At 43.4% G+C, this 143,742-nt stretch overlaps 8 protein-coding genes and 1 non-coding gene across 14 annotated transcripts; 3 read left to right on the top strand and 6 right to left on the bottom strand.

Moving 5' to 3' along the window:
- Nucleotides 1-9,074: 9,074 nt before the first annotated feature.
- Nucleotides 9,075-11,085, top strand: LOC133928974 (cytochrome P450 94C1-like). Its single transcript, XM_062375526.1, has one exon. It carries the CDS (start codon nucleotides 9,166-9,168, stop codon nucleotides 10,741-10,743), a length of 1,578 nt encoding a protein of 525 aa, XP_062231510.1. The 5' UTR covers nucleotides 9,075-9,165; the 3' UTR covers nucleotides 10,744-11,085.
- Nucleotides 11,086-27,022: 15,937 nt separating this feature from the next.
- On the top strand, nucleotides 27,023-31,509 carry LOC133928975 (large ribosomal subunit protein P2B). Of its 2 annotated transcripts, none has more exons than XM_062375527.1 (4): nucleotides 27,023-27,113; nucleotides 30,281-30,388; nucleotides 30,671-30,897; nucleotides 31,327-31,509. In XM_062375527.1, exons 1-4 carry the CDS (start codon nucleotides 27,029-27,031, stop codon nucleotides 31,351-31,353), a joined length of 447 nt encoding a protein of 148 aa, XP_062231511.1. In that variant the 5' UTR covers nucleotides 27,023-27,028; the 3' UTR covers nucleotides 31,354-31,509. The 2 variants fall into 2 exon arrangements, with proteins under 2 accessions (XP_062231511.1, XP_062231512.1); XM_062375528.1 differs by lacking the exon at nucleotides 27,023-27,113 and adding an exon at nucleotides 27,478-27,783.
- Nucleotides 31,510-54,318: 22,809 nt separating this feature from the next.
- Nucleotides 54,319-58,009, top strand: LOC133928976 (uncharacterized). Its single transcript, XM_062375529.1, has 4 exons — nucleotides 54,319-54,686; nucleotides 54,770-55,248; nucleotides 55,348-55,663; nucleotides 56,487-58,009. The coding sequence occupies exons 1-4, from the start codon at nucleotides 54,465-54,467 to the stop codon at nucleotides 57,729-57,731; spliced, it is 2,262 nt and encodes a 753-aa protein (XP_062231513.1). The 5' UTR covers nucleotides 54,319-54,464; the 3' UTR covers nucleotides 57,732-58,009.
- A 688-nt stretch (nucleotides 58,010-58,697) lies between these two features.
- Nucleotides 58,698-74,967, bottom strand: LOC133928977 (protein ROS1C-like). Of its 4 annotated transcripts, none has more exons than XM_062375532.1 (21): nucleotides 74,640-74,965; nucleotides 73,515-74,002; nucleotides 71,231-73,393; nucleotides 70,512-70,602; nucleotides 69,647-70,392; nucleotides 69,503-69,565; nucleotides 69,020-69,414; nucleotides 68,634-68,713; nucleotides 68,206-68,290; nucleotides 68,041-68,132; nucleotides 67,875-67,943; nucleotides 67,730-67,766; nucleotides 67,087-67,169; nucleotides 66,234-66,668; nucleotides 65,752-65,788; nucleotides 65,620-65,683; nucleotides 65,406-65,545; nucleotides 64,538-64,603; nucleotides 64,294-64,408; nucleotides 64,178-64,216; nucleotides 58,698-59,364 (listed from the first exon to the last, which is right to left on the bottom strand). In XM_062375532.1, exons 2-21 carry the CDS (start codon nucleotides 73,744-73,746, stop codon nucleotides 59,243-59,245), a joined length of 5,154 nt encoding a protein of 1,717 aa, XP_062231516.1. In that variant the 5' UTR covers nucleotides 73,747-74,002; nucleotides 74,640-74,965; the 3' UTR covers nucleotides 58,698-59,242. The 4 variants fall into 4 exon arrangements, with proteins under 4 accessions (XP_062231516.1, XP_062231515.1, XP_062231514.1 ...); XM_062375531.1 differs by adding an exon at nucleotides 74,125-74,189 and having other exon boundaries at nucleotides 69,503-70,392; nucleotides 74,640-74,964; XM_062375530.1 differs by having other exon boundaries at nucleotides 69,503-70,392; nucleotides 74,640-74,964.
- Nucleotides 62,355-62,493, bottom strand: LOC133929970 (small nucleolar RNA Z247). The gene has a single exon (XR_009911690.1). It is a non-coding gene; the product is annotated as a small nucleolar RNA Z247 (small nucleolar RNA).
- Nucleotides 74,968-81,791: 6,824 nt separating the features above from the next.
- Nucleotides 81,792-98,134, bottom strand: LOC133928979 (arginyl-tRNA--protein transferase 2-like). The gene is made up of 6 exons (XM_062375534.1): nucleotides 97,821-98,134; nucleotides 96,989-97,027; nucleotides 84,776-84,926; nucleotides 83,441-84,640; nucleotides 82,477-82,792; nucleotides 81,792-82,081 (listed from the first exon to the last, which is right to left on the bottom strand). The coding sequence occupies exons 1-6, from the start codon at nucleotides 97,945-97,947 to the stop codon at nucleotides 81,956-81,958; spliced, it is 1,959 nt and encodes a 652-aa protein (XP_062231518.1). The 5' UTR covers nucleotides 97,948-98,134; the 3' UTR covers nucleotides 81,792-81,955.
- An 11,143-nt stretch (nucleotides 98,135-109,277) lies between these two features.
- Nucleotides 109,278-111,853, bottom strand: LOC133928980 (uncharacterized). Of its 2 annotated transcripts, none has more exons than XM_062375536.1 (5): nucleotides 111,325-111,853; nucleotides 111,163-111,234; nucleotides 110,906-111,066; nucleotides 110,433-110,819; nucleotides 109,278-109,799 (listed from the first exon to the last, which is right to left on the bottom strand). In XM_062375536.1, exons 1-5 carry the CDS (start codon nucleotides 111,527-111,529, stop codon nucleotides 109,557-109,559), a joined length of 1,068 nt encoding a protein of 355 aa, XP_062231520.1. In that variant the 5' UTR covers nucleotides 111,530-111,853; the 3' UTR covers nucleotides 109,278-109,556. The 2 variants fall into 2 exon arrangements, with proteins under 2 accessions (XP_062231520.1, XP_062231519.1); XM_062375535.1 differs by having other exon boundaries at nucleotides 111,163-111,232; nucleotides 111,320-111,853.
- A 7,078-nt stretch (nucleotides 111,854-118,931) lies between these two features.
- LOC133928982 (pleckstrin homology domain-containing protein 1-like) lies at nucleotides 118,932-119,808 on the bottom strand. Its single transcript, XM_062375539.1, has one exon. It carries the CDS (start codon nucleotides 119,680-119,682, stop codon nucleotides 119,173-119,175), a length of 510 nt encoding a protein of 169 aa, XP_062231523.1. The 5' UTR covers nucleotides 119,683-119,808; the 3' UTR covers nucleotides 118,932-119,172.
- Nucleotides 119,809-120,010: 202 nt separating this feature from the next.
- LOC133928981 (auxin transporter-like protein 2) lies at nucleotides 120,011-127,358 on the bottom strand. Its single transcript, XM_062375538.1, has 8 exons — nucleotides 127,281-127,358; nucleotides 126,957-127,206; nucleotides 126,648-126,833; nucleotides 125,944-126,056; nucleotides 125,691-125,874; nucleotides 125,453-125,550; nucleotides 121,653-122,118; nucleotides 120,011-121,049 (listed from the first exon to the last, which is right to left on the bottom strand). Exons 2-8 carry the CDS (start codon nucleotides 127,146-127,148, stop codon nucleotides 120,819-120,821), a joined length of 1,470 nt encoding a protein of 489 aa, XP_062231522.1. The 5' UTR covers nucleotides 127,149-127,206; nucleotides 127,281-127,358; the 3' UTR covers nucleotides 120,011-120,818.
- Nucleotides 127,359-143,742: the final 16,384 nt, after the last annotated feature.

Raw genomic sequence — 143,742 nt, forward strand, 5'->3', positions numbered from 1 at the left:
AAGATGGCATGCATGGATGTTGTCCAGGAGTCGCATGGTGCCAGCGCTGGCACCGGAACATGATGAAATGGTTGTCTTCACATCTTTCTTTGGGTCGTGCTAAGGCTCCTGGCCGTTTCGCTCCTTGCAGTCATCCTGACGCTTTACCACTTGTAGCTACCCTAGCTCACCGCGAAATGGCTCACCTAGCGGTGTTTGAGTGGGCCATGTCAGCAGGGGCGTCAAGGGTATGATGAGGAAATCACTCCTTCGGATACACATAAAATAAACTTGTTCCTCACTGTTCATATTTTATGGGGCATTTCAGGATTTGCCACTTTTAACACCGAGTGGCAGGCAATTTGCCACCCGGACCCAGTTTCATAGACTCGGGATGGCCCGCATGTCAACCTCAGCGGAAAATTTGCACCTGTTAAGGGTGGCAAATCCAGAAATTACCCATATTTTATTGGTAAAAGATGGGATGCTGCTAAATTCTTGTGATATTTTTATTGCTTAGGAACATGGAAGAAGCACCACAGCCTCACATGGACGTCATCCCTCGAATACCAAGTCTACTCAGATTCAAAGTCGAGTTCAAGTCAGACTCCAAATTCGGTTCGGAGTCTAAAGGCACCACATCAATAAAATCGGTATAACTTTCGCATTTGAAGTCTAATTGATGTGTTCTTGGACGTGCTAGAAAGCTATGATGAGCCATTTCTAATGGATTTAGTCTCTCACTTAGATTCATTACAAATTAATTAGAGTCATTGAAATAAAGTATTATATCACCGTTTTGGGCCTTATCTGGTCTTGTAAGTGTGTCAGAGTTCGAGTCCAGGTTGTGTACATCTCTCCCCATAGCCTCACAACCTTAGATTGACATCCTTATGTCCTCCTATATATATACAATAGTTGTCATAGTTTAGACTCAAATCTTACTTAGATTATTCTGTATTAGACAGTTTCGTCGTATATCGGTTTGTGAAACCCCAACTTTGAGTTCTTCATTTGTAATTAGTAATATTCAGATTGCATCCACTGTTTTCTTGCTTGTGTTCTCGATTCGCTTGTAGGAAAAGCCTTCTTAGCGAGGTTAACCACGTTCGGCCCGGCTAATAACCACGAAGTAGTGTAGTAGTTGCAAGGATTCTCGATCTGTTCTAGTCGAAGCCTTTGGATCATCAACATTGAATATCTACCAAATCGACTTAATAAATTACTTTTTGGAAGATCGGACAATAATCCCACCAAGGCATCGTTGCCATCTTTGCTCTAGTGCATGAAACACACTGTGAGCAAAAGTCGGTCCCGACAGACTAGGAGTCAAATATCCTCAACGACACAAGAGTCAACTTCTAAGTGCAGAACGATCACAAGGTATGCTTCCATTTGAAGGCCACGAAGAACAAGAGTGACTCCGATCGGTGGTCTATGAGTAACCGTCCAAAAGTATTCGAGCTAATCATTAGGACGATCATTTTTCATAATCACACCCACAATGATTAATCGGAATACCATTCCGGTAGTCCCGATATGTGTTTACTTACATAATTGGAACACACATCTTTGTAACAAGTATATCATCACAAGACATAATAAAGAGCGAGTAATTAAATTAAGTTACAAGTCCTTAAGTAGATTAAATTTTACAATAAAATACATAACCCGAACATATGTTAGAGTAGTTACACAGCGGAATAAGTTACATGACGATAAAAGATTGGTAACGTCGTTTTCCCTAAGGCGTCACCCCAAACTAACAACACACAAGTAGAATAACACTACTCTTGCCCGTCACCAACATCGATGAGTGTAAAGTAGCCAAAAACTAAATCTTTATCAACTGAAAAGCAAACAAAGCATGTGAGTACCTTTGTACTCACAAGACTTAATGTATAATTGGTACTTATAAATAGCCCAACTTCAAGGAGAATGCATATGGGTAATTAGCAAGGACTCAGCCACAAAGGTTAAGTAATTTTAAATGCAAAAGCGATTTAGACTCAAGTATAAGTATCAACACCTAACCAAAACACTCTTGTATCATGATATCATCAATATAACAAAGTTATAACTTGTACCATATCAACTCCTTATCAACAACACCAACCAATTTCCAACATACCATCATAACATCCTGATATCGAAAACTCTACAACTGATGTAAATGGATAAAAGCATGCTCATAACCGAGAGTGCGACAAATCAAATTGATCTTACACCCTGCAAAGAGTACATCTTTACCCACACTATACGAGGACCATTCAGTTTGTGCTACCTGCTAAATTACACACATGGGGTACTTGTGACAACCTTTTTCAATTGGGTCCCGACCATTTGAACATACACCTATAGGTGCGAAGGTCCACTAGGGCTACTCCTGGAGCACCTTAGTTACACTTAAAGGTGTGGAGGTAGGTAGAATTATTCCTGAGCAAACTAGATACCTCTACAAGCCTATTATACCCACAAACACATTTACAACGTTACCTCTACAAGCTTATTATGCCCACAACACCATAGGCCAAAAAGCCAAATGTCACAACTACAAAAGGTATTCGGCTTATCTTACAATTATATCGACATGTGGTAAGTACCAAAAGTGTCAAAGTCAACTACAACAACAGTCTTTCCTTAAACGATTCAAGCGGGCCTATAGCATCCGAGACTCCCTTCTCGAGTCATTCCTATTGCCCGCTCAAATCTTTGCCTCATCCTTACTAACTTACACATCCTTCCATCATCATTGTCTTTGTGAATAAGAGTAAGTCCTAAGCTCGTGAACGATGGTCGAACCACCGCTCGACTTGTACTGATGACCTAAGCCTTGCTAAGCATAACATATTCATTTTAAATTAGACCATTAAATGCTATTCTATGGGGTTACAATGGATCAAAAGATAACAATACCAAGGAAGCGTAATGCAATAATTAGGATCTACTCCCAAAAACCCAACCTCGACTAACTATCATGCGAGACATGCATATAGCATACTTTATCAAATTAAAGCAACATATGATCCAAAGTAATGTGTACAAAATGCTTAGATGCTTGTCTTGCTCAAGTGATTCACACACAATATCACAATTAGGTTCCACCTCAAGAATACCCCCATTACTCTTTGATTCGTCGATCGCTAAAAGAAAGAACGGTGCATCACAATTAACGTGATGAAATGCTATGATACATGCACTAAATGCTATGAAAATTGAATAGGATATGAGGTGCTGAGTAAAGAATATGAGGCAACAAGAATCATATGAATTGAAGTGCGAAAGCTCTTGGTATAAAATATTATTTAAGATATGTTCAAAAAGGATTGTAATTAAGCTAGCTATGAAGATTAAATGAGATTTACAATTTAAACAGCACTTTCATACCAAAGTATATTTCCCCTAGATATTAATGATCATAATATAAATATTCCAAGTGGTTTTATAATTTTAGAACATGGTATTAATTAACTATGATTTAATTAAGTTGAAACACATTTAATTAATTAATTAATTTTTAAAAGTATTTTATTGAGTTTTAACATTTTTACATGTATTACATACTCATACAAAGCTCACCCAACTAGTTTTATGATTTTTGGAATTTGTATGAATTAAATATAAAATATACAAGCTATCAGTAAAGTTTAAAAAAAAACCCTCTAATGAATAGTAAATCCGGAAGGTCCGGGTTGAACCCGAAACCTCTAAGTGAGGGTTCTCTGTTAAAAATTGCTTTTAACCCAGAACCTTCGGGTTATAAACCAGTACCTCCGGGTTGTAATAGAATGTGACTTTTTCGATGATTCATCGGCCGATTCAACTTGCATGTCTCAACCCAACCCACATACGCATGTATAGAAACTAAAGCATGGATTCTAAATCTAATATATACACTCTACAAACACAAATCACTAGCTCTACTCATTCATTCATATCATAATGTCTCCATTTCATTAAGAACGAAATGGTGCTTCGCAATCTTGCAAACATAGCTCTAAGACCTATCCAAAAACCATCTAAAACATGCATTGCTACTAAGAAACACTAGAGACTTAACTCGGGTCCTTTGCCAAAGGTTGTGACCATCAATTTGGGGAAGAATCGGTAGGAAAAACTTGAAGAAGGGAAGAAGTCTTGCTGTTGGAAATTTTAGAGCAAGGTGGTGACGAAAATGAGTTAGGAATCACCCAAAACCTCACGCATGCAAGAGATTGTTGGGTCGATAGAGAGCTAAGAACGTGGGGAACATCATGGAAACACATGCATATCTCAAATGCTTGCTCTTGAAGGGGATATTTGGGGGAGATGAGAGAGGGAGGGGGAGTGCTGCTCTTCTCTACTCTTTGGCCGGTTGGGAGAGCAAGAGGAGTGAGAGTGGGGTTGTTGGTGAAGAGAGAGGAGGGGGTGTGGGCTGGCCAATCTCAGGGGGTGGGGCTGCTCTTTGGCCGGTTAGAGAGACTAACAAAATTACATCTGAAAAATAATTCCATCCCTCCTCAAAAATCCTCCTCTCTTTTATTAACCCAAAGGAGGTACTCTAATGCCCAAAAATTCTAGGAAAATAAATGTGCAGCGATTGCAAATGAGATAAACCCATTTTATATAGATTCACCCAACAAACCTATGCGAGACCTTAAACTAACGAAAACTCTAACATCGGGTTATAACATAACTCAAAGAAATTTTTAAACAACCATATGAATTAATAATACTCAATAATGCCTAACAATTAAACATGATGCTCATGATGCATGATTATGCATAATATATGATTATAAATTGGGATGTGACATGGTCCTATTAGTTCTACCACACAGTGAGCCCTGACACACGGCTTCCAGCCATTAGGTGAAACATCCATTACATCTACGCACTGAAGATGGAGATGAGAATGGGGAATATCAACTCACAGAGGCAGTTGTTGATGAGGATCGCCCGCAAGATGAGCATGCAGGACCTTGTGGAGGAGTTTTGCATGATCAACATATGGTGGAGTAGCCAAAGAGCTACGCTAGTTCTGGTGCCCCATCGACAATTCAGGTGAATCCTCATCCCTTTCTAGTTTTGAGAGCATGAAAGTGAAGCATCTTTTTTATTGAAGGTGTGGTGATGCCCCAAGAAGATGCGGAGGTGGCCGCAGAGGTATAATTGGGTCCTTACAATAAGGATGAGCACAAAGACCATGTGAAAATGGTGATCAACTCATGCCTCAATCGGATTTGCATACTCCTTGATCACAACATTTTGGAGTGCCACGTGTCGGAGGAGTGGCTTCGAAAGAATGCAGAGTGCGTGGGGAAGAGGAAGAGGAAGAGGAAGAGGGGCAGCCATAGCGGTCGTGACCTCTCAACATTCATCCCCTCACACAGATCTTCCAGTAGCGGTAGTTCTATGGCGGAGTCTACGTCAGAGAACAAAACGGTGGCTTTCTCCGGCAGCGTGGAGAAGAAGGTGTGAAGAGGAAGCAGGGGTGCACTCTTCGGGAGCGAGGATTATACCTTCAAATTCTGGGTACCAACCACAAAGTTGCTTGTGATCTTCGGGGACTCGAATGAAGAATACTTGTCGCTCGACTTCACTAGCGTCACCAAGACCTTGGTCCAAGGTTTGACCTTCCAACTCTTCTTAACTATTATTCTTTTCATCTGTTGTAACCTCCATTTGGTTTTGGTTGATGTAGGTACCTTAGTTGCAACCTCGCATAGTAGGGTAGCAAGCCTCGTTGTAGTTGCTCTGCTGGTGGCTGTGGTCCTAGCCCCTGCAGACCAGGAAGGGATGTTGAGTCCTATGTTGGTCGTTTCTTCGAGGCATGAAGCTCCACCTGGCTCTGGTCTGACCGAAGAAACAATGACAATCGGTCATGGCTCACCCTATCCCTGTGCTACCTTGGCACCTTCAGCCACAGCTACCGATCCTCAACCAATCAGCTTTGACATGATAAGGGTCGAGGACTTTGAGCTTCGCACCAAGGAATTTGACTCCTCCTCTCCTTCTGGCACTTTGACTTCATATTTTTCTTGGTGTTATCCTCACAGCAACTTCCCCTGGTGAGGACCGCCCACTATGCCCTCACCACAAAGGTTCATGGCCTTAGGGCCAACCTTGATGACACCACCAAAGGTTGCTAGGTGGCAAAAGCAGTGAGGATGATTGTGGAGCATGAAGCATGAACCCTCTTGCAGGCTTATAACAAGGTAACATAAAAGCTAGGGAATGATGAGGAGATATTTGCCATACTGGAGAAGGAGGACCCAAAGGCAAACACTACCCAGGCAAGGTTAGAATCTGATATGTGTACCCTTCAGGAGGGGAAGGAGAGGGCGGAGGATGAGCTATGTGAGGATCATCGGTGTCATGCGGATCGCACCAAGGTTGTAGGCGAAGTCATGACAACAATGAAATCCACGATTCAGGGCATTAGCTCTAGCACACTGGAGTTTCATCAGCTGGAGGGGGATTTAGATGCCTCTTTGGACTGGTTACGCCAGGCAGGTGCCATCATGTCTGCCTTGGCCCACTCCTATGGCAACTACTATGCATGGATATCCTGCGACACCACGTTTGGACTCCTTCACAGTAGAGGGTGTGCCCATATGGATGACTTCGCACCTCTGGATTTCACCATTCCTGCTAATGTCAAGGAGATGTTGCAACTCATGAAAATGGAGATAGGGGCAGGTCACGTGTTCCGAGGAAAGATGTGGGTCCCTCATTGGCTTCAATGGAGACCTCATATATCTTGATGAATTGCTTTGGATCCAAGTCCCCCTAGAATCAGTCAAATTTTAGGCAACTGGAAGCATTGGGAGAATCCATGATCCTGGAGCTCTGGCACGAGGGGGACCCGGGGTCGTAAGTCATCAAGCCGCATGGTTCGGTCCAGAGAGAGGAGCAGTGATGTCAACCCCCTAGAACAGACTCCTTCACGACTCTATGGCTTGGCTTTGCACTAGCCTCATGAGGCTTTGGAGTGGAATGGGCCATCGATTGTCACGCAATGACTCTAGTTCCACCTGAAGGCTTAGGACTTTTGCCGCTCTGCCTCCACGGTCCCCTCTGTGGTGAAGGAACCCGATGCCCTAGGGTCGAGGATCTTGTTGGAAGCTAGTGCGTCAGAAGCTCTACCATAGGCGTTCACGCTCCTAGTGACACAATGATCCTCGGTTGTCCAACCTGGGGTGTGAGGCTCAAGTTTCTATTGTAGGCTAACTTTTTCATAGGGTGTCCTGCCACTAGCCTTTGTGCCGATGGACTCATTGTCCGTCGGGCGGAACTTTGCGGCCTTATGGCTGGGCTTCTTCTAGCGCTTGGAGACCTAGTGCTCAACTGCCGTGTTGGTGTCCTCGTTGGGGGCTGACAGATCACCCGCCAAGCCAACCGTTGCAGCCACCGACGCTAACTTCTCCGGAGCGGCCTTCTTGGGCACCATCTTTACAGGGCTTGCATGTCTCTCCCCACAAACATCGTCGTCTATTGTGGCAGAAAGCCATGATCATAGGGTGGACTCTCTGGTGATCCCTAGTAGAATCGTCGAAGAGTTGAAAGAGATAGAGTACATGTCTTTTTCTTATTAGGCTAATTATTGTGAGGGCAACCCCTTGTTATACTTTGGGCAGGGTTATTTGTACTTGCATCACATTACAATGTACCACACTGTCCCTCAAATCTGTGGGCGAAACTGGGGTGTCCAAGGGTAGTTTGGTCCTTTCACTCCCTTGGTAAATTACATTCCTACCCTCGTTAACAATTGCCCTAGAAATCTAGCACTCTGCCCAAGATCCTTTAAATGCATCAGATATGCCTTCTCCTCGGGTGAAGCTCTTCATTCCTCTTGGCCTCTCCACCCTTGGTAGCGAAGCCATGGCCCTTCGGTGCAGTGAAGTGGTTGCTTCTGGCTTTGATTTAAGGCCTTTTAGCCTCCTTCTTCCTTCAGCGATCCACTTGTTCTCTAGACGAGGATAGCGGAATCTAGTGAGGGCCCTTGCAGAGGCCATGCCATACTTAGTGAAGGTGACCTCCACAAAACCTTCGCTCCCATCTTCGTCGCCTTCGTCTTCTAGGTCGACGTGGCGTGGCTGCAACGGGGGCCTGGGCCCACTCCCCTAGCAAATACAACACACAAAAATGATGTTAGCGGATTTATCATGAAAAATATTATTGCATCATTATCTTTAAACATTTTTTTACTAAGCAACGATTATAAAAAAATAATTATCAAACATGTGTGTTAGAGACTTTATCCATGCCTTAAACGACAAGTAAAAAAGAATATATGTAGTAGTAGATAACCAACATGTAGTAATAAGACTTGCAGCATGTTTAAGGTGAAAGCAAACTTTGCCACAGTTATCGAGGCAAGGTGGTTAAGTGTTTGGTTCAAACTTTGCCTCGGTTGTCTAGGCAAGGTCGGTAAGTGTTTGGTCCCTAGCCACGTGTTAAGTACTCTAGTACTTTTTAATTGGGTCTTGTACATTAGAGAAACGTAAAGTTATGTCCCTTGATCAATTCAAACTGTCGCGGCATTTTTGTCTTCCACAAGTTTGGCAAATTAAGCAAAACTAATTGAAAATTCTAAACAACCTTAGGTTTTGCAAACCTAGGCAACCAAATACGGAGTATGTCTTAAGGTTTTTCAAACAACTTGGTTTGATAGAGAAAATCTTGCCACAACTCTGTCTCTCAACGCACGGGACAAATTGGAAAAAAATGAGAGCGCACTCGTACTGTGGCTATGAGAACTATAGCAAATTTTGGCTTCCAAGCAAACATACCCATAGCAACTCTAGTTTGCGTACAAAACAGGCTCCCGCGGGATGGCAACAGATTCGTTTGCAAGAACGTCAATAAGCAAACGGAGAACTAGAACATGCTCAAGGGGCGAAAGAAAGAGAGAATGTGCATAAAGGTTTAAGTAAGCAAGGGTAAAAACCAACCATAAAACAGAACCAACCATAAAACAGGGGTACAAAACCTGGCACATACTATTGTATGTTGCACTGCACACCTCTTCGTACAATTTTTCAACAGTTTTAAAACATTTGTTTTCCTTTATAAAAGGGTGCTCTGAGACTGCCAAAGCACCGCCGAGCGCGCGCACACTCACACGCACGTAAAGCACACCTCAGATAACACGCGCGCGAAGTCAGAGAGAGGAGACGAACCCGAGGGAAGCTGCTCTTCGTCATGGGCGCGGACGCAGCCACGTTACACGTCGCGGTCGACGCCCTGGCGAGCTCCCTGCGGCCGCAGGTGGCCGCCGTCTTCTTCGCCTCGGCCGCGTGCACGGTGACCTTGGCCGTCCTCCTGGCCTCGCTGAGGCTGCGGCAGCCGTGGTTGTGCGCGTGCGCGGTGTGCGAGGCGTACGTGACGGCTTCGTGGGCGACCGAGTTCGACAACCTCTGCGACTGGTACGCGCACCTCCTGCGCCGCGCGCCCGGGCGGACCGTGCACGTGCACGTGCTCGGCAACGTGCTCACCGCCAACCCGCCCACCGTCGAACACATGCTGCGCGGCCGCTTCGACAACTACCCCAAGGGCGCGCCCTTCTCCGTCATCCTCGCCGACTTCCTCGGCCGCGGGATATTCAACGTCGACGGCGACTCCTGGCTCTTCCAGCGCAAGCTCGCCGCGGCCGAGCTCGCGTCCCCGGCGCTGCGCTTTTTCGCGGCGAAAGTCGTGGCCTCCGAGCTGCGGTGCCGCCTCATTCCTCTGCTTCACTCTGCATCCAGCGGCGGCAACGGTGAGAAGCTGCTTGACCTCCAGGACGTGTTTCGCCGCTTTGCTTTCGACTGCATATGCAGGATCTCGTTCGGCCTCGACCCCGGCAGCCTCGAGCTCGAACTCCCGATGTCGGCGTTGGCGGACGCGTTCGACACGGCCTCGATGCTCTCTGCACGGCGCGCGACGGCACCCACGCATGTGTTCTGGAAGCTGAAGCGGTTACTCAACGTCGGGGAGGAGCGGAAGCTCCGCGACGCGATCCGCCTCGTCGACACGCTTGCCGCGGAGGTCATCCGGCAGCGTCGAAAGCTCGGCGCCGCCGCCTCAGGCGACGACCTCCTATCGCGCTTCATGGGATCCATCAACGACGACAAGTACCTCCGCGACATCGTTGTGAGCTTCATGCTGGCCGGCCGGGACACCGTCGCCTCAGCTCTCACCGCCTTCTTCTTGCTGCTATCCGACCACCCGGAGGTGGCCACTGCGATCCGGGATGAAGTCTCCCGCGTCTCCGGGGACAGAGACGTCCGCCTCGGGGCAGCTACCACCTCCGACAAGCTAAAGGACATGCACTACGTGCACGCGGCGCTGTACGAGTGCATGCGGCTATTCCCGCCGGTGCAATTCGACTCCAAGTTCGCCGCCGGCAACGACACTCTCCCGGACGGCACGTTCGTCGCCAAGGGCACCCGGGTGACCTACCACGCCTACGCCATGGGACGCATGGAGTCCGTCTGGGGCCCCGACTGCGCCGAGTTCCGCCCCAACCGCTGGCTCCGCGACGGACGGTTCGTGCCAGAGAGCCCGTACCGGTACCCGGTCTTCCAAGGCGGCGTGCGCGTCTGCGTCGGCAAGGAGCTCGCCATCATGGAGATGAAGGCCGTCATCGTCGCCGTCGTGCAGAGCTTCGACATCGAAGCGGTCGACCGGAGCTCGCGCCGGCCCAGTTTCGCGCCAGGCCTCACCGCCACGTTCGCTGGGGGCGTGCCCGTCAGAGTGCGCCGGCGAGAGCGTGTCAGCGCGCACCGCCCACCAAGTTAACTTGATCGATTGCCGCGTCACCACGGCACGCGCGATTGATTCCTTCTCCTCTGGTTTGAAACGGAGCATTAGATTATATCGTTCCCATGCGAGTCGCCGTGATCTCTGTGTCACTCGCGGCCGCTCAGTTTGGCGAGTGCGCTGGGTGCTGAGCTGCCATTGGAGATTCCTCTGATAGGTCATTATGGCCTTATGGGGAGATTAGTCTAATGCCACAAAAGTCCACTCTGCATGTCAGCATATGTGTTATTCTTTCCCACTTTGAAAGCAGAATGCGAACGCCCGATGCCATTCCTGAAAAGAAAAATTGCAGATTCAGAGTTCGAGAATACAAATCTAGATGTTCTTGTGACTCTTTCATGTGAGCAGCATCAATTATTGCAAGGTGGTCGGCCATTGAATTGCAAAAAAAGAGGGAATGCGCAGAGGACGTATCGCGTACTCCTATCTTTTCCTAAAGGCAAAAATAAAAAATAGACAACATACAATATCGTATTTATTAAAATAGATAATATATTAACGTATTTACAAATTTAGCATATGTATTCGATACTCAAATTTCGAAAACCAAATTTTGGCACTTGAGACACTGAAAAAGCGTGAACCCGGCAGTATTAGGTGTATTCGGTACCTCAGATGCTGAATACAGCTGCCACCCAGTGCTGCGCCGTCGTAAAGAAAGAAGCTAGTAAGTTATGTGCGTATATGTGTGTTTAAGTTTTTTTATTTAACTCATAATTTTATTTGGGAGTAAAAAATAATCTAAATATTCTAAATATTTTTATGAGCAAACTAGAGCTCACTAGTAACATATTTTAATTAGTTTGATCTAAAAAGCATGAGTCAATATTTAATTAAAATTCTCCAAATAAAACTACTTTTTAAAATTCTAGCAATTTTTAATACCTCAAATAAATTTCCAAAAATCTAGAAAAAATCACTAATATTCTTCTCCTGTGATGTACTAATTTATAAAAATATTTCTAACCCTAGGTTATTTGGTGAAAAAATGAGTTCCTTTATAATACTCTATTTATATGTATTTTTATCATTTCATAATTCAAGTTGAATAAAAAAAATATACATTCATATTGAAACATAGAACCCAAAAAATCAAAAATTCACTAATATTCTTCTCATGTGATACATGATAGATTGACTACTACTACTACTAAGATGATAAAGCCAGACACTTAAGAAGCATAGAATCCAGGAATTACGAATATATATTTATATTCATTTTTTCAAAGCAGGTAATGATACGGCAAGTTTTAATATTTATCAATTAAATATGACAAATAATATATCTAAATTTAAATAACCAAATAAGGAGCATACTGATAGGATGTTATCTCTCAAAGCAAGAAGAGAAAAAGGAAGAAATAAAGCATAGAGAACAGAAAGAAGATGCTTAATATTAATATGAAAGGTTGCCCATCGTTTTTAGCTTGGTGCCGGCAACATATTAAATGGAGCATTTTTGAATTAATCTGAGAACCAAGGTTTTGTACATATTTGATTTTTTTAAATTGAATTAAAAAGAGAATATCACATGAAATGATAAAAATGCATATAAATGTAGCATTACAAAGGCTAAATATTAATATGAGAACCAATTTTTTTGCATGTTAATTTTTTATTCAAATTTCATTAAAAAGAGAATATCACATGAAATAGTTAAAAAAATATATAAATGGAGTATTACAAAGGAACTTACTTTTTCACAAATAACCTAGAGTTGAAAATATTTTTATAAATTAGTACATCATATGAGAAGAATATTATTGATTTTTTATAGATTTTTTGGGAATTTATTTGAGACATTAAAAATTGCTAGAATTTATAAAAGTAGTCTTATTTGAAGAATTTTAATTAAATATCGGCTCAGGATTTTTGGATCAAACTAATTAAAACGGGTTGCTAGTGAGCTCTAGTTTGCTCATGAAAATGTTTAGAATTTTGAACTATTTTTACACTCATAAATAAAATCATGAGTTAAATAAAAAACATAAACGCACACGTACACACAACTTGCTAGCTTCTTTCTTCGCGACGGCACAACACTAGATGACAGTTGTATTCGACACCTAAGGTATTGAATACAAATCATTTTTGGCACCTGAGGTGTCGAATATGGTGTATAATGCCATATTCGACATCTCAAGTGCTGAATATTGGCTTTTTGGAATTTAAGGTGTCAAATACATATGCTAAATTTATAAATACATCAATATATTATCTATTTTGATAAATACGATATCATATATTATCTATTTTTAAATTTTTACCTTTCCCAAGAAAGGGCAGAGACTTGAGAACTTAAAATCTGAACCATAACAATTCCACACGTGCGTCTAAAGACGAAGTATTATGTACAAAAATTGCCATATTACATAAAAGAAACTAATCTCAAAGTATGCGAATGGCAAATCTACATGTAGGCGATCACATTAAGCATTAACACGGAAATGTACTGCAATCTTCACATGAAGTATGATCCTAGCCCGAGAGCTTTACTCCATAGCTTAGCCTGGCAGCTACAGGTTATATATCTGTTTATGCAGACGGATCTCCTTATCAGTGTTACAAAATCATCTTCATACGAGTGACTAATCACGATCTCAACTCTTATATTCGTTTATACAATCTTAAATTCAGTCAACCAAATATACTGAGCTCAATCTATCTAGACAGATATAACCAATCAAACATTCTTTTTTCAACAAATATAATTTCACTTAATCTACTTATACGATACAACTCAAACCTCGTAAGAGAACCAAACATACCAGCCAGAGCCACCAATCACTTCATCTTGCCCATCCGCTCTTCCACATTGTACTCACAGAGAACTGAAACTTTTGACTGACCTACTTCAACTTTCATTTCCTACTGAAAAAATAAGAAACTAAGGAGTCGATTTGGATACGAAAAACGGAGAAAATGGTCGAAAGATCTCTTGCCAAGATCAATGGTGAATCGAGCATCTGTTGCTAGCGTCTATAATGAGGTATCGTGGACTAATAATTTCCACAAAGTAAAGTATCGTGGCGTAGCGCTAAGATGTATTGCTGATGGTCAGAATAAGATGCACGCATGAGCCGGTGTTTTCCTGAATGAAAAAAAGAAATGGATATGCATGAGTCAGAGGGAAAACAATGCACATGTGGTCGGGCCTCGTGGGGCTGCTACCTTTCTTTCTTTCTTTTTTGAAACGAAGAGGCAGGAGAGTACCATGTAATTCTTCTTCGGAAACTCTTGCCAACTACTAGCTGCAATTGTGATGACCATGTGCTCCAATCGTTGATGAGCTCGTTTTCATATACTCTACGTTTTCTTTAGTTGGGAAAGCAACGAGAAAATATAAGTCATCATGTGTTTGGTACCACATTCGTATACATCGATCTGTCCTGTTGCGGGGCAGGGCATAAATCGGTTGGATTTGGACACAAATTCGATTGCTATGTGAATTGATACTCGAAATTGAGTGGAGTGGGGTAATGTGTGCGTGTCCAGATTCTGAATGACAAACGAAATATGTGCGTGTCTATATTCTGATCGACAAGTACATTGGATGAAAAGGAAAATAATTGTATGAGCATCTGTAACGAATGTGATTTCCATACCGGCACCACGCTGCAGATACAATTTTACCTGCCATGCAGCTGACGCGAACACTAAACAAATCAATCCATCCTGCAGAGAACAATCGAGACAAGACACTCCAACAGTGCAAAACAGGGCGGCAAACTCCGTCCGGTAGCCAAGCTATCGACGATCGATGGTCACGCAGCAGGATCCAAATCCTCTTATTTAAGGCAGAGGCGAACAGCGATTTTTATGATGAGTGAACAGTTTAAAGACGAACACTGTAGCAACAGGATGGAGCGATTTTACTGTTCGCACTTGTGTAGCGTCAAACCAACCTAGCTCAAACAGCTCACGGTGTAACGAAGTAATCGTGATTTCACTCCTCGGTAAGATCAAGGAATCTCATTCATCGTACATAAGAGAATCTTTTCTAGATCTGTGTAGTGTTAATTAACTAGGTTATATCTATTAGGTCGGACTGAGACTCACTACTGTAGGTACCATCTAAGTATGGTATGACGTGAGTCATCGGGTCGTGCCTAGGTCAAAGTTGTGGCACGTGGTGCCGGCATAGCCCAGCTCGGTTACGTCCAGTCATCGCCCCGCCCTAGGTATGCCCTGTCGCCTGATTGACCTATCCCTGTATCGTCGATCTGCCCCGGTCGCCTCGCCGCCGTGCCGTTGGGCTGATCGTGCCACAACCGTACCCGAACCGACCCGACACGATATAACCTGTTAAACTTACCGAACCTATCAGGTCATATCTAGTCGGGCTTGTGCTTGGCCGGTCCGATATGCCCATTTAGACCAGTCTCATCTACGAGAGCATTCTTTTATTTTCTTAAGAGGGAGTCTTTCCGACCATGACACTAGCAATGCCATAGTCCTGGTTATATTATTTTCTTGAGAGGGAGCCTTTGCGAGTATTGACGGACTCATCATAGTATCATTCTAATAACAGATGTATATAGTTAAAAAAATTGTTAGATAACTATAAATATTTTATAACGATAACAAATTGTTTGATAACTATAAATATTTTATAATGGCAGAACTTTCTGATTAATCTCCGATCTTGATCAGAACTCCCATGAAAGAAACGAAGAGAGGAAAGCGATGCCCGCGCGCATTGATGTCCTTGAGATGGCTCAGCGTGCGCTGCATATTCTGAAATCAAGCCAGAAGAAAAGAAAGAGGTCGACTTTTTAGATCGACTCTTGCAAAATTATTTGGATGTACAGCTAGCTATACACCATGACCTGACGTGGACCCGCCCCTGGGTGCGAGATGCCATCGCACACATCCATTGTATTATAAAACTATAATGTGATAAGCAGCTTATAAAACTCCGTGCGTGCTCGGTGCAAGATTCGCACTGAACTGTGGTTTAGTATGACTTCCAAACTAATTTTGTAGTTACAGTCTTGACGAACACAGCAGTACTGCCTAGCTGACACTTGATTCTGCGTGCTCCAGTCCACTGAAATGAGAGACCGATCGTGAGCGCATCAACGTTTCAGAACAAAAGCATTGCAGCTCTGCACACACGTGCTTGCGTGAAACAGAAAGCGTCTGCGTTCTGCAATAGCTTGTTTATTCTCGGATGCTCGATGAGTGTCCATATGTCAAAAACTTTTGAACGGAACTATCCATGTTTTGGATAAGTTTTTTCTGTTGATACGATGCATTTTGTTGGTCAGAGTAAACGTATTTTTAGCACATTTTAAATAATATTATCTTTTAGAACGATTGTATTTATTGCAATTAAATCAATAAAATAAGGTCCTGTATGATTATATTTTGATGAAAAATTAAATATATGATAAACGGATCCTATAAAATTTAGGTTAATTCCATCTAAATTTTATCCGTCTAATCAAATAAGAAATTGAATCATCCTCTTTATACCACCAAATCGTATCTAACAAAACATAAATGGTCATATCTCCTCCAGTCTTATCCCCTAACTAAATACATCATTAATCGTATAAGCTAAGTGCTTAGTGGGCCGGATATGCTAAAAGAGTGGTGCAATTAGGCCGGTGTGGTTGGTAAGTGAAGAGATTTTGTTTATATTGCTGCACTATCTTTCTCCTGGGCACAGAGATGATGGCTGCACGATCATTACCAAGCCGAGCCCAAGGCACGGTCGACGTGACCGCTCCGCGCACGGGGACGGCGAAACCCGGCGACCAGCCAGGCGATTACGCGACGGCGGGTTCGGGAGTGCGATTTCTGATTGTGGGTGACGAGTAACGGAGCGGGTGGTTGGGCTGGGCACCACTGCGGCGCATGCATGATTACATCGAAATGATGGCGGTTTTGCTTAATCTGCCCGTAAGGCTGTGACTAATCTAGAATCATGCGATTGTGGCTGTTCCTTAGCTCTCGGACGAGCGCTTTTCTTCCATCTGATATATTAATGCTGTCCAACTATGAGCCCCTACCACTTTGAAGCAAAGCTAATTAATTTATGTACCAGGTGGATAGCGGCGGATCTATCAGGAGAGGTGAGCCACCCCGGGGGCTGGTGAGATAAATCCTTAGCACTCCATCCTGTATCTAAGGTGGAATATAATCAATTAACATGTCTTCTCTTTGTTATTGGGATTAGTACAATGTCTGTGCTCATGCTACGACGATATTTGGTAATACAAATGAAATAACCAAAATGTGATATATGTTTTGGGAATCAAGTATAAGAATGAGATAGATTTAAGATTCACGAAAAAAAAAAGAAGATAGAGCTTTTAGTTATCATCTTATTGCGTAGGGAATTGCAACATGATAAATAATAAAATCGTTTTTAAATAGAGCTTGCAACTTGGATTACAAATACAACTATGAGTCAACTTTGAGTACAAATAAATATGTCTATAAAAATACATTTATTTTCACAACTATCTTTTTCAAATCGTCTTGCCTGTGATACGGCTAATATATTCTCGTAAATCTACAGGTATTACATATTAACGTGAATTCCCGTCATACATCAATAGGCTGATCAAAAAGTACCTCCTCAGTACTTGACCATCCTACACGTGCATCATATATATGTAAATGTAAATATATCTCACGTGTAAAATATAGTATTGTAACTTGAAATATACATATGACAGTGTGATAAAGTAATATGCTCACCGTGCAGATTGGCATGTGTAGCTTTTTACCATTCCATACGCACATGAATTACAAAATGAAAAAATCAGATAATAAATACCTATGGCGGAATGTATTATAAACTTTGTGTTAGATAAACATATTTATTATTTATTGTTTCTAATGACGTTCAAAGCAAGTTAAACCAACTAGGAGTATATGTTGCCATATATAAATATTGTTGTTCCGCCCAAGGCGTGCTACTCTCATGGCAAGCATATAGTACTTGGCAATATGAATAATTTTAGAGCGTATTGCTTGTATGGCATATCTTTACATCAATCTGAAATAGGATTAGAGTCAAGTACGGTCAGAGTTATGTCCTCCTGATCGAACATAAAAAGCAAGAACATGCCAGTTTGTGCAATTGGCATAAGAACCTGCAAAAAGATAGGCATTAGGATAGCAAAAACAACGGCACCCATAGACAAAGGGAAGCAGCCTTATAAATTTGCAACGTGAGACATCATAGTTCATAAAAGGTCAGCTTTCTAACGATTTGGCCAACTCTCGAACATCGAGCTCTTTTCTATACTTTGGGTCTCGTCTAAAATCAGACAAAATCTAGGAGAAAACAAAGATTTTTAGAAACATTAGCAAAAAGAGCTTACGAGAATATAAAAACTCACATAGAACTACATATCCATATAGTGCTTTGAAACAATTTTCTTGGAACTTTTCAACATCTTGTGTTCTGTGTATACGAGAATCTGAACACCCATGTTGAAACAAACATTCTACATGGGTTGATCCATCTTTAATGATGCTTGGAGTTGCTTGACACTTACACAAATCTGGTAAGGCTTGAAACTTCGCACCCATTGTGTCCTGTAAAACGATCAATTGCGACTAAGTATATGAGCATCAAAATAAAGTAAATTATATTGTTAATAAATGGAACATAAGAAGCTTATTCCAATGTTTCAGCATCATTAATTAACATGATATAGTCACATATGATGTATGTCAATTCTTCTTTGCCCATCGGCATGTCCACCATGGAAAGGGCACATAATGAGGATTGATCTCTAGTTTTATCGGTGGACTCATTTGCATTCATGACTTTAGACTGAACGGATTGGTGTGACCTTTTGCATAGATTAGGAGGACTTTTTAGCATCACAACATCATCTGGACTTCCACTTTCTTCATCATTCTCTTCAACTAACGGATGTCCTTTCCTCTTGTTTAGTTCTGATAATAACAAAATAGCAGCTAATTTTGTCTTGAATTGTATCATATCATCCTACACATTAGTAATATCATTACTTTTACAGAATATATGATTAAACATGTAACAAACTATCATGACCCTGTATGATATACCTGAGTTACATTGTCGGACAACACATCCCCTGTCTAGTATTCCATGTAGTTTAACATGAAAAGACCGCATGAACAGCTATAATATCGGAAAAGAATGTCATGCACATATTCATTTAATCAGTGGAAGGAAAATTTGGGTAAATTTTTTTTTTTGAGATGTGCCTGTCCGTCTGCATTATATTTTCGAATTGTATCTATCTAACCAGCCATGAAGCAACCTGGAGGTTCTGCCACTTGTGGTTTTTAAGCTCCTTGAGCTACGATACAATGTCTATTTGCCTCTGCAATCCCTTCAGCTATCCAATCAGTTCATGAGGAATTGCACAGGGACGAACATGCTAGAGATTGAAGAAATTAATTACCAGAAAATAGTAGTCATGAAGTTGGGAAATGATCAGAGAACTAGCCTAATTAGGGAGGCAGTAGCAGTGCCAGTAGCGATAATACCAGTAGCAGGCCGTCTGTTAAATGTTTCTCGAGTTAAAAATTACAAACAATTCGTAAACTTGACAATTCGTATTCCATGAAACTGCACTTTGTTTTCTTCACATGAAACTACACTCATTTGCTTCGCATGAAAACTCCATGATGATAATTCAACTTATTACAGTTATTGAGATATCAGAGTCGCAGCACAAGAATTCAACATATTATTTGATTTATGCACATCATATGTATGTTATATAATAATTCAAGCAAATAACCAATGAATGGAATAATAACTCAAACAAACAACCAATGAATGGTTTGGCAGTTCATCTGATTCAAAAAATCTCTCACTTAATTTACATAAGTAACCCTCGAGCCCACATATACATTCTCAACATCTGATTTCTAGATTCCAGACCTTAGATTCAGCATATAAACATGCGATCATATGCACATTTAGAGTAGATCGAAAGTTTAAAAGGATTTTAAAGTACGTAACATGAGTTATGCATGTTCGCTACTGACAGCGAAGATGCAGTTTGACAGTGCAATTGAAAAGATGTATATGTTAAAGTAGAGAGCAGAGAACTGATTATGCCAGAATGGAATAACTATAAATCACAATTCACACCAACTCAAAATCATGATGCGTTACGCGGACTAACTGAAGTATGGTTCAAGTGTCAAGGGAGATCACAAGCAACAAGAGAGTGAACAAACAGGACCACCAAAAGGGAAAAAATCATGAAGAACAGATTAGATGTGCAACTTGGAATAACAAATAAAGCGCGGAAACATGGGATGGACATGCTTTTAGTTGCTCGATTGTAAGACCCTAGACATCATAGAGACAAGTAAGAAATAGAAAATTACCTAATAGGAAAGAGTATTTTTGCCACTACCACTGAGCCCAAATAGCACTATGGTGTTTGGTTTCAAGGATTTCAGACAAGAAGCTGAGGGGAAAAACAAGCAAGTTATTGCTTATACAAAAGCAGGAATCTGAACAAGTAATGTGACAAGCTTTCAATATGCAGCACTACATCTCGGCTCACCATCTATCCTCCCATAACTCCGTGTGCCTTGTCTGTGAAGCCCTTTCTGTTCCAGGTAGCATGCAGAGGTGAATTAGACAAACAACAGAAATATATCATCAAAGAAGTTTGACCAGCATACATGAGATCATTTAAGCAAACAACATGTTATAACAATTTCAAAATTCTACAATCATTTGACTGATTGACCAATGATGAAATGATAGGATCTCTACATCAAAACAAGTTCATGTCCGTCAGTTGTAGAAAGTCAACTTATCTTTCCAAACAATTATTATTTTTTTAGGCTGGGATTAGATGGATACATACTCACTAGAATTGAGATTGCAAGTTGGATAGCTAGCGATAAAGTGCAAAGAAACAATATTCCCTCTCACACATTGCAACTTTCAATTTGAATAGGTTTGAGCTCTAAAGATATTGCGAAAGGTTTGGAGCTGACAACAAGTTAAGTAATTGTCGATGTGCAATTAGAGTGTTTGGAACAACCGAGGTACATATGGACTTGATGTAATAAAACCAAATAGCAGAAAGAGAAGAAACATGCATGGCTGACATCAAAAGATCATTAATCATGGACACATAAGAAACAAAGAAAAAAAGTCCAGTTCAAAAGACAAGGATACACGTCATTAATCATGGATTCCAAGTTTGGCAAGGTTTCTTGCTGAATATAAATATTATTTTAGCACTTTTGAGTCTACTTATTTTTGGTACTTTGAGCTTCTCAAGGTGGTGCATCCTGCAATATTAGATTATTCTTTTATTAACTAAACTACACAATTGAGCTTTTTGAAATCCTAGACGTGGAGAATTTATCTAGTTTAGCCATTTTCGTTCTTTTTGCCCCTATTAAATTTGCTCACTGTAGGGCACCTTTCTGCTGCAACAAAAATGGATGACAAAAGAGGCTCAAACCAACATCTTCTGTACTCTGCTCTCTAAATGTGGACCTTCACAGGCCACATGGTTGCATAGTTGGGCCAGGTGCCTAGGTTCTCAGGATCCAGTTCGAATGTTGGCATTTGATTATAGTCCAATTTACAATGGCATAGGGCTATTCGTCTCAAAAAGCAATCAAATATTATAACTGCGAGCTTGAACTTATATATGTGCTACATAGAACTATTGAGTTTGCGTCCAATCAAATTTTCAATTAAAATGTGATGATTGAACCTTAACTGAAAAAAAAAACAATATCAAATTCTGCCAACCAGATTATGTGACAGCACAATATGTCATCTGTACGCTTTCATATGTGATCCATAGGAGAACTAAAAAATGCATAGCAAATCAAAAACATCTAGGATTATTTTGACGGATACCTGTCCTACTCCAGATTTTTAGAACGTTACTGAAGCAGTCCTTTAGTCTGAAATATCTACAAATAAAAAGAATACTCCATGAGGCATTAAAAAACAAACATATAGCCTTATTGCTAGGCACAAGTGAAATGTGGAGTTTTAATCTCATTGAAAGCTACATGCAGTTGTTACCGTCCACCAGATCCCATGAATACGCCCCATCCGATCGTTGAACCATTGCAGCTGATAGGGATTTGGATGTATGACAAAAGAGGATGGGGAGCGAAAACTCACGAGCAGTAGAATTTGTGCGGCAGCACGGAGCTCCTGCCGTTGCCACGGTTGTCGAGGTAGCAGACCTCGATTTCACCACTATCGGCCTCGTTATCCGCCCGCACAGCCTCGTCGTCAGTGGGTGTTCAACCGACCGGTCAAAGAGACGGTGCTGGCAGCCGGGTAATTGGAGGCGCAGGGGTGGGCGACCAGGGGAGGGTGCGGGGAGGAGGAACAGGGGGGGAAGAGGGCCCAGGGGATGGCTGGGGGATGGGTGATGCAGGCAAGAGAATGTCAGGGAGGAAACCACGGGCAGATTGGGTAGGCACGACAACGCCGGGAGGAAATCACGGGGGCGGTTTGGCCTATATTTTTTCGGATCGTTCGCATGTGCCCATCTATTAGCGCGGGAGGGGAACGGACGGACGCGTGAGAGGGGAACATGTGGACGAAAGGTGGCAGACGGACGAAGGATAGGGACAGTCGAACTAATTCATTAGGAACTTTTTAAATAGAAGAGATATGTGATTGTGCATTCGTACTGGTCCTTTTGTTTGGCCGAGAAAGGGGATGGACTTGACGAATGGAACGCAACAAGACAGCAAAAGGACTTCTTTTTTTTTTGGATTGTCTATATAATAGTCAGCTATTTTTCTTTTGGATTGCAGTCAAATTTTTCAGCCAATAGCAAAGTTACACATAATCCAACACATTTTATTGGAGCCACAAAAATCAACTGATTTATTTTTGCGTTTAAGTCACTTTTTGGACCCCAAACAAGTCAAAAATTGACTGCAATATATTTGAATTGCAGTCAATTTTTTTAGACAACTGAATTTATTTGATATTGCATTCAAAAATCATACATTCATTCTGGCCACAAACCAAAAAGGGAAATAAACTACCAGGTGTGTAAACTACCAGCAAAAATTCGAAAACAAACAAAGAATCTATTCTAAAATTAACTATAATTTTAGTATAAATGAAACTGAGATTACTTGAAAATTTATACTACCAAAATCTCTTCACCTCCTTAATGACTCTTTAACTTGCCAACTCAATGGCAGGTGCGCGTTCGGGTTCATAACCAACTAGACATGAAACTTGAGCAGTTAATCAATTCAGTAATTTGCCTTGCCGAATATGTACTTTTTTTTAACGGCGCTTCCCAAACTGCACGAACTTCTTGGAGATCAGGGGGTGCAGGCGGGGGCTCGATTCCCCGCGGGTTCGACTCCTCCTGAGGAGTCTTACCACTGGGCTCCATACTTATCCGCACCTCATCAATACCCTTCAAAAGAGGTTTGCCCTTATCCTAAACTACTTATACTAAACAATGTTTTGACCTAGAAAGAAGAAGGTTAACTTATGTCTTAATAATTGTGGACCATCCCCAACCCAACATATTATAATAAGTTTTTTCAAAGTCTATTTGTTGACGATTTGTAAACCACCGATCTAACGAACTTGTTGAAGAAATAGGGGATGCTTAATTGGTGCCTAATGAACAGTGATTATAACGGGTTTGAATTTCTTATTCATTGGGTGAATAGGAACTACAACAAACAAACAAGAAATTAAAAATAGAAAAAAAAACCATCTGAAATATAAAAAAATCAAATACAACAAAAATACTAACTAGAGATTGAGACGAAAACAGAATTAAGGTTTCATTTTGCTTGCAAAATTATTGAAGTGTCAGTTTCAAGGGTTAACAAACAAACATTACCAAAAATAGAAGCCCCAACAAACAGCGTGAAATCACCACTGTCGGTGACACAGGAACCAGGGGTCCCCGAGTCCCGAGGCCAGAACAGCAGAGTGCCACGTGGCGCCCTCCCTCGGGGGTTGTCTCCCTGAGGTCCGAGAAGACCAAGTTCTGGGAGAGGGTGCTCGGGGCCATGAACAGTGGTCCCGAGTACCTGAGTTCCCCGATGATCCGAGAAGACCAAGTTCCGGGAGAGGGTGCTTGAGGCTATGAATAGTGGTCCCCGAGTACCCGAGTTCCCCGATGACCCAAGAAGGCCGAGTTCCAGGAGAGGGTGCTCGGGGGTCATGAACAGTGCCCTCGAGTGCCCGAGTTCCCTGATGACAAAAGCAGTCAAGTTCCGGGAGAGAGTGCTCGGGGCCGCGAGTAGTAGCCCCCGAGCACTCGAGTTCCCTGAGGACCCGAGCAGTCGAGTTTCGGGAGAGAGTGCTTGGGGCCATGAACAATGGTCCCCGAGCACCCGGTTCCCTGAGGACCAAGAGAGGCCATATCCGGGAGAGAGTGCTGGGGGACTAAGTCTACGAGCACTCACAGTTCCCTGAGGGCCTGAGAAGTCCTTTGCCGGTAGTCCCCGCAGGGGCTCAGCGGTGAGGTGTCAACTGGTGAGAGGCCCGATGCTGTATTTAAGAGGGCGCGTGGCCTGTCACTTCCAACCACTCCCCCCACACCTGCAGAGAAGACGGAAGACCTAGAGCACATCGGACGAACTCCGATCGACCGAAGAACAAGAAGCACGAAGCTCTAGACTTAGACAAATATTCTTGTAACACAGCAGATCCTCAAAGAGACATTCTCAGAGCATTTATAGCATACACACAGGAGTAGGGTGTTACGCTCAGTGTGGCCCAAACCTGTCTAAAAATCCCCTGAGCATTTACTTCCTCCTGCATCCGATCATTCCACCCCGCCTGCATCTCATTTACTCCCATTTATTTCACATACGAAGCGGATTCAGAATCATCCCCCGACCGAATCTCAAAGGGGTCCCTCCGGATCCCCGCTTGAGGAGTTCACCCTCCGACAACCACCCTATCTCTCTCCCGTTCATAACTCGTGAAATCACCACCCCAGTGTGACGATTTTTTTGAATTTTTTTAAGTCAAATTCAAAAACCGATCGAATTCAGAATTCGATGGGGACTGAATTGACTAGTTTTGCGATATTCAACCGGTTTTCGATGAATTTTTGGAACCCTGTTATCGCACTCTCATATCTATAAACAGAAGCAGCGACTCAGCTCATCTCTCACAACCAGACCGTAAACAAAAATATAAAAGCCCACACATGGAACAGAAAGAAAAGAAAGAATCAGCCCACAACGTGTAGCGAGCACGCACAGGGGGGCGTCTGCGGCACGAATCATCAAATGGCATCGGACAGACGGAAAATCGACTGCAAACACAAAAATAAATAGCTAACAACGGTTTAGCATTCATGTTTTTTAGAGGGCATAGCAAAAGCAGTTGTGTGCAATTTCGAGAGTTTTTATATTTTTATATTTTTTATTAAAAATTTAAATAAATAGATTTTTCGCAGGAGAATTTGCAAAACTAGGCGCCTGCAGCCCTCTGAGAGGGCGGTTAGAGGTCCTAACCGCCCTCTGAGGGGGCAGTTAGGGCCTTTTTTTCCTCTAAAAATGTAATTTTTTGTGTAATTGAAGAAATAAAAAGGAAGGGGTGTAAGGAAATTAAGAATTTAAATTTGGAGTACGTTATGTAATAGTCGGAGAATAAAAAATCAGTAATTAGCAGTCGCAGCATTTTACGTGGGTATATGGTACGAACGAGGACAAACATAGTATTAAACATAGGGTGAAAACATTACAATACACTGTAACCGCGACGACACGATGAGGAAACAAAGGTGGCATGTACGGTTCGCACTAAGACCTACTTATTAGTGCACCGATCCTAATCATAACATGCCTTAGGGAGGGAAAGTATGTCGGGTTACATTAGGTACTCTCTACTGAGTGCATCTAGGATACTTTCTTTTTCGAAGGGCATCGGGACCTGCTGTCTTAGCACGGTGGGCTCTCTCCCGCTTCCTTTCCCTCTCAGCCTCCTGAGCCTGAGTCACGGTACGGTCGTGCGCCGCCTTCCTCATGTGCTCTTCTTCCTCCCGCTTGAGGCGAAGTTCCTCTTGCTGTTACTCGTACTCCTGACGTGCGTACGCTTCCCTTCTCCACCTCATGTTCATGTCGACCCACTGCTTCTGTGAGTTATTTTGCTCATTGTCGAGCTATTGAATAAAATCACAGAGCGGTGGAGGGGACTGAATAAATGGAACAAGATGAGCGGTTAGTAAAAGAGGGTGCGAAATCAGAAGAGATGAGACGGATATCTGTTACCGTACCGGTCGATAACCAGTTGTTGCATGTCGAGGCTTGTCATACTCGTAGTTGGCACACATGAAAAAGCGCAGCTCATAGGTGTATGAGATGTCCTGCGACTCGCGGAGCTTACAAAGGTCACTACAGGAGCACATTGGTGGTTCGAGACCTTCAGGTATGATAGTCCCCTAATGTTTCTTTGGTGGGCTTGATGGAGCTGAGGAAGACATTGCACTTGAGAGATATGAGAAATGAGTGATGCTTCAACGTAAGGAGGTTCGGCTATTTATAGTTGAGGGAGGCAGGAGCATTGGATTCGCTCGTGAAGAAAGGAGTGAGGGCAGGGGCGTAGCTGGTGGCAGGGGTATCGGATTCCATCTTGAAGAATGGAAAAGTTGTGTCATTAATCATAGTCAGAGATTCTATATTTATTGGTACCTGTGTTGTCATTTATTGTTTGAAAAAAGCTGAGTAGTGTTGTCACGTCGTGTTAAAAGCCTGTGCTAGGAGGCATGTGTTGTCAAGTATAGTTAAAGTTTAGTAGTGTGGTCACTTCTTCGTTGAACGTATCTGAATACGAAATGTATTTACGACATGCTAAGTCGACCATACAAAGTAAACATGTCTGAGGGGGCGGTTAGGCCTACCGCCCTCTCAGGGAGCGGTTAGGATCTTTAACCGCCCTCTGAGAGGGTTGCAGACGTCTAGTTTTGTAAATTCTCCTACGGAGAATCTATTTATTTAAATTTTTAATAAAAAAATATGAAAATAAAAAAACTCCAATTTCGAGGGGAAGAGATAGAAGAGACCTCATGTGGCCCAATTGCTTCGAGCTGTCGGCCCGTACACGAACCAACCACTTCCAAGGCCCAGGCCCTCGTGTTTACGCTTGGGTCTCTATCTACAGCGTAGCTTCGGGCCCGTGGGCTTTGTGGCTTTATGGGCTTCCGTTCTCCGCTAACCGTTTGATCGGAATCGATCGAGATCCCGCTGCCTCGGGATGGTTGCATCCTGGCCGTTCCAACTGTGTATATATAAGAGGAGAGGAATGTTCGGGAGACACGCGCGTACAAGGGTACAACTCCCCTCCGCCGCCGCGGGCTTGCATCCACTTCTCCCGTTCAGCCTCCGAGGTATGCGTGCACCGACACCCAATCCTTCTTCTTCGCCTTCGTTCTCCAACGATTTTCCTGTGTAGTTCTGATTGGATCGGGGGTCTAATGCAAAGGTTTCCCATAAGACTAAAAAAAAGTTGTTGTTCTGCGAGTACTCACGTTTCTTTGGTAGGAGAGTTGTTTTTAGGATGGCAGGAAAACTTGTGTCGGTGATCTATGGTGGCTTTGGACCCTATAAGTTGATAATCGTTCTCATCGGTAGATCTTTAGCTGTTGGCTTCCGGAGGCATTCCGTAACAACTCCGTTTTCCCCATGTTTAAGCTCAATTTTATCTTAATTTCGGTTTATTCCTGCGTGGTTTTGATGGGAGACAGTAGTAATATCCCGTGGCCGCTGACGATTGTCGGGACGTGAGATGATAGCTGGAAGGGATTTCCCGTGGTCGCCGGCGAGGAGCCGCGACGTGAGAACAGATCATCGAGGACGACGAACCGGAAGACAGGGAAGACCTGTTCTCAATTGACTTGCTCCTCTGCTCGTTCTGACCCTTTGCAACTTATAGCCTTGTCTGGCCTTCCATCTGAGTCCCACGGTTGTTGGACTCACTTGTCAGTCAACGCAGTGGACCTCTCCATCACGGGTGTTACACTATCGCCCCCTGAAAACTTTGCTTGTCCCCAAGCAAAGGTGTGTCCTCGACCCCTGAACTCAACACTTGAAGGATCATGACATGCACAACCTCCACTGGAAAGAGCAGTATTGATCAAAACACCTTGATTAATGGCCTGCATAACCTCTGACCTCACTCTTTCAAGCTGAACCCTCTCGTCATCAGAGTTAGCAATATGAATCTCTCTCAACTTTAATCAAGAACTGACTTGCATGCTCCATGGCAAGTGAGCCAACCGTGCTCTTTGTGATCATGTAAACAGGAGTAAGCTTGAGAATACGTGGATCATCTTGTCCATCAGAATCAACCAGATAAACAATAGTAACTCTCCCAAGGCTGAAACCATATGTGAAGTCTGAATTCAAGTCAACAGGTTGGACTATTTGCAGACTGAACATTTCGGAGAATTTCTGAATAAACTGAAGTAATGTTGATATGTTACCCATCCTAGAGGCCAATCCCATGATAATATATCTCCAAATACCAGGATCCCATTGCCTAATAGAAAAGCATGCCCTCTTGTACTTCACATACATCATATAAGCATCAACAAATAATTCAGACTTGGAAGCTTTATCACTGAGCTGCATGCCAGAATCCATGCTTGAATGCCTTTTGTTTAGCTCACTTTTCGGAGGACTAAAACCATTACGCCTCCATGATGGCATGTGAACGAATCCCTGCTCCATAGACCTCTGCAGCTCCATCAAATTGCCTCCATGCTGCCCCTCGACATGAAGCTTTCCGGCGCCAACCCCTTTTCCAGGAAAACTGGCGTTCCCTCCTATGCCATACTGTTCTAGTTGTTTCAGGTCATAAGCTTGTGAGCAGAGATGGTGTAGCATCACTCCAGGCAACTCCTCTCCCATGCTCTTGTTGTGCGTTTCATTCAACACTTGGTTTGCATCAGCCATGCTGTGCTCAGGCATTTTCTCAAGCATTTGGTCTGCGGCGTCCACACCAAGCTCCCGAAATGGCGATGAGCTGCATACATGGGTAAGCACCTCATTGGTGTTGAGCTTGATCTGCAGTTTTGTCTTCTCTTCAACCATGTACTCTCCACCCAAGGCTAGTCGTTGCAATAATCCATCGTGCACGTCGAGGTCAGATGCCAGCTCCTTGTCCCACACAACCTCGCTAGGCATTTCATTAAGCACCTCCTGTGGAGCACCCTTTGACACCACCCGAGCCTTGAAAGTGAACTGCTCAGCCTCAGCTTGAATTAGCTTCTCGTTGATGTCAGTCTCGGCAACTGGCTTCCTCTCATCCTCATACAAGTTCTCTCCACCCTGAGTTACGTGCTGCAATAAACCACCGAGCGAGTCATGTTGCACAAAAATTGCTCATCCCGCACCACATCCATCTGAGGCATTTCATCAAACACTCCTATGCAGCATCCATGAATGCCTCTGGAGCCTTGAATGCGACCAACTCAGCCCGCGTTGCCGCATCATCCACACAAGGCATATCATCGAACACCTTGTGCTCAACAACCTTAGACACCACCGAAGCAATAAGCATGTCATGAGTATGACAAACCTGGTCCATCGCCTTGGATGCCAGATCAAATTGCCCTGCCACCCGCTGTTGTGTGGTGTCAATCAATCCCAGGTTCGTGTACAACTGATCGAGGCCTTCATGCAGTCGCGTTTCTGTGCATCGAACGGCGCCGCCGTCACGCCTGTCGCCTTTAAGCTGAAGCCGAAGTTGACCAGACCCACGCCGAGGAAACGCCGGCTGATACCATATGTAATATCCCGTGGCCGCCGCCGATTGCCGGGACGTGAGATAATAGTCGGAAGGGATTCCCGTGGTCGCCGGCAAGGAGCCGCGACGTGAGAACAGATCGTCGACGACGACGAACCGGAAGACATGGAAGATTGTTTTCAATTGACTTGTTCCTCTGCTCGTTCTGACCCTTTGCAACCTATAGCCTTGTCTGGCCTTCCATCTGGGTCCCATGGTTGTTGGACCCACTTGTCAGTCAACGCAGTGGACCTCTCCATCATGGGTGTTACAGAATAGTAAGTGACATAGCATGCCATCTCGTGAATTTAATCTTAATTTCTTAGATAATAAAACCTGAGCACTCGATGGCGCGGATCTATTATAACAGGGAAATATCGTATTTAGGGTTTGTATGGATTAGGGGTTTCCTTTGGGGAAATTTCGGATTCAATTCAAATTTAGAAGGAGGAGAAGGTCTGTAGCGGCTGTTTGCCTGAGAGAGATGGCTTCAGGAATGTTTACGGTTTAGTTCAAATTTGAATTAATCTACTAGAATTCTAATGCTTTGGATCCAATTGGTTCTTACATGCCTTTACATGCCTAATTGAAATGGGTTTGCTTGCGTAATTGCATTCATATGAATCTCTTGATGTATATAAATTGTTTATTTCTAGTCCCTTAGAGAAAGGATGTCTTGTTAGTGCTTTCATGTTGTAATCACTTCCTGTCCCTCATTAAGTAAATGTACTGAGCTAACGCTGTGATTTGTCTTTCAAAATGCTTTAGGCATTTCTGTAGTTGTCACGATGAAGCTGATTGCTGCCTACCTGCTCGCTGTTCTGGGTGGGAACACTTCCCCGACTGCTGATGACGTTAAGAACATCCTGGAATCAGGTATTTCTGCTATTTCTGTTGGTATATATTCTTCTAACTGGGCCTGATTTGCAGCTAATCTTTAGGTTTAGCTTATTTTTCTTGTTGCATGCGATAAAAGTCACTGATTCTTCTGTTGCATAACATAAATAGACACTTAAATTTTTCCCCTTATTTTGACAAGATTAATGTCAAAGACACGTAGAGGGAAGTGCTCATTGTTGGAGGAATTATGCTAGAAAATGTACGTTATATGATTCTGTATGTCATTTGCCTTAACAAATTCGTCTATTTTCTTAACAGTTGGGGCTGAAGCTGATGAAGAGAAGCTGGAGTTCCTGCTCGCAGAACTCAAAGACAAGGACATAACAGAAGTGATTGCAGCTGGAAGGGAGAAGTTTGCCTCTGTGCCTTCAGGTGGTGGTGGAATCGCTGTGGCAGCTCCAGCTGCTGGTGCTGGTGGTGGCGCAGCACCTGCTGAAGAGGCAAAGAAGGAGGAGAAGGTTGAAGAGAAGGAAGAATCCGATGAAGTAAGTGTTTTTCACCTAGCAATTGTTCTGCAGTTCACGTAGTTCTATGCCCATAAGTTCCTATAGCAGGACTTATCCTGTTAGCCAGTTACTCATTTCATCCACCAATCTATTTTATTCGTCATTGCAAGTTTGTTTATTCAAGTTTGGCACAATAATTCCATTTTCTAAAACACTATTATTCGCCGACTACCTAGTGTAAATGTATAACTGCGTAAACGGATGGTTTCATATCTTTTTAAAACTTGAAGTAACACTGAACAACAATGGAGGGTTTCATATCTCTTTAAAACTTGAAGTAGCACTGAACAAGCAATACAATAATTTGTACCATGCTATTTAATTTAATTTAAGCTATTCATGCTATTGTCTTGTGTGTGTGCATTGCTGTTACCTTACAGTTTGATATTCCTGTTGAACTTCTTGCAGGACATGGGTTTCAGCTTGTTCGACTAACTGCTGCCCGCCTTATAGTTCTTTCGTGTGTGGTCTGATACGACGATATCCCCAAAGTACGAACCATGTCGATATTCAATGTTTGTGTTATTTTGCGTCAGACTAGTGTATATATTTAGTACGTAACTACCTGTATCACGGTCTGCGAGTATGTGATATCTTCGGACTCTAAAGAAATTAGAATTGGTAACGATTCCGGGCAGGAAATCGGTAAGGAATAGGACAATCCCGGCAGGCCGAGCGCTATTTTTCGAATTGGGGCTTGCAATTTGATTTTCAAGGAACTGGTCAGTTTACAACGGGTTCCCTTTTCCTCCATCGCAAAAAAATTCCCTTTTCCTCAGAAAGCCCGATAACGACCTGCGCCCGTATAGCCGGACATGTAACAGTTTTTTTTTTTTTGATGGCCGGACAGGTAATATTGCCTGATAGCTATTCTGGGATTGGCCTGGCCTGGAATTTTTTTTAACATTAGTTTTTTCGGAAATTATAAAAATAATACAGAAAATAAAAAGTTCAAAAATAATACCTATTCGTCAAACGGTTTGGCGAAAAAAAGATAGGGGAACATTTTTAATATTTTTACTACAGTAATAGGATATTTTGCCGAAGGGTTTGGCGACTACTCCTCGGATGAACAGTATCCAGCATGTTTTTCGATTTTTTTTTCACACTTTCTCTATTTGAACGGTGGGTTGCCGTGCTCTAAAATTTATGAAATTTTTTCAATACGTTCTATAATTCATGTTGAATCCATTTTAAAAGAATTCACCATAATACCCTGTGTAGGTTTTAAAATAAAAACTCTAAAGATGGCTACTTTTAGAACTTTTAGTAATTTTTAAAGCCTCAAATTTTTTTAAAAAATTTAGAAAAATTCACTAATATTCCTCTCATGTGGCGTAATAATTTCTAAAATTATTTCTAACCCTAGGTTACTTGGAGAAAAAGTGAGTTACTTTGCGATGCTCCGTTTATATGTATTTTTATCATTTAATGTGATATACTCTTTTTAATTCAATTTGAATTCAAACAAATTCAAACATGATTAATTTGTTTGAATTCAAATTGTTTGGAAATAATTTTAAAAATTAATCATGTTTGAATTTGTTTTGGTTGGCAGTCAACCTAGTCTCGGTGACGATCAAGCTAGCCGAAGTCGGATATTGACCACGGGTGGAGGTCCTATGTGCGGTGTTAGTCAGCAGAGGGTTGACCAACCCTGCCCCAACCAAACTCTCTCTGACCAGGTTCGCACCGAACAGACCCACCCCGGCCAGAGTCACCCTGACCAGGCCCGTATTGACCAGGTTTGTCCTGACTAGACTCGCTCCGACCAAGCTAGGGGCGACTAGACTGCTACTGGCCAAGGCTTTGTGTCAGCAGGGAAGAGAGCGACGGAGGACTCTGCTCTTACGAAAGCGTCCAAACGCGCTCATGGGACATTGGTAATGGGAAGTTTCACAAGGATAAGGCTCATGCTCACCCCTCTGCCCACGCGGTAAGCTTCTTGGTTAGGTTTAGGTGCTCTGATTTATCTTTTCTTTCTTGACTCTATAATCTATTACCGCTGCAGGTCCTCAAATCCCCCACAGACCCCAGTCGCGACTCCTCTGGTGCCTCAGCAAGATGCTCCAGCCCCCCAGCCTCTAGTAGCTCCAGCATCGCACTGGTTGTGACTTCTGCACCTATGGAGCCGGTTGTGGAGCCCACTCTAGCCTCTGACCTGCTTTCCTTGGTTGTCAGCCTTCCCGCCTCCATCTGAAGACTGATCGCCGAGGAGACGACGGACAGCAGGTACACCGAGCTAGAGAGGCTAGTGGTCAAAGAGGAGGCGAGGTGCTTACTTCAGTAGGAAAATGCCAAGCTTCACTAGGAAAATGCCGTGCTCATTGTTGAACATTCTCAACTCAAGGAGGGTGAGCGAAAGACCCATGGTATTCTCAAGGAAGCCTTTAAGGCGATTCAACGTTCCCTGAGGAGCGTTGGATTGGATGCACCCAACCCAAAGGAAGAGAGGGTTGCTTAGGGCTAGGCCTACGCCATCCACGTCCTGACAGAGAGGTTTGCCCAACTCCCGGGCATCCTAGCGGCGAGGACCTCGGAGGACGTGACGACGGTGGTAGCGTATGTTCTTAAGTGCTACCACTGTCGCGACCCCAACTTCAACCTCAAGATCGTCCGGAAAGGGGTCATGACCAGTGGTCCCGTAGCCATGGAGAGGCTGGAGGCGGAGTGCCAAGGGTTAACGGATTTCGTAGGGTCTATCTGCTAGGTGGAGACCGTCGAGGAGGCCATCGAAGAAGAGTAAACCTCAAACTATAATTTAGGCTTGCATTATGTATGAATGAAGCTTTTGATTTCTCTAATGAGCTTGTGTCGCTACTATGGTTGTAGAGCTCAAGAATTGATCGCCCCTCCTGCTTGCTCCGAGCCCCCGACCATGCCTGTTGATAGTGCCGACAACTAGCATAGTATCGAAGCGGTGGCTGAGTGCGAGATTAGGTTTGCGGTCAAGTGAGAGATCCTGCAAAGTGATCTTCGAGGTGCGTCAACCCTACCCCCTATTAAGCCTCATGTAGTCCCCAGCTAGCCAAGTGAGCCTTGACCAGCTGACTCCTGTGTGGTTTGCGACCTATTTCCATGACCAGCTTGTCGAGAGGAGCTATTGGCGGCAAAGAGAGACTTAGAGCGAGTGATGAGGGAGGACGACCAGCAGCGGACGTGTTTCTATGATCCTATCAGTAAGGCATTCACCCCCTTCGACTCACTGCTCCGTGGCATTGGCATTCAGATCCATCTCACTCTTGGAGACATTGTAACTGGTCATGTCGAGTGGTTCTTAGTGGCCTTCGAGGAGGTGCGTGAGCTCAAGCAGAGGCTGCACAAGAACATCAGCGACCAATTGTTTGCGACCACACTCCATGGCATCTACCTTGCCTTTGCTTATGTCAGGGAACACTTTCCTGACCTAGACCTTGATCCGGCGATCTTCAAAGGCTTTGTCGACGTTTGGAAGACTACGAGGGAGTTTCACGACCTTACAGGGTCATTTTATTTTGCGGCTTAGTCTTTGTTCTGATCCGTCCGGTTTGACCCGCAGAAGGGCATCTTCGGATCCTAGGGATACTAAGTAAAAACAGTTAGAAACAGCCCCTAGGTATTACCCGAGCGGTTAATTTGTAAAGACATGACTTGCTTTTATGTAAACATTCCCTGTGTTCCTGTGGTGAGTAGGTTTTGAGTGCACGTTACATTTAGGGGGGACCAAAACATTCTATGTAGCTCACCAGTTAGGTCTTTGGCGTATTGGACAACCCTTAGCGTGACAAGCCCTTCGGTGGCGATCAACGCTTGACCCGGATTAGGGCTTGTGGTACTCTCCAGCCGCCCATATCCTTGAAACTGTGCGAGTGGCAACTTGAATCCCCACTAAAATGGTTTGGTACTTACCACAAGAGCGAAAAGGCAAAGTAACTAGCACCACGAAAAAACAGGAACAAAAGACTACACAATCTAAACGGCTATACAGCCCTGATCGCCTGGTCGGCAAAAAAGCCATTGACCAGGTGGTCAAGCCTTAGAAATGAAAATACTTACAAGTCAGTGGGAGATTGTTCCTTTCCGTGAAATCCTACAAAACAGAGTCCGATTCTTTTAAATTGGAAAAACTTACAAGCCATATTCCACACTCATCCGGAAGATCCTGCAAAATAGGAAAACTAGCCCATCTTCGAGCAGCCCTAGACATAGAACTTGCACAGCCAGGCTATGTTCCAAGAGGTGTGCAATTCACGGCCGTCCTCCATATCTAACTTGACTACACCAAGCTAGGTGACATGGACCACCTTGTAGGGTCCCTCCCACTTGGCGGAAAGCTTATTTTGGCATGTTTTATGTTGAACCTGCGCTTACGACCAGTGTCCATTCCCGCACCCTATGGTCGTGGTAGCGTCTGAGACTTTGATGATATTGGGCTTCTCGAATTAGAGCACAATTACGGAAATCTTCGATCATGTTTATGTCATCCTCTCATCGCGTCACCTGGTCGTTGTTCGAGTAGTTGGTTACTTGAGGAGACTGAAGGGTGATTTTGGAGGGAAGCATTGCCTTCACGCCAAAGACCAGGAAGAAAGGATTTTAGATGTGGCCCTGCTGGGAGTCATTCTCAGCGACCAGAGTATTGTGGGTAGTTCGTCCATCCAGTGTCTTGAATAGCTCTTAAGCCAATCAAAGACCCATGTTTTGATCACATGCAGTATCATCCCATTTGCCCTTTCGACTTGTCTGTTGCTTTAGGGGTATGCCACTGACACATAACAAATTTTGGTCCCGATCTCTTCACAGTAGTCTCAGAAAGAACTACTGGTGAACCGAGTCTCGTTATCCGTAATTATAGGGTTTGGACTGCCAAACCGCACTACCAATCCTCATATGAACTTGATCGTAGTTGTGGCGATAATCTTCCTGATAGGCTCAACCTCAGTCCACTTAGTGAATTTGTCGATTGTCGATTGCTAAGAAGTTGTCCTTGCGAGGGACATGCCTGACCTCGAAACTGATAAAGCGTCGCTCTAGTCTTCTCACTTTTGTAAGGTATGCGGCCATTGTCGGCGCAGAGCACTGAAATTCCTTTTGCACTTGATTTACAACCAGTGGCGAGTCCTCTATCGCTAATAGGCATTTTATCCCAAGTGTGGAGGCTACTCGTATTCTGCAATATTATTAGTGGTCGAAAAACATAATTGAACTACGTACCTGAGGATGTCACCAGTTGGTGAGGTCAACACCACTTCAGCCCCCTCTCCCTTCAACATGAACGATCCATCGAAGTGCATGGTCGAGTGCTCGTTTGTCTCTTGTCACTGTTCTTGTTCGAGCTCAAAGGACGACCACTCGGCCACAAAGTTGACCAGCGTCCGGGACTTGATAGCCATTTGGGGAATGAATTGAATATCAAACTCCCCGAGCTATACTTGATAGTCGTTCGGGGAATGAATGAAATATCTAACTCCTCGAGCTCTAGTGCCCACTTTGCAGTCGTTCCTACAGCATCCCTATTGTGAAGTATTTCTCTAATGTGAAGTGAGGAGATCAACTTGATTTTATGGGCCTGGAAGTAGTGTCTAAGTTTGCAAGAGGCTATCAATATGGAGTATAGCAGCTTCTGAGCCTGTGAGTATTGAGCTTTCGCGTCATGTAGGACCTCACTGACGTAGTATATTGGTCGTCGAAATCCTTCTCGTTTGACGACCAGGATCGTGCTCGTGACCTGTGTGGTAGCTGCAACATAGAGCAAGAGCTTCTCGTCTAGTCGAGGAGCAGTCAGTACATGAGGGGAAGAGATGTACCTTTCGAGTTCCTGGTAGGCCATCTTTGCTCCTATCGTCCACGAGACGTGATTGCTTTTCTTCATGAGCTTGAAGAGCGGTAACCCCTTCTCTCCTAGCCTTGAGATGAACCTGCTCAAAGCCGCCACACATCCTTTTAGCATCTGGACTTTCTTTAACCTGGTTGGGGATTTCATCTAGTCAATGACTCTGATCTTGTTAGAGTTTGCCTCTATTCCTCGACCGGGTACGAGAAACCCGAGCAACTTCCCCGATGGGATTCCAAACGTGCACTTCTCTGGGTTTAATTTCATGCGGTACTTCCGAAAGTTATTGAACATTTCCTAGAGGTCCTCGACAAGGTCGTCCTTAGTTCTACTTTTCACGAACACATTATCAACATATGCCTCGACATTCCTACCGAGTTGTGGTCAGAGAACGAGCTGAATGCAATGTGTGTAAGTGGCACCAACATTTTTCAGACCAAAAGGTATTTTTACATAAAAAAAAGACCCCAAAGGGTGTTACAAAGCAGTCTTCTACTCATCTACTCTACACATGCTAATATGATGTTACCCTGAGCGGGCATCTAAGAAGCTTAGAAGATCGCCGACCATTGAGTCAACAAGATGGTCGATCCAGGGCAGAATAAAGAGATTCTTCAAGCATGCTTTGTTGAGGTCGGTGAAGTCGACGCACACCCTTCACTTACCGTTGTGTTTCTGGACGATGACTGGGTTAGCCAACCATTCTGGATATTGTACCTTACGGATGAAACCTGCTTCCATAAGCTTGTCGACCTCCTCTCGAGGTGCTTCCTTCCGATTGGCAGTGAACCGACGCGCCTTTTGCTTTACTAGTCATGCTGTAGCGAAAATGGCCCTATTAGGTCATGATTGTGATTTTGGTGATTAATGATAACATAGTTAATGGGACTAACATGTTTGTCAAGAATATATATTAGTAGGTCTCATGAATGCAATACATGAAAAGCCATCGAAGCCAGAAAAAAGTTCGGTTGAATTGGAGAAGTCCCAGGAAAAATGACTTCACCGGATGGTCCGGTGTTCACTGTGTTGAACTCACCGGAGCATTTCTGATAAAGGGGGACAAAGGGTTGAACACCTCATCGGATGGTGCGGTGATAGGTAAATGTGCTCACCGGACTAATTCATGCAGAGAAGAATTCAAGCGCGGGAAAATGAAGATGAACTCATTGGATAGTCCAGTGTTTGGCATTGTTCATTGTCCGGTGAGCTTTGCAGCAGAACAAAAGAAGTTGAACCCACCGGATGGTCCGTTGACCAGAGGAGATACACACCGGAGTAATTTCAGCAGAGAAGGTTCCAAGTGTTGAAGAAGGAAGATTAACCCACCGGATAGTCCGGTGATGAAGTGATGTGCATCGGATGCTTATACCGGAGCAATTTACACAAAGAAGAAGGAAAGACTCGGATAGCTCAGGATAACTCACCGGATAGCCTGGTCTTGAAGAGGATGTATACACCGAAGTATCCGGTGTTCACAGAGATTTGAGTAGGGTTCCAACGGCTAGTTTCTGAGGATGTACTAACCGGATGATCAGCTGAGAACAGTAGTACTAACACCGGATTAGTACTACTGTTCTCAGCGGATCATCTGGTGTTAACAGCTTTTTAGAGCCGTTGGGTTAACAGCTAGTGCGCAAGTTTGAGGCTATAAATACCCCTCCACCCAGTCATTTGAGTATGCTGGAGTCCAGAGAAGTTCATATACACCTGAGAAGACATCCAAGCCACCAAAGTGCTTAAAGTGATCATCCAAGATGATTAAGCACAAGATTAGGGAGTGATTAGTGCTTATAGGCCTAGAGAGTGAGTTGCTAGGTGATTACTGCTTATAGAGTGGATCAAGGAGTGATCTAACAGTGTACCTCTTGGTACGCTGGTATCTTGAAGTCTTGGTGACTCACCGGCAAGTTTGTTGACCCTTCGACTTGGTGTGGAGCGGCAGCAAGACAATTGTGCGGGGACGCAGAGACCCTTGCCTTTGTAGCTCAAGCTCCGAAGTGATCACGACGGCGAGGAACCGAAAGAGAGTCTAGTGGTGAGACCTTGCCTTGGTGGCTTGGTGGTTCATCCGGGTAGAGGCCTTGTTTTTGTGACTCGGTGGCTCAAAGGTCGTGATCGGGTGCCGACCGGGAGCATATCCTTTGTGGAGCTCCAACGTGGACTAGCGGTGGCATTCATGCCATCGATACCACGGAAAAAATCCTTGTGCCGAGTTTGCTCTCTCTATATTATTTATGTTCACGCATTTACTTACTTGCAATTTACCTTCTTAGATAGGTTGCAAGCGCTTTGATCGGTAGAGTAGACACACTAGATAAATCTAGAGCACATTTAGATAGAAACTGATATAGGTTTATCTTGTGTTTTTTGGAGCCAAAATAGTTTTAAGTGTCCTAATTCATCCCCCCTGTTAGGAAGTCACCTATCACTACATGCGCGTCTGTTCGTGCAGATGACTTGTGCATGATCACGTCCCTACGGACTCTAGGCATATCAGACAGACTCCATGAAAAGACATCCGTATTTTCCCGGAGGAATGTGATGGACATGAGTTCCTATTTGGGGTCCAGGCAGACCCCTATCTGGACTGTATTGGATGGATCGGCGTCATTTAGGCAAATTGCCTTGAGCCAATTGTTTGGGTTGGCGATGACGTGGACCTTCATCGGGCGACCATTCGGTCCGGTGTCGTCAGGCTGTGATCTAGGAGTCAGCTCGACCATGTCGAGGATCCTCTTGTCGCAATGCAGGGCTATCTTCTCGTTGCCAAAAACAATGATGGCTCCCGTTAGATCTGGGATCTTGATTGCCTAGTATGCGTAGTGGGCAACGTTCATGAACTGGGCCATCGCGGGTCGCCCTAGGATCGTGTTATAAGCGGTCCCAATGTACGCCACATCGAACAGGGCCCTTTCGGTCCTGAAGTTATTTGGAGAGCCGAAAGTGACGGGCAGCTCGATTTGCCTCAACAGTTTAGCCGAGGAGCCAGAAGTAATTCCGAAGAAAGGAGGAGACGTCCTCAATGCACTCCTCGGAATATACAGGGCATCCAGCGCATCGGCGAGGAGAAGGTTGATGGAGCTCCCTCCATCGACTAGTACGCAACCTAGTTAGATGTTCTGTATCGTGGGTTCAACCACAATGGGGTAGTGACCAGGGCGCTTGACGTACACTGGATGGTCTGCCTAGCTGAAGATGAAGGGCACCTCCGACCACTTCAGACGAGGGCCTGGGCCCAACGCGGTTGCCCACACCTTTTGGACCACCGACTTCTACTCCTTGTTTGAGGAATAGGTTGCGGCGCCTTCAAAGATGTGGTGGGCCATATGGACGGCCTACTAGAACCCTAGCACCGACTGGTCAGGAGCGGCCTCGTCCTCGCCATCATGGTGGTCAAGCTCCTTGTCGATGATGCCCTGCGCGACCTTACACTCGGTCAGGTCGTGGGCATCTGTTCGATGGATTGGGCAGTAGCCTCTGCCATTCTTCCCATCCTTTTTCTCGAAATGCCGACGTGGTTGGCCGGTCTGCTCAACCGCCATGACCTCGGGTGGTCCTGCCTTACGCTTGTTCTTCTTTTTCTCCTTCTGACTGAACCCTTTGTAAGAGGTGGTTGGTTGGAGGTCGACTGCGGTTTCGTGCCACTTTGGCTGTAACGCCCTACTTTACGACCAATCATAAAATAATTAAAATTTTAAATTTTTGACAAAGTTTCCTCTAAAAATACGATATAACTGACAAAACAGTCAATAATCATAGGTGAAACATATGTAATATAAACAACGTATAAAAATTCTCACGACGCAACCAAAAACATACGACTTTCTACAGTATATACAAGTTTACATCTTCAAACGCATAACTTATTACAACACCGACAACTACTAAAAACATAGTGTTAGAAACAAGTTGGGTTATTAACATTGTGATGAGGTAGCACGTACAGCTACCGAGTTCCATCCCCAAAAATGCACGTCAATAGCGAGTTAGGGGGATGAGACGAGCTCATAAAGTATTGGCTATGAATATAAACACGTCTTATTTAGTTAAAGAGTATTTTAGAAAGACAAACATTTTCTTCACATTGAGAATTTAAAACATATGAGTTTGAAGAAAGTATCCTTCCGCATGACGACATATTCATCGACAAAACAATAACGATAACTTCCAATTTAATTTTCCCGTATGTCATGGCATTAAACTCTCCAGGATTCTGTATTCTTTAAATATTTTACAAATGTATGAATGCCATGATGCAACTCCATTTGAGAGTTTTACGCTGGACAATGCCGACCTCTCAGCAACTCCATGTACCAATACGAGTCACGCACGATGGTAATGATCGTCCTTTATCACTGTATGAAGTGCATAAATGCAAATGTATGCATGTGAATTGACGTCAATTCTTATATTTTTATTTTGATGACTCATGACAAATAACACTACAACTGATTTATGACGCCAACGACATAATCCAAATCAATAAGAATGGCATGGATTTAATTTGTCAAATGCAACATCATCCATGGTTTGAATGAATTAGAAAATTCTATATACTTCAATTTTATTTGCAAAGGAAGTAAGACATGAATATAAACATAGCACTAAAATTTACCCCCACAATACTTGCCTTTTACTGAAGGTGGCGAATAAACCTTGCTTATGTACGCTCGGAAGTACTACCACCTGCACAAGTACATTTTTAGCACCAAAATATATCAATAACGTATATAGTACAAGAACGTTCTTCCTATGTTTGAAAACATCGCATATATGTCTATATTTCGGAATATGCCGGACAGAAGGTGATAAAGCATGAGTGTTGATGGTGCATCTAGCCCTTAAGTGTGGTTTTGATAATTAATGATGATACCTATAGACTAATAATTATGTTGAGAATTGTTACTAGATTGTTCCATAGGTGATGCATGGAGAATTAAACATGGATTCATTAAAAAATGTCATGTGATAAAGAGAAATGTATCGAGATGAGTGAGCTCTAGGTTATGCTCGAGTAAGTGATGACAATATCTATGAACTAACAATTATATTGAGAATTGTTAGTAGGTTATTCTATAAGAGATGCATAAATAATAAAGTATTGATTCATTTAGGAATGTCATAAGATCAAAGAGATACATCGAAGTAATTGAGCTCTATATGATGCTCATGAGATGAAGGAAGAAACTCAAGAAGATTGATAATAAGTGTGAAGGCTAAGTCACTTATAGAGATTAAGTGACTCAAGGTATAGAATTGTCAATTGATATTTATAGATTAACCCATGTGCTATATGCGTGAGAGTAAGTTAGGGTTAAGTTCTATATGAAGGCAAATATTGAATTGAGATATTAAATGTGCTGAATTGAAAGAGCAAAATCGAGACACGCTTAGTGAATAACTTGTGTGCTTCATGCTTACGGTTCATGCCTTGGTGGTGAACTGGATGAAGATGATGTGAAAAGACAAATCTTCCATGCTTGGTGTATGGAAGCAATCAAGTGAATTTCATCGAGCTTGATTAAGAGAGGATCTAGATAAGAAGCGAGAATGAACATCATCATCAAGCTCAAGTGAAGAGTTGATGACAAGCCTAGAAGAAGCATCGAGACTCAGATGATGTGTTCATCAAGTCCAGCGGGATGGCTAGCTCAAGGCAAAGGTATAAAATATAGGGCATTTTATTTTGCCGATCAATGGTGATTAGAGAAGAGAAATGATCAGATTGATAGGATAAATATCGTACTATTAAGAGGGGTCTTAACGATTGCTTGAGTTTTACCATGTATTGATAAGTTCAATCTTGCATGTACATACTCTCTTTGGTAGGATGCTATAGTTTGCAAATGGGTTTTGTAAATAGCTCAAGTTCATGTTTCTACTCCATGTCGCATGCCACTAAGTTTGCAAAGGTGCTTTACAAGTTGTCATATTGAATGCTTTAACCCTTGGTCGTATGGAACCTTTAGGTTGCAAATTTGTTTTACAAAAGATTAAGATTTATGTAGTTTTCATTGTGGTGGATCTTCGGACTATGTTTTAGGTTTAATTCAATGTGTTTAAGATCAATGAATCAGTTGAGATGTGTAGCCCTCTAATTGAGCTTTTCGTAGAGTCCAAGATCACCTAAATCGGACATCGCGTTTAAAAGTTATAGTCGTTTCTATCAGTGTTGGTAGTGCTATTCTGGGAGTGACGGTCCGACCGCCAAGAATTCCGGTCTAACCACCAAACTGGGTGGTCTGACACCTGAAACTAACAAAGAACTCTCATCTCTCTGGATTGGGTGGCAGTCCGACCGCTAAGGAGGCTGGTCTAACCATAGAAGCTTGCAGAGAACCTCCGTTTTCCTAGAGAGGATGGCGGTCTGACTGCCAAGAGGGTCGGTCTAATTGTTGGAAAGGTGAAAAGGTTGTAATGGCTGGTTTTAGAGTCGTTGGTCCAGTGGCGATCTGACTGCTAGGTGAACTGTGGTATGACCGTCAGATGTGTGGAGAAGTCAGACTTTGTGCAACGGTTGCATTTCGGGTTGTGGCCTATAAATCTAGCGGCTTGGGCAAGCACTCCTGTCACCATTGAGCATACTTGAGCTAAGTGAATTTCTCCCCAAACATTTGTGCATGTGTTGCACATAGAGTGGGTTGTGAGGCAAGAATCAAGTACATTTGCATTAGTGATTGAGCTTTAGGCACTTAGTGAGAGTTGAGTTCGTCTTGGTTTGTTACTCTTGGTGTTTGCCAACACCTAGACGTCACGGTGGCGTTGTGATCCAGTGATCTTCTCAAGGAAGCTTGTGAGAAGGCCTAGTGTGATTGTGAGAGGCTTTGTGCATGCCTTGCCGCAGTGGTAAAGTGCAACTCTAGTGGAATCGAGGTAGTGAGTGGTTCGTTGGATTAATCTGGCTCAAGATCAAGTTGCTCATGATGAGACTCTTCTTGTGATGAGAATTGCATACCTGATAGAGGAGCGATTAAAGGCTTGAACCCACCTTAACGTGGATTAAGGGAGACCGACATGTCTTTGAGACCATAAAATCCGGTGTCTCCTCTATGGTTTATCTACTTAAGCTTATTTACTTTGAGCACTTTACATTTCTAGAATTATAATTGCTTACATGTCACATTAGGTTGCAAACCTTGACATAGATATAGAATCGATCACTTTCATTGAGACATAAATTTTGAGGGGTTTCATATGTGTTGTAACTGATTGTTTTAAATTTCGCATCTTTATAGGTTATATCTTGCTAGAATTTTTAGAACCGTCTATTCACCCCCTCTAATCGGCCTCCTTATCCTACAAGTGGCATCATAGCCCGGTCTCTCTTTTTAGTAGACTTAACCATCCTGAGAGAAAAAGGATGATGACTAGTTGTATAGAACACCCCGATGAGACACCTTTATTTGATGATACAAATTATACTCATTAGATAACACACATAATTTCTTATTTTAAAACTATTAGTTCAAAAATATGGTGGATCGTAGATATAGGCTTTTCTCATACTTTGGATAACCATTCTCCAATAAAAGGGCAAGAGAAATGGCTATATCTCGATGCTATAACTACTAATGCTTTATTTAGTGCTTTGAATGTAGATGTGTTATATGAGATATGCAATTTAAAGAGTGTTTATGACATGTGGACCAAATTGCAAGAAAAATACGAAGGATCCAACATGATAAATGATGATTGCATTGATGAGTTGGTGATTATGGATGATTCTTCTATCTCATGCTCTCATGATGAGAAAGATTATTTTCCTTCAAGTGCTTATATTGATGAGCTTTCAACTCCATCTGTATCACCATATTGTTTTATGACCAAAGGTAACAAGAAGGTAAAAAGTGATGATGATGATAATTATCATGAATATTCTTATTATGATCTTGTAGAGATGTAAGAAGGCATGTACGAATATATTGGCAAAGAGAAATCTAAAATGAGAAATTTAAATAAGGAAAATAGTTCTTTGAAAGACATATGTGAGGAGCTAAAGCAGTCTCATGAGGATCTCAAGGAATCTCATGAGAAGCTAAAAATGCCTCATGAGATTCTTAGTGAAACTCATGAGAAGCTCAAAGAAGCTTATGATTCTTTTGTTGTCAATGCATCCAAAAATGTTAAAGTGGACATAGGCATTACATGTGATTTAATTGATGACATGCTATATGTATCTAATTCATGCATTGCATCTAAGGTTGAATGTTCACTTCTTGTGATGAATTACTAAATATACCTTGTAACTTAAATTTGGATGCTAGTTCTTTCTCTATACGTGTTGATACTAACCTTGTAGAGGAGAATAAAGAGCTACAAGATGAGATCAAGAAATTAAAGAAGAAACTAGAATGATGCTACAACTCGAAGACCACTCTTAATGATATCTTGAATTATCAAAGAAGCATAGATAATAAGAGTGAATTTAGTTTTCACGCCAAGAATAAGGAAAACAATTGAACAAGATATAATAGAAGGCATCAAAAGAAATATCAAGATACAAAGAAGATGAGCAGGATAGAAGAGAAAAGTCTCGCTCATATTTTGTGCTTCAATTGCAAGGAAATGGGACACTTTGTCTCAAGTTGTCATAGCAAGCTTGATAAGAAGTCAAAGACATCAAAGAGACAAACCAGCATGAAGCAAGACAATATGACTAGAAGTAAAAATATGACTTGTTATAATTGTTAAGAGAAAAGGCATATTGGTAAGAATTGTCTAAATGGTACCATAATTGTTTTTAATAATCATTATTTGTTTAGGAAGACTAGAAATGGTACCATAATTGCTAAGGTTGTTAGTTCACATAAAATTCATGCAAAGGCGATTTAGGTGTATAAATCTCTTGTGACTAACATTTAATGACCCAATATGATTTGGGTATCACAAGGTGCTTGAATTATTTAATAGGTACTTGAAGAGGAATTAAAGGCTTGTCTCATTTGCGAAGAAGTAATTTCACACCTTATGCCAAAATAGAGTCAAGTATAAGGACGGACTTTCTACATTATGAACCAATGCCATCTCGGTAATAAGTATTTATATTAAAATATCTAGTCTCTAACCTTGAGTAGGTTACATTGTTTAGTTGTGCATAATATTATTGTTTGTTGCTTTCTTATGCATCATGTTACGATTTAGATTTTGAAGCATATTTGTTTCGATTCAGAACACTCAAAAGTGTTCCTAGTTGAATCTCATAGTTATTTATCCAATCTTTATGATAATCTTAAGATTAAATATATTTATTTAATTGACAAATTAGATGTCATGCCTATAGTGGATTTAGATATGTCATGTCCTAATTTTATTTCTATATCTATGGATAAATCTACTAATTCTCATATTGATGATGCTTGTGCTTCTAACTCTATTTCTTATATAGCATCTTTAAAAAAAAGAAAATATTGAGCTAAAGGCTCAACTTGAGAAGCTAACTAGCAAATATGCGAAACTACAATAAAATCATAATGAGCTTTCTTACACTCATGGAAGTCTTGTATCTTTTCATACCGAGCTTGAAATAGCTTTTGAGATAATTCTCACAATGGTAAAATCATATAAAGCTCGTATGGACAATAACACTTCCTTTGCATAACGTAGATTTAACATGTACTTGTCCTAGAATTTCAATTGATGCGAAATTTATATCCAATGATGAATTTCCTATTATTCTTTGTTGTTCTAACAAAAATGTCTCCTCTAGTTCTACTTGTGAAATTAACCTTGTAGAGAAAATTAAGGAGCTCAATGATCATATCAAGAACATATATGACAAGAGGCCAATCAAATGATCTATAGGTGAAAAGAAGGGCATTGAAGATTTGGCTAATTGTTTGAAGATTTATCATATTGTTGAAAGTGCCAAGTCATATGAAAAACATTAATCATCTATCCAATGTCACTCTAGGTAACACTCTATCACAATGTCTTTAAAAAGATAAGTGTTCTTAAAATTCATATTTTCATCTTTGTGATAGATACATAGTTCAATAGGATTTTTGAAACTATTCACATATTGAAACTTCCAATTAAAAAATTGGAATATCCGATGGTCCAAGAAACCATTGAAGGTTTTTAACCCTTTGTATGTGTAGGTTTTGTATCTATGCATGAATAAGAGTTTATGCTTTTTGCTTATCTAGCATCATATCATGATTTACATTCTCATATTTCTATATGCTATTCATTCTCATGATCATGGCAAGTTGATGCAAAATTTCGAATTGAGCCACTTCATCTATGATTATGTTTGATTTGAGTTGCTAGTGGAGTTGTTAAAAATCATCTCATTGGAATTGTTTTTAAAATCAAGATCTTAACTCAAATTTTTTCAAAGATTTCTCAAATTTTTGCTTCTAGTGGTCTGATCGTCATGATACCGGTCCGACCATCAGAGTTATATAGAAAAGTTTCTGAGTCCTCTGCTTCCAGCAGTCTGACCACGCCTTTCCCCGGTCTGACCGCTAGAGTCTCATTTAATATTAGTTGTCTTTATTTGAATTCTATTTGGTTCTTTCGAGAAATTAATGGATTATCAGATCATTGGGGAGTATAACACTTTGTGCATATTACTTACTCATGAATTGTGAATAATTGTGGAATACTACTTAGAATTAATATTATTACTTATCTAGTATCTATGTGGTATGTCAAGCTCATTTAAGACTCAATATATCAAAATATCTATTAATTGATCCTCATTTGTTTTTAATTGAAACTTGAAATCTTCATTGTGTTTATGCTTCTCTTTCAATCTCAATATTTTAATTGGAATCATTTTCTCATTCAGATTAAATCAACTAATAGTCTTATGAAAATTTGCATATGCTAGTTGATCTTGTGAAGAATGTGACATGAAGCATGGTGCTTAATTCTAAACTTTCATCACATGCTTCGTTGAAAGAAAGTTGATCTATGTTATCTTGCAATCAACATTTTAAGATATCTCGATGTACCATTGTATTTACTTATAATTGGTAATTATAAAAATAGTAATATTTGTTGATCATCTTTCTTTCAACCTTATGCTTCTAATAATTGATTTCTTTTATGAAATTTGTTTATAGAAGCTAAGGTTAAGGTATCTCATCGCTTGCATCCTTTTTCAATATACTAGGTTGAGATAAGCTTTTTGAGCATGAATGGAATTCTTTTATTTTTATTATATGCTCAATTTTATTGCTTAGTTCATTTGTTAGACTTTTTGAATGATAATTTGTTGATCTTGTGCCTTAGATGTATTTTGGACAAGCTTTCATGATTTATATGCTATTTTATTGAAATTATATCTTTATTGGATCCTAGAAGTAATGAGCATGCTTGCTTAATTTAATTGTTAATATCTATAGTAAGTTTTGGCTTTCTTTGATCCAACATATAGAGTAAGTCTCTTTCAAAAACTCTTAATAGCTAAAAGGTGCATATTTATTTCAATTGATATCTAATTCATATTCATATGCACCGTTTATGATAGAATTTACTCTATGTGTTGAGGTTTTTGCTAACTTTTATGGACACAATAAGTTTGGGAACTAAATTGTACTTGAATGAGTTTTAGGTATAATAGAGATGCAATGGATGCTTGACTCATTCATTGACAAGAAGGATCATGTCAAAGTAAAGCCAAACGAGGATGAGCAAAAATCTACTACATCAATCTAATGCTTTTAGGTAACTTATTCTTAACTCATGCATTGAATGTCAAAGATTCAACCTTGTGTAGGTTGTATTATAGTATGAAAGTAACTTACGAAAATTTATTTTTCTTGTAAGTGACTAAAAACTTTTTTATTGTAAATATGAGCAATTTGAAATAGCATATTTTGTGGGAAGTCTATAATCATATTTATGATCCATCCAATTCCAAATATGTAAAAGAATTCATATAAAATGTTTTTGTTGCTCTTATATATAATATTGATGAAGATTGCAAAATTTATATTTTTTTTCTTGAAGTTTATTGGCTTTGGTTAGAATATCTCAAGTTTTGCTTTTTAAGTTGGGTTGTGTAGAACTCTTTCATCTTGGTCCGTTTTGAATGGTTCTATTGAACACTTAGGCCTATAAAAATGTTGGCATTTTGTGATAATCGAAATTTTATTATAAAGTCAACAAATTTTCTATGTTCAAACTTGAGCCTAATCCATTACACTTGTGTTTTGTATATTGATTTTGGACTCATGTTTGACTTGCCTTCAATTAAATTTCTATCAATTGGCATCTCTTTCAATTGCTATGTCTTGGATTTTCAATTGACATCTCTTTACACCCCTTGAGTCCATTGAATAGTGTGATCTCCTTAAATTATTCGTAATTGGATAAGTGCATTTGATTTCATTCAATCTATGAGAAATGCACACTTTTGAGGGAGCTCATACTATAAGTGGTAGTGCATTAGCTTTTGATGATTTTTTTGTGGGATATGGCTATTGAGCTTTAGAAAGAATTTCTTTTTAGGCAAGTTCTCTCTATTTGTTAAGTTCTCCAAAATTCTTACATTTTAGTATTGATGTCAATTGGAGGAGAAACTGTAGATGTTATATTTGCAAGAGGGGTTTTGCTAATGGGTGAGTTTTAAACAATATGCCTTTGATAAATGAGGTGAATGTTTTTGCATGCATAAGTTGCATATTTTGCACGGTTAAGTTCCATGCATACTTACTTGTGATATGCATAAGTATGTCTTTATGGTTGTTATGTATAAAGAAAACTCCGTCTAAAATTTGAGATAAATAATATATGCAATGATATTCAATAATTATTCAAAAATGCATAGCTTGTGGGGGAGTTTGCTATATACATATGTTTAGTTTTATTGACATCAAAGTATTAGTGATGTTTGATACTAGTAAAGAGGATTTTGGTAAACTTAAACAACTTTGTGATGTTTGATACCCAAAACATGATCTTAATATATATTGTATCTTCGGATTAGATGTATATTAAGAATTTTATCTTTAAAATACAACCATCTAGTGAGATTGTCATCAATTACCAAAATTAGGGAGATTGAAGGTGTATCTAACCTCTAAGTATGGTTTTGGTAATTAATTATAATACATATAGACTAACAATTGTGTCGAGAATTGTTAGTATGTTGTTCCATAAGTGATGCATGAAAGATTGAGCATGGATTCATTAAGGAATGCCATGTGATAAATAGAAATGCAAAGAGATGAATGAGCTCTAGGTGATTCTCTGGCAAGTGATGATAATATCTATAGACTAACAATTATATTAAGAATTGTTAGTAGGTTATTCCATAGGAGATGCATAAGTGATAAAACATAGATTCATTGAGGAATGTCATAAGATCAAAGAAATGTATCGAAGTCATTGAGTTCTATATGATGCTCATGAGATGAAGAAACTCAAGAAGATTGACAATAAGCGTGAAGGCTAAGTCACTTGTGGAGTGACTAAAGCTATAGAATTGTCAATTGAGATTTATAGACTAACCCATATGCTATATGTTTGAGAGTAAGTTAGGGTTAGGTTCCATATGAAGGCAAATATTGAATTGAGATATTAAATATGTCAATTTGGAAGAGCAAGATCGAGACAAGCTTAATGAACAACTTGTATGCTTGATGCTCACGGTTCATGCCTTGGTGGTGAACCAGATGAAGATGATGTGAAAAGACAAATCTTTCATGCTTGGTGTATGAAAGCAATCAAGTGAACTTTATCGAGCTTGATCAAGAGAGGATCAAGATAGAAAGTGAGAATGAACATCATCATCAAGCTCAAGTGAAGAGTTGATAGCAAGCCTAGAAGAAGCATTGAGACTCGGATGATGTGTTCATCAAATCCGGCAGGATGGCTAGCTCAAGGAAAATACATAAAATATAAGATATTTTCTTTTGCTGGTCAATGGTGATTAGAGAAGAGAAATAATCAGATTGATAGGATAAATTCTGTACTATTAAGAGGGTTATTGACGATTGATTGAGTTTTACCATGTGTTGATAAGCTCAATTGTGCATGTGCATACTCTCTTTGGTAGGATGATATAGTTTGCAAATGGGTTTTATAAATAGCTCAGTTCATGTTCCTACTCCGTATGGCATGCCACTAAGTTTGCAAAGGTGTTTTGCAAGTTGTCGTAGTGAATGCTTTAAGCCTTGGAATTTGTTTTGCAAAAGATTAAGGTTCATGTTGTTTTCATTGTGGTGAATTTTTGGACTATGTTTTAGGTTTGATCAAATATGTTTGAGATCAAGAAATCAGTTGGGATGTGCAGCCCTCTGGATAAGCTTTCTATAGAGTCCAAGACCACCTAAATCGGACATCGGGTTCAAAAGTTATCGTTATTTTTATGAGTGTCAGCAGTGTTGTTTTGGGCGTGGCGGTCCGACTGCCAAGAATTCCGGTCTGACCATTAACCTAGGTCGTCTGACTCCTGGAACTAACATAGAACTCGCATCTCTCTGGATTGGGTGGCAGTCCAACCAAGGAGGCCGGTCTAACCACCGAAGCTTGCAGAGAACCTCCGTTTTTATAGAGAGATTCACGGTCTGACTTCCAAGGTGGTGGTCTAACCGCTGGAAAGGTAAAAAGACTATAACGACTAGTTTTAGAGTCGTTGATCTAATGACGGTCTGACCGTCAGATGCGAAGAGAAGTCAGACTTTGGGCAATAGCTATATTTCAGGTTGTGACCTATAAATACCCCGCGCCTAGCATCTTGGGCAAGCACTGTTGCCCCCATTGAGCATACTTGAGCTAAGTGAAGTCCTCCCCACATATTTGTGCATGTGTTGCACATAGAGAGGGTTGTGATGTAAGAATCAAGTGCATTTGCATTAGTGATTGAGCTTTAGGCACTTGTTGAGAGTCGAGTTCATCTTGGCTTGTTAATCTTGGTGTTTGTCAACACCTAGACGGCGCGGTGGCGTTGTGATCTGGTGATCTTCTCAAGGAAGCTTGTGAGAAGGCCTGGTGTGATTGTGAGAGGTTTTGTGCATGCTTGCCGCGGTGGTAAATTGAAACTCTAGTGGAATCGAAGTAGTGAGTGGTTCATTGGATTAATTCGGCTCAAGGTCAAGTTGCTCATGGTGAGCTTCTTCTCGTGGTGAGAATTGCATACTTGATAGAGGAGCGGTTAAGGGTTTGAACCCACCTCAACATAGATTAGGGGAGACCCGCAAGTCTCCAAGACCACGATAAAAAAAAATTGGTGTCTCCTTAGTTTGCCTACTTAAACTTATTTACTTTGAGCAATTTACATTCCTAGAATTATAATTGCTTACATGTCACACTAGGTTGCAAACTTTGATATAGATATAGAATCAATCACTTTCATTGAGATATAGATTTTGAGGGTTTCATATGTGTTGTAACCGATTGTTTTTAATTCCGCATCTTTATCGGTTATATCTTACTAGAATTTTTAGAACCGACTATTCACCCCCTCTAGTCGGCCTCCTTGATCCTACAGATGTGACATTTCTACTTCATAGTCGAATTAGAGTTCTCTTACTGATTAAACTTTGCTGAATTAAAAGAAATGGATATTTCATCCGGATATCACATCTTCGCCTCAACAACGATTATTGTAACCAAATCGGATTATTGATCATATATCCAACAGGAATTGACTAATCCAATTCAATCACGAACGCCTAGGATTATATAGGAATTACCTTCGAAGGATTGACGATGAATCTGACAAAATTGCGGAAACTTCCAACTTTTCCCCTTTTCCTTCCCTTCCTCCTCCCTTTTCTTTTCTATTCTTTTCTTCCTTTTCTTTTCCTTTTTTCTTCTCTTCTTTCTCTTTCCTTTTTCTTTTTCATTTTCTTCCCTTCCTTCCTGGTTCTTGCCTCTTTTCTCCCTCTCGGTAAACACACATACGCCGAGAGAGAGAGAGGAAGAGAGAGAGCATTGAAGGAGCATGGCGGTGAAGCAAGCAGCAGTGCACGACTGGGTGGGCGATGGCCGACGAGCTACAGCGGATGGTGGCACGCGGCAGCGCATGAGGCGGTGGGGAGTGGCAGCATGACGCGGCAAAGGCAGCGTCGTGCGGCGGGGAGACGGTGGCCGACGACGACATGGTGGCGGGCGACGGCACGCGACGATGCACACGGTGTGCGGTTGTGGGCGGCAGAGTGCGGTGCGGCGGTGCGATAGTGAGGGATGGCGGGGAGGCGTCAAGCAGCCAAAGCAACAAGAAGCGGCTTGACTCGGGAGGTTCTGGATGGATCGGGGTGGTGACCGATCCATCCAAAGCTTTATCCCTAATTTTTTTAATCAATCAACGGTCTATATTTATTAGACTTGCTACGGGTCACAGGGTGTCCGAAATGGACATTTGAATAGCAAAATAGGTTCGTCTCAACGAGATCTACACAGTTGCGATCTCTGATCGTTCATATGAACAACGCATTAAAAAGTCAACATTTGGTCAACATTCCTTTTTCTTTTTTTAATATTCGGCATTACACTGGTGCTCTCGGGCCTCAACGACCTGTGCGCACTTGTCTGCGAGTTCGAAAAGCTCGATGGTGCTACGGACTTGCTTAGTGCCTAGCTTTTCGACCATCTTCTGGTCACTAACCCCCCTCCGGAAGGCGATAACCATGGATTCACCCGTGATCTTTGGAACGATGTTCCGGTGTTCGGTGAAACACCGAATGAAATCTCGTAGTGACTCATCATGTCACTGCCTGATTTAGTACAGGTTATCCTCGACCTCTGGTCGGGCATAGGTTCCTTGTAAATTGGTGACAAACTAGTCGCACAAGTCTTTCCATGAGTGGATCGACCTGCGGGGGAGGTTCATAAGTCAGAATCAGGCTAAGTCAATCAACACAGTAGAGAAATAGTTCGTCATGACCTTTCCGTTGCCACCCACGGCCTGCACCATGGTGATGTAGATATGTAGGAGTTTCTCTGAATTAGAAGAGTTGTCATACTTTTTGGCTAGGATCGGTCGGAACTTGTTCGGCCAGCGTACCTCTCGCAACCATATTGATAAGGTGTTGCACCCTATCTCGAAACGGGGAGTCACCGTATGATGGGTAGTCGCACGTGCCTGAGAAGAGAGACGACGGTCACGAGATCCTGACAATAGGATGGAGGAATCCGACGCCTTTTTTTATGAGAGGAGGCAAGCGATAAGACCGCCTGCCCTTATTCTACTCTCATCGGTTGCAGTGTTGTACTCTCGTTTAGCCCTCTAGCCTTAGATCGCACTCCAGAGATCGCGGTGACAAAGAGTCACCAGGGCTTCGATCAGGTTTGGAGTGGGTGTATCGCCAACCTGCGATGGGAGCTGCTGCTGCTGCCTCCTGATTCCTGAACTGGAGTGAGCTCGCGCTGCCAACCACGCCGGACCGGGAAGCCGGAGCACCGACCCCGAGGTCCTACAGGGCGGACACCGTTGGCTTCATGTCGTACCCTGTCCGTTACGGCGAACCCGCGCCACGCGCCCGGTGGGCACGGCCTGCGGCGCCGTTGCGTGCGTGAAGGGGAGAGGGGAGCGACGCGAGTGGTCACGCGGTAGTGGGCTAGTGGCGTAAAGCAGAAGGGTTCAAGGCAAAGCACCGGCCGCCACGTGACCGCACACCGTGCCCCACGGGTGAGAGCCCCACACCCTTGCACAGGTGCCGCACCGCACACGACGCGGCAGGGCAGGCGCAGTGGCGCACTCGCACGGGCGGGCGGTTAGGTGAAGCAGCGAAAGCGATTCGGACGGTGGCGGCACAGAGTCCTCGTGCCGCTTTGGATGCTGCGACTGGACCGGACGCCGCTCCCGAGACTTGAGAAGATGAGAGAGGCCGCGCTGAGGCCTGAGGGTGGGCGGGCCGCGAGACTCCACGGGGCTCTCGGGATGGCGGCGGCGGACGCGACGACGGCCATGACCATCGACTTCCTCCGCGCGCGGCTCCTCTCCGAACGCTCCGTCTCCCGCGCTGCCAAGGAGCGCGCCGACCAGCTCGCCAGGCGGGTAAGTGCGCGCGCGCGCATTCTCGTCGCTTCCTGCATCCGCGTTTCCGGCCTGCTGCCTAATTACCGCTCACGTTGCTGCAGGTCGCGGAGCTGGAGGAGCAGCTCCGGATGGTGACGGCCCAGCGGCGCAAGGCGGAGCGGGCGGCCGCGGAGGTGCTCGCCATCCTCGACTCCCAGGGCTTCGGCGGCCTATGTGACGCCGCGGCCGACTCCGGCTCCGAGGACGAGGTCGACAACGGCAGCCCTGATGCCGCCGAAAGTGACCGCGGTGGCGGTGGCAATGCCCGCGGGGAGGCGCCGGAGGACGCGTTGTCGGGGTCGGAGCTTGGAAGCCAGGCGGCCGCGGCTCAGGCCGGGCGGCTGTCGTGGAAGGGCCGCGCCGCGAACCCCGACTGGGAGAGGCAGCGACCGCAGCAGCAGCAGCAGCAGAAGGGTAGGCAGCTCAGGCAGAGGCACAGCCATGGCCATAGGAGGGGCTGCATTTACTCACGCGCCGCCGATTCGTCGCCTAAGTACCATCCGGGGCAGTCGTGCCGGAAGATCAAGAGGAAGGAGCTGAGGTCCAAGCATTGCACATTGCTCAAATTCGTGACAATTGATGATCTGTAGTTGTGTATTGGCTACCTGACTTAATGTAGTCATACTGTTTCGATTGACAGATCTCAGACAGAAGGCGGGGAGGACAAGGAGGATGTTGCTGGGGAGAGCACAGAGGGGCAAGAGATATCCGATTGTACCGTTTGTACTGATGAGCGGCCAGATTTCGATGGTGAGGTAAGCCATGATGAGCAAGGTTCTTCGAGCAATGGAAGAGTCGAGGATGGCGGTGATCGGTACAGCATGGATTATGAAAAGGAGGGGGAGATGGAGAGGGTACTGGAGAAGCAGGCTGAGCTCATTGGGCAGTACGAGGCTGAAGAAAATGCTCAGAGGGAGTGGGAGAAGAAATTCAGGGAGAGCCAACATTCAACTGCGGTACCCACTATCCTTTTCAGATATGATGCATCGTCGATTAAGTAGTTCTTGTGCTATTATTCTCACAAGTATGCACATTGTTCCATGTTCAAAGATTAACATTGCATGTTGCTGCCGTTTATTTATTTCAAGAATACACAGGAGAGTGTATCTTTTGAATTAAGATCTAAGAAGGGAACAAAACAAACGAACAAACAAGTAACTTGAAACAGCAATAAACAAAAGGAATAATTTCATCTATACTACTTTAGATGCATTTTTCATCTATACCACCAGCTCGTGTCATTGACATATAGGACTAGACCTCACGTGTCATTGACACCACTGATAGTATAGATGAACAGTGCATCTAAAGTGATGGTATGGATGCAAATTCCCCTAAACAAAAACAACAAGCAAGGCCTAGACCAGAAGAACAGTGCCACAAGACAATGTTAACATATTTTATAGCCTTGCTATAAGATGTCTTAAGAACTTAAAATGGACTTTATTGCGCCAACATTTTATGTTGTTGTCAAATACTTTGTTTTAATCATTCAAAACATATCAGGTTTTCCTTCTTTTTTCTTTTGGTGTAGTGCACTGTGTGTTACTGTGTTTTCCTTATTCTATTATTTTTACTGTGGTTTCCTCCCGTGAAACTTGCTTGTTGACCTGGTGTGGAATAATTAATTTACTCTTAACATGAAATGCTTGCTGTCATGTGAACCAAACAATTTGTTTTTACTTTATTCTTTGTCTTGAGCTTTGCATTTGAGTGGATAAAAAAAACTGAAATGAGCTAATATTTCCGTAATTTGCACTTGTGCTCTCCAACTTCCAGGATAATGTTAGCTTAAGCAATAAGCTAAATCAAACCAAAAATGCTTGTGGGAAGAGGGAAATTGCACAGATTATGGATAAAGGAGTGGTCTGTGAACAGGCAAAATCAAGCGAGAATAATATCTTTGGCATCAGAAATCCTTCTGAATATCTACCAAAGGAATCTGTTTCAGAGTTGCCACCAAATGCAGCAGAAGATAGTGCTATTCAGCAGTGCAAAGTTGATGACTACCATGATTTTGGAAAGACTACTGCAACAGTTGCTTCAAGCAATGGTGAATTGCAGGTTACGAAGGATGTGTTGGTAAATATAAGCTGTCTTGAAATTGTTGAAGGAAGTGGTACTACTCTTGGAAAATCATCTCTCTCACCACAAGGAAGCTGTGATAGCACCCTAAATGCAAGACATAATAAAGGTCAAGGAGATGAAAATTCAGACAGTGGTTCAAGCTACCATGCAGATGCTCGCTCTTCTGAGCGCTACATAAATGCACCATTAGTTGGGAGCCCTTTAAGTGATACCCCTAAAAGCGAAGTCTCGGAGTGGAGTTCGTCCTTCTTTCATAACCATACTGATAACCAGCTTGATGCACAGCTGCATCAACCATCAAACGATGATGTAGGAGGGGTGCTAGTAGCCCTTCGACGTGCCAAGATGTCTCTCAGAGAAAAGCTGAGCAGGCCAAGTTCACCCAGCCAGAACATATTGGCACTTCCAGCACCGGAGGATTGCTACGCAAACCATGATTTGCTAGTCAACGACATGCAACTTTCACTCAGCAGGTCAACTCCTCTCAGCCAGGAAATATTGACACTAGCAGCACATTCAGACTACCTTAACAGGATCTTACCACGGGACGATGTGAAAGTACCAGTAGGCCCTGCTGGTTTGTTCCGTTTGCCAATAGACTCGTTTCCTGGAAATGAGATGGCCTCAAGTGATAGCTATGGTTCAAGGTTCAGTTTGACAGCAACAAGTCGAGTCAACATGACATCAAGCTATCCTACCAATCATATCATGTCAAATCCATCGTTCTCTCAAGGGTTCTCACTGGATCCATATTATGATCCTCGTAGTTCCATGATGCTAGCAATGCCTACTGCTGGTGGGTGTAGCATTCCAGTGTCAGATTTCAGAATAGGGGGTGGTTCCTTCCTCCCTGAAGTTCCGAGGCCGGGCAACGATTTCAAAAGGGTTATTCCTTCTGGAGACGCAGTCACGCACTTCCAGTACGGTCATGATTAGAGCCTCGATAAGTTGAGTTGTAGCTGCGCATGCTTTGAATCCCACTAAATCTATTATAGTGTTGAGTTAGATGCTATTTGTTGCATCAGTTTTGCCTATGGTTTGGTAACAATGTTTGTCATGTAGTATTGCAATCTATGAACAAGTTCTGTTTATAAGCAGTATTGGTGTTTGAAATATTCTTCTGTTATATGTCATGACAAGGCACTAGGATGCCAGTACTAGTGTTCGAAAACAACGCTGTCCTGTGAGCAAGCATTTCCTCCGAGTTGTATATGAAGAAACAGGCAAAGATACCTACCTGAAAGCTCTGAAGTCTGCGGTCTTCTGAAGGATGTTTTACAATACGCAGTTACGCATCCATCATGGCAGGTATTTCTTTTTCCTGGTATTTTTGGGCATCCGTTCTTTGTATCATATATTTTATGTGGCAAGAGGGCCTTTTCATCATAGCAAGTATAGCTCGCTTGCTTCTCGAGCAATCCTTATTTTGCAACTCTCATTACAATGCTAATATGCTAGCCATGTTAGTGCCACCAGCCCACCACCATTGCTGTCCATCATCGTCCCAACACACCGCGTGATCGTCATAATGATTTCACCAAAAACCACACTGAAAAACTATTGAATCTAGTTAAGTCCCTTACCGTGAAATTTGCAAGTTTCGAAACTACTGGTTTGAAAGGTTAATTTTTCTGAATCGTTAGTTGATCTTGCGACTCAGAAGTTGAACCTCTTTTATGTTGAAAGTTATTGTTTGTTATTTAAGTTATGAAGCCCAATACAAGTTTAATTTTTGGGAGCTATGGTGCGCCGGAGTTGGACAGGAATCTCAGCCACCAGCAAAAAAAAATGTCTCGGACTGGAAATACATAAACATCCTCTAGAAACCCCAGAGCTTCTGGTAAAATTTCAAAAAGAAATAAAAATAAAACACAAAGTAGTAGTCAAGTCCACAGGACGAAATAATAAGGTGCTGACAATTTTATTACAGCATGCCCGCTTGCAGCAAACTCTGATGACATGACACTGTTCGTTCGTATCTTCCAGATGCACGAAAACAGCTAGTTGTGAAAATCAGTGATGTAGACAACATGAATATACAGGTACAGAAACAAGGTTTTTGCCAAGCTATCCAGTGATGAAACAAATGGTGTGTAGCACACAACATGATACCAGTACATAAATCTAGTACATGTACAATTGATAAACCAAATGAAATGCTAATAAGATACAAGTGTCTCAGAAAGGAAAACAATGGCATCCTACACAGATTAACAGGTAAATGATAATTTACATAAAACTTGCACCAGCGGTGCATACGAAAACATTTGGTGCTTTCTCATGTTGAATTAGTTTCCACATCTGAGAATTAACAGTTTCCAACTCCATGGTTTATTACCTCGAAGAATGGCCTTCGTTCGGCAGGAACTAATATGACCCATGAACAGATCGAGAGTGAATGGTATCACCATAAACATAATGTTTATAGATTTGATATCTTTGCTAAATTAGAGTGCTTGCTCAGTTGCTGCTGTCTTGCGGGATCTTGGCCTTGCTACAACGTGCAAATGGGGGCACAGAGGCCTTGGTGCCCTAGTTTCCATCTCAAATCCTCGCACACAGACAAATCCTGCATTGCATTTTAGTCTTTCCTAAGGAAACACCAAATAGATCATGCATGAAGGGTAAAGATAATGGGTGCAAATACTCAAAAGAACATGTAAACATTGTTGAACCATGTCGACCCTCACAAGCAGACAATCATACACAAATATTGAATACCAAAACACTTGCAAGATCAAAGATACTGAAGTAATAAAAGATTCCAGCAGCACTGGCCGAAAGGCCATGTGAAGAATAGCTTTCTTAGGTCACAGTCAAGTTATTTTGCTAAAAAAGTCGTAGTTAAGTTGACACCTAAAAACTGCTTCAGTCCGCATTTGAAAGATAGTTTTATGGATAAACATACACATACATTCTGTTCCACTTATCAATATCATTAGTTCATTTCTCTAAAAGAATTGCCAAAACGCGCACTGATCCTCGTGGGATCGTGGTCTTTATATAGCAAGAGAGTTACAACGATTACATGGTCTAAGATCCGAAATAGCAGCTATGATCCTGCATGTAAGCTAACAGCCACCCGACGTGGTCACCATGCGCGCCTGACGCGGTCACCGCGCACTGGACGCGGTCTCCATACATGCACAGCGCACACATACACATACATGAATACAGTATTTCTAACAGTCCCCCTCAATCACAACGGGAGCAACGAACGTTGAGATTGCGACAATTAGCGACGAACGGAGCTCTTGAGAGTGGCTTCGTCAGAACATCTACGATTTGATCTTTGGATGAGATAAACCGTACCTCCATCGCCTTGCAAGTTACTTGCTCTCGAACAAAGTGGAAATCAACCTCAATATGCTTAGTTCTCGCATGAAACATCGGATTAGCTGTTAGATAGGTGGCCCCAAGATTGTCACACCAAAGCCGAGGTGGCTTGTGCTGAAACACACCAAGCTCTTTTAGTAGAGACTGAATCCAGATTAGTTCTGCCGTGACGTTGGCTATGGCTTTACTATATTATCACGAAGTCGTGTTCGCATTGAGTGCTGTCTGGTGCGAACACGACTTCGTGATAATATAGTACAGTCACGGCAGAACTAATCTGGATTCAGTCGTGTTCGCATTGAGTGCTGTCTGGTGGTCTCAAGCGGTTGAGATGGACCTGGTTCTTCTCTGTCCTGATTTGGACTAACACTGTCGGCCGAACTTGAATCAGCAGAATCCTGAGCTGAGACACCTGCAGACAATGGACTAGCACTCGAGAGATCATTGTTAACAACAGGACTAGTTTGACTATCACTCAAGTGAAAGACATCTATTGCTGGTTCAACCTGGTTGGGGTTTTTGGTTGTGTTTAGATTGGTGAGAGAGGTTTCAGTGTATTGGATGGGTTTGGTCAGAATTGGTAGAATGGTTGGATGGTGAGAAATCCTTGGTGACTGATTCTTTTCAGAGGAGTGAATAGCAAAGGGAAAAATGGTTTCATCAAAAACAACAACCCGAGAAATGTAAACTCGACCAATTGTTCGATCAAAACATTTATAGCCTTTATGTGAGGAACTGTAACCAAGAAATATGCACTACTTAGTTCTGAAATTCAGTTTCCTAGAATTGTAAGCCCGAAGATTGGGCCAACAAGCACAACCAAAAACACGTAATCTTGAATAATCTGGCATTGTGCCAAGAAGCTTATGTAAAGGAGTGTCATAATTTGTAGTGCGGCTGGGCATTCTATTTATCAAATAACAAACTGTATTAAAAGATTCATCCCAGAACCGCAAAGGCATTTGTGCCTGAGCAAGCAGTGCAAGACCGGTTTCCACCACATGGCGATGTTTTCTCTCTACCATGCCATTCTGTTGGTGAGTGTGAGGACAAGAGAGCCGATAGTCGATCCCAGAATTTTTGAAGTAGTTGTGTAGACGATGATATTCACCCCCCCCCCCCAATCGGATTGAACCGAACAAATTTTGGAATTCAGCATGTGCTCGACATGCTTCTGAAACTGAAAGAACACCGGCTCAACCTCAGATTTACACTTCAGAAAATAGATCCACACATATCTACTATAGTCATCAATGAAAGAAACATAGTACTTTGAATTATTGACTGATGGGAGAGCTGATCCCCAAACATCAGTGTGAATCAATTGCAAGGGAGCTGTAGATACATGTAAAGAAGAATTGTAAGGGAGCTGATGTGCCTTACCTTGTTGGCAGGCATCACAGACCAGAGAAGGTGAGATATTTGTGTCTACACCTATGTTATTCTCTTGAAGAATTCGCAAAGTAACTGGAGAGGCTGGATGCCCAAGTCTTCTATGCCATTGCTCTTGAGAAATTCTGGCCGATAGCAAGGCTTGACTGGAACTATTATTTGGCAAAACATAGAGACCATTTCTACATTTGCCTGTGAGAAGTGTGTTCTTCGTGGCTCGGTCCTTGACAAAGAAAGCATTGGGGTGAAATTCAACAAAAGCATTATTATCAGAAGCTAATTTTCGGACAGAAATCAAATGCTTGTTGATTTTAGGTGCATACAGGACATGGTTCAGATATAAGGGTCGAGTTAAACCAGCAATTGATGAGTATCCAACATGAGAAATAGACAGACCTGCCCCATTAGCAACTTGAATTTGATCCCCTCCAGTGTAGCGGTCCTTGGTGGTTAGGCGCTCAAGATCGTTGGTGATGTGATCCGTTGCTCCGGTGTCAACGTACCAATTGGAGTCGACGGAGTAGCCATTAGTGACAGCAGCAGCTTGCTTGACATTGTCGTCGGATTGGTAGGCTTGATCAAATCTATGCCAGCAGCGAAGTGCATCATGACCAGGTTTGTGACAAACCTAACAGAGGACATCGCGTGGCACCCCATTGTTGATCTGTCCTCCGGAAGCTGGACGACTGCTACGACTTCCTTGGGATCGTCCGCCACCACGACCGCGTCCACGGCCATTTCGGCCTGAATTGCCACCACCGTGACTGAAATTTCTGCTGACATTGTTGGCCGAAGAAACCTGAACAACAGTGTTGTTATGTTCTTGTCTCATCTCATAGCTCAACATGTGTGCATATACGTCGCTGACGGAGTACGAATCAGCACGCGTGGTGATACTTGTCACCAGTGGATCGTAGTCTGGACCGAGGCTGCGTAAGATGTACGCGATTAATTCTTCATCTTCAAGTGGTTTTCCGATGGCGGAGAGGGTGTCGGCGAGTCGCTTCACCTTGCGGAAATAATCCACAATGCCAAGATCCTTCTTTTGGATTGTGGCGAGCTGCATCCGTATCTGCATGATACGTGAGCGAGAGCTCGACGCGAACATCTTTTCCAGAGTGCGCCATGCGTCGCGTGCGGTGGTGATTCCCACCAGGTTGCCGAGGACGTCCTCGGTGAGAGGAGAGAATGGCGCTGAGCACGAACTGGTCCTGGTGGTACCAGTTGGTGTCCTCGGGGTTGACGGCGATCCTTCGCTGGTCGCCTTCTTCAGTTGGTGTAATGGTGATGGTCTGGCTTGGTGACGGCATGGAACCTTCGACGTATCCGATAAGCCCTTGGCTTCTGAGGTAGGGGAGGATTTGAGCTGACCACAGCAGGTAATTTTCCTACGTAAGCTTCACATTGATCATGTGATTGAACGAGGGCGCAGGCATTTGGCCGGATGGAATGGATGTGGAAGAGGAATTGGTGAAGGAAGATTGTGGGCTGCCGGACATGGCATGAACTCAGTGGTTTGGATCGTGGCTCTGGTACCATAAAAGAATTGCCAAAACGCGCACTGATCCTCATGGGATCGTGGTCTTTATTTAGCAAGAGAGTTACAACGATTACATGGTCTAAGATCCGAAATAGCAGCTATGATCCTGCATGTAAGCTAACAGCCACCCGACGTGGTCACCATGCGCGCCTGACGCGGTCACCGCGCACTGGACGCGGTCTCTATACATGCACAGTGCACACATACACATACATGAATACAGTATTTCTAACATTCTCTATTCATATTGGCAATCTACTACCTCCGTTCTTTTTTACTTGACATTTCTGTGCACATGGATTGCTAACACGGGAGGAGTTTGTAACGAGAGATTTGAAGGAATGAAATATCCCCAAATAACTATCCACGGATAGAAGCGTGTGGAAGTTAGCAATCCACGTGCTAGAACCATATCCTATACTTCAGTCTCCTTGTACTGTTATTACTTTATTTTTTACTATTACTAATACATTTATTATCATTATTATTTTCTCATCATCTTTTTAGTTAGATCTTGTGGGTTTCATCTCTAGCCTACCCCAACTTGCTTGGGACAAAGGCTTTGTTGTTGTTGTATTTCCATGCCTTCAACCTTTCTGAAGTTTGACCACTTATATATTTAAAACTACATAGATTTGTTATATGAAAATTGTATCATTAGATTTTTCACTATAAATGCTTCCATAATATTACATTTTTTATTACAATTTGATGTATTATAAAAAGTAATGGCTAAACTCGCATCTCGAAGACCGTGAAAAGTCAAAAACATCAAGTAAAAAAGAATGGAGGCAGAGTTTTTTAGCCATAATTATTCCGTCGTTCCAAGACGTCTCCACCTCCACTATTCCAAGGTTATCTTAAAACATAGACTAGGTCCAGATCAATCATATAGGCAGCATGAAATGTTTTCTTCAATACTGAATGGACACCTCGTGACAATCAGGAGTCTTCTATAACTATTGAGACACTGTAAACTGTGATTGGATATGTTATGGTAAAAAATACTGGTCATATCACAGGATCTGCATTCTGAAAACTGTTTGATGGCAAGAGGCAAGATGTTTCCCCAGAATAGCATGTGTTGACAGAACAAGAGAAGTCTCGTTCATACCTCTCCAGAAGCAGTGTTGTATTTCTTCTGTTGTTAGACCTAAGTGATCGAAATAACTGTTGTTGGTACCATTAACAGATAATATTTCTTTGAATTGTTTGTGCAAGGGTGACAACCTTTGAATATAGTAGGTACTGAAGTCCCAAAGAAGACCATGCGCCTTTGCAAGTTCCATAACTGCTCCCTTTCGACATGTATGGGGTTTTGGCTAGATTTGTGGTCAGCAAATACCTGCATGAACAGATCCACGAAGACTGAAAAAGTCTAGTCTAAAGAGATTGGACACTAACAGGCAGCACTTGTCTACCCTTTTATTTATAAAAAAAGAAAGACGTACACAATTAATGTAGCTTGGCATACCTCATTAACTTGAAAATAGGTGCCATTAAGTGGGAAGCTACCCCTCATAGCTGTTCGACAAGGAACCTGTTCATGTTCCAGTAACTTGTCATTAGCTGAAATATGTTATGCATCTTAAACCAACAACAACAACAACAACAAAGACTTTCAGTCCCAAACAAGTTGGGTAGACTAGAGATGAAACCCATAAGATCTTGCAAGTCTAGTCATGGCTCTGGCACGTGGATAGCTAACTTCCACGCACCCCTGTCCATAGCTAACTTCCACGTGGATATCTTAAACCAACAATGTATTATTTATATTACTCATATCTGTTCATATTATCTAGCTAACAAAAAAAAAAATTGTATGAATATTTTAGCCCAACAGCAAAAATATATGTTGCTCTTCTTCTTGGAAGTGAAGATTATAAATTATTAGATAGAAGTTTTATATCTCTACTTTGAACCAAACTGTAGGTAAATAAAACTATGGGATAATTTTCTCAGTAGCACCAAAAGATGGGCCTGTGGCCACATGTCCATGAAAAATCTTTATTGTGCTACTGAGCAGGGATTAAAATTTCCCCAAAATTTCACGAATTTCGGTAATTTCAGTGGGGAACGAAATATCTTATTCTGGAAATTTCTTTCACTGACATGTGGGACCTACAGAGCAGAGGACGAAAAATGACCGAAATTTTGGCGAAATTTCGCAAATTTCGGTCTTTTCACCGGTGAACGAAAAAATTGTAAAACGAAATTGAAATCCCTGCTACTGAGCAACTTGACCAAAAACTAAACAGTTGATTCTCCTAAACAATTTGTTGTTCTTGGAAGTGAAAAATCTTTGTTCCATGTTCTGATATGTTCTGATATGGCTGCTTTACCAGAATTGTGCCTCTGACATATCTAGATTGGATTTCTCGTTCAGCAATACAATTATGACACATCCCATTATTGCATAAGCTGCCTTCCATTTGAGAGTCACAGCATGGTATTGGTGCCTTGCTTATTTCCTTTATTTCACCTACACAGTAGTCACAAAATTAGTGAAAATCAACTTGTATGTGTACTCATGCGTCTCAAAGAAAATAAGCTTGCCTGGTGTCCATATGGCCAATAAGTACGGACTTGGATCATCAGGTTCCCGTTGGTCAAGTCCTAACTGTTAATCATTTGCTGAATCAGGAACTGTAGTTTGAAATGCTTAAAAGAAAAATGACAGCATCTCACCTGTTGTACAAGAGGATGTGAATCTGGAAGTTCGTATCTGCAAGTAGAGAAATTGCAGTTAAAGAACTAAATGTTATCTTGATGAATGGCATTATTTACATTGGACAGTAACTATGTTGTAAGTTAGTGACGCATGTTTAACGTAAAGGAAAAGAGCACCATTGCTGGTGGAAATGCCGTACAGGTAAACATTAAAGGTGGAAGCTTCGAAGAATTACCAGATGTAGTGGAAGGCATGCTCTATATCTCTTCAAAATATCAAGTTTAAACTTGATCACATTTGTGAGGTGCAAAAGACGCAAACACTTAGTCTTGCATCTCGCAAATGCGATATAGTTCAATCTTGAACTTCGTCATACATATAGAACATGCCCCACCCAAAAAATTTTACTTTCAGAGAATTTTTTATGGAATCCTCCACGATTGGTTTTCATGCATTTTCACCTGATATCTACCCAAGCAAAAATTGGCTCTCCACTTACACATAGTGTTCTGTTCGAAGCCTATGCACATTCTTTAGTTTAGGTACAGGAATTGAAGCTGCTTCAGTGCTAATAGCAACCAATGCTTTTGCAATATCACCAGATTGGAGTTCCGTATTGCTTTCTTTAATGCAATTTTCCAAGTTATGTGCAAAAGCTTCCATGTTAAGCTTTATTGTTGGGATTTCACCGTCTTCATAAAAATCTTCAATATCATTTTCCATAGTTTCTGGATATTCTTGCTCTCTTGGACTTGATGGCTCCTCGATTATTGGCTCTGAGTTCTTAGGAAGAAAATCCCTTGCATGGATACTCCCCTCAAGGCGAGGCAGATGAGTAGAATTCAGAGTGTGCGTGCTGCTATTCTGGAAAGCAAATGGATTGCTTGACTTCACTAAGCTTTTCTCCTGAGGAGCAGGAAGTGCAAGCCTTGCACTTCATTGCAAAAGCAATCAGAAAAAGAAAGAAACTGTCAATATGAAGAGGTAAACAAAAGTAAAGCTCCTAGACAAGATCAACCAAAGTGCCAAATATGTTTGAGCTGCACAAAAAAATTGATAGACTGTGCATAAGGACTAATAGATCACAGATCCAAGTGCAGCACCGGATCAAGTTGGCTCAGAGGTATTGCACAGTGACTTTTCTACTATTGTTATATTGTGGTAGTGGAGGTAATTCCAGTAACTCTCAACCAATGGAAGTGATGTACCTATCACAAGGTTTATGTGTGCACACTGAAAGTATCAATTATGCAGGCCAATTGGTGGCGATTTGAAGTCCCCCAATTGCCCCATAAAGCTATTTTATACTCGTCACATATAAGCTATAAGGAGTACAGCAAGTGGGACAATACCTTGCAAAGGCACTTGCAAAATGCTTGCACTCACTCCTCATAGGGCATGCATTGCAATTTGGCTTATTTTTGGTACAAAAGACCTGCATGATTGATTGGAAGAAATCTTTATACATACGTGTGTGTGTGTGTGTATGTATATATATATATATATATATATATATATATAAGCAACAAGTGGGATTCAAGGTGCCTCTTATTTTGCGATTGAAGTGTAAGAAAAGAAAAAGGGGGAAATCCGAGATTTTTTATGGAAAAAAAATAGAAATATCTACACCTCTTATTTTGGTGGAGCAAGATTATGTATGTTAAGGGTATAATAGTCAAGGGTATTATGGTAATCTCCTAATCTAAGGTTTTCCTCATGTACTCTATATTTTGTTCTCATAGGCTACCATTGAATACAAGTTGTTATTCCTAACAATCTGTACAATCATTAGAGAGAAGGTTGTATAACAAATACAAGTATATATTAATCATAGGAATTCGAATTTTATAGCGAAGGCATTAGAATTTTATAGCGATTACAACTCTATTTTCCATCAAAAGCATTAGAGTTATATAAGACTGCAACTGTAAATTCACATTTGACCAATGTGCAGGCTATTCGGCTTGTTTCAAAAGGCAAATGCTCATGACATACCTTTCCAAAAGTAATCATATGATAATGTAGCTCATACCTGTGAAATAGTGATAATTTTGTTAATTATACATGATATACAGATACTGCAATTTGCATGGATTCACAAAATCTAATAAAAATGTATACTTGAGTTTTTGGAACTCACAGTGTTTGTTGATCAAGTTTACACAGGCGAGGCCAAAGATACTTTTGTATAGTCTCCAAGACAGGATACCTTTGCCAAGGTGAAAAGAATGCGGTGAAGTAAGATTTTAACTGAAAAGGTAAAAACAGAAATGAAATAAATGGTATGAACAATGCAGCACACTTACAGCTCCAGGAGATGTAACTGTAGAGATTCAGGGAGGGGTTGAATGGGCACCCATCCCAGTCTAACACATATGCGACCAACATTTGTGTCAACCTGAGTGGTCAAAGCATTGATGTGTAAATATTAATTTATGACAGGCAAATTAATTACTCCAACAGAAACTTACTGGGAAGGCAAGATGATGCAGAGTGAGAAGACGAACACACTCAACACTTTTCAGCCCCAGTCCACGTATACTTAGCAGGAAATCCCTGACAATAAACCAAATATGTTTCAATATAAACACTTGTCACTTGTGAACTACACGAGGCTCATATGAATGCGTATATTGTTCTAAGGAATCCTTCACTGCTTTAGTCTGCATTACAACGTAAAACCTTTTGTGTACTAGTAATAAACTTGGCATTTTACAGAACTTCTATGTTAGTGCACAGTGCTGAGTTTTAGATACTAATTTCCAGTGCCAACTTCAACATGTTGCACCTCTTGCTCCATTTAATTGGCCCACACACTTTAATGATGGTTGACAGTCATTTCCAGCACTGGAAAATGTCATCACCAAGGGATGAGTAAATACAAAACAGAGTATCTTACTTTGCTGAGTCTGGGGGAATATCCCTTAACCACTCAAGATCAATGCTCCCATGATCTCTGACCAAACGATTCAGGAAACTCTGTAAAACCATCAATTTTACCGTTAGGAAAAACTATAGGAATGGCAATTCCCAATTCTACAGTAAAAATCTCCTTATGGTTCGATCATCTCTATAGTAGAGCCTTATGATAAAAGACCAAAAAAAAATACTGTTGACAAAAACATCAAGTGCATATAAAACCTTTTAACTGTTCAAACATAGAGTTAAGAAATAACTATTAACTCAATCATGCAGAATTCTGAGGAAAACAAAAGTTTAAACTTCAACCAAAAATAAGCAGTGCATATAAATCATAGTTAATCCTAGTAACTGTTCAACTATTACCTGGATTCGCTCTGCTAAAACATTATTCATTCCCCTTTCCCGAATGGCATGAGCAATTCTTTGCACATCTGCGCACCTTATTGCGTCCCAATCTACAGAATCTTTTCTTTCAAAACTTCTTTCTTTCATGTGGCCTTCACTACAAGCCCGCCTTCGCAATTTATCCCAGTCGAAATTCTCCATATTCTTTTTACTTGTGGTTCTTGTTTTCTTTGGCCGTGATGCTCGTGCTGCTGCATCTGGTACTCCATTGTAGGAAGTAAAACCAGATTTCAAAGTACATTCATCTTCTTTTCTTATTGTTCCAGCTGTCATTTCACCAGTGACAAAGAGTGATTCATGCTCCTGCAAGTCTGATGCTTCAAAACTAGTCCTTTTGTCATGGTGTAACTTTACTGCATGGTTATCAAGTTTTTGTCAAGCAGTTAACAGACAAGCATTGCATTTTAATTAAAATTATAGAAGAAAGAGATGTTTGCTGACCTGGAAGCTCTGTGCTTGTTTTTGGAGAGTTCAGAGTAGCACCAGCGGTCTTACCACCCATTTCTGCCACATCAGAATCAAATGGCATGAAAAGAGTATTTTTCATCTCGATGGTGCCATTTATGAAGTTTGGTGATGCAGAACCTGAAGAAATGTTGGGAGATGTCGAAGAAACATTTGGCTCGTTTCTCAAATCTACTTGTTGAGGATCAATGGTCGAGATAAATGGCATCGTGTTACTAGAAGGAATCCCAGGTTTACTGATACCATCATCCCTTATTGCTGCTGTTTTGAGCCTCTGGCATTCCATTTCACTGGTTGTGGCACCATTTCCTGTTAATGATTTTCCATGATCCATATTGCTTCCCAGCTGCTCATAAGTTGCAGCAGAATCAACAACAACAAAATTTCTAGGTATCCCAGAACTCAAAGATAATGTTGATTGAAGATTTTCCAAAGTTACACTTTGGGAGGACGAGATCTCCTTCTGGAACTGTATCTGTTGCAGGACTTCTGAAGACGCGGTTAATTCTACAGAGGAGAAATTTGAAAATTGCTGTGCTTTATGTTCTATTTCTATCCCTTGGTGATTACAAACACTTGCATTTGCTAATCTGCAATCAAAAGAATAATTTTCAACTTTAATCAATTCATCAGCGCAAGAATTGTCCTTTGGTTCCATGTCTTTATTCTCATAGGTCATTGATAACTCCTCACAACTCACTCCTAGATCAGGTCTGGCACCATAATGAAAGAGGTCAAACATGTTTTTTTCTCCCGGCGCACTTGAGCTGATGGTTTGTTCATTGTCTTGGGTGGTAGTATCATCCTTACAATTGCTATTGACTGACCGTGACGGAAAACTTGCAGCAAGGGCCATAAAGGCAGAGCTGTAGTTTGTCAAAATAGTAGTCATAAAGGGAGCTTGTACATAAGATCAATTCATTCATCATCATTTTGTTTTAAAGAATTGAGTATTGTTGAAGCATACTGATTGTGAATGCCATACCTTGAAAGATGATCAGCTACGTTCTGAGTGAGGAAGACTCCTACTACTGAGTCAACTACAGATCCTTTCCAAGGAGAAAAGCGCCTGTCTCCTGATAAACGAGTGGTTGAGAAATTAGCCACAAGCTTCAACCATGGATTTAAAGGCAATTGAATTTTTTAATAATAGACAATGTTCTCGTACTTCTTTTCATGTGTACTGTTATGGACAAACCCAGAACAAGATACAAGTCTACATGGTTGCTATCATATTGTTCCACTGGTATTAGTGTAACATGAAAGTTTCCCGCATTGTAGACATATTTTTGTGGAGAAGAAAGCCAGAGGCCAAGTTTGGAAGCAAGAAGTTAGCTCCTCAAACTGCAAACTCTGAATGTTACCTACTAAGTTGGTACAAGAGGTAACTGAAGTTTTGAGTGGTTGATCACTTGTCAGAGATGAGCTCGAAAATTATTCATCATTGTATGTACCTCCACATTGAGGAAGATGAGTTCAGCATTACAGAGGCTAGATAATTCCTTCTCTTTCAAGCTATAAAACTATTTGGCACATGTAAAGCATTTTCGAAATTAGGTGGTTCAATAATGGGTAATATGAAAACATTTCAAGGACTGTAAACCAATTCTCTTTGGCTAGCGGGCTCTTGGGACAGGTGTTAGTAGTAGAAAGGGCAACTTATTTCAGCATATTATAGACGTTCGAAATTATTTGCAACAGTACCTTGAACAAGTCGCATGCGTGCTATAAATGAATTAGCACGGCCTTGAAAAACTTCTCTTTCTTGCTGCCACCATCTCTCCTTCTCAACATCAGTCCCATCTACAGGCTCAGCTGTTTTCCCCATTAAAAGGTTCCAAACTCTTGTTGTCTCAAAATCCAAGTCAACCTTAGCTCTAGGGCGCTGCCTTTTGACTAACTGCAAGGGCCTCTCGTATGGAACCACCATCCTACCACCATATGGGACAAGAGCATTTGACAGACCATCTGTTCCTCCAAAAGAAATAACAGCAGGTGTGGTCAGAGATAAATGCATCTCAGTTCTATGCACCTGCTCAGTGTTCAAATCAAGATGTTTCAGCTTTGATGCAACTCCTTGAAGGTAATCCATATACGGTACTGTTGATGTATTTGCTGAGATCCCTTCTGGTACTTCGTAATGAGTGTCAAGGTTGACTCTTTTATTGGCCAGGGTCTGCGGTGCAGAATTTTTTATAGTCTCTTCTGATACTTTTGATCCATCAGATCCACCATAAAAAATGCTTCCAACTAGTGGCCTGTTTTTCAGCTCCACATTTGGCTGAATGGAACTGGGACAGTGCGATCGTGCCTTTTGTGAACGTTTCTTGGTCATAAACTTAGTGTAGGAACTTTCATACAGAGCATCCATGCATGCCTGTGGCAATCTTGTTGATGCTTGTAAAGCATTATTCTCAAGATCCATAACAGAAACGAAGGAATTTCTACGGACTCGGGCTGATCTCTTCCTTTTATTACCACCAGCTTGGCAAAATTCTAGCATCTCAGCTGCAGTCCTCAAGATAATGGAGTCATGTGTACCAGTTAGGGATGATTCACCATCGTTATGGTGTGTGTGGTTCTCCACTTTCGACACCTTACTCTGACTTCTTGTGGACTCCATTTCAGTTAAGGACCTAGCTGAGCAAAGAAAACCATCTGTATTAGAATAGTTTAATTCCAAGTCTTTTTTGTTCCCTTCTATTATAGCCATCCCCGCCGTTTTTTCAATACACAACCCGGACTTACATGTGGCATCAGGTTCGCAAGTTTGTCCTACATTATCATGTTCCCTTGTTAGTTCCATACTAAATGATCCAGAAGTTGCATTTGAAACTTCTTGGGTAGGTTTTGGTGTGACCTCTGGCAAATGTATGTACTCATCTAACAATTTGTTCAGTTTCAGACTCATGCCAAAAGCTAATCCTCCTGGTGAATTTTCCATATCTACTTGCAGTCCATGTCCAATCTGCACTTCCGATCCAGTCATTGAGCATAAAGAACTTTGAGCATGAATGAGTTTCTCATAGTTGTGGTCGTGTGAGTTGGCTGGCAATGAATGGTCTCCCCGCACTCCTTGTTCCTCGAGTTCAAAATGCAGACTTCTTCGAACTGATGCATTTCTGCTTCTAGCATCAATTCCTATTTCTCTAGAGATTGATTGATCACTAACATACCCTGCACACTTTTCCAGAGAGCTGAGATTTCTTTTCTTCCGGACGTAACTTCTCTTGACCTTTTGATTTGGAGATTTTCCATCTGGTGTTGAATCTACACGTTTTTTCACTTTTTCTAGCTTGTCCTCTCGTATTACCTTTGGTCTGTGTTTTTTCCTCCGAGTCTTCAGTTTTCGTGCTGGGGATTCCTCATTCCTGAATGCTTCAGTTTTCTCAGCACCTGAAATCTGCATCTCTATCTGAGTTAATGTTTTCTCCTTGAGTACAGCTGGTGTTGACAAAGGTGTGTGCTCACTCTGATTGATTTGTGTCTTGGGCTTTTTTTGCATCGGCTGGTACACATGCATGCTGTCGTCAGCGGATCCTTCTGCACGAAGGGAAGTTGATTCTTGAGAATGCTGAACTTGTGTTTCCAAGGTGTTTGCAGGAATCACTGATTCCAAATTACTGTGGTTGTCACAGAAAATTGTTGTTGCGGATTGTTGCAGTTGGCTAGCTTCTGTTCCATTTCCAGTCTTGGATGCTTCGTCATCTAAACCATTTGGCCGAAGATGTATAGGTGCATGCTCAGAATTGTATTTATCTGGAGTGGCTAGTTGTGAAGGATTCATTGCCATATCACTTGTAACAATGTTTGATGCTCTTCCAAGTGACAAGAAATTACTCCCAGCAAGCTGAATAGAAGCTCCTCCTTCAGAATATGTAGAGCATGAGCATACAAAGGCATTCAGTACATTCATAATGTATGGTGATTCAGTCACATAGCTGAACTAAAATGACACCTCGAAAGAAAAACATCAAGAAATGCTTACCCTCTGAAACACCAGCCAAGGCAGGGGCTGGCATAAAACTATGACACAGTGGCAGCTGCGGTCTCGATCCCCTTCCGGTCAGCCGCCTATGGAACACTAAGATACTAATAGGCACCTGTGTGCATCCCTCGGGCACATTCCAGGATGGCTGGATGGAGGGTTCAGCGTGTTCTTCAGCTGCGCGGCTCATCGGACTCGAGAAAGCAGCTTGTGGGGCAGAACTCTCGTGCATGGCATTCAAGACAGACGTGGAGCATGCGGAGAATAAGGCCAGCAAGGCGATCAGGCTACTGTCGTCTGCTGCGGCTGTACCAGCAAGATTTTGACAGCCTAAGTTGGGCACCCCAGCGCTCAGAATAGAGGCCTATTGCCAGGGATGTTTGTATCGCCTCTCCCAGCCGACATGCCCGGGTCGAATTCCCCTGGTTCTCAGCAGGAGTTGCCTGCAGGTTGAGCCCTGAGGGGTGAATCTTTGTTTCTTCCACCACCTGCGTAAATAACAAGATCGCATGGCATCAGGGAAAGCATAAATAACACCAACAAAGGAAACGGAATGGGGTTAAAACCTCCCCAAACCCCTGGAAAAGAATTGCACAAAAAAACTTTTTACGAAGTTTGGTTAATTCCATTGCATCCGATAATCAAAGTTGCAGCGCTCCAATCAGAATCATCTTACTGTACAGAAAATCGCAGGCAAAGGAGAGATCAGCAGATTATTCTTGCTAGCTGCCCAAGGGAAAAAGAGGAAGAGAGGCACAAAATCACACACAAGAAGATAAGATCCCGTTCAGATGCTTGTTCTAGTAAAATGCAGAAATTTAGGTGTAACAACCAAGCTGTCCTTATAAAGAAATGGGGAAAAGAAAATTGCAGAAATTTTGGTGAAAACCTCGATTTTCTACTGCTCTCACTCCAGAGGCAGGCACCAGTTGAAACCGAAAAAAATCTCGGAAAGTAAATTTATTTTTATTAGTCCTTCACCACGCAGCAAACAAATCCGCAAAAAACTGGATGAATCCGAAAAAGATTTGTATATGTATTTGACTGCTCGCAGCAAAGAAATGGAAGAACAGAAGAAAACAAACTCTTAGAACAATTCCATCCAAGCAAGCCAATGTTTCTTACCAACAAAAGAAGATATCAATCCAGCCCACTCCAGTCGATTACAGGTGAAGTGGAGGAGGGGGGCTACGAGAGAAAATTCCTTCGAGGTGATGGTGTGCTTCGCTTCGGTGGGGGCAGAGAGGGTTTGACAATGATGCGAGGCGAAGCAAACGGGCCGGGGAGCGGGGAGGACGCGCCACCGCGAGGGGAAGGGGAAGACGAGGGCCCGCGAGCTGGGAGGAAGCGCCACCGGAAGGGAAAGGGGAAGAGGAGAGCCGGCGAGCGGGGAGTAAGCACCGCCGTGAGGCGAAGGGGACACGAAACTGGATGATTTGGAGTAGATTTTAAAAGGACGTTGTTAGCGCGCAGACGCACTGTCCGAGCGCTAACATACGATCGGACGGCCGTCACCGTCCGATTTTATAACCTAAAGCGCTATCAGTCTTTTACGAGTCAATTTACGTTTGAGCCGCAACAAAATATCACAACGGCTAGTTAAGTGACGGTATATGGATGTTATGAGTTAATATATGCTTCAATAAGTCACACTAAGGAAACATGATTGCTAATTGGTATGGAGATGTTTAAATTTAGAAGGTACAATTCAAGTTTCGAACTAAAACCTTTCATTTGAAAGATGTGGCTCAATAACTTTTTATTTGAAAGGTTCGTCTGGAGAAAATTTTAGATGAGCTTCAGCCAAATTTAAAACAGTTACAACAAAGTTTAAGATACTAAGGAGGAGCACCTACCAATATGGTTTACCCTTTTCTATTTAAAAAAAAGTTTAGTTATGTCCATTAAACTCAAACAGGTTAAAAGTAACTAAAAAAATTCATAAAATTATATTGACTTTGAAAACTATTGCATAAGGCAAAAAGGTTTGGAACATGTTTTTTACGAAAGATGTTTTAGTTTAGACGATAATGTTAGATACAAATATGATATCAAAGTTATCGACAGAATGGAGCCATTAGAGTGGAATCATGCCGATGACACACATATAAAATACACCACGGCCTCAACTACTACTCCCATTCACATCCAACATCATTATCATCCTAGAGGTCAATAGTGGTTATGTGGCCATCAGTAGCAACAGAGGCAGGCATTGAGTTGAACCTAGCGGTGTATGGGGTTCGACGCAAGCAATCCACAACAAGGTCGATCATGGGATCCAGCAGGCAATAGGTGGTCTCTAGTGGAGGAGTCGGCACAAGCAAGTGTGACTGATGTTGAGGGTGGGCGGGGATCCTCGAGCACATGGACCTATACCGGGGTAGTAGCAGACGACGAGCTCTCACGACTCGCATCAGGCGATGACGGGCCCATGTGAAGAGGGCATCGACGCGAACTTGAGCGTGGGGATGCCGATGTGGGTGACCTTCCACGCGGCTTACTAGATGCTCGGAGGCGGACATGGAGATCACAGTGCTAGTGATGTCCATTCCCCGTTGTCCTCGCATACCTCATCGGCGGTGATCCTAATGAACCACCATGGGCCGCCATTCAAGCACCCTTCATCGTCATCCACATCGGTCGCCGCCCTTCATCCTCACGTACCATGTCGGCGATGGCCCATGTGGATCGCCACGAGGTGTTGTCCTAGTGCCCTCCATCAACATCCACATCGGCCTCCACTCCACAACAATGAACTTGGCGTCGACTTTAAACCCCCTTGATGGAGACCACATGAACTCTAGGTTCAGGTCCTCCATGTGCATGCTAGAAGGCAGCGTGGGAGGAGACAAGAGCAGGTGGCCTGGAGCACCATGGCACTAGCTCATGCAGCCTCACACGCGGTGGTTGTGGATGTGCTAGAGGAAGCGGCGATCGGGAGCTAGAGGTCGCACAAGGACCAGTCGAGCCACAATGGCTGGCAGGCAGAAGGCGACGACCGGCATCAACTGTGGTGTTAGGTGGAGCTAGAGGGCGCGACGATGATCGAAGGAGACCTCGCGTGCGCCCTTGAAGCCAGCACGAGAGGCACGATGTGTGAGGCAATGAAACTAAAAGAGGAGATGGAGGGTGGACTCATCGAGAACTCTATCGTCTAAGAAGCGTAAACTAAAACCAAGTAGAGGCACTGACGATTGGTGACCTACGTTAAAGGCCAAGGTGGCATCGCGCCTTGGGTTGCCATAGGTAGTGATAGTGGTGCTGAGGCCAAAGGGAGTTATAAGGGGCAACCTCATAGAGAGTGTAGTTAGTGGATGAAATGACAGTGAGCCTAACAAATGAAGGGGGGGGGGGGAATCAGGAGGCACCGACATATGGATGGGCACGGGCCAGTGGTTCCATGCGCAAGGACCGATGTGGGTTAGTGGGTGAGGCAACACATGGATGGGCAGAGGGGCACGCGGATGGATGGGATGCACCACATGCAAGCATCGAACGGGTGTCGAGGGGCAGCGAGGCGTGATGGGCACCAACAAGAGGAGAGGCGAGCGACAAGCATTTCTATCTGCACGGGCAGTGGCATTTCATACAAATCAAATGGAGTGACGAAAGATGATCGTGGACCTCCTTAGGGCAAGTGTGAAATATTTGACCGTTAATGACTTTTAAATATTTAGTTTGAAAACATGAAAATCATAAGTCAAAAACGTCAAATATTTATGATCGAAGGGAGTATATTTGTAAGATTAGGATTAGTAGTATAGGGATCGTTGGCGTCCTAAGAGATGGGTGAATTATGATACTTAAAAACCTAAATAACTCTAAAAATTTCACAAGATAAATCTATATCAATTTATATCTAAATGTGCTCTAGATTTATCTAGTGTATCTACTCTACCGTTTAAAAGGTTTATAACCTACTCTAGAAAGATAAATTGTAAGTATATAAGTGCGGAAACATAAATAAGGTAGAGAGAACAAACTCAACACAATAAATTTTTATCCCGTGGTATCAATGGCACACAAGGCACCACTAATCCATGTAGTTCTACAAAGGATATACTCCTGATCGACAAGACTCTTTCGGTCACGGCTCTTGAGATACCAAGCCATAAGGCAAGGCTTTAAGCACGATAAGCCATCAAGCCACCAAGGCAAGGTCTCACTACTAACCTCTTTTTCGGTTACTTATACGTCATCTTCACTTCGGAGCTTGAGCCACTAAGGCAAAGGTCTCTGTGTCCCCATACAAGTTTTTTGCCGCCGCTCCACACCAAGTAGGAGGATCAACAAACTTGAGCCACCAAGGCCCATGTGCCGACGAGTCATCAAGACTCTAAGGCATCAACGTACCTCTCGATACACGATAGGATCACTCCTTGATCCACTCTCTAGGTAGCAACAACTCTTTCTAGACCTATTAGCACTAACAACTCTCTAATCTTGTATTTAATTGTCTTGAATGATCACTTTAAGCACTTTTATGGCTTGAATATCTTCTCATGTGTATATGAGGTTATTTAGACTCCAACGCCTTCAAATGATCGAATAGAGGGGTATTTATAGCTTCAAACCTACCAACTAGCCGTTGCCCTAATAGTTCAAATTCGATGTATACGTCGGATGATCCGGTGTAGATATCATAATACTCACTGGACCATCTGGTGTGTATATCTTCCAAAACTAGCCGTTGGAACTTCACTCAAAGTTTCTGTGAACACCTAACTATCTGTTGTGATCTTCATCTCTATCGCCAAACCATCCGACGTGTGTACTTGAGCCAATACAAGCCACTGACATCTTCTCTGCATAAACTACTTTGGCGTATTGTGCAGTGTATTCAATCCATAGCGTCGGACTATCTAGTGTGTTATTTGATCTTCTCTTCTGAGCAAATACAATCCGGCGTGTACTCTCTTTATTCACCAGACTATCCAGCGAGTAGAACTTCAATCTTTCAGCCTTTGCAATCTTTTTTTGCAAGAAATCCTCCAGCGCATCATCCGATGTGTACAACTCAGATCGCCGGACTATCTGACGTGTACACCTTCCTTTCCTTCTTCTGTCAGAACACTTCGATGTTCATCACTTTCATACGGTGGACCATCTGGCGTGTACTATTTTCATTGGTCGAAACATTTCAACATTTACAAATGCCTCTGCGTCAAACTTTCTGGTGTAGTCAATTTCTATGAGACTTCTCCAATTCAATCAAATTTTATCCTGGCTTTAATGGCTTCTTCACGTATTGCATCTATGAGTCCTACTAAAATATATACTTGATAAACATGTTAGTCTCATTGACTATATTACCACTAATTAATAAAATCATATACACATCCTAAAGTAAATACTACGAACTTTTTAAGAATATGTTTCCGTTGCATGGTGAGGAGTTGGCCCATGAGAGGTAGACCTGCGTTCTAGAAGTGGTCAGTGGAGGTTAGATGTGAGCAAAATGATCCAGCCTTTACCCGAATCGCAGCCTAAAAAAATAGGTCTAACGATCTTGTAGGGCTAGTCTGAGCAACCGCTACTGATCATGAGTTTTTTATTTTTTTTATTTTAAAAATAAAAAATTGTAAAAATAGGTGTTTGTTTAAATTTTTTTTTGCAAAACTAGGATAAGAGCGACATATTTTAAAAAATAACTCTTCCAATTGGTGACATGTTTCAAAAATAAAAAAAAAATTGTGTTCAATTGCTCTCAAAATTTAAAACACTACTGAAATAGTCATAATTTTTTTTGAATTGTTTTATGATGTAGAGGATGCTATGATCTAGCTTTCAAAAATATTTAGAAAAAACTATGATCAGTACAATGAGAAATAAAAAAGACAAATTTTAGTATACAAAGTTATCATTATATCATCTATACCACTAAATATTTTAGAATTTTTCATAACTATTTCAAGTGGCGGATCCAAGGGAGGCTTGATGGGCTCTCAAGTGTTCCCCTATAATTTTTGGATATAGAAGACAGAAGAAGAATGTTTGGACATAGAAGAAGGAGAGGAGAAGAAGATGAGGAGAAGGAAAAAGAACAGAAAAAAAGGAGAGAGAGGGGAAATAAGAAGAGATCGAACCTCTCGAAATATTTAGTCTAGATCTGTCATTGACTATTTTAGAATTATAGTATTTTGAATTTTGAAGTCATATAATACATCATTGAATTTTAAAATTTTAAGAGTAATAGAACGTATCATGCAATAGAACGTATCATTTTTTTTTATTTTTAAACCTATAATCCGCTTGTATATATGTAGGCGTGCGCGTTCTACTTCCTCCACGATATCCACGAGTGTGTGTTGATTGTGTCCTGAGTACGAGGTAGTTGAGCGATTTAGCTCCAACAATAATTGGTACCATTGGTGGAGCCAGCTGATTTTTGGAGCCCGGGCATGGCCAACAACGGCGAGCGTTTGGCCAAGAAAAATCAGCTTTACCCTTCATATAACAATGCTCATTAGTGCGAAGCACATCGGTGGAGCCCGGCCGTCTGCCCGGGGTCGCCGGACAATGGCGGATTGGTACTAGAGCTTGAAGATCCTCGAGCAAGGTGGCTCGACGTCAAGGTTCCATGCAATGATGAGGTTTTGACGCGAGACAGTTAACTTCAGTGTGAAGTCGTTGGTAATCACAAGGCTAGTTTGTGCGAGGCCGACGACGACGACAGTGCGAACCTATTTAGGGGCGACGACTTTGGTGTGAGGCCGCTTGGAGAAGACGACGGCGTGATGCTGCTACAAGGAGGCTGGTGCAGAGGTTCTCAGGGGAGGAGGCGACATGGCGAAGGTAGAAGACTCTTGAGGTGCGAAGACGACGATGCGTGAGACGGAGGAGCACCGTGATTCGTGAAGCGTTTTAGGGCCCAGCGTGCTCGGCCGACGTGTCCAGCGTTCGCGATACGCAGGTCCGGCTGTCATCATCGCAACAGGGTAGAGCACAGGATGAAAAGCCGCATACGGATCGCCGAGGACCGCGGGACCCGGTCTGTTGGCGAGCAGTTACAAGCCCGCGCGCGCCTCGATAACGGCCTTCAGGGGTCTCCGCTAGCCGCCGTTGCCTCCGCGCGCCACGCGGGAGGAAGCAACCAGCCCCGCATTCCCCGACGCGCCGACCCCATCCGACCATGTCCCACACGTCGGTGCGATAAGCCCGCGAGTCTCGCCGTCGACGGCGTCCCGTCGCCGGTCCTAAGGTAAAGGCGACACCCGTCTGCCGTTCCCGAGCCAGTCCACCGCCTCTTCTGGAGGTTAGTGCCTCCCATCACTTTTCTTCAGCATCTCTTTCTCTCTCCGCCTTTTCCTTTCGTCTCTCACCACTACCCAGAATTGAACGGCATCGTCGTCTTTTCATCTGTTTCTATCCATCCGTCCGTGGCCACACCGCCCTACCGCTGTGCGCCTGTGCTGCCAAGGCAGACCTGGCGTGTTAATGCTCGACTCACATGCAAGCTCGACAGCTCATGGGCGTGCCTCGGTAGCCGAGCCGAGGCCGGAGTGCCGGTGAATGGAGAAATCACTGTGACAAAGCGAGAATCTTCGCGTATTGCCATTAGTTTCGGAAAGGTGACTACGTACGTTAACTTGCCGAGTATTGATGTAAGGATAATGTACCAGCGCCTCTTTAAAATAAAGTAGATGTCGAATCGAATAATTCTCAAGTGATTATGTCTTATTTGGAGCTCGGGATTTCTCATGAAATCCAGCAATATTTCTGGGCCTTCGCTGACCGGCTGATGTTCGGCAATGCCCACAACCCCTGTGCGCCACGCACGAGGTTAGCGCCGCGGATGGGGGGACACGCCCCAGCGGCATGGCCAGCAGCTGCCCCGGACTACGCGCAGCCGTGCCGTCGGACGATGCCACGGCCCACGGGGTACGCCATCCCGGCATGTTCGCATGCGCAAAGCAGAAGCCACGAGGCACCCCTCTGCACCACTGCATGACCGCGGCACGGCCCTGCTGAGTGCCGGCGCGGGTTTTCTAGAGTGACACGACGATGGATTGTCTAGTGCCTCGGCTGACAAACGGACCTTCTAGCTCACTGAGGTGTCATTTTAATCAGTACTGCTGCTACGCGGACAAGGTAGAAGAAGCACATAAGGCATAAGCTTTTGGACATCGTAGATCACATTTCAATGTCGTCTTTATCTTCCATTCTACGGTTTCAAGAAACGCATACCATTCTGGTAAGTCTCGAACGGCGCATTTCGCTCTTCAGGTTCATGGTGATAAGAAAAGATGACTTAAATGGCAAAAGAAAAAGGTGTCATGTCATGTCAGTCTCCATTCTTATTTCTTGGAATCTTTACAACATACCGATGCGCTTAAAAATACTACAGTACCAGGGTTCAAACGCTCTTTCCGAACGAGCAAGAGTTCAACTTTCAGGTGCACCTCTCATAGAACTGTCCCCTCGGACATAGTTGTGTATCAGGTAATGGAATAGACCATTCGATCAGATAGCTCCTTTCCAACAGCTTTGGCGTATCTGCTCAATTGCCCTTCTAGTGCATTGAGGTGTCGCCTCTCGATTGGCCCAAAGACTTGCTGAAGATCCTGAAAGGCAAAGTAGGGCTAATTCGACAAACTAAAACAATCTAAACTGCCACAGATTAGTACACCCCAAAGAATAAAGGCACATATCAAGAACTACAATTTCCTAGAGACATATTATACGATTCTAATCATTATGCAGCATATTAAGTTAGGTAACAGAAAAGAGAGAATTTTCAGTATTAGGTTCTGTAGAATAGACTTATGAAAAGAGAGATGATTTAATAACAGCAAAAGCAAACAATTTCATAATAAATACCAGAAAAGCTCCCCTCAAAAAATGAATACTTAGAAAAAGCAAAATTAATGCCTGCCTGATGATACACCCCCATTTCAGTGCACAGACAGTCTAGTAAAAGAATCATCCTTTAGGTTGGAGGTCAAATTTGTGTATATACCTTGTATTTAACTCGAGAATCATTCAGGTCTAGGATGATGTTTTCAATGTCATTTATGCTGGAACTATCTTCAGTGGTATCAGCCTTTTCTGAATGAGTTATCTGTTCATCAACCATCATACCCGTTTCATAGTCGTTCAAATCTTCTTCATCCTCATCACTGGGAGACTCAAAGTGGTCAATTTTTGCTGAAGAGTCATTATTAGGACCAAAAATCTGTGGTTGATGCATTTCATCTTGCATTGTAGCAAAATCAGATAGAACGGAATACAAACTTCTATCTAATAAAGGTTTGGCTAAATCATAGCGAACCCACCTGCAATGTTAAGAGTTAAATGTTAGAAGAATGAAAAATTTGCAGACAATAATAATTCCTCCTACATTTAAGCATGGAATTTAAGAGAAACAAAACTAACGCCAAGCATTAAATTCTGCATTTAAGCCTGCGATTTGAATAGTTGGGAATGGAAACATAAAAATAGATAACCAGTAGTTTCAATAGTTAAGCGTGAGACAATATTTTAAGCAGATGAAAGTTTTGTAAGTTTTCAATACTAATACTTTTCTTTTGTTTTTTTATTTCCTTTTTTCTTTCTCTTTATTGTTGGATCATGTGGATTTCATCTCTAGCCTACCCCAACTTGCTTGGGACCAAAAGGCTTTGTTGTTCTATGAAAGTTTTGCAAGTTTTCAACTTTTCACTACCCATGCTCAGTCAAGATGACATGTACTTGAACTGTAAACAGTGGTAACAGCAGTCTCCTGCGAATTACTACTCTAGAATGATCACCAGCACCGTTATTAAAAGAAGATGCATCCTAATCCTACCCATTTTTAAACCACATAAGCACACCAGCACATAATTCAGTGTACTTCCAGTAACTTCCCTAATGTTTGACTGTTGTTGCATTTGCGTTAGAAAGGATATGCATTGCGGAATATAGTAAGAGGAAAAACAACTTACTCATAACGGACTGGACAGAGCAGTTCTGATGGTCGATATGCAGCTTTGTATCTCATCTTATTGCAAGAATGTATATAGAAACCAAGATAGTAGTACTGAAGGCTGGGACAGTGCTCCTGTGCTGTCTTGACCCAATCTATCTCCTTTAGAGCTGTATACTTTCCAAGAGATAGGAAAGCAAGGTCAGGATCCCAGAACAAGTACTTGCTTGACAAACATTTAGGAAGGATATCAACTACACCAACAGCCACAAGTTTCCCATCAATTCTGTACTGCTGATGAAAAGACCCAAACCCACATGGTGGAACTGTATTATCACCACTCTTTGGGGGAACAAACACAATTGGTGTATCTACTAGAAATCTCCGGTACGAGCTTTCCGTAACTATCTTGTCCTTGTGCACTTTTGTCTGATACTTTTGATACAAAGCAAACTCCTCAGAATCAAAATGTGATATGCTCATCCTAATCTCTAGTTTTCTTCTTTTTTGAGGATGCCTTGCATTATTTCTGTTCACAGAGCTTTGTTTTGAGCTACTAGCCTTGTCTGAAGCTTGTGTAGGTACATAAGTGCTGGAGTGGTTCTGCGTTGCCTGATTGGTGGCTGAATAGAAATTCAGATGCCCATTACATGCTTTGACTTCAAAATCAGCTAGTTCTCCGAGACGTTCCATTGTCATGGCCAGCTTTTCTGCAACATAATTAGGAGAAAGATCTGCTAATACTTCAGTTTGATTAGTGCCCTTTTCTTTAGGATCTGCTAATACTTCAGTTTGATTAGTGCCTTTTTCTTTAGCCAATGCACGTCTAACTGTTGCCACTATTTGGAAACTTACATTACATGTATACACCAAATCTTGCACTGTGTTTTGTACTTTCTTTTCTTGCACTGCTTCTCCTACTTTCTTTTTTACTTGAGGTTTAACAGTCTTCACAACAGCTTTAGGGAGTTGAAGATGAGAGCCTAATATTCCCCCTTGGAAGCATGCATCTATTGCCTCGTTGATTTTGCTTGACAGACAGCTGGTGAACTCATCTTCTTTCAAAAAATTTGGACATGTGGCTGCTCGAAACTCATTTGCTGATACCTTGGACACTTTTGAGGTTGGTGAATTCATAGGTTCACTGAGTGAGCGTTTTGTAGGGCTTGCCTTACACTGCGGACTTCCAACCTGGGGATCAAGCTCGCCATCAAGGAATCTGTGCATGGATGGGGTGAAGACACAGCACGGAAAAATTTGAGGAGTCAAGTTATTAGAAAATAGATATTAATATATTATAAACTTAGTGGGTCACATGCAAACATCAAGGAATAGGAAAAACAAACTATAGTACCTTTGCATCCTTTTAAGTACACGACCTTGCTCTTTGGAACAACTGAACTCATTTGCCTTTAAGCGTATTGTATATGAGGGACAGCATGTTCTTTCCATCTCAGGTTTGTAAAGAAAACAGCCAGATCTCCTCCACCCACGATCAAGGAGAACTGTAAATTTTGAAATTATGGTCACAAGTCATTATCTTCAGGGTCAAAAATGGCATAGTTAGTATTGTATGGAAGAACCTGAACTAATAAAGGTATACTACTTCACCAACAAGTCAGCTTATTCCACCTCGCTTTCACTCTCCTTTCTATAAATCATCTAGTTAAATTCATATTTCAGGAGCACATGAATTCTTGTTCTGAATAAACTTGTTTCGCTGGATGCAATTTTTTCGATGTTCCAAATTGTTGCAACATGACAATTTATAGCGTACCTTTGTTTTTAATAGATCCAATTTCACATCCCAAGCTGTCGTTTTACATGTTATAGTTAGGAAGGGGCGAAGCTGGAACTACAAGGACAGGGGTGCCCCAACTCGATGAAGCTTTGCCGTGCCAATGTCAATCTGAGTCGATTACCACTAAAATCTTTCCTTAACGGGGTTCCTGTGCACCCCCCTAGTCTATCGTAGCTTCACCCCTGTAGTTAGGTTACATTTGTCTTTTCCAGTAGGTGAACTGATAGTCGAAAGTGAACACAGTATTTTGTATTGTGCATCATTGCGATTTACTAGTAAAATGCAATTGCCTTCCACCGGGTGAACATTGTGTTGCAGGATGTTGCACTTTTGGATCCTGTACAGAGCAACAAGCAAAATAGCAACAACATAAAGGCACTTCATCTGTGCACATGCGCACTCAAAGCAAACCAAATCTCAATATAATATCTGCACAGCTTAGATCCAGCATCAAGCATTAGATAAAGTTTTACTAAGAAAAAAACTGAAATTTTCAATTGAAGGAAACTTTATTCCCTGGCTTTTTAGAAAGCCACAAGGCCCCAAATTGAATTTATAAATTATTTATACCATCAAGTTATCATGAAATTCCTTGAGCTTATACAGGGTTCCAAATTGTCAGACCTTCAATATTCAGACATTCAGAGAAGTTCAGACTTCGGTTGGTACAAGAAGGGCGTGGAGGCGAAGCCGTGTGGGATTTGTCTTGCAGACGCCGACTTCACTTACCGCTTGGGAGAAGCTGAGATCAGCCATAGATGGAAGATCTGAGGGACTACTTCAAATTACCTTTATCGCTCAGTTAAACATACTTATGTTCCTTTGCTTCTGTTTAATTCACACGTAATCAGTTGTTAAACTCGATTAACGCTGTCCTAATGTAATCAGGCTGACGAGTATATAAGTCAGATGGAAATGGAATGAGAAGCACTTTTACCAGGTGTATTCCATTAGCATATACTTAGATTAGTTAGGGGTCGTCCTGATCTCTGGATGAATTCGATTTTATCCCAATTTTCTGCATCTCCGACCTGCTCGTCTCTGTAAATCCGTGTTTGATCCGATCCTGAACATTCAGGGTTTGACAATGGGTATTAGAGCCGAGACATCCTCGTCAAAGCAAGTTTGGCGAAGAATCCGATCGAAGCGAGGGCTGTGTGGCGCTTGTCTGTGTGTAAAGTTCCTGGAGCTGAGGCCAGATTCTTCTGCGATGGTGACAGAGGGAATCCAGATTCAGGCTTGGGTTGCTCGATACGTTCGTGTGTAAAATCCCTCGACCGATCTCTGGGCTCAGGCGGCGGTAGATCCTGACGAGGCATTATAGCGAGGGATTTCATCCCGGGCTGTCCTCTCAGGTGACGGATCTTGTCAGGTGGGCTACAGTCAACCGATTGGAGGAGACGATAGTTGGAGGCAAGAGCTGGATGATCTGAAGAAGGCGGTGGCAGATCTCAGGCATTTGAGGTTGGATCTGTCTGAGATCAAGAGGTTGCTGATGATCAGGAGTGAAGCTGATGCTGGTACACAAAGATTTGCTGAAGACACATAGAGGATTCCTCAAGCACTGGAACATCCAGGGTACTCAGGTATTGCGGTTCCACATACCCCTATTTCCAGATTTGCTTCGATAGCACCATCTCCCAATCTTGAGAAGCTAGATGTTCTTATGATAAACCCCAGTAGTTCTGCTAATCTACCTGTGTACACTGCTCCCACGGCACCCACTGTGAGGCCACTGAATGGAGGCAGAAACACATGCTTGCCCCAATACAACCCATATGGACTAGGGTACTCACCTTCAAGAAACAGCATGCATAGGAACCAATTACAACCAATGGGGGTGCAAATTGTGGAGGAAAATAGAGGTGTAGTGAATCATCCTTATGCAGAAGCAGTACTTAAAGGACAAAGGTTGGAGATACCATTGTTTAGTGGTGAAAACCCAACTGGATAGGTGAGGTATTGTGAAGGGTTCTTTGAGCTGACTGGAACCCCTTTTGAGCAATGGGTAAATGTAGCTACAACTCATTTCATTGGAAGGGCAGAAAATTGATTTTCTGGGTTGGATATCCCTTGGCAGCTCATTAGTTGGGAACAATTGAGAAGAATGATACAAGATAAGTTTTCTGTGTCGGGAGTTCATGAATCAATAGCTAAATTCCAGAATTTGAAGCAAGAAGGAACAGTCACAAATTATGTCGATAAGTTTGAGTAATGCATGTCTAGTCTCAAGAGGGAGCACCCATATCTGCCGGAGAAATTTTTCTTGAGCTGTTTCATTGGAGGGTTGAAAGGACATATACAACATCAGGTTACTTGCCATCAATCTGAAAATCTGCTGGAGGCTTATTGGTATGCAAACCATATTGAACAAGCCAACAGTTACAAGAAACCATACCCTATGGCCAGAAATATTCAGAACAACAACTGGCAAGGAAAACCAGCTATGGGGAGGAACCAGCTTCCACCTGTAGAAAAGAACCATAGAGAGAAAGGAAAATGCTGGTACTGCCAGGAGCCTTGGAGTCCACAACATCAATGTAAGGTTAAGAACAGACTGCATACCGTTCTGTTGGAAGGAGAGCAAGAGAATGCAAACCTTGAAGCACATGATAAACCAACTGAGATGAATGACTGTATAGCTGAAGAAAGGCAGCCCCAGGAACCAATAGTGGAGGAAGAGCAAGAACATGTTATGATGATATCAACAATTGCTGAAAATGGAGTCCTGGGTCCAAACACTTTCTCCTTGGTAGTTTATATTAATGGAAAAAAAGTTGTAACTCTAGTAGACAGTGGGAGTACCAATTCATTTGTTGACTACGAATTTGCTGTTCAAGCTGAATGTTCTTTGTCCTACACAAAACCAATGAAAGTGACAGTGGCTAGAGGAGGACAGTTACAAACTGATGCAATGGTGGATTCTTTATCATACATGACACAAGACTATCACTCTTAGGATTGTTTCAAATTGCTAAAACTGGGGACTTATCATCTAATCCTAGGAGCTGATTGGATCTACAAGTATAGTCCCATAAGTTTGGATTTGCAGCAAATATACTTAACTATCACCATGATGGCAAAGTGATCAAGTTTAAAGACGTACTACTCCATGACCCAAATGCATTAAACAGACTGCAAAATTGGAACAATTGATCAACAAGAAGGCCCAAGGATGTGTGATAGACATCAATTGGATACAAGAGGAACTTTCCCAGGAAGCAAATCAATTGCCTCCAGAATTTGAGAACTTATTAGCAGAATACAATGATATTTTTGGTGAACCTGATGGATTACTTCCTAAGAGAGTGTGATCATGCAATTGTGTTAAAAGGAGCAGCACCCCCTAATATAAGACCCTATAGAGTACCCCACTACAAGAGAGAAGCAATGGAGAACCTCATTCAACAGCTGTTAGACACACAAGCCATCAGACCAAGCCTCAGCCCCTATTTATCCCCAGCTGTATTGGTGAGGAAGAAAGATGAATCATGGAGATTATGTGTGGATTATATAGAGTTGAACTCACTTACTATCAAGAACAAGTTTCCAATGCCTATGATAGGATGTGTTAAATGGAGCTACTATCTTTAGCAAGATTAATTTGAGGTCAATATCACCAGATAAGAATGCAAGAAGAGGATATAATTAAGACTGCATTTAGGACACATTTGGGACACTATGAGTACATAGTAATGCCTTTTAGATTGACCAATGCTCGAGCAACATTTCAGGCATTGATGAACACAATTTTTGCCAAATTCCTGGGTAAATTCATCATAGTTTTCTTTGATGACATCTTGATTTTCAGAAGGAATTATGAAGATCACTTGAAACACCAAAGAACTACTCTAGAGATATTAAGAAACAATCACCTGTTTGCCAAGAGAAACAAGTGTTCTTTTGTCATTGATCATGTGGAATACCTTGGACATATCATAAGTTCAGAAGGAGTGTCCACAGGTCCCCAAAAAGTTGCAGATATACTACAGTGGCCAAGACCTACTGACATTACCAAGTTGAGAGGGTTCCTTGGGCTCACTGGATACTACATAAGGTCTGTGTAATGGTATGGTCAACGTGTAATGGTATGGTCAACTTTGTAGACCTCTATTTGATCTACTTAAGAAAGATTCTGTTCAGTGGAGGGATGAACATACATTAGCATTTGAACATCTCAAAAGGGTCATGACTAGTTGTCCAGTGCTGGCATTGCCTGACTTTTCTAAACCTTTTATGTTGAAAACTGACGCTTGTACCAATGGGTTGGGAGCTGTTCTAATGCAAGAGGGAAGGCCCATAGCTTTTTTTTTGCAAAACCTTGGGGGTAAGAGCTCAAGCTCAATCTGTTTATGACAAAGAGGCAATGGCAATTATAGTCATTAAAAACGTGGAGACATTATTTGCTAGGAGGGAGGATTATCATTAGAACAGACCAGCAGAGCCTTAAATACATTACATTATTTGCTAATTGATGGAATCCAGAACAAGCTACTGCTGAAGCTACTGGAATTTGATTTTTCAGTGGAGTATAAGGGGAAGGAAAATGTGGTAGCAGATGCATTGTCCAGAAAGGGAGATGAGTCTCAAGAACAGATGCCAAGCTGCAGTGCTATATGTGCAGTAGAACCCCAATGGATTGAAGAAGTTAAACAAAGCTATGTAGAAGATGAAAAATGCCAGGAATTGAATTGATAAGCATGTCTCAGTTGCAGCCTGAACTAAATGGATACTATACCACTGAGGCTGGTATATTATATTACAAGAAGAGAGTGTATGTGGGTAATCATGGTGAATTGAGAGGCAAACTCATGGAGACTTTCCATTCATCAGCATTTGGAGGACACTCAGGGGTGAGAGCCACTTATCACAGGATCAAGGGGGTTTTCTATTGGCCAAAGATGAAGGCAGATGTGGAGAAAATGATATCTGAGTGTCCAACCTGCCAAGTGACTAAGTTAGAACATATAGCTAGTCCAGGACTGCTAGAGCTATTGGAAATTCCTGACATGGCTTGGGCACACATTACTATGGACTTCATTGAGGGTTTACCTAAATCTAAATTTTATTGATGTGATTTTGGTAGTGGTGGATAGGTTAACCAAATATGCACACTTCATTGCTCTTTCACACCCTTATACAGTCCAACAAGTGATTCAGTTGTTAATGGATCATGCGTATAAGCTGCATGGAATGCCTATATCAATCATTAGTGACAGGGACAGAATCTTCACTAGCAAAATCTCCACTGAAACATTCAAAGCATGAAGGTTAACTTAAAATTCAGCACAGCATATCACTCTCAGTCTGATGATCAGACTGAGAGGGTCAACCAGTGCTTGGAGTCATATTTAAGGAGTATGGTTTTCTTGGAACCTAAGGAGTGGTATACATGGCTACCCACAGCTGAATGGTGGTACAATACAACCTATCACACATCTCTAAAGCTTTCTCCATTTCAAGCATTATATGGCTATCCTCCTCCTCGGATTGGAGAGATGACACTTCTTTGCAATATATCTGAAGAAGCCAAGATTTCTGTCAATCAGAGGGAGAATATGATACTTAAGCTCAAGCAAAATCTAACTCTAGCTTAGGAAAGAATGAGAAAGTATGCAGATAAGAAGAGGTCAGATAGAAGCTTTGGAATTGGAGATTGGGTATACTTATAAATGCAGCCTTACAGACAAAATGCATTTGGGCTGACAGGCTCCCTAAAACTGAGATCCAAGTTCTATGGACCATTCAAGGTGTTGGACAAGATAGGAAGAAGAGCATACAAGCTAATGCTACCAGAGGGGACTGAGATACATCCAGTATTTCGTATCAGCCAGTTGAAGAAGCATCATGGTAAACATGCCGTTCCACTTCCAGGGCTACCTTCAGCGGGTTCTGATGGAATTTTGACTGAACCAGAGAGGGTGATAGACGGGCGCATAATTCCCAGGAAGGGGGCAGTGGTAGGGTTGATCAAATGGGTTAACTTGCCGGAAAAAGATGCCACGTGGGAAGATGTCCCTTTCATCACCAGAACGTTCAAGGATTTCAAACCTTGAGGACAAGGTTGATCTTGAGAAGGGGGGCGTTGTCAGACCTTAAATATTCAGACATTCCAAGAAGTTCAGACTTCAGTTGGTACAGGAAGGGCAGGGAGGCGAAGCCGTGTGGGATTAGTCTTGCAGACGCCAACTTCACTTACCACTTGGGAGAAGCTGAGATCGGCCGTAGATGGAAGATCTGAGGGACTACGTCAAATTACCTTTACCGCTTGATTAAAAACACTTATGTTCTTTTGCTTCTGTTTAATTCCCGCGTAATCAGTTGTTAAATTCGATTAATGCTGTCATAATGTAATCAGACTGACGAGTATATAAGTCAGATGGAAATGGAATGAGAAGCACTTTTCCCCGGTATATTCCATTAGCATATACTTAGATTAGTTAGGGGTCGTCCTGATCTCTGGATGAATTCGATTTTATCCCAATTTTCTGCATCTCCGATCTGCTCATCTCTGTAAATCCGTGTTTGAACCGATACTGAACATTCGGGGTCTGACACAAATCCTGGCCCGGGAACTGGAAATCCCAGTGGCTAACAGAACTTTAGCACCCAGTGAATGTATGTTACTCTAATGAGCTATTTTTGGTTGTTATGAATCTAGGTGCTATAGGACTTGTTGGAAGTTAGAAGTTGCGATTGTAGGAGGGGGGGGGGGGAGAGAGAGAGAGTGGCTGGGACTGAACCAAAAACTAGCCGGTAACCACTGGTTACCGGTTCAGGGCCTAGGCCCTGTAAATTTTGAAGGCGGTGTTTGAAACCCTGAGCTTATCGTCATACTGGTGTCGCCATTCGTTGTGTTGTGTTGGTTTTGGCGCAGTTCATCGGTGTTCAGTGGGTTTTATTGGAATCGATCTTGCGAGAGGTGGGTCGTAAGAACACACGCGAGTACAGACACAGGATTTTTCTCGTTGCCAACAGCTTCTAATGTTTATTCAAACATCCAAAAGCCTATACCTGTTAATAGCCTCTATATTGGATTTAGATCATCCAAAGGTGTATATTACAAAGGGATTACTCTAACATTACTCTCCCTAAGCCTTGTGTGTTTGCTCAAGTTTAATCTGAACCATTCCAATCCTAGCTCTAAGCTCCTGGAAATGAACTCGCCCTAATGCATTTGTTAAGATGTTTGTGAGCTGGTCCTTGGTGCTAATGAAGTCTACACTGACACTCATGTCATCCAAGCACTCCCTGATGAAGTGGTAGCGCACATCGATGTGCTTGATGCGCCCATGGAACACAAGGTTTTTGCTAAGTGCTAGAGCTGATCGGTTGCCAACCTTGAACTTGACGGTGTCGACAGGCTTCCCCTTGAAGTCGACGAGCAAACGAGTCAGCCACACACCTTATGTAGCTGCAGTGGTGGCAGCGATATACTCTGCTTCACAGGACGACAATGCCACCACCCTCCATTTGAGAGAATGTCAACTCACCATGCTGTCACCGTAGAAGAATAAAGTGCCAGAAGTGCTCTTCCGCATACCAATGTTGCCGGCGAGGTCGTTGTAGCTGACCAGCTGGCCCTCCTCTGATTTCCCGTAGCGATAGCCGTAGTTGATCGTTCCGGCAACATAGCGCAGGATCCTCTTAACGGCCGTCATATGCTCCTGAGTTGGTCGCTCCATGAAGCGGCTCACGAATCCGAAGCTAAAGGCAAGATCCGGCTGCATGTGGATGAGGTAACGGAGGCTTCCAACAAGCCTCCTATACTCCGTTGCGTCCGCTTCTGCCACCGTACTCTCGCGGCTGAGTTTGAGTCGTTCCTCCATCAGGGTGTGAGCGGGATTGCATTCTCTCATCCCCGTCATCTCTAAGATTCGAGCGGTGTAGTGCGCTTGGCACAGCGTGATGCCGCCGCCGCTGCTACTCTGCTGGACCTCGATCCCAAAGTAGAAGGAGAGAAACCCGAGGTCGCTCATCCTAAATTTAGTCTTTATCTCTGTCTTGAATCAATCGATCTCCCCCTTTGCCAATCCCATGATATCGAATCATCCACGTAGACCCCAAGGAGCAGCAGCGTGTTGCCATGATCACGTCAGTACGTCGCATGTGCCCGTTTTGCTCGAAGCCGAGCCCTCAAAGTGTTGTCGAGCTTCGCGTTTCATCTGCGCGGTGCTTGTCGCAGGACGTAGAGCACCTTCCACTGCCGCATGACCTTGTGCTATTCTCCGGTGATGACGAATCGCGGTGGCTGCGCAACATACACTTCCTCCTCTAATTCGCCATTAAGAAAGGCTGACTTCGCATCCATGTGATGGATCAGCCATTCCTCTTGGGTAGCTAGTGCCAGCAGCAGGTGCACGGACTACAGAAGGGCAACAGGTGTGAATACCTCATCGAAGTCCACGCCCAGTTGTTGCACATAGCCCTTGGTGACGAGGTGGGCTTTGTGCTTGATCACAGCCCCGACTTCGTCTTTCTCGAGCTTGAACACCCATTTGAGCCCAATTGGGTGCTGTCCCGTTCTCCTTGACGGACTTCATCTCTTCCAGCATCACTGCTCGCCAAGCTGTGTCACATTTCGCCTCGACGAAGGAGCTCGACTATCCTGCGCACGCCAGGTGCAACTCGGTGTCATCCAGGACACGGGTAGCGTATCTCGCCGAAGTTCCCCCCGTCGCTGAGCAGCTTATCGACAATGCGGTAGCATACTGGGTTGTCGTCGTGGTGTGCGTCGAGCCTAGCGTTGTCATTCGGCGGTGGCATGATGAAGTCCACCTCCTCAGTAGATTCGCCGCTCGACATTCTGGGCAACGCATCGGCCGCCGCTGGACTTGGTGCATGTGGTTCCGCTGCCGGTGTTCCTCCACTGGCTGAGGTGAGCTCGTCAACAACCAGGAGATGGACTTGACTCACCATGAACTCCACGGCGAAGTCGCTCGACGGAGCCATGCTCCTAGCTCCATCCGGTGTCCTCGTCGAAGATCACATCTCGCAACACGCGGACGCACTTGGTGCTAGTGTCGTAGAGGCGATACGCCTTTGCGCCACACTCTTAGTCGATGAAGACATAGGGCGTGCTCCTGTCATCAAGCTTCCGCAGATGCGGTCGTGCCTCCTTGACGTACACCAGACAGCCGAAGGTGCGCAAAAAGTTCACCGTCGGCTTACGACCGTTTCACGCCTCGAATGACTTCATGCCATCCAAGCTCTTCGTCAGTGTGTGATTGAACAGGAAGATGGCGGTGAGCCAGTGCTTACCGCCTCTCCCCAAAACTCCGCTAACACGCCCCTCTGTTTTAGGAAGTGGCGTCCAGTGACACTTCTCCGCACCGTACAACCCACAACAGAACATCGTGGTGGAGAGGCGCAATCAATCAATCATCGCAACGGCGTAATGGCACGCGAATTCAATGGATGTGAATTCGTCACCGTTGTTGGTGCGGAGGATGCGAAGCTTCCGACCACTCTCCACCTCCACCTCCGCTTGGATCGTCTTGATCGCCACCGCCGCGTCGCTTTTCACAGCTAGGAGCGTCAGCCACATATAGTGACTGGCATCGTCCACTCGGTGTCACCGACGTGACGGGACTGCAAAGATCTCCATGAACAAAGTCGAGGTGCTCTTTCGCCCGATACTTGGCTATGGCGGGAAGGGAGCTCGACGATGCTTGGTGGTGATGCACGTGTCGCACAATTGCTCGACGTACTCCAGCTGCATCAGGCCTCACACCATCTCATGGCGTGCCAGCCGTCGGAGTGTGTCGAAGCTTATGCGGTCGTAGCGCGCATGCCATCGCCAGGCGTTCTCGTTGTGGCATGCCGCGAGACAGACGAGACAGGCAACGTCGAGGCGTTAGATGTACAGCCAGTTGTGCCCGCAACGAACTTTGGCGAGAAGGCGGCGTTGGCGGTCCCAGATCCGCAAGATGTCGTCCTCGATCAGCACATTGGAGCCCCCTCGTCCAACTGGCCCACACTAATGATGTTGTTCTTCAGCCGTGGGATGAAGTAGACTCTGAAGAGCGCCTTGTGCTCTCCATTCTTTCCAGCGAAAGTATCACAGCCACGGATGTCGACCACCGAGCCATCTCCGAAACGGACAGAGCCCACCGCACCTTGATCGAGCTTCGCGAAGACATCGTGGCGACCCGTCATGTGGTTGGTGGCGCCGGTATCGAAGTACCAACCCTCCAGGTGGTCGCTGGCACCAAGGTGGACTTGTGCGCAAGGCTTGTCGAGGTGGATGTGGCTTGGTGATTGCTCCTGCGCATCACTAAGAGCGCATACCTGCGCCATCAGGAGCACAGGCTCGTCTTCTTCCTCGCCCTAGGCCTAATAAGCTTGTGCCTTCTTGGGCAATCGATAGCCATTGGCCCAGTGGCCATATCACCTGCAATTGTAGCACTTGTCGTGAGAGAGATCACACGTAAACTCCTTGCCATCGGAGCCACCACCTCCCCCTTTCTTCCACGGTGAATGCGCACGGCGACGAGCATTGCCACTGCCTGAGGACACTTTGCTCTGCTTCTGCTCCGTCATGTGTGCAAGCCATTGCTCCTCGGTGTGGAGCTTTCTGTCGACGTCAAGGGATTCTTACAGATCGAGACAATCCTCCACCGCCTTTAGCCTTCCAGACACTTCCTCCAGTGTGAGCGTCGAGAGATCGAGAAGAGTCTCAATGGACAGAGCAATCTGTAAAAATCTATTAGGGACTACTCACAGATATTTTTCTACCACCTTTTGTTCTTCCATCGTTTCTCCGAGCGTGGCGAGGTTGGTGACGAGGCCGGAGAGATGTATCGCGAAAAATCGTCAATCGTCTCCCCATCAAGGAAGGAAATTGCCTCAAATTCCTTCCGCAGTTGTTGCACTGAGGCCTTGCGGACACGATTGTCGCCGACATGCATCGATGTGATGGTGTCCCAGGCCTACTTGACACTCGTTTTGACAGCGAGCGTGCCGATCATCTCCTAAGGCACGGCGCGGAGGATGGCCTTCAGCGCCATACGATCTTTCTGGAAATTCACATCGCCAAACTTCATTATGTCCCAGAGATCATGAACCTACATCATGACCTTCATAAGCAGGCTCCAGTCAGCGTAGTTGCTCCGTGTGAGGATCAAGTACGACGCGCTGCCAACCTCCTTAGCCACACGTTGTATGACCACATCGTGTCCACCGATGTCTCGGTGTCGCAATCGTCATGGCGACGGTGATGGGGAGCTGTGACAGTTGAACTGCCTCCGGGGACTTAAAAGCCATATTTTTGCGGTGATAATAGCAAAATATTACAAGGACTAGTACAATTTTTCTATACCTAACCAGATTCCTTAGCGTAGTCCAACAACCACAAATTTCGCTTAGAACACTCTACAAGTCTACATTATGATTTATGACAGGAAACCACGACAAAGACAGGTGTCTCGATATTATTTTGAGCTTCACAAGCTTTTAGCCACGCTATATTACCTGTCGCCATTTCATTTACATTTCCAGATTCTTCTAGCTAATCAATTGAATGACAATTCTAGCAATTGCACGTATATTATTTGGGCATTAACTAAACTTGCTAAATCAGATTTTGAATACGGAAAGTATATAGGATTTTTCATATCATAACCTTTATAACCCTAGATTATGTGCACAAAAAGAACAACCAGCAAGCCTCCAAAATCCACATCTATGTATTATCTCTTTTTTCTGGAAGTGGGATAAAAAATAGTATGGTTCCAAGTAGCATAACAAAAGGCAAAAATTGTGTACCTTGATAGTCGTCAGCTTTCAGACTGTTAGCCCACAGACCTGCAAGATTAATAGGATATAAGGTAGAACAGTAAATGATGTGACAAAGTTGTCTATGGACAAGTATAGAGATGACAGATAGAACAAGAAGAAAAAGGGTAACAACGGAGAAAATGATGAAACATCTAATTTAAAGGTCAAAGCCATTCCCATCTGCTATATCTTATTAGCTCGTAAAACTGATCAATTACATAAAAGTTGGCTATATACTTTATAAAACCACAGATAACATATGTGATATGCTCCATATTGATCCCTCGATTAAAGAGTTAACAATCATGTAAATGGCCTATTTTCCATTTCACTTCCGAGACAGAACTGGATGGTCACTGGCTTGTTGCAAGTATTACAAGCTAAGTGCAACAATAAGGCGTTTGAAGCATTCGTAGACTAACGAAATAACGATCAGTGGTATATGTGAGTTAAAAAAAGATAACAACCAGCGTTCACAGGTTCATAGACCATACATGCCCCTCAATTGGCAACCACAAAGCCATTTCCTTACGAGCATAAGCTGAAGCAACCACGATTCTCCCTAACCTGAACAACGAAACCATCGTGCTTTTGCACTGCCCCTTGGCAGCAACATCTACACAGAAATTCACAAATTTCGCAGTGATCCGGAGTCAGACATCCTACGCGTGACGCGTCAACACCTCGAGGTACTAGAACCAATGGGCGATTCAACGAGATGTCGGGACACTAGAACCAACGGGCGATTCCACGCGCAACGTGGTGTCTAGGTCCGATCCAGCTCGAAGTAGAGCGAATCAGTTTCATCTGACGGGAGTACCGTGGGAGATGCTCGTGGGGCCGGAGGATCGGCAGTAGCCGCAGATGGTGCGGCGCCGGCCGTAGTCGACCACCACCGACTCGCCCGCGCCCCCGCGCCCGCCGCTGCTGCTGGCTCCGTCGGCCATCGGGGCGGCGGCGGGATGTTTCGTCGCCGCGCCGGAGTGAGGAGGACGGGGATGGGTTTAGAGGTCTCGGCGGTGTGGTGCGGCCGGGCGGATCGGCTGGGTCCCCGGATCTGGATGGGGCTAGCTGTAAAACACCCGTATGATACTTCCTCGTCCGTGTTTCAGTTAACCTTGTCTTCTTCAGGACAGTCTAGGCTGACCGCTCACCTCGTCGGCCTGCGAATAGAATGATTTTGAACGGGTTTACGCTGGATGAGATGAAGTATTGTAAATGAACTTATTTTCTTATCGTATAACCTTATAATATAGAGCTAAAAATAATTTTAAAAATTAGTTCATCACGTAAGAAGAATATTACTGATTTTTTCAGATTTTTTGAATTTATTTGAGACCCTAACAATGATTAGAAGTTGTAAAAGTAGTTTTTTAAAATTTTAGTTTCAATTCTACACATATTTTTTGGATAAATCTAATTAAAATAGATTGCACATGGATTACACATAGATTATAAAACATGTAAAAAAAATTAGAATTTTTTGAGCAACAAAAGACTATGTGTGGTACTCTTCATACGCCACGTGGGACGAGCGATCCTGGACGGAGTCATTCGACCGATTTCGTCATATGAAGTGGTCCAATATATTTGGGGAATATTTCATCCGCAGTGTCGCTTCCACCAGCTAAGCATCTCGTAACAGTAGTGACGTTGAATTAGGGTTTTAAAAAACTATTTGACTTAAATTAACATGATAAATCTAAATTAATTTATATCTAATTATAATTTAGGTTTATCTATTGTGACTACTCTGTAACAATAAAGTTTTATACCTAGATTCTAATTCTAGCAATTACACAATTCTAGAAAGAGTAAATACGGAAAATAAAACAGTACAACATAGAAGTGTTGAATGTAAATGAGATAGAAAGCGCAAATTTTGCACGATGACTTTTTTCGTGGTATAGATGAGTTGCCTCTCACCTCTAGTACATATTAGAGCCTCTCACAAGGATCAATCTCACTAATCAGATAATTTTGTGGTTCTTACTGTTAGAGCTCCTCACACACTGATGAATCTCCCACTAGGCACGTTCGGATGCTCACCCCCATCTTTACTATAGTAGTGTTTTGCTGCTCCGGCACAGGACACTCCCCTTGCTCACAAACTCAGATGGAGGGTCTCACAAGACTCACCCCTGCTAAACTGTTTAGATATAGGTAAACATCAAGAGTAACAAGTATGGATCATTCAATTGATCTAACTTTAGGCTAATCACCTAGCTCAATGCATACTATGCCTAAACTAGCACTAATCAAGTCCTTGATTTTAGTGCTATTTGTCTTAATCTTCAACTTCAACTTGGGTGACAAAAGCTCTCAAATATGTTCAACACACTGATTTTCAATTTTTGCAAATTCCTAAAGTTTTTCTAGAATTAATTTGGATTTGAATAATTGCAATAGGCAAAAACCTATTTTCTAAATTAATTCTAATTTTGACATAGGTTATAATTGGTTGAATATGCATTCATGTTGAGATTAGGCATGTAGGGTTTGTTTGATTTTTGTTTTCTTTTATTTGAAGTTGTTTTTCTCTAATTTGGAAATAGAATAGAATATAGAAAAGGGTACAAATAGAAATATAGTGAATTAGAAGAAAAAAAACTAAATCTACCTAGGCCGCCCCTCCTCTCTCCCTTTCGGCCCACCAAGCCAGCCGACCCGGTCTGCCCTACCTTCCCTCCCCACCTCCCCTTTCCTTCCCGCCTAGGCCACACCCTGACTCAACTCCTCAATCCGCCCGTAGCCATGCTTGCCAGCCCGTGTTGCCGCCTGCTCCCGAAGACGCCCCAGCAGCTTTCTATTTTCACCCCTGCGCCCGCGCCTCACATCCATTGTCTCTGACTCCAGTTCAGTCACGCCGCCATGTGCGAGAAGGACTTCACCGCCACCCTTGAGTTCTGTCCCGTCCCGAGCCCTTCACCCGACTATATAGGTCCCCGCCCCCTCCTCGTTCTTCCATCGCCTCAACTCGCTGAGATCCAAAGCCTGCCACCGCCATTAACGATGCCTCGCCGCTCTAGAGCCACCCAACGCCACCCGAAGCCACCAGCAGACGCGCCTACCTCCGTCAAAGCTCAAGCCGTCGTCGCCTTCGCCGTTTTTCCGCTAGAGCCGCCTCGCTGACGAGTTCCCGAGCCCTTCGTCGCCTCCGTCATCGCAATGCATCTTCCCGAGCCTCACCGACCTTGGTAAGCCTCAAAACGGTTTTTCGGTGAGCCTCTCTTTATTTTTTTGCCGCTCGCCATCAATAGTTGTGCACCGAAACATGATTCCAGCATCTCTCCGGCGAGTGTGCCACTGTCTCCCCCTCGGCGCCGCCGTGCTCTTTTTTCACCGATCGTCTAAACCTCTCCACGTCATCTGACCTCAAGCCAGCGGCCACGATTAGATTTAATCATACCCCTTCAGTAGCCACGTGTTGTGCACTTAATCACAATCAGCAACCCCAGCCATGTCACCCTGCCATGTGTGTGCCACATCAGTTGTCTTGTCTATGTGTAGTCCACATGTCAAGCCCAGTCTGCCCTACGAATTAAAAGAGGTTTTCAGTATAAAAATAATTCCAGTAATTTGTAATTTTGCTAATAAACCCTTGAACTTTTCTGTTTTCACAAAAGACCTTGTCTTTTTATAGTTTAGTCCCTAAACTTTTCCATAATTACACATAGTTCCCTCTATTTTTACAAAAAGATCCCTGAACTTTCTATTTCTTTGAAATTAAGTCATTTTCTAGATTAAACCCTAATATTATTTTTAGCATATCTTTTTTGTTCTAGCTCCTTTTAAGTGATTCTTACATCGTTAGATTCGTTTTTCAGAGCTCTATCTTTCTAGATAGGTTTTGTCTTATTGTTCTTTTATTTTGTGCTCTGTTCTTAGTGAGCTTTGTTTGTATGCTTTTCCAGTAATTGTGTGATTAGACATCAACGCCTCGGATCAGTTTGAAGAACATCAAGACTATGAGCTAGAGTTCATTGAGCAGTAGTAAGGAGAAGATAAGTGTCCTTGATCATCTTGAAACTATGTTTTTAAATATTTTATTTTACAAAATTGCATGCAATATCTATCAACTTAATGGGTAGTCATCTATATTAGGGTTTAACTAGTTTTTTCTTTACATTCCTTGAACCCTAATAGGTGGTTAACATGAGTCTTTTGGGTAGAATTGCTTAGTCATGCTGTCGAGGTGTTAGGTAGTGTTATATACATGATTAGTGAATATATGCAATGGTCATGGTAAACTTGACATGGAACCCTAGGACTTGGGCACATAGTTGGTAGGTTTTATGATGGTAAGTGTGGTAGGCATGTAGATTCGTTCCAAGCAGTTGTCTGTTTGGTTAGGATGGTCGTAACATCTGTTCTCTTTGGTTAGGATGGTTGTAACATCTGTTTTCCTCTCTCTTTCTGCTGGTTATTACTCTGTTGAGTAGTCTTTGCCCAAGTGTCAAATATAAGGACCGGTTCGTGGAGCGACAACCCAAGAAATATTATACCAAACACAAGGCCGATATGGGTAAGACTTAACATATCGACTAGACACCTGACTGGCATTCGTTAGAATACCATGACCTAATTGATGAACCATGCTTCATAGTGATTTCCTGGCGGCATACCACTAGTATATGTTAAGTGTCTTGCAAACATGACAACATGGATATCATGACTCGTGGCTAAAAGTTGGACAACCTCTATAGAGTGTAAAACTGTTATAATAGTTGTGTTTGTGGTTATGAGAGACTTGGATCATCATATGATTAGTTGGTTATGGTTTTGATTATAGGTTGGTGGTCTGGTGATGGTTGGATGGTTATGGTTATAGGGTGGTTAGCTTTGGGTAATGTCTAGTTGTTGGGTTGTTGGATTACATTCACTTAATAACGATTTAATGCTTTTGAATTACATTATTGTTTTTCTTACTCACATTTATGCAAATATAACATGTGTTATCCTATTCTTGTTGAGAGCCTATATATCATAATTTTCCCACACTGGTTGAGTACTTCATGTGCTCACCCTTGCTATCTCCCATAATTCATATGCTGCTCAGTGGACTTTGAAGATTTTTAAGATGACGATCTGGTGTTGTAGGAGCATGTCTTCTAGTTGGTGCATGTGGAGTCGTGTGGTTGTCGATGCTTTCATTCCGCTACCGTCGTTTAGTTGGTATAGTTTAGCTAATAAAGTTGATTAGGTGAAGTCTTTTTGTAAGAGTTAAATGGTTGTAAGTTGAAGTATTATTTTCGTTACTTTACCTGTGATGTCCTTATGTGTGTTAAACTTTCTAGGCACACATAAGCCGCACTTGGTTTTATCCGTTAAAACCAGGTTTGACGATATGTGTAGCAACACTCCTTGTAGTTCCATCAAGCTTCAAATAGCCGAGCGGTGGAACATTTATATGGCCAACTCAAAAACTAGTTGGAGAAATCTACCTAGAAACTCCAATCGCCATATGATACGATGACCCTCACTGTATGTAACATCTCAAAATTCGGAGCAAAAATCAAAAACCAAAATCAAGGAAAATAGAAAAATAGAAAAAAGATAAACTTTTCCATCCTTCTAGGCTTTTTCTCCCTAGGCCAGCCTCCTTTCCTCTCATACTGGGCCACCACCTCACTTCCCTCCCCTCCCGCGTGTCAGCCCAACCTAGCCTAGCTGACCACCCCCTTCTTCCTTCTCGCGAACAACAACAGCTCCCTCCCTTCTCTCTCTCGCATGAGTGCGCTTGGCACTCTCTCCCCTCCCTTGTTGACCCCCTGTTCCCACCCGTGACGGTCATGTCTCGTTGTCCACCGGCAACCGACAGCTGGCAGCCCCAAACCCACACTCCTCATGCTTTCTTCCTTCTCTCGATCATGCACATCGTCATCATAGCTCCCTTCCTATTGACGCATTGCTCCAGCATGATCTCAGGCACGTCACACCTGAGCCCACCTCCTGCATGCGGCAGTCGCGCCGCGCCATCTGCCAGCAACCGATAACCTAAGCTCACACGCGCACACCTGCTCCTATGCCAAGCCCATACCATGTCGTACCACGCCATACCTTGCAGCCCCCACCACTACACCAGCCACTGGCTATAAATAGCCCCCTTGTTGTGCCTCTCTTCCCCATAGCCCGTTGGCTTCCTCGAATAGGTAGCCTCTCTCTCTCTCTCTCTCTCCCCCCCCCCATCGAGCCCCGACTTCCCTCCTTCTCGATCTCCCCTATTAGCCCGACTCCACCATCGTCGAGCCACCCCGAGCACCACCCCAACCACTGTCACCCTCTCCCTCACTTATCTTCCTCTCCCTCGCCCTCCACTGAGCTCCCCACTAGCTCGACAGCCTATAGCCATGGCGACTCGCTGCCAGCCATCCCCGTCCCCTCCCTCGCCTGAACTCCGCGCAAAACACGATCCACATGCTCCCCTCTCTCTTCCGGTGTTTTCATCGTCATTAACGGCGCCCGGGAAGCCCGTTTCGGCGAGTCACCGATGACTCCTCCAAGCGGGCCAGAGATCGAGCGACGCCGCCACCAGGTACCTATTCAGCGCTGGCGTCATCTCACAACCGTCATCTTCCTCTCTCTGTGTAGACCCGACACGTGGGCCCAGCCTGTTGACACCGTCTCCTTCCATCGTCACCCCTTCCCTAGGCCTAACTAGGACACCTCAGCCCACAAGCTGACCCAATAGCCAGCATAGCCGTATAGTCCACATGAATAGTGCAAAGCCCAAAGGAACAGTATCCATCACAGTAACCTTTTTCCCTTTTTCCATATTTAAATTTCAAAAGCCCATTTCTCCTTCGTTTCAACTCCGATTCTGACAATTCTTTCACCAAAATTCATCTAAATTCAAGCTCAATCTATTCTGCTTAGACTCATAATTTTTGAACCTTAATTGTATGATTGCATATTTTTTATTTGTATTTTTTTGTTTGTGTGTGGTGTGCCGCGTAGTAGACGCTGGAGTGACCGAGAAGGAGGAGCCAAAAATGCAAGACTTGGAGTAGGACCCTGTCGGTGAATCAGGAACCAGGGGTCCCCGAATCCCGAGGTCAGGCCAGTAATCCGCCACGTGACGCCATCCCGCGGGGCCACCTCCGCGAGGTAAAAAAGACTAAGTCCCGGGAAAGGGCGCTCGGGGCCACAGTCAGTGGTCCTCGAGTATCCAGGTTCCCCGATGATCTGTGAAGACTAAGTGACGGGAAGAAAGTGCTCGGGGAGGTAAACGGTGACCCCCGAGCACCCAAGACCCCCAACGACCAGGAGCACCAAGTACCGGGAGGGGTGTGCCTGGGGCTGCGAACAGTAGCCCCCCGGGCACCCGAGTACCCCGAGGGCCCACTGAAGGAAGTTCCGGGAGAGAGTGCTTGGGGCGGCGTGCAGCGGCCCCCGAGCACTCGGTTCCCCGAGGATCCGTATAGCCAAGACCGGGAGAGAGTGCTCGGGCCGTGAACAGTGGCCCCCGAGCACTCGGTTCCCCGAGGACCGAGGAAGGGCATTCTCGGGAGAGAGTGCTCGGGGAGGTGAACAGTGACCCCCGAGCACTCGGTTCCCCGACGACCCAGGAAGCCCCCTGACAGTGGCCCCCACAGGGATCCAGCGATGAGGTGTCAGCCAACGAAAGGCCCGAGGCCGTATTTAAGAGCGCGCGTAGCCTGTCACCTCCAACTGCTCCCGCCACGCTCGGTGTGAGTTCCTGCCATATTCTGGCATAAGGGCGTGGGGACATTAAATGCACGGGTCCCATCCTGTGCCATCCGGCGCACCTCGGGATAACGTCGCAAGGGCCGAGGTGTTCCATCTTCCGCGCTGCTGTGGCAGGAGAACAAGACAGGGCAGGCACACCGGACCGCTCTACAGCTACCCGGTGGGCCCTCTCCACGGCGCCCGTTGCCAGTGCCATTATGGTGACTGATGACCGGGCGCGGGGCTCGTTTTCAACCCCCAGTCACTTCGCACAGAGGCTATGATGATGCCCTTTCCATTTATGGTGCCTTGGGACTCGTGCCCTCCCATTCGGAGTATGCTACTGCCGGCGGGTATTTAAAGCAGTCGGTAGCACGGAAAAAGCAAGTGGAAGTGGAGGCGAGACATAAGAGAAGATCGAGAAGTCCAAGAGCACCCAAAGCCAACAGATACACACAGACCGAAGAACAAGGAGCCCCAGGCTCTAGGATAGACAAATATTCTTGTAACCAGCAATATCTTTGAGGGACATTCTCAGGGCATTTATAGTATCCATATAGGAGTAGGGTATTACGCCTCCGTACGGCCCGAACCTGTCTAAACCCCCAGTGCATTTACTTCATTCTGCACTAGATCATTCCACCCCGCCAGCCATCGCATTCATACCCATTTATTTCTCCGGCAAACATATTCAGAATCATCCCCCGGCCGAATCTCTAAAAAGGGGTCCCTCAGGATCCCTACGACAGGAGTTAACCCTCCGACAGACCCCCTCGAGGACTTCGACGGAGGCAAGTTTCAATCCGTTTCTCTCGTTGATCATACTGAATCCATCTTTTATCACCACAACGCGTAGTAGTTGTTTTTCACCAAATAGATTCATGAAGTATTATTTATTGGCATGTCCATGGTCATGGTTCGGTTACAACAACTAGCATGGCTTGTGTGTGTTTTCTTGGAGTGTGAGTGGGCAGGGTACATCCGCTTTTGAAAATAGGTCCAGCGGTTACCGTGGGTTGCTATGGATGGAGTGTCCGGCAACATTAAAACTTGGGCCCTCATGAACTTTCACCACGGCCAGACCCCCCTTCATTTAATATTAATGATATGGTGTTTTCACAAAATCCGCCTTATGAAAATGAACCCTTGCATGTGTAAACTTGGATTTTTCGCAAAAGTTAAACTTATTGCCTTACACTTGTCAATACTGTATGCATGTATTTATACCCCTTGATGTAGGGCAAGGGTTGGGACTTGATGAGTATTTTTGTACTCACTCTTGCTTATGATTTCAGAGGAAGATCCAAACTTCACCAACGTCGATGGTGAGGCTAACTTGGTCGCATCTGCACCTGAGTTGCCTATGGAGTGACATGTTCCACATGTTGATCCTGTAATGCCCTCTGGTGATGTAGACTTTGTTGCTCATGCACCTTTGCGTAGTCCTTTATGTATTACTAGCTTGGTGGAGTTATTTCATCACTCCCTTTGTTATATGACTATAGTATCTTTTGTTGTAAGACTTGTATTTAACAGCGTCTGATCCAAAGCCTAAAAAGGATCTGATGTAGCCTAGAGGGGAGGGGGTGAACGTAACCTAAATTTTTTTAAAACTAAATGCAGCGAATTAGCAATATGCAGACATTTCACAATTTTTTTTGGAACCTACACAGATATACGAAGGTTCCGCATAAATCTACGGATACTTGGGAAATTTTAGGGAAAATTCAAGTAGATTCCTATGCAATTCAACGTGGATCAAATCCACGAATTACCCAGCACCAGTGGATGTATTCCAACCTATTTCACCAAGTAACTGCAGCTCAAACTCCACAAGAAAGTACATCAGAGCGAAAACCTAAAAATCAACGGATACAAGAGTATGCAATAAATCACAAGAAATTGACAAATGAGGCACAAGAATTTATTCACCAAAGTTCAGTCACTCCACAAAGAAGTGCATATGTCTCCTTGAGGAGCTCACAAAAAGTCTGGTCTCTTTCAACTCTTTCCTTACCCAAGCAACCACAAAAATCAAGTTAGGGTTGCTTACTCAAATCACAGGGGTAATACAAACGTCCATGGGGATCACCACAGGATTGGGAGCTCGACATGTGGCGCTTAACCGTCTAGGTGGACGAACCACCAAGAATAATAAACACGAAAATCACCATCTTGACAAAGAAAATGAGTGCTCAAATGATGAATTTGAATCTCACTAGCACTATTTCTTGATCTCACTCAATCCCACTCAAGATTTCACCTAGAATCACAAAGGGAAGTAGAGAGAGGAGCTTTGAATGCTTTTAAGTTGTGTGTCTCAAGTTAGATCGAGTAAAATGAGCTGCTTTTTTTGAGGAGAGAAGGTGTGAGGTATAAACACTCTACACATAAAAACTAGCCGTTATACCTATGAAAATATGGATACTCCGCAAAAGTGCGGACACACCACAAAATCCAGTTAGCCTAAACTCCGCTCAACTGTGGACTATCCGCAAAAATACAGACCCTTTGTATTTGCACATCTCAGAAAGGTTAAGGCCAACCTAGGTGCATGTGTTATGTTTGGTGTATCTCTCATAGGTATGTTAGATCTTTTGAGTACTGCTTCTACGTAACCAAGTGAATTTTGTATCCCCTTAATAGTATGACATACTAAACTCAATTTCGAAGGATAAAAAAAATTAAATTTATAAGATCCATGTGTCATTTTCCTTTTTTCCCTTTTGGGGGATCACTATGAGTTAAATTTTCACATGATTGAATTACACATGTCCACACTTCATAAATCTCATTAGTTCTTTAATTGTTTTGTCATTATCACTAAAACCCACTGAGGGGGCCTAGACTAGAAGCATTTTTAAGGACTGGTATAATAAAGTTTTAAGCACTGGAGATAACCCGAGGCGCTTCACTATATGATTTGGTGACTAACACCGTATCATACGGTGGCCTCCTTCCAACAGTCACAAATTATTCGAGTTAAATTAACAAGATAAACCTAAATCAGTTATATCTAATTATGCTTTAGATTTATCTAGTGTGGTTACTTCGTAACAAATTTTACACCTTAGATTCACTACACATTAGTGCAATATAAAAATGTAGAATGTAAATAACATAGAGTGTAAATTTTTTCATTGTATTGTTGACTTGACTCTCATCCCTAATCCACGTTGGAGCCTCTTGTAAGGATCAAGCTCTCCGGTCGGATAACTCCATGGTCCTTGCCGTTATAGTTCTCCACACACTGGTGGGTCTCCCACTAGGCGCGTCTGGATACTCACCGCCATCTTTGCTATGATAGTGCTTCATTGCTCCGGTACGGACCGCTTTTCTCACTCACAAAGCTTACGATCACTCCACAAACACGGTTAGAGGGTCTCGCAAGATTCATCGCTGCCAAGCCATTTAAATGTGGGCAAACAACAAGAGTAACAATTATGGATTACTCACTTGATCTAACTCTAGGCTAATAAAAAACTTGAGATAAGAAGGTCTCCTCCCACTCACAATGCTTACAATCGTTCCACAAACATGGTTAGAGGGTCTCGCAAGACTCATCGCTAACAAGCCATTTAGATGTAGGCAAACAACAAGAATAATTATTATGAATCACTCACTTGAGCTAACTCTAGGCTAATAAGAAACTTGAGATAAGAGGATCTCCTCCCACTCACAACGCTTACCATCGCTCATAAACTCGGTTAGAGGGTCTCGCAAGACTTATCGCTGTCAAGTATTTAGTTGTGGGCAAACAACCAGAGTAACAATTATGGAAAGCCGTATTTGAAAATTCCAAACTCGATTTCATGGATCCTTATAGAATTATGTGGAAATCCGTATTCGATGGAAGTCATGGCTTCCAGGCAGCATGAACATCGTTTCTGTTATTTTTCAACTAATTGTTGTATCTAACAGCAGAAAAAAAATGTTAAACTTGCATGGTTTGTTCTCTTTGTATCGTAGGAGTAAAAGAAACCTTAAACTTCCTCCTTTCTCTCTCTCTTCCTTCTGTTCTATTTGAGGAAGACAGTGAAGCATTAAAGTTTCTATTGTCAAACACGGCAACACCAAAGCAAAGCAAGATTCTATTATATATTTTAGAAGTAAGATTTTATTAGTTTACAAAAGGATCTTCAGGCACACACTTTGGAAGCTTCTGGACGAACATGTTAAATTGATGATTCCACGTGACCACCCAATGAGTCCAATAATTACGAGCTCCTGGCCGGTCCAAACCGAGCTAATCTGGCCCAATCCAAGCTTCACGCAAACCCAACTTAGCCCTTACCCAGCCGAGTTCCAACGAAGTCCAAGCCTGTTCCGGGCTCTATCTCTGCCTCCAGCCATCTAGCCCCGGAAACACCCAATAGCAAGATACACTGCAGTCAGCTGAAGCCGTCGTTAACTTGATGATCAGCGCCCTTGGATTGTACTTGTATTTCTATTCATATAAGAGACAGAGACTGGTAAAGCAATCTACCACTATTCATGCGGACAACATCTGCAGATGTTGAAATCTCTCTCTCACTACAGGTATATACAGTGCGCAGACAACAACTGCAGACCAAAAACATCTTGAGCGAGTTGAAATAGGATAAGCTATTAAGCTTCGACCACCGACGGTAGATTATTGATGACTGGTTCTAACATCTAAGAAACAGAATTTCTGTGGCGGAAATATGCATACAATACCAGCAGCTGCTGGAGCGCGAGCCTTTCCATCACAGTCCAGGAAGGCAGTCTCCTAAGTGGTGAAATAGACAATCTTTCAAAACAACACACCATTGCATCCTGAACTGTGACGCACTGACACACACACACACACACACACACATATACATAGCGGTAGATTATGCTTCTTTCATGTCGTATCCATTTTGAAGCCCAGGCGCATCACCAGCTGCTGCAGGGCCTTCCAACCCCAAAGCAAATCATGTTCGTAATGACTGGTCAACCCATTCTCAACTGGAACACCATCCTCACACAAGATATTATCCTCTTCTGTTTTTTCAGCATAACTCTCATCTGAACACGAAGCACTACCGTTCTCCGTGTCTTTTTCATGAAGCTCGTCTAGAATTTTCAGTTTTTCATGCATCATTGACTGACCATGAAAAAAGAAGAAACATTATATGAGCACGATAATGACAGAAACATATCAAATGAGAAATAAGCCTTAAAATGGATAACTGAACTACCAGCCATAACCATCGGACGAGGTCTGTGCAGCTCACATTTGACAGAAAATGCTGGCAGCATTTTTTTCAGGAAACCCCTGACTTGTTGCACTTTACACTCCTTACACCTTCTAATGAAATGGGTAGTCTAAAACTTGATAATTCAGTTCCCACTAGCCCACTACTTTTTAAGGGTGGTTTCTACTAATTATCTTTCCTGATAATAGGAACCGGAAAACCTACCATGCTCCGGTAAATTAAACTAGTGCAGAATTGTTAATCCTTCTCATCTATAATCAGCGTGTTCACTTGCAGATTGCATCATCACTCTCTGTCTTGAAGCTATCAAGCTATTATCTTCCTACCAGAAATGAAGTGATTAATGAGATTGAAAGGTGCCACATTTTAGACAGTATGATAGAACATACACTGAACTACTTATTTGCAGCAAAACAGAACAGCGGATATACAAAATGCTTCTGGGAATTCAGTTAGCAAACAAACTATGTTTACTATATGCCATATGAAAAAGGTGCTGATGAACTTCACTAAATAGGTACCTCTTGTGGGTTAGCTTCATTTTCCTTCACCGATTGCCCTTGAACATAAACATTTGTGGCAACAGCTGGCTTCTCGTCATCCATGCCTACAATGGATTCATCTTCTTTGACCTCCTGATCATCATCCATTTGGAGCTCATCTTCTAAAACAATATCCTTTCCGCTTTCACCGTCATCTGAAACAATCGCTTCCTCCATCCTAATCGATGCCTCTCCCTCCTCTGCTATTTTCTGTTTCTTCACGTCACCCCAATCTTCATAGATGACCAATGTGTTTGCAGTTTCACCTGTTTGCAACCTTCTATTAGGCCCATTCTGCCAGTGCAACTTCCCCGATGAATCTTGCAGCAAGAACTTGAACTCAATCAGCTTGTTGGCCGGCAAATCCTGATGAAAACAGGAAAATAAAAAGCTGACGAGATCACTTAAGAAGAAAGCAAAACATCAAACAATGCGCACAATACGAGGCTCACTTTCTCTACGATCCAGTCGTGGCCTTCCGCCCACTCCAAAGCAACCGCCTTTGACGGATCCCAAAGACCGAGCGCCGGGTCGTCGCCAACGAGTTGGAAGCTCTGCCCGAACGGGCACTGCTTCTTTAGCACAAATCTGACAACCACTGCCTTGCCAGGAACTGGAAAGAGGGGGGGGGGGGGGGGGGAGCGCAGTGAAAACGAAAGATCCATCGCGATCAAACAGATTTAGCCATTTTACAACATGGCGGACTTACCAGATGGGGGAGACGAGGTTTCAGCAGAATCAGCAGCAGCGCCATCCCCATGGACTTCCTCCTCGTCAGCCTGCACAAAAAATTTTCTCTAAACATCAGTTCACCACAGTGCGCCGAAAAGAACGCGAGCACTCGATTCCGGTCTGATGCAACTCACCTGGGGCGCCACTGCCACGGCGCCCTCCTGCGCGAGCGACGGGGACGGTTCGAGGGGCTCCGGGTGCGAGGCTAAGGCGACGAGCGCCCTCCGTCGGCGGGGCGCGGCGAGGCCAGCGCCCACGAAGCGCCGCGGCCCCCGCGCGCCGCCGTAAGCGAGCGCGGCCCGGGCTCGCACGAGCGACCCGCCACGGACGGCGGCGGCTTCCATGGATGGTGCCCCCCCCCCCCCCGCTGCCTAAAACCCTGCGCCCCTACGCGCACCAGAGGACGGGCGGTGCTTCACGAGGCGAGGTACCCCCAACGAATGATGGTGCGTGCGCGGGCGGTCCTGGCCGCGCTGCCTGCGATGCGCGGAGCGGATGGTGGTTTTGCTCGCCGGATTGGCTGGGTCCCGTGGCCGTGGGGCTTTGGTGCCCTTCGGCAGCCAGTGGGGCAGCCGGCAGGGCAGGGCAGGGCACGGCACGGGGGTCTCGTCGGGTGGGAAGGAGAGTGGCGAGTGGCGACGAGAGAGGACGGGACAAAGTTATTGAGAATCATTGGGTTGTAATATAACAATAGATAAATAATGATTTAAATTTTATTTTATATTGATTTTTTACGAATATATATACAAGTGAGAATGTGTTCGTTCGGAAGATATTTCTCCTAAATAGATGCATGTTCGTTTAATAGGTAAGACAACTGTTTGACAGTTGTCGACGTAAATCATTTGATGTCTAATACTATCCTTAATAGATGCCGGTCCATATGTATATATATTATTTTAAAAGTTTCTCTAAAAACTCTGTAAAAAAATATGCTGTTAAAATTCTGTTAAAACTTAGTAAAAAATTAGAATAAAATGATACATCATATATTAATTATTATCTCTTTATAAACTCTTATGAGAAAAACTTTTTAAAAGTAAAAATACATAAACAAGTTTAGAGAATAATATATATGTCTTACATACCTATTTTAAAAATCCTAATATGGAAAATAAGAGATATGGCATTGATTTTGTGTAGATATTGTCTCGTTAAAAATCTTTATGAGTAACTTTATAAGTACAACTCGTAAAGGGAAAATAATATAATATGATGTATGAACAGGTTAAATTTAGGAGCAGACTCTCCTCAAAGTCGTTGCATACTAATATTATAAACATATTTTTAGAATGTTGAAGTTGATAAAAACTTTATGAATAAATATGCGAGGTCATCATAAAATTTAGTTTGTAAGATATTTATCTCTCTATTTTGTTGTAACTCATGAGGATAAAATAATATATAGACAATATTCTTAGTGATATTGCTCTTTATGTAACTCATTTGCATCTGAGCAACACAAACAGTATTATCTTTGTAGATTATGATGGGTGATTCAATGGAACTAATATCACATGACTTTTTATGTGGTTAATTACTCTGTGAAGCAACACGCAAGTATATGATGTTTCAGAATGATAGGTGGAAATAGCCACTGGAATCTATTTTGATGACTCCTATGAGAAAGCCATATCACCATGAAACCAGTCTATGATCTGATGTTATAGGGATCAGTTATATAGTCAGTATCTGGATATCACACTATAGTCATATCTTGATTTTTCTAATAGAATAAATATAAATTTTTGGTGCCATAAAGATATCAGTGGATATCTTCTTTGACTCTCACCTAACGGTGTTATTGGAGCTACGTTGTATGAGCTAGTAAGTTATCTGCAAATACAATATCAGGCCTGCTACGATTAGCAAGATACATGAGAGCTTTGATGACACTAAGATTGTAGAGAACCGTATAAATAGTATTCTAATTAATCTTTAAGTTAATTATTTATATAATTATAACCACAATGATTAACCATAATACTATTCCGGTAGTCCCGGTATGTGTTTTATATCTAAGATCAAAACACATACCTTTACAACATGGTTCACCATATCAAGACATAATAACGTCTATTTTCCATGTTGGGTAGTTGTGACCATCGAGTGTAAGTGCATTGAACTCTTTTTTGTTCATCTTGGCATACATGGAATTAGATCAAAGATTTGATTAATTTACTATAGATAAATTAAAAATCATCATGGTAATGTAATAGTGATGCAAAATTTTGTAAATTCTACTTGAATTACATAGTGTAGATCTCAAATTATGTAGCTAACACATTCAAAGTAATTGCCAAATGTGGTGTAGATCTCGCAATAGCATGAGGCATAATATGACATTTGTCAGTAGATGCATATGTTCTATTAACTTGTGTTATGCTAAGTTGAATATTTGGAAGAACACATTGAAGATAGTTAATAAGTCAAGGTGATAAAATGTAGACCTTACAGTAATAGTAGATAATCTACAAATATACAGTAGATTACATAGTTCTATTACCTTGTGTTTCTTAAATATTAAATTGAGGTAATCACTTAATTTAATTTTGCATTTTAATTTTGCTTGAATGAAGCACTATTGAGCAGAAGAGCTCTTTAGGCTTAATTAAGGTGAATTAATATGTAATTCTGTAAGAAAATAATCTCACTTGCAAAATTAACACGGTTGTTAATACAACTGCATGTTATACGGATTGAATAAAGCAAACACATTGAACATTACAGATTTTCTAAAAAAACATTGTCTGGAATGTAAAGTTATAATATAAAGTAAAATTAATATTAAAGTCTGAGACTTAAACAGAAAAGTACAATACTTGTAACTTTATTTAATGGAATGGACTAATATTTTTTGATGAAATATGAGGGGTTTATTGAAAAACAACCAGAAACAATGGATCTAGACCTTTGGATCGAGATAACTTGATCTAAGGCCTATTCGGCCTTTGGGCCCAATGTTGCAGGACAAAATAATCTTGAAATGCAAGTACATGTTACTAGGTATGCAGGGATGCATACACATAGAACATTAATAAGATCCGGTACTCATAGGGTCTAGAATTGCGTATTTACAGAAGTACACAAATAATACAATTATAAATAATATGCATGGGCTAATATAGAAATAATACTAAGCAGTGCTATTTTTGGACTATTCTGCAAATTTATTAAAAACCCAATGGGTTAAATGCACAATTGTCAGCCTCATGTGATGTAATTAGGCCGAAAAAAAAACAACCTGGGTCGAAGCTATGCGGCCTTTTCCGACCCAACTCAGCAAGTGAGGTGATTTCGTGCATGGTCCAAGCAAACATGGGCCTAAGCCTGTTTGGGCTTTTGGCCCATACGATCTAGGCGGGGACGCGCAAGATTGAGACAACTTGGGCCTTTGCCCAGGCGAGGGTCACCGCACGTCTTATAAGACGAGAGGGAGGGGGTAGGGCGGTGGTTAGGGTTTTGACCATCCCCTACTCGCCCACACTCTGTGAGCCGCCGCCTCCAGACCATGACAACAAAGCTGGGCCAAGACACCACTATGTATGGACATCGACCGCCGGTCGGCCTTGTAGAAGACGTCACCGTTGAATTCATGGAGAGGTCGGCTGCCATCGCAAGGAGAGCGGGCACAGGCCAAGGGCCGCCACTGCTGCGTGGATTTGATGGATCCGCTGTGTAGTGTGAGCGGCGGTGGCCGCCGAGTTGCGTCGAGCATCACCGGACAGGAGGATGGTCGATGCCGGCATCCGTCGACGCGTGCTGTCACGGCTGACCGCCAAGAGAGCGGGCACAAATGTCATGTTGCACCGGATCTAGGGGCCTCCGGCGCCACTGAGCGGCCATTTGGGTCATCGGGAACAACCGGCCAAATGGAGGTGAGGCTAGCATGGCCAACCACCGCTGCCGACTGATCCGGATCTAGCTAGTACGAGGTGGTCGAGCCACTGGATTCGGGCCACTACCTGAAGCCGCCTAGAGGACGGCTGGCAAGGAAGACACGTGGAACATCTGATGATGTACGAAGACTACGTCCAGGATGACGATGATGGCATCGTCGGCCAGTGTAAGACCGAGGTCGATAGCATGACAATGATCTTCAAGGGCCAACTTCTTTGTGTTCGTCCGTCGGTGTGCGTATCCTTTGTGTAGTGGCCATCGTGCCTCTGGTTATAGATGTTGAACTTCTTCTGTCCGTCATTCTCTTGGCGATTATTGCTCGAATGGAGAGCGAACGTGCTGATAACGTATTGAGAATCGATAGGATTGCAATATAATAATAGACAAACAATGATTCAAACTCTATTCTTTATTGATCTTTCATGAGTTTATATACAAGTGAGAAGGTGTCCGTTCGGGAGACACCCCTCCCGAACGGATGATTGTTCGTTCAATAGGCAGGGCAACTGCTTAGTAGTTGTTAGTGTAGATCATTTGATCTCTAACAAAAGTCACAAGCGTGGTGCAGACTGTGAGAAGGACAGGGCCTCGACTCCTCATCAGCCATCTGCCGTTGGAACTCGCGCGTTAGCAGGAGGGCATTTTGGCTTTCAGGAGAGCTTTGCTCTTGCCATCACGTCGTCCTCGCCCCATGGATCCCGCGGCCCCACAGCATGTCCAGCTCTACTAGGGATGGCAACGAGCGTACTTTTATCATGTGGTCGTGGGTAAAAATCTTAATGGGTGCGGATTTAAGATGTATTTTTTGTTCATAGGTCTAGGTACGAGTTTATATTAAACCCAACGGGTAGAAAGACATGGGTATGAAATAGCCTTATTCGTACCTGCTTCGCTTGTGTATCCACTTCACATATCTGGCATGTGGCCTTAAATTATTTGGTAGTATATAAACTAGCTGTCCTTGCTCCTTAGGATTTCTCGTTCTCTCATCTCATTCTAACCCCCATCCAGTCCGGCCACTTCATACCCCAGCGACCCCCGATGGCTCCATGTCCGCCCACCTCGTCGTCCATCTACCCCTGATGCCCCCGTCCGCCCACCTCGTTGTCCATCAGTCGACCCACCTCATCGTTCACCCCCGTGTACAGGTATACATACGTGTCTGTGTGTATATGATGCCCGTGGGCGGTAGGCACATGTGACATTTCTTACCTCTGATGGATAATAGATATAGGTGCAGATTTAGGAATTAGCTCCCGGACATAGGTTTATGTAGCCCTACCTGCGGGTTTTGTGCCCGTTGCAACCCTCCTGAAGTGTGGGTTTGGGCGTTTTTGCACAGTAGGCTGGCCTTGTCTCCCCGTTTTGAGCTTTGGCCCAAAGGCCCACTGCCGCGTTTGTTACACGAGAGTGAATGGGCTCGCAAATGCCTGAACGAGCTGTAAAAACAGAACTGGGTTCCGTGTCGACGTGAAACAACTGGAATTTTAGCATTCAGCTGCTGTAGCTTGCAGATGAAAATGCACCAACATGTTTACGGGATAGGAACGGCGCAGGCAAAAATAAAACAAAACAAAAACCAGCTGCTTGACTAGATGACAACATAGGAAAGTCTACAGTTCTCATACAGACGTTCTTTCCATGCCCAGCAGAGCCCACTGTGAATTTGTGAGAGAAGGTACGCTCCTAGTAACGTAAGAACAACTAAAGAAGAGTGCAGCAGAAGGGAAGCCCGAGCGTGTACAGCTAGAACTAAGGCTTGAATGGCTTGATGATGATAGTGGTAACTCTAAGCAATGGTGGTTATGGTGTCTCTCGGACTACCACCAGCTAACAAACACAGGAAGTAACAAGTTCGCAAGTCCTGTGATGCTCCAGGAGACATGGTGGAAGTCAAGAACCAAACATGTCATAATCCAATATTCAGCGTGCATAGGACATGACATGACTACAATATTACATTGATAAGGAGCATAGCGAAGCTTCAGGTTCAGTGTTTTACTGTACGATTTACGTACGAGATTGTTCTTAAAAATAGAGCTTCAGTTCTGATTTAACCATTTTTACTGAACTTTAGCCGTGTATTCAATCTGTTAACCTCAAACTCTCCTTTAAACAAGAACCACAATATGTTCAAGCAACCAGGCTCCTCAAAGAGCCTCATGTACAAACAGTACTTCCTTTGCAGGTCAGACCAAATAGAGTCTGCAAGCACTGTCAAGCAATAGATATTTGGATTATAAAACGAACAGCACATAGCAAGATAATTTTGTCATGTCGCCAGGATCAACAGAAGAGTAAAAGTTCCTACTTGGAAACATAAAAAGGAAAACAAGAAATAGCTTTGTTCGCAGCCTCCACCACGGAAAGCAGAGGTACCCGAAATCTAAAAGATTTGAGTTTGACTAGATGAGCATAAAAAAAGAACCTGCTATACCTAACACCAGTTGTAAATTGTAATAGCCACCCGAAGTCCGAACTACTCGAGATTTCGGATGCCATCACGAGAAAGAAATATTGAATAGATCAGCACGAGCTACAATTCTAAACTGTACATAACATGGTGCAACTAAGCAATGCTGGTATTCTAATTTACAGGGACATAAACTGATTGCACCTGGGAAGAGTTTGCTATTAAGGAGACAACCCTTATTTAATGTTTATACTTTCTTTCTTTCTTTTGGCGGGGAGGTTAAGGAGACAACCTGACTCCTACTATGTACTATACCAGCCTTCCTCGTCAGATCACAATATTTATATGGTTGTTTGACTTGATCACTAACAGACATACTGCTGCGCACACATCAGTATTCTACTTCCATTGGTGCTCTTCTCAATTTCTCGTCTAAGTTAATAGGTTATATAGGACACAAACTTCATAAGGATATTACAGTGGGGGTTATTTTATCAGAAAAGATCCCACAATATGCAACAAAAAATAGAGCAAATTCAGGCACAATGCAAATGCATTTAAACTAACAAACCAAACTTAAAGAAAAAAAAGACAGAATTTGATGGTTAAACTTTGTCATCTTCTGAAATTCGAGCCAAACTTCAAACTGTACAACCGCACAAAACTAATCTAATATCAACCAGTTGCAAGGCCAATACGTATCATAAAAAGAACAAGCTAATAGCAATACACAAAAAATACCGAACTTATTACCAGACAGCAATCGTTAATATACAAATAATCAAGAGACAGGAAACAAAGGAACATGGCCACAAGTTCACATTCACTTGAAGTACATATACTATAATTGAGAGCCATATAGAGAGAGTCACAGGAATCGCTGCAATCTTAGCACTAATTGGCACTAAAGCATTCTTGACTAAGGATGGAGAATTCATTCTCTTACTGTAGTAACTCTATGATGCAGAATTTCCATGAGTACAATACTGAACACAGCACACGTTGGCACTTAAGCAGTATTCCACACTTCAATGTACTGTACAAAACTTCCACTTGAGATCACAGATTCACAGTATTAAGCATCTAGATGTATGGTTGTTTGATTTCATCACTAATAAACATACTACTGCTGTACTGCACAGATGCATCAATGTTACTCCTTCTAGGACATAAACTTCATAAGAACACTAGAAAGGAGCTAGGAGCTACTTCATTGGGGGAAATATTCTAGTTATGCCATGCATCAAATAAAGTAGAGGCAATTCGTGAACAATCTTATGCGACTCAACAAAAATGTATTTCAATCGAACAAACCAAAATCAACAAAAGGAAAAGGAGAATTGGATGGTTAAAAATTTGCTGTGGTTTCCGAAATTGAAGCCAATAACTTCAAACGGGACAGCTGCAAAAAAAAAAGAAAAAAAAAAGAAAACTAACGAAAACATCAACCAGTTGGTAAATTATGCTGTTGCAAGACCAATAAGTAGTATAGTCGAGAAGAACAAGCTATACACAAAAAAATACCGAACTTATTACCCGACGGCCGTAATTAATATACATATAATCACGACACAAGGAAGAAAGGAACGTCGCCACAAGCTCACAATCACTTGGAAGTACATATACTACAATTGAGAGCCATATCGAGAGAGATGCATAGAGATCACCGCGATCTTACGCTGACGGTTCACTCGCTTCGCTCGCCTTGGGCTGCGGCGGGGGCTGGGGGCGGCTGTCGTAGTCGACGACCTCGGCGTCGGTGACGGATCGGGAGTGCTGGACGATGGACCGGCCTATGGAGTTGATCCACTCCTCCTTCTCCTTCTCGGAGTCGGCGATGAAGTACATGGTCTCGGCCGGAGTGGAGAGCTCGAAGGCGAACTGGCGGTTGAGCACGTCCTCGGCGCCCTTGACGGTGAGGCAGGAGGCGACGGGGATGACGCCGCGGGGCACCGAGGCCCGCGTCACGGCGGGGTCCTTGAACCAGAAGAGCCGGCCCTGCTTAAGCACGAACCACCGCCGCCGCCACGTCTTGATGTACTCGCCCTGCTTGTTTAGCCACCCCGAGCGCTCCACCCCGTGCCAGAACTCGACCCCGCCCGCCGCGTCGCCGCCCCCGCCCGGCGCCGAGGAGGAGGATGAGTCGCCCGTGCCCATCAGCGAGCGCCACAGGCTGGCCGCCATCGCGCCGGGGGATTTGGGGATCGGGAGAGGGGGCTGCGACGGGGGCGGCGAGTCAAAGTGCGTGGGACGGGGGCAGTTCGTTCAGGAAGGGCGTCTGATGTGATCGGATCGGGAAAGGGGAAGGCATTCGATCCGACGAGGATAAGAGGTTAAGGCCTGAAGGCCTAGATCCCATCGCTTGTTCTCCTCCATACAATCCTAACCGTTCAGGTAACCTTTTTTTTTCCTAGAGGAGTTCAGGAGCCTAATACGGTTGTACTCTATCCAATTATAAATACATATGTATTTGGTTAAGATATGGTTTTCAATACATATGTTTGATGGCTATTTTTTATTAAAATATATTTATAAAAACTATTTGTGCTATTATAGAAGATTTTTTCAAAACAAATATACACATGATTTTAAAATTTTCAAACTAAATATTTTGAAAACTATTATTAGTCAAAATTTTAAAAGTTTGACCGAATATTTTTTAACGAGATATATATTTATGATTGGAGGGAGTAAGTGGCTTGGCTGCTAACATAAGAATTAGGACCTGAGCAGCAAAATAGAATACATTTTGCTACAAGAAAATGTTGTTACGAATGTGAAATATATTTTGGTTGTGGCCCACCATCCACTTGTAAGAACAAATCAGTTATGTATGACTTTAGTGCACTCTAGGTTGGATCCAAAATTGGTGTTGAACTGGTAGCTGATATTGGAATTGGACTGTCTTACTGCAAATTCTTGCAATATCCTTAAATCTCTAAAGTAGGCCTCTGAGTGATGCAAGAGAAATGAGACCATAGATCAAAACCGATGAAACAAACAAAAAATGAGAATTGTACACGACATTCTTGTATCACACAGCATGTAACAAGAACCGAAGAACCTACGACCATGTGCAATAACCCAAACAAAGAAAACGACACCAACTGATGTATCAAAGCCACGCGACAAATCCAAGTCTAAGGCGGTATTTCTAGTCTGTGAACTCGCAAGCTGTTCCGCTATGTTGTACTCACTCTGGGAGGGTGGTATGTTACAAAGGCGGCGAGAAACCAGCAGCCCAAATGCTTGTTTTTACGCGCTGAGAAGCTCCCTGTTTCCGGCCGGCGCCGGCACGTTCAGCCTCTGGCACTCGCTAGTTAGTGGCGCGGCGCCGCCGACCCTGCCGCTGCCGGAGCGTGCGCCTTCGGGGGGCACTGGTAGCACTTGGCGAAGAGCCCGAACGTGTCGATCTGCCTGACGAAGTTGGTAACGCTGGCCCACCCGCCGAGCCCGAAGCCGACCACCAGCACCCACGCCACCACGAACGCGTTCACCACGAACATCCCCGTCCAGCTCGGCAGGAAGGACGGCGGCTTCTCCGCCGCATTCTGCAAAAGCACCGAAGAAAAAGTAAGCAGCCGGCCGGCGAAAACAACGTGACGAACGACAAGCAGATCGGTACGGCGCGGCGCTGTAGGACGTGACGTTTCGCGTGTGCGTTCGCACTGCGCTGATGCTGTCGCTCGCTAGTTGCACGCTCCTTTCGGCGTGCCGAGATGACGTCCCCGGCCGCCACGAGGCGTAGGAAAGCAGTGACAGCAACGCCCTTCCCGTCGGCCCGGCCGTCCCAGTGGGTTCCTGTCGCGATTCTGGCCAGTCGATCACCCGACCAACGTCGATCTGTGTAGCCGCGCCGTCGCCGTCCGGATCGCGACAGATGAGCCTGTCGAACTCAGGCGAGCACACCGGGGCAGCAACGGGAGGGCGTTTTCGGCATCAACGGCTCTGTGCGCGTGGCATGTCTTTCCTTTCTTCTAGTGGCAGCACGACAGACATGCCCCAACATCAGCTTGGCCCATATCTTCAGAGGAGCGTCAGGGACCAGCGTGTATGAACGCACTGACTCTTGATGTGTATATTTGTCAATGCTGTGTTGACGTGCCAGCGCCGAGTTCATGCACATATGGAAATCGAAGGAGTTGCACGCTTACCAGTCTGGCGGACGCCGAGCGGTACGTGAGCATGTGGGCGAGTGCGGGGATGATGTAGACGGTGAAACTGACGAGGAGCGCGCCGACGGCGGAGTTGATGGGCCCGAAGAAGGGGAAGATGATGGCGAGGAACCAGATGGGCACCACGACGGGGAACCGCGCCAGCGCGCGCAGGCAGACGCTCCTGGTGCCGTGCATGCCCACCACCTTCTCCCACACGAAGTAGAGCGGGGTGCACGCGAACCCGAACGTGATGAACTGGTGGATCAGCATCAGGATCACTGCCGCGTCGCGCCACCCGGTCCGCGGCAGCAGCGAGAAGGCGTTCGAGTGGTTCAGCAGCTGGTCGCCGAACGCCCAGTACATGGCCGCCGCCGACGGCAGCGTCAGCGTGAACACGTACAGCGTTGCCACCAGGTAAATGTACTTGAACTTCCGTGGCTTCCACATCGCGTGCATGATCTCGCTGCGCCCAAAATCACATTAAAGAAAAAAACTGCTCACTAAATTCTTACATGAATCGATATCAGAAATCAACATGCTCTGTGGGAAAAAAAAAACAGTTTGCTGAAAGCAGCATGTACTCGATTCATTATACAAAGAAAGATATCAGAACAATGATCTGCTAGCATATGAAATGAGCATCAATACTTGGAATTAAACGTACTAGGTACCCTTTCCACACATGCGTGCAAATAATTTAAGAACTTTTACGTTGATTGAGCGATAAGCCATCAAGGCGAAAAAGCCAAAAGGTAGTGCTTCTCCTAGTCAGTAGATTTACAAAGATTGGGCCTGAGGAATCTCTTCGACTGTAACAACGCCGTTAGGCTTGATACGAGCGCCTCCGGTCAAATTAGCAGCGGGGGCCGACAAATACGGCGAAATTAAGCAAATATCGATTAAATTTAAATACCTAACTCTCACAAAGTGATGCTATGATACTACCCTCTAATGGCGACTGTCATATCACTAAAAAAGCTGCAGAGAAATTCCTTCAGGCAAAAAAGTGGTGACAGGGCCACTGTAAAGTCAGCTCCAATGGTTAGAGTTCTAATAATTGGAGCTGCTCTAAGTTTGAGATGAAATTGTCAGAGTAGGCCTTTGAGACTTCCTCGCCCGTCTCCACTAACCAAAGGTCATCACCGAAAGATAAATCAGGATCATGATACGATCGGGTACTGAATTTTCGCAATCCGATATATATCTTGTCACCCCGCACGTGGGCAATAGGACGGAATGGGTTCACTTGATGTGAACTTCGCACTAGCTGAATTGAAACCAGTCCGTACGATGGCGGGTCAGGATTTTTAACTTGTGTATACATATCTATCGCGCTCCTACCAGCACCGTCACGCCCGTCTTGCTCGTGCCCACGTCACCGTCGCAGCCACGGCCCGCTTGGCTCGTGTTCGCGCACGTGGCGCAGCTTAGATCGATGGTATCTTTAAGCTTTGTGCCGTTGCATGACCTGGCTTCCCCTTTCTGTTGAACTATCATTTTTATCACTGTATTTGTGAACAATTTTTTCTCTTCTTCTTCAGAATCTCACCACAGCTGTTCATTATCCGCTTGCGCGTCAATCCAGCAAAAATTATCTAAGCTTTCTATCTTTATAGCCTTTTTACCAAAGCAGCAACACTCCGAATACGGTGTGAACGACGAAGTGCTGCCAGCTCCATGATCATATTGAGCATGGATTGAATCCAAATGTAGTTTAAACTGAACTTATCCGTATGTATTTCTCCTTAAAATTTCTATTTTGCTTATTCCATGTGGACACAATCGAAGCAAAACGCCCAGAAGGCATCAGAGAGGGGTTGAGAAAGAGAGCACTCACCGTCGAATGAGAAAAAAATAAAATAAAAAATAAATACACATACTATTTTTATGGACTTATTATAGGAGTGCAAGAAAACAAATAGATACATACGTATGAGTAAAGATGTAGCAAATTAACAACACATGAGCATCACTATATAGGACTGGCAATAGGTCGGGTCGGGTCTGGATGGAGTAAATCCATGCCCAACCTGAAACTCGATAGCTTCAATCTGACCCATACCTGAAGTATTAAACAGTTGAAAACTTAAACCTGAACCCAAACCCATCGCGCGCTCGTCGCGTTTCGGGCACCCATCGGGTTCATACTGCCGGGTGCGTTTCCCCTCCATGGCTCCACCTCCTCCGCATTCCTCTTGCTGCCACCCTCCTCCGAGCCATCACCTTCATGCTTTCTGTCGTCGTCGCCCACCCACCCACTGAAGCAGCCCGTGCTTGCTTCCCTGCGACTCCTCCTAAACCTAGCTACGAGATCCCCCTCGTTCGGCCTCTAAGCAGCTCCCATCCTCGGTTGTCAGGCAGTGGCGCTGTGGTAGTGGGGCAGTGTAGCAAGGCGGCCGAGCGACAAGAGCGGCGATGGGGTGACACGGTGTGGCGGTTGGGCGATGGGAGCGGCGGGGCAATGCACGAGAATGGTGGGGCGGTGTGGCGGGATGGCTGGGCGACGGGAGTGGTGGGGCATGAGGCGACGGGCGGCTAGGCTAAGTTGGCTTTTCAGTTGGGTTGGGTTGCAATGCGTTGGGCTAGGCTACAATGCAATGCAATACGTTGGGCTGGGCTGCATGCATATGCATCAACCGGGTGACCCGTGGGCACTAGCTGGCGAAATACAAAACTCAAGCCCGACTTGACCCGCCAGACCATGGGTGAAAATATTGACTCGAACTAGGACCCGTTGGATCCAAAACCCACAGGTACCTGAACCTATGGGTCCAAAGCAAATGAGAATAGTACCGTGCTCCGGCCACACCCTAGCCTCGCCGCACTTGCGCCCGCCTGCACTCGCTCCATCTCCTCTCGTGTGTGGCGCTGACTGCATGTGTTAGGACGACTTGAACAACTTAGATAATTAATTTGGGCCACAACAGGTAGTTTATAGTTTGGGTTGTGGGCTTGTTTCCTTAGTTCGGGTCTCTTTCTTTCTCCATTTTCACTGTGAGTTGTTGAATTTTTTTAGGCTAGATGATGTGTATGAATTTTTTTCACAAAAATTTAGGTATACATATATACACTCATGCCCCTTCTTCGGCCCGTCTCTGAGTCCACATCATCCAACCTCTGGAAAGAACAGTTATTTTTCTACCGCTACAGAAAAACAGCTGAATTTTTAAGATAAAGGACTCCCTAACAGCTGGGATCTGAACAGCCGCTTGAACGCCGATTATTCCTCAATTTTGGATGTAATCATCACGGAGCAAAGATCATCATAGCAGGTCTTAGACTAAGCACACGTAATGAGCAATGGGAATAAAGGATTGTTTACCAGGAATATTGAAATGCAAAGCGGCTAGCATAGACCTTCACTAGGCGAATGTAGGGCCAGGTTGATCATCAGAGAGCGTAGTGGCCACGCTACATTTCTGTCTAACCAATTGTTAGAAGATAACAAAGCTGGATTCCACCAACCATGGATGATTTCCTACTCCTTGGGATCTGTTTTGCCTCATCTACAACTACAAACATGTTTTTAACTACAAGATCTTCATTTGCCAAGGAGGGGAACAAAGATGGAGTAGAAACCACTAGCCGATTTGATTTTTCAAACCTAGCCTTGTTCTCCCCAGCACTAGGCAAAAGCTGCAAGTGGTGAACTGGTATGCAACACGAAGTCCGATTCATCCAAAAATTCTGGCTTGGATGTTGGGCCCACTTGTCAGTGACCGTTCATCAAATTCGTTGAGAGTAATGGCTGTATGGTTGTCGATGCATACAGATTGCAAAGTTCGTTCAGTACTTACACAGTGACCGCGTGGCCGCCGAAAGTGTAGAGGATGTTGGTGGCGCCGGTGAAGTACAGCACTAGTTTGTTCGGGCCCGAGTGCGTCACGCCGTCGACCTGCGACATCCATTTCAGCACGCGCCGCCGACGAGCGAGGACAAACATTGTTAGCCCATCACCGTGACCGTGTTGACAGACCAGATCAAGCAAAGCAATGATTGGCGCAATGAGTGAGCGACAGGGATCGATGGGCTCACCTGGCCGTGGACGGCCGCGGCGACGGTGAGGTACCAGGCGGTGTAGGTAGTCATGCCGAGGCCGAGGAAGGACCAGACGCGGTAGTTGTGGAAGGAGGGGATGAACACGGAGGTGGTGCAGCAGGCGCCGAAGATGTACGTCCACGTCCGCTTGTCCAGCCGGTCGTTGATGTAGTATATGTTGCTGCCATGGATTCCATGAACCTTCCATGAGCTCAAGAACAGTTCATCTCCCAGACACAAGGAATCTCACCTTGCGCAGGCGATCAGCTGGATGACAGAGCCGAAGAGCAGGAACGTGCAATTGAACGCGAGCCCGGCGGCCTTCCAATACGGGCCCAGGAGCCCATCCAGAACCTCGAACCACTGGTCAACGGCAGACAAAAAACTCAACTCTAATTTTTATCACAGTTCGATACGTGTACCGGAGTAAACAGGTGCATGCCGATGGCGTTGTCGCTTTGCTTAGTGTTCAGGAAATGGCTGGCAAGGTCGGCACAGCAAAGCGCCTTTCCGCTGGCCAAGCAGCACTACTTTTTTAGCACCGGATCTCCTAACCCTAGATCTTCTTTGAAATCTTTTAATTAGATGTAAACCCGAGATTCGAACCTCGGATCAGTGAAAACACATACTTGCGTCTTACCGGTGAGCCATACGCTCGTTTGCACAAGCAACGCTACTCATTAGTCATTACTCACTGCCCGGACTTCCAGAGCACACCACACAGCATGATCGGATTCCGGCGTGATCGATCATGGCCAGCGGATCCAATTCCGATACCGCGGAAAAGCAGCAGATGGACGCACAGAAACCGCGTGCCCGGGAAGCCGGAGAGAAACGAGGCTGAAACTGTTGCGGAGATGCAAGAACAAGCACTCGAGATGCTAGTAGATGCAGAGTGGAGTGCGGCCTGCGCGTGGGCTGGGCTGGGGCGGCGAGCGATAGAGAGCGACCGACCTGGATGACGTGGTTATTGAAGCTGACGCCTTCCTTCTCCTTGCGGGCGCGGTACTCGACGTAGAGGACGCTGATGAGGTAGGCGGTCCAGCTGCCCATGAGGCCGTAGAACACCTGCAGCAGCACGCCGGAGAGCATGCCCAGCTGCGAGAACGAGTACGGCAGCGTCAGCAGCACCTGCGCCACCTGCAAACCAGAACGCACAATTGATTTCAATGTTCCATCCAACCACCATGAGCCGCCGGTCCATGCAACGCTGCTGCGTGCATCTTGGCAAACGGCAGCGACAGCTCTCGTGAACGTACATACCTGGTTGGAGGCGCAGCTGAACCAGGCGTCCCAGACGGAGCCGCCGTGCCAGAGCAGGCTCTTCATGCCGAACTTGCCGTCGTGCTGCTCAGGATCGTCCTCGACACCCATCGCGCGCACCTCCCCCTCCTTGCCGTTGATGTTGGCGACGTCCGCCACGATGGCGTCCTCCGCTTGCTCGCCCAGCACCATCCTCCCGGCCTCCCCCGTCCCAAGCTAGCCGCGCGCTCACGTTCTCTCTACACCCAACCTGCCGCAGAGGAGCCGAAGTAAATAACGGCGGGAGGTTGGCTGGCGACTGCGCAACGCGCCGACGGAACTTACTGTGCTATGGATGGAAAAGGCCGAAGCGAGGTAGAGTCTAGAGTGGTGTGTGTTCTGGATGATCTGACGAGAGAATTCAGGTGCAAAGAGGGGGGACTGGGAGGGGGAACCGCATGCCAGTTTTATAGTAACACTCGAGAGAGCCGTCGCTGTCCCACGCGGCCTTTGCTTCCCTGCTGGCTGCTGCTGCCATTTCTTTCGTCGTTCTTCTCTCTCTGGGCTGCCTGCCATATCTTGCTCAGCAGCTACCGGCGTGACATAATTTTGCACCAGTGTTTGCCAGATGTTTTTCGGGCATTTTCGTTTTGATGACTTGCTGGTTCTGTTTGGGCGAGTCTTCCCTGCTTCAGTTTTGACCTAATCATTTCCTGGCCAAAATTGTGGGAGCATTAGTCATTGCTTAGCAGTGTCCAGCGAAGAATAAACTCATCACTAGTCCAAAAAAAACTCATCACATCTAGTAGAAGCAATAATTCGTTCTTTGAAAAAGGATAGCCAGGCTAGCTGTTGACGAAACCAATGAGCTCATTCAGTTTCGATAAGAAATCAATGTACTCATTCATTACTTCTCCAAAAGAGGCGAAGGGGAGTTTTTTTTTTTGCATGGAAATTTTTTTCATTACTTTTCCGAAAGAGGCGAAGGGGAGTTTTTTTTTTGCATGGATTTTTTTTTTTTGCAAGGAGGCAAAGGGGGGTTGCAATTGCTGTCGTGTACGGGGAGTTGCTTACGCGCAAAGGTGTCGTGTTCATGTACGTTGAAAATGTAGGAAAAAATTCAAAATTAGGAAACATACACGATTGTATTTACCGAAATAGATAATATATCGTCGTATTTATAATTTTAGTATCTATATTCGACACCTTATTTACCAAAAATTGATTTTCTGTATATCGTAAGTTGAAAAAATATGGATCCAACCATATTCGGCACATTGTCGCGTTTGCTTTTGTAGCGTCGCTGTCGTTTCGATGTTTACTTTTTCGCAAATGGCCGGCATGCATGCATGTTGCTTTACTTTTTGCGTGTGGGTGCGTCGTTTTGCTGCTTTTGGTACGTCGCGTTGCCTGCAACCCGCTACAAAATGAGAAGTGATGAGGAGCAACATAGGTGAGGAGCAGCAGAGGCAAGCAGCGGAGCGCGAGGTGAGGAGCAGCAGCGCAGCGCGAGGCGAGTAGCAGCAACGCGAGATCAGTTATAGTAAGCACTTAGATTATATAGGTGATTAATATAGATTAGTAATAATAATAATAAGAGTAAGTAGATTGTTTAAGCCGATCAATTAGATTTGATAAATTATATTAAGTTGATAAATTAGAGTAATGTAATGTATATAATTAATACTTAGGTTAATACTTAGATTAGTAATTAGAGTACTTAAATTATATTAAGTTGATAAATTAGAGTACTTAGAGTATTTGAATAGTTTGATTATATGAATTTAATTAATTGGTGTAACTATATTATTAACTTAGTTTAATCAGTGTAATTAGATTATTCTTTTAGTATAATTGTATGCATGTCATTAACCAATATAATTAGAGTATTTACGTAATTTAATTAGAGTTATATAATTAATCGGAGTAGTTAGTTTAACTGAACTAATTTGATTAATTAGCTTAATCACTTAGGTTAATGTATTTATTATTTATCGAGGGGCGTAATTAGTTGTGTATCGTACATACATCTATGTAATTATTTTATTATATGTACGTTTGTTTAGCAGATACGCTATAACTATTCATATTTATTATGGAGAATGTCCTGCTGTTTTGCACGGGAGGCTCGTATCCATTCAGAACTGCCAGTATATAAAAACTACAGTTGAGGTACCTATTGATCTAGATGGTCTGAAATCACATGTTATAAGCATTTTACGTGTGAACCGATAGTTCTATAATATTTTTCTAGAGGGTGTGCAGCTACGGCTTGTTCCAAACAGCTCGATCGTTCTCCATATGTTGTTCGAGATGAGAAGGAACAACGTATGAGTTTTGTACTCACGCAAGACATTGGAGGAGAACTTTGAAATGAGGGTGTACGGAAATATAGTGTCACGACTGGTGCAAGATGATGCAGTGACTAGCGTGGAAGGTTCAGGCCAGCATGTGATACATGAAGAGGAGGGAGGGCATGTTGGGGAGGGTAGTTCTGGTACAGAGGGAACTGGAGTGGACCCTTCTGAGGTAGATGTAGGATGCATGGATGTTGAAGCCGGTGGTAGCGGGGATGAAGAAGCTGTTGACAACGATGATCCGGTGCCGGTGATCCAGTACTTTCGTGGTCCTGGGCTGCTGGATTGTGTCGTCGTTGAGTATAACACCCTATCCAACTGGGGATACCATAATAGCAACATCTAGGTCGGACAACGGTTTCGTAACAGGGAGGAGGTCATCCACTTTATTAGCAACTATGCTGTAATCACAAGAAGGGACCACAAGTGGAACTGGTCTAACCCTACAGAGTATGAGGTCAGGTGTATTAAGCACCCAAATTGTCCTTACTTCGTACGAGCACATAAGCCAAAATATGAGAACTATTCTGTGCTCAGTAGGCACACCTCACATACATACATCGAAAAGGCTATTAGGAATGTGAGCCACGCCGTTGATGCGAGGTTCATAGCCTAACTCCTCATCATCCTTGTTGGCACGAACATATATTTGTCGCCAAAATCCATTATGGAGGAGGTGCAGACTAAGACGAGTATGCTGATCAATTACCACACCGCTTGGCGAGCGAAGCAGAAGGCGTTGAAGATGTTATTTGTAAGATTCGAAGAGTCTTACAACTATACTCCAAGGCTACTACAGAAGATTGCCATGACGAATACAGGGACTCAGTGGGCCATGGCGGATGAGCCGATCAAGCTGGAGGATGGGTCATACAACACCATTAACCGATACCTCATTAGGTTTTTCTGGTCCTTTGGACAGTGCATCGAAGCTTTCAAACATTGCAAGCTAGTTGTATGCGTGAATGCTACATTTCTTAGCGGCAAGTACCATGGTAACCTTATGACAACGATGGCGGTGGATGCAAATAATCAGATCATTCTTCTCGCATTTGCAATGGTTGAAAGTGAGAACAATGATAGCTGGCTCTGGTTCCTCACCTTGGTGAGGACACGTGTCATGGCCAATAGTGAATGAGTTTGCATCATCTTAGACCGCAACAAAGACCTTCTGCATGCGTTGACGTACTGCATGACAGCACAAACTACTCTATTGCATGGCCTGATTTGGAGAGAAGGTGGTGCATATGACACTTGGGCGTGAACCTGTACACAAGGTACCACAACAAGTCTTTTGTAAAGAGGTTCAAAGAGTTGTGTCTTCAGAACCAACAGACGAAGTTCAACGAGATATGGAGAGAGTTAAATGAGACCACTCGCAAGATGATGGCAGAGCAGGAAGCACAGGAGGACCATCTGCGGATACAAATGGTGGGGGGCCAAACTACCGTTAGCCGTTCACGTGCTATGTTTAGCTAGTGGATAGCAGGAAAGCTGGCGAAGCGTTGGATCCTAATCCATGACACTAATGGTGCTAGGTTAGCATATAACATTTTAATGATCATTTGCACCCTTTGTTATGCAAATATCCCTTCTAAAATTATGACATCTCATGTTAGATACACCATCATGACAAGGAACATAGCGGAGGCATTCAACAATGACCTAAAGGGTGTACGGGGTCTCCCGTTGTGTGCCATCATTGATCTTACATTCTATAGAATGACAAACTACTTTCGAGACGGTGGTATAGCTACTACGGAGTGCAGCACGCGGTTCGCATCTAAGGTGGAGGAAATCATATTCAGAAGAAGGAACAAGGCACACTTTCATCGGACTAGGATCCACGACCTAACCAACAATGAATTCGAGGTCATGTACCGCCGTAGGTATGCTTCAGAGTATAGCGTGGGGGACACCATGCAAAAATGTCAAATTGGACCTCACGAGGTGAAGTGCACATGCAATAAGCCAAAACTACACCATATCCTGTGCTCCCATGTCTTCGCCGCTTATAGGGACATGTGCGGTAACGACGGATCACAGTACGTATCATAGTACTTCACGATCGATGCATTGAGGAGCACATGGCTTCCAAAGATGCGTTCCTTCAACATCAGAAGCAACTACAAAGTGATCAATAGGCCCAAGTGGGTACCTTATCCTCGAGCATGATGCACGGATCCTGGAAGGTCTAGAGTCACGAGGTTGCAAGGTGATATGGATGTAGTAGATACTGTTGACGGCCTACGCAAGTGCAAAATTTGCAAACTACCTAACCATGATAGGAGGACTTGCTCGACCCGGCAGTAAACTATTAGGCCACGATCGAATTATATTGTATTAGAGTTGTTGTAATTTAGTTTGTTTTATGAAGTTGATCGCAGACATGGTTTGTATTCTAAATTATTATTCACCTATTATTTGTACTACCTATTTTGTAATATATCGTAATGGTATTGGCATCACATACATGTTCATGTAATATACTGTATCGTTGTTATTCACATAATAGCTGTTGTCTTACGTTGTTTTTTTATTCAACCATGAAGCTTGAAATCGTTGTCATGGCTCATGGTCGTCTTCCCGAGCTTCTTCAATTGCGGTATGACGAGAACCATAGGGGGAGGATGATTTTCACAGGGCAGCATGTACAATGATTATATGTGCTTTTGAATTTCCATGATAATTAGTTACTTACTCAGGACATGTATTGGCTACGTCTGTAGTTGGTTCCATTGCATGCTAGGAGTGTGCACACGATTAAGGAGTTAGACCATCGATTCTGTTGCATGCCAGGAGTGTGCACACGATTAAGGAGTGTGCACTACATAAAGGATTGCCCCAATGCTAATCAGAACAAGATACCAGCTCGATCAACCCCAGCAGCAGGGGTAGGACGAGAAGGAAATCGATCAGTGGGACAATCGTGGAACTATGGACGAGGCCGCATCAATCATATTGACGCTTAGGAAGCCCAGGAAGCACCAGAGGTTGTACTCGGTGAGTTCCCCATCAACTCCACCCTTGCAACAATTTTATTCGATTCTGGAGCTTCGCATTTGTTTGTTTCCTCAAAGTTTGCTGCACTGCATAAGTTACCTACTGTATTACTTAAGAATCCGAAGCTGGTTCGATCTCCTGCGAGAAATATCCTATGTCGTCTAAGATGCCCCCGAGTTAAACTCCGTTTAAATGGGGTGGAGTTCCTAGCAAACCTAGTGATTCTGAATTCAAATGGACTAGACGTCATCATGGGAATGGATTGTTTAACTAAGCATAAAGGCAATATAGCCTATGCTAGTAGAAAAGTTACCCCTGTCAACCACAAAGGAATTAAGGTAGAATTTGAACCCAAGGGACCCAAGTCTAACCCTATGGCTTGCAACTTGTCTACCCAATCAATAAAGGATGTGCCGGTGATTTGTGAATACCCAGATGTATTCCCAGAGGAATTACTTGGAATGCCACCAGATCGTGACATAGAGTTCGTTATTGATCTCTTACCCGGGACCGCCCCAATTGCCAAGAGACCTTATAGGATGGCAGTCAATGAACTGGAGTTATTGAAGGAACAAATCAGAGAATTACAAGCAAGTGGTTTCATCAGACCTAGTTCTTCACCTTGGGGGTCTCCAGTTCTGTTTGTAGAGAAGAAAGATGGAAGTCAAAGAATGTGTGTTGATTACCGCTCCTTGAATGAGATGACCATCAAGAATAAATACCCACTACCCTGGATTGATGATCTGTTCGATCAGTTACGAGGAGCCAAGTACTTCTCTAAAATAGATTTGAGATCTGGATACTACCAGTTAAAAATGAGGGAAAGTGACATCCAGAAGACCGCCTTTGTGACAAGGTATGGATTGTATGAGTTTACAGTCATGTCCTTTGGATTGACAAATGCCCCAGCACACTTTATGAATCTGATGAACAAGGTGTTCATGGAGGAACTGGACCAATTTGTGGTTGTATTTATCGATGATATTCTCATTTACTCAAGGAGTGCCAAAGAGCACGGGCAACATCTGAGAGTAGTTATGGAAAGGCTGAGAACACAACAGCTCTACGCCAAGTTTAGCAAGTGTGAGTTTTAGCTTCAAGAAGTGACATTTCTTGGTCATGTGCTGACAACAGAGGGAGTATCGGTGGACCCTTCCAAAGTAGAAGCTGTGGTTGATTGGATTCAACCACAAAATATATCAGAAATTAGAAGCTTCCTTGGATTGGCGGGTTACTACTGTAAGTTTATTTAGGGGTTCTCAAAGATAGCTAAGCCAATGACCAAGCTTCTCCAGAAAGACGCCAAGTTCGAGTGGGATGAAATCTGTGAAGAAAGTTTTCAAAAACTCAAGAAGAGGCTGACTACAGCCCCAGTGTTGAAATTGCTAGATATCCAGAATAACTTTGTAGTATATTGTGATGCCTCACGCCAGGGTTTAGGCTGTATGCTTATGCAAGATGGCAAGGTTGTGGCTTATGCATCCAGGCAATTGAAGCCGCATGAAGAAAATTACCCAACTCATGATCTGGAATTAGCAGCAGTTGTGCATACACTTAAAATATGGAGACACTACCTACTTGGAAATAAGTGCGAGATCTATACAGATCACAAGAGCTTGAAGTATATTTTCACTCAGTCAGAATTGAACCTAAGACGACGAAGATGGCTAGAATTGATAAAAGATTATGACCTGAGTATCCAATATCACCCGGGCAAGGCTAATGTGGTGGCTGACACCCTAAGCAGGAAAGTTTACGGCAATAATCTACAAGTGCAGGAGTTAAGGCCAGAACTTCTTGTGGAGTTGCAATGTCTGAATCTGCATGTAACACAGGGACAAGTTCACACTCTAGTGGTACATCCAACGCTAGAAGACAAGATCCGTGAGGCCCAGTCAGAAGATGAGGATATTCTGGAAGTTAAAAAGAATCTCGGTTTAGCCAAAGCACCTAGATTTTGAGTAGATCAGCAGGGGACGGTATGGTACAAGGATCGATTATGTGTACCGGATCGGGAAAACCTTAGGGAGTTAATCATGGATGAAGCCCACAACTCTCGCTACTCTATTAATCCTGGATGTACTAAGATGTTCACAGATTTGAAGGACAAATACTGGTGGACAGGAATGAAGGTGGACATAGCAGGGTTTGTCGCTCAATGTGACACCTATCAAAGGGTCAAAGCAGAGCACCAAAGACCAGCAGGTTTACTGCAGCCACTGCAAGTCCTAACTTGGAAATGGGATGAAATTGGTATGGATTTTATAATCGGATTACCCAGAACTCAGAAGGGTAACAATTCCATAAGTAGCTCATTTCATACCGATCAAGACAACCTATGGCGGAGACAAGTTGGCATACTTGTATATTGACAATATTCTGAGACTACACGGGATCCCAAGTAAGATCGTCTCAGATCGAGGACCCCAGTTCACATCAAGCTTTTGGAAAAGTCTGCACACTGCCCTAGGAACTAAACTAGACTTTAGTTCTGCTTACCACCCACAGACTGATGGTCAACTTGAAAGAGTAAACCAGATCTTGGAAGATCTTCTAAGAGCTTGCGTAATAACCTACGAAAAATACTGGGAGAAAAGTCTATCGTTTGTAGAGTTTTGTTACAACAATGGTTTTCAAGCCAGTCTGAAGATGTCACCCTTTGAGGCCCTGTATGGAAGGAAATGCAGAACTCCTTTTTTATGGTCAGAAGTAGGAGAGCGTACGCTCTTTGGGCCTGCGTTGATTAGAGACGCAGAAGATCAAGTTGCCAAGATAAGAGAAAACTTGAGGGCAGCTCAAAACAGACATAAAGGTTATGCGGATAACTGAAGGAGAGACTTGACCTTTGAAATAGGAGACTACGTTTACCTTAAGGTATCCCCAATCAGGGGCACTCGAAGCTTTCAAGTACATGGAAAGCTAGCACCGAGATATGTGGGGCCTTACGAAATATAGAAAGAATTGGAACAGTGGCTTATAAGTTAGCACTTCCAGAAGAGATGTCCGATATACACAATGTGTTCCATATTTCGCAATTAAAGAAGTGTCTGAGAGTTCCAGAGGAGCAAGTTCCCTTGGAAGTTATGGATCTGCAACATGATCTTCAGTATGAGGAAAGATCCATCCGAGTCTTGGATGTGGCAACTCGTCAAATCAGAAGAACAACAGTCAGGTTTTGCCGAGTACAGTGGAGTAATCATACAGAAGCAGAAGCTACATGGGAACGTGAAGAGGATCTGAAGAAATAATTCCCAAATCTCTTCGACGAGCCTTCCGAATCTCGAGGTTGAGATTCCGTTTAAGTGGGGTAGGTTTGTAGCATCCTGACTTGAGCATGTTAACAAGTTACAAAATTCTCTCTAAATTAAAACTTTTTAGGGTTAATTAGGCTAACTATGGGTTAAGAGATTAGGTACTTAGATGTATATATACTAGTATACATGTACATCATGTCTATAAGATGCTTAGGTGATTAGAAGTGCTCTAGAATCAATTCTAAAATAGTCTCTGCTTTAAGTTGATTTATATGCATTAGTTTGAGATGTTTGATTCTTATGTGGAGGGTTGAACTTGAATGTCTCTCAAATTCAAACCTACTATTAGATTCTGTTCAGCTTGAATCCATTTCAAATTCAAATTCTTGGATTCAAATCATCTTCCAAAAAGTCTCGAGATCCAGATATCAAATATTCTGAATAAAGTTGATCTGAATTCAAAATCAAATCCAAATTCAAATACCTCAAATTGAATTTAAACTTTACTCTTTTCCCAATTATTCTTTTTCCCTCTCACGGGCCGAATTCCTCCCTCTTCTCTCTTTCAGCCCAGCCCCTTCCCTTTTCTTTTTCCTCGCGCAGCCCAGCCGGCGGCCCGTTCAGCCGTCTCCTTTTCTTCCCTCCCGTGCGCGCCGCGCCCGGCCCACTGCAACACCGACGGCCCAGCTCGCTCGCCCGCCCCGTGCGCCTCTCCGCCGTCCAAGATCCATGTGTCATCAATCCGCACGTAGCGCCCTTCTCCTTTCTCTTCCCTCCAGCGTGCACTCGTCGCCGGCCGCCGTCTCCTCTCTCCCGGGAAATATCCCGCGCACGCCCGACCGACCTCCGCTTCTCCGCTATCTCTCTTCTCTCTCACGCGCACCCTCTCTCTCCCCCCAATGCCCTGCACGTGCAACTTTGCAACTGCCCATGCTTGGCTGGCGCAGAGCACGCCCATACTCCGGAGAAAAAGGTGGGCACCGCTGCCACCTCACTGCCGACGTCCTCATGACGCCAACGCGCGCGCACCGCCTCCCTGTGCTCCCTCACCGTCTATAAATAGCACGATCGGTCCTTCTCTCGCTCTTCTTCTTCATTCGCCGCGCCACCGCTCTGCCGCCACCGCCATTTCCGCCATTGCGACCTCGCCGTCGCCCATTCACCGTCAATGTGCTGCTAAGAGATACCGGGGGACCCTCACCGTCTCAGTGCCACTGCCCGTTCACCGGATGCCCGACGGAAGCTCATCCGCGCCGATAGCCGAGCGTCACCGCCGTCGCTTCTTCGACAAATTGCCAACCGCCGACCCACTTCTCGTCATCCTTGAGCTCGGTGAGCCTCTTAGTCCCCCTAACACCCCCCTAGATAGCATGTAGGTGTCTCCCGAGCCCCCTTTTTGCTCATCGCCGTGCGCCGCCTTCGGTATGACTTCCGCCGCCACGTTTAGCTCGCCGCCGGTGTGTTAGAACCCCGTTTGTGTCACCGGGCATCATTCCATGACGTCTAGAAGCCGTAGAGCCTTTCTTCAAAGCGGATTGGCACCTCCCAGTGAGGGGGAGTGCTGCCCGACTCTCTCTATGCCGCTGCCCTTACTTCAGCAGTGATCTGGCATTGCTTCCATCGCTGGCCGCCATCGGCAAGCCTTCCTTCGCTTTCCCTGTAGTGTGTAGAAGCCCGGCGTCGGCAAGTCGTTGTGAAGGTATGGCGGAAATCCGGTGCCAGCGACCCTTCCGACGACTCCCCACCAAAATTTCTCACCGCCGATCGAACTAGCCCCCTTACTTTGCCGCGTGCTCGATCGCGCGCAAAGACGGGCCATCGCTCGCGCGGGGGAAAGCAGCCACGGGCTGTGGCTCCTTCTGGCTTGGCCCAGCTGCCGGCCTCACCGACCCGGTCGCCAGATGGGCCGCTTGGTAGGCCGGCCTGCCTCCGCGGCCCGTTAGCCAGGTAGCCCAAACCCAAACAGCCCAATACTATGCAACTCGGCCCGGATCCAGCCCATCCAAGCTCATTCAGCCCAAAATCGTACGGTTCATGTGGGCCTGAGTTATTGTGCATGAGGGCCCACCTATGAACAGTACTATTTATTAATTTCTTGATTTAAAATAAGATTAAATCTTCCGAGAGCAGTAACTTCTCCGTCATGACTCCGATTTCGACGATTCTTCCGTCGAAATTCATCTTAAATCGAGCTCTACTCATCTGTCATGTTGTAGTGTCCATTAGGACTCATCTGGCTTTCCATTTGGTATTTAATTGATTCTTTTTTAATATCGCAGTTATTGATCGTAGTCACGATTTCAGGACAACCCGAGTTCTGCGAGTGCTGTGATGGAAGTATCCGGAGTGAGGAGGATCCCGATTACAATCAATACTTCGAAGAAAATTCTAAAGAAGGCAAGTCATATCTCCTTGATCATATTGAACCTATGTTTTCGAATAATATACATGATCAACTAAAACATGACTTATTATTGCATGTGCTATATATTGTGTTTTCCTCAAACTACTTGTAGTAGCTAAACCTATAAACACTGTCGTGCCTTACATATCATCATTCAAAATACATATCACCATAGGAATACCTATTGTTAAATATATTAACGATAAACGACACCTTGATATCTAGCATGCTTAGGATTGAATACATCTCCTCGGAGATATCGCTTTTAAAATACGTCTCCTCGGAGATATCATTTTTAAAACACTTCTCTTCGGAGACAAATTTACTGTTATCAATGACAACTCATATACCATGCCTCCTTGATGGTTGTGAATTCCGTGATGGTCGTGAAATCCTTGATGTCATGTGGGACATGGAAGATGATGTGTAAAAATGGGTGAAAACTGTTTTGACGCAGGCAAGTAGAGTAGTCCTCCAGGGAGGATGCTCTTGGGGGCTTGAGTTACATGATGGTATTCATTGCCCATGAAGATACCTAGCCCGGCCGCTTAAGGACCGTGCAACTATACGTCCTGAATGGGCAGGACTTGACTTTTCCTTCACCAGACTGAGTTGGGCATCATACCAGAAGGCTGAGAACAACGAGCAGCCAAGGGTCTATCTGTCCCGCTGTTTGGAGGTTTCAGAGACCGGCTTAGGCTTAAAAAGGGAGGCTGGCCTTCGAAACATGCAGCTCTGGGACTTGGCGTGTCTCGTGGAAAAGCCTGGCAGGAAAGGTGTCTGGAGAATCTTGGTATGATTCGCTCCTCTGCTTGCAACTGTTGGAGGCTGAGCATATCGTATGGGTAAAGCTGTACAACCTCTGCAGAGTGTAAATCTATTCGAATAGCCGTGTCCATGGTCATGGACATGCGAAGACAGAACCTTTTTGACTAGACTTTAGGTGCGTACGTTTTGAGTGAGTGTGTGGACTAGATGTCCGTATGATGAGGTTCCTGGCTCAATCCGCCAGAAGCTGTGTGATACTAGAGGTATATCAGAAATGATAAAAAGGGACTGTGGAGTGAGGTGTAGCCCCTCCCAGGGCCGGGAAACCCCAGACATAGCCCGTCACTGGTTTTTTTGGAATATGTACAATATATAGAAGTCAATCATAGTCGATATAATTGATAATCTGCATAAAACTGCTTTACACCTAAATCTAAACCATAGAGCCTATCCTTGTGTTCACCCAGCGGTGTTCCCACACTAGCCACAATAGAGACCGATCATAGTAACCTCTTTTCTTTTTCTCCCTCATTGTTAGGCTCATATTAACACTCATTAGGACACAACAATTTAATTGAGTTTATAGTGCATTAGGCTCAATTCATATCATCCTATCATGTAGGTGTTGAAACCGATCCTATGGTTAAGAGAAATAATCCCTGCGATAGGCGATATTGTTATTGGTTCCATCTTAATTAGAGATAGCTCAATTATTATATAGTCATGATCATATAAACGCTTGAAACACAATGACTCAAAATGCGGAAGCGTAAATATTAATCAAAATGCAGTAAATAAATGCTAAATTGAAGACAAGGGAAAAACTTAAACTCACAATTTAGGGCAACATTAAATCATGAGAAGATTATTGATAACATGGAAGGAGTTAATTAAATACCTCAGGAGAATCATAATAATTGATCCCATCTTAACTTATTCCCGGAATGCACTCAAACATTATTTGTGGCCCAACTGAGAAATATCCAAAAGGCTAGCCTAAATCTTATGCCAAAAATTGGGCCCATTAAATATGCATGGCCTAGAGACATAAATATTTCATTAGTATACAATAAATTCTGAAAATTCATGACTATAAACAACTTTGGTTGGAATACAACCATGAAAAGTCAACATTAAGTATATGAATACCCAAAACTTGGTTATAGTCCCAAATCAAAATTTCCCTTTGGTTCTATTTTGATTTGAGACAAACTTAATTATAAGAGGCCAGGAATTATCATTTAAAGTCAACCAACATTAACTATGTTTGTGTATTCCCGATTATCATAAGTAATTGCATCATATTAGATAATAAACATCATAAAATCAGTGCGTAAATATAGCAAAAGAAATAGACATAAGAAAATGCACTAAATTATTTTAAACTCATAAGTAAATTTTGGGCCTAAAATTAATTAACATCATAGTTTAGCCCGAAGGAAGAACCAGCCCATAAAACTTTAAAGCGGTCCAAAACAACTTTTACTCAGCCCAAGGCAATAGATGGCCCAAAATATAAATAAACAAAGACACTATTGAAATTGGACTCTTATGTGAAGATTCCAGCCCTTGTAAACTCTTACTGTGCACAGAGCAGCCTAATAACGAAACCATGCCCAACATCAATGAAAAAGAAGAGAACTTAAAACTGAATCGGGCATGAACTATGCGCACGATGGACTTTTGCGGCCTTGACTTACTGGGCATAGTCAACCACCCAACGGGCGGCGCAACTGGCTCGGTCCATCTAACTCTCATACGCGGCCTAGGATACCCCGTAGGCCCGTGTCGATGCGCATGTGATATGGACCATCGGATTTGATCGAACAGTCGAGGATGGTCTTCTCCTAAACAAAAACGTGGCTGAAAACCTAACCCTAACTCATGTCATCGCCCACCTCCCGACTTTCACACGTGCGAGAGACAAAGAGGCAGCGTAGAACGCCGTCACTAGGGTTGATGCGCCACCGCGTGCCCTCTCACTAGCGTCTTGTGTGGACAAGGTTGCACGTGGTCCTATCGAGTAGATTTGCGGTGGCGCACTGAGGCAGAGCGCAGAGGAGCGAAGAAACGTGACGTGCGAAGGCAAGGACGACAAGTGGATCTCTCCCCACGAGGCGACAGTGAGAGTTGAGACATGAGGCAGCGACGATGACTCGACGGTGAACATTAACATCAACAAAAGGTAATAAGTATTTCACCGACGCTTTCTAATCTAGGGTTCTTAATTTGGGGTTATCTGATTTTGGGGGAACCAATAGAGTTTCGGGAGGGGAATTGACTTAGGGTTTTTGGATTTGATCCCCTCCTTCTTCATTCTTATCCTAACATAATCCAAGCCGTCAAATGAGGGAAAACCAAGAGCAATTAACATTGAAACATGACTACTTAGCATTACGTTGGATTAATTAAGGACCAACCATGATTGATCAACAACAATTAGGGCTAAACAGGGGCGTTAGGGATTCATTAAGCGTAATGAACCGAGGTAATGTAGATCGGCAAGGGCTAAACATGAATAAAACAATAATAATCCAAGAGCAATTGACTATTTAGCATCACCATTGAGTGCTAACCGTGATAAATTAATAACAATTAGGTCCAATCACGGACTAATCCGAGACTTAGGGTTCATGTATTAGGCCATTAGGCTCTGATGCCAATGTTAGAGTTGACACACCTTCATGAACACCTCATTAGATGCAGAATTTGGTGGTACTAACCCGAAGCACTCGATGAAGTCATGGTAGGTGTGATCTGTGTATGACAACCTCCACCTGCTTGTAGCAGGTGTGATGCAAGCTTGATGAAGAAGGTCGATGGAGGGGTGTTGGTGCAGAGGAAGGTCGGCGTTCAGCATTGGCAGTGGCCAATGATCAATGTTGGCCTTCAAGCCACTCCCATACGTATTCCTTGATCGGTAGGGTATAGGGTTAGGCCTCCTGACGTGTCTTACACTTTTTTTTTCCGTTGGGCATCGTGGACCCCTTCTTATGCATAGTATTGTAGCCTGGGATCAAGCCGTTAGGTTAGTTATCATTCACCGATCATGGGCATAAGTTGGTTAGCCGTTGCCCTATTCTCAAGAATAACAGTTAAACTGAGATCACACCTAACGCATGACGCAAGTACGAGCAAAAAACCATCAAGGATTTTGATGGTCTAATTTTAATTTCCTTTTCTGATCTGGTATGGACTTGCAGGACAAGGTTTGGTAGACTAATTTCTACTACAGGGTAGCATATTCAATTGCAGAAAGCTCGTCAGGTTCCTAGCACCCGTTCCTACATTTTTCTACCCTTTTCTCTTACTTTGTAATCCTCCTTGCTATCTTTCGCAAAAAGTCACAACATTAGTTTGATGTTCTATCGTATAGTTCCTCAAAAGTAGATGAGTTCTTTTTGGAGCACTATTTTAGTCAATAGTTCGATTTATTTCTCTGTTTAATAAAAGCAGGAAAAATAATTTTGCTTAGATGGAGGTATCAATTATCAACTAATATATACTAAAGTGCCCGGAATCGGTAAAATCTCAGTGTCCCTGCTATACTGTAGCAGTAGACCCTATATATGTGTACGTATATACGTATAGATATCTATATACATGTACATATATATATATATATGTAATTTTTTTTCGAAAATTCTAAAAAATGTCGAAATAAATATTAGTTACATTAATAAATCGGCTGAACAAAATCTAAAATGCAAAGAAAAATATTTAAAACTCAAAAAAATATGAAACTAATTATTTTAGGTTAGTATTACTTCCACTACATGTTAAAACTACGTACATGCATAAAAGTACTATTATTTTCTCTATAATTAATTGAATGTGTTTAACATTAATAATTCTATAAATAAATATTGAAATGTACAAAATTTGTGAACCTAATTTTTTAGTCTTTTCTGTCGTGCTTTACACAGCAAAATAAAAACGGGCACGGCGTAGGCGCGCCAATCACACTAGTTGTTTACTAAAGTGCTTGGAATCGGTGAAATCTCAGGGCCCTGCTACTGTAGGTACTGTAGCAGTGGCCCTATGTATGTATATATGTATATATATAATTATATGTATATATATGCATATATACGTATAGGTATATATATATACACGTGTATATATGTGTGTATATACATGTATATGTATATGTAATTTTTTTTTCGGACATTCTAGAAAAATGTCAAAATAAATATTAATTACATTAATAAATCAGCTGAAAAAATCTAAAATGCAAAGAAAAATATCTAAAACTCAAAAAAAATATGAAACGAATTATTTTAGGTTAGTATTACTTCCACCTACATGTTAAAACTATGTGCATGCATAAAAGTACTATTGTTTTCTCTATAATTAATTGAATGTGTTTAACATTAATAATTCCATAAATAAATATTGAAATGTACAAAATTTGTGAACCTTATTTTTTAGTCTTTTTTGTCGTACTCTACACAGCAAAATAAAAACAGGCGCGACGTAGGCGCACCAATCAAACTAGTTACTTGCAATTTGCTCTGACCACTTGATCCAATAGGAGATGTATTTCTTAAAAGCACATTGATGTAGTGTACTGTAATTATTAAATCAGATCTTAGAGCAATATTTTCGTTTTTTTTCTTTGCAGGGTTATGTACATACATTGAAGCAATGAATGGGATGGAGAATTGGGGGCATAGTTAAATGCTCAGTGGAGTTCTCTCTTATATGGTGAGATTTTCGTATTTTTTTCCCATTTGGCACAGCTCCAGATCCGAAATTTATACTAGATTTGTAGTTTATATAATAAAATAAAATAGTTTAAATATTTATTTTTATCTAAAATAAAAACCAGATGACTTAACCAAATACTCTCAATCTACCCATAGTTCCAGATTTTAGATTTCTTGGAGCTGGATATGACTAACTCTAAAAAAAATCTAGAATCTAAATCTGTGCCAAACGGCCCCTGAGTATCACTACATTCTTTTTTATTTGATGTGTATTTCTTGCTATTGTAATTTCTAGGACATCTACGATTTATC

Source organism: Phragmites australis, chromosome 9 (assembly GCF_958298935.1).
Source record: "Phragmites australis chromosome 9, lpPhrAust1.1, whole genome shotgun sequence".
Lineage (NCBI taxonomy): Eukaryota > Viridiplantae > Streptophyta > Magnoliopsida > Poales > Poaceae > Phragmites > Phragmites australis.

Excerpts from the sequence above, each read along its gene's own strand:
- LOC133928981 (XM_062375538.1), bottom strand. The coding sequence starts at position 127,148 with ATGGTGCTGGGCGAGCAAGCGGAGGACGCCATCGTGGCGGACGTCGCC. Across the intron at positions 125,875-125,943 it reads CAGCTGATCGCCTGCGCAAG|CAACATATACTACATCAACG; the intron begins GTGAGATTCCTT and ends AATCCATGGCAG. Across the intron at positions 125,551-125,690 it reads CCGCGGCCGTCCACGGCCAG|GTCGACGGCGTGACGCACTC; the intron begins GTGAGCCCATCG and ends TGGATGTCGCAG.
- LOC133928975 (XM_062375527.1), top strand. The coding sequence starts at position 27,029 with ATGTTCGGGAGACACGCGCGTACAAGGGTACAACTCCCCTCCGCCGCC. Across the intron at positions 27,114-30,280 it reads TCTCCCGTTCAGCCTCCGAG|GCATTTCTGTAGTTGTCACG; the intron begins GTATGCGTGCAC and ends AAAATGCTTTAG. Across the intron at positions 30,389-30,670 it reads TAAGAACATCCTGGAATCAG|TTGGGGCTGAAGCTGATGAA; the intron begins GTATTTCTGCTA and ends TTTTCTTAACAG.
- LOC133928977 (XM_062375530.1), bottom strand. The coding sequence starts at position 73,746 with ATGCACGAGAGTTCTGCCCCACAAGCTGCTTTCTCGAGTCCGATGAGC. Across the intron at positions 70,603-71,230 it reads ACGCATGCGACTTGTTCAAG|GAGACAGGCGCTTTTCTCCT; the intron begins GTACTGTTGCAA and ends CTCGTTTATCAG. Across the intron at positions 67,944-68,040 it reads CAGTTACATCTCCTGGAGCT|GTATCCTGTCTTGGAGACTA; the intron begins GTAAGTGTGCTG and ends ACCTTGGCAAAG.
- LOC133928976 (XM_062375529.1), top strand. The coding sequence starts at position 54,465 with ATGCTGCGACTGGACCGGACGCCGCTCCCGAGACTTGAGAAGATGAGA. Across the intron at positions 54,687-54,769 it reads CCGACCAGCTCGCCAGGCGG|GTCGCGGAGCTGGAGGAGCA; the intron begins GTAAGTGCGCGC and ends ACGTTGCTGCAG. Across the intron at positions 55,249-55,347 it reads ATCAAGAGGAAGGAGCTGAG|ATCTCAGACAGAAGGCGGGG; the intron begins GTCCAAGCATTG and ends TTCGATTGACAG.
- LOC133928980 (XM_062375535.1), bottom strand. The coding sequence starts at position 111,529 with ATGGAAGCCGCCGCCGTCCGTGGCGGGTCGCTCGTGCGAGCCCGGGCC. Across the intron at positions 111,233-111,319 it reads CCGTGGCAGTGGCGCCCCAG|GCTGACGAGGAGGAAGTCCA; the intron begins GTGAGTTGCATC and ends TTTTTTGTGCAG. Across the intron at positions 109,800-110,432 it reads ATGAAGCTAACCCACAAGAG|TCAATGATGCATGAAAAACT; the intron begins GTACCTATTTAG and ends TTTCATGGTCAG.
- LOC133928974 (XM_062375526.1), top strand. The coding sequence starts at position 9,166 with ATGGGCGCGGACGCAGCCACGTTACACGTCGCGGTCGACGCCCTGGCG.
- LOC133928979 (XM_062375534.1), bottom strand. The coding sequence starts at position 97,947 with ATGGCCGACGGAGCCAGCAGCAGCGGCGGGCGCGGGGGCGCGGGCGAG. Across the intron at positions 84,927-96,988 it reads GAAAGCTGACGACTATCAAG|TTCTCCTTGATCGTGGGTGG; the intron begins GTACACAATTTT and ends CAAAATTTACAG. Across the intron at positions 84,641-84,775 it reads GTACTTAAAAGGATGCAAAG|ATTCCTTGATGGCGAGCTTG; the intron begins GTACTATAGTTT and ends ATCCATGCACAG.
- LOC133928982 (XM_062375539.1), bottom strand. The coding sequence starts at position 119,682 with ATGGCGGCCAGCCTGTGGCGCTCGCTGATGGGCACGGGCGACTCATCC.